General features: G+C 37.2%; 1 protein-coding gene across 3 annotated transcripts; it reads left to right on the top strand.

Moving 5' to 3' along the window:
* Window positions 1-21,866: 21,866 nt before the first annotated feature.
* Window positions 21,867-90,685, top strand: LOC149789615 (carnosine synthase 1-like). Of its 3 annotated transcripts, XM_089971640.1 has the most exons (12): window positions 21,867-22,008; window positions 42,200-42,288; window positions 64,579-64,772; window positions 66,110-66,310; window positions 67,926-68,111; window positions 78,994-79,232; window positions 80,652-80,921; window positions 81,678-81,858; window positions 82,235-82,555; window positions 83,356-83,618; window positions 84,585-84,801; window positions 88,730-90,685. In XM_089971640.1, the coding sequence occupies exons 3-12, from the start codon at window positions 64,580-64,582 to the stop codon at window positions 89,761-89,763; spliced, it is 3,105 nt and encodes a 1,034-aa protein (XP_089827766.1). In that variant the 5' UTR covers window positions 21,867-22,008; window positions 42,200-42,288; window position 64,579; the 3' UTR covers window positions 89,764-90,685. The 3 variants fall into 3 exon arrangements, with proteins under 3 accessions (XP_089827766.1, XP_089827765.1, XP_089827767.1); XM_089971639.1 differs by lacking the exons at window positions 21,867-22,008; window positions 42,200-42,288 and adding an exon at window positions 64,017-64,154; XM_089971641.1 differs by lacking the exons at window positions 21,867-22,008; window positions 42,200-42,288; window positions 64,579-64,772; window positions 66,110-66,310; window positions 67,926-68,111 and adding an exon at window positions 74,994-75,184.
* The last annotated feature ends 51,701 nt before the right edge of the window (window positions 90,686-142,386 follow it).

Genomic DNA, 142,386 nt, shown 5'->3' with positions numbered 1-142,386 from the left:
CAGTCTCACGTCTGCAATGCTATCATTCTCTCGTCTGCAACGACTGGGACTTTATTTATATTCTCTATACCTTTGGAGAACCTCGGATGTTTACACAAACATAAGCAACGGGGACACTCGAGGTTCTCCGATTCGGGTTAGAAACGGGAACGCTACCAACTCGCGCTCAGGAACATAGAATGCTGAGAACATATATATAGATTGGCTGAATAATCTAAATGTTACAACGAAAAGCAATAGATTGGATATCATTTGTGATATCCCGATGAAATATCTGAAAACCATTGTCAACATTTTGATCACGCCCCATAAATTGTCATCAAGCGATGATAAGTAACATAATATTGATCCAAATTTAACAAAACTTCTTCAGAAGGTTCTTGATGTCCATTTATCCTCAGAGCAACTTCAGGAACTCAACCTGTGTCAAATATCATTGGATTTCGTTCCTGTGAATATATTCTAACATTTTCCTGAAAAGCAATAAATATATGTCGTGGTGCCGAAACTCTTTGCTGTGATGTTATGTGCCATGTGAATAACCCAGCCGCATACTTTAAACGCTATATATAGTCATTGTCAACCATAATAATGATTTACCACCTGAATTCATAAAAGCAAGTAGGTTTTCTTCTTCAGCAAGCGATGGAGTCATTACCGGCATCCACAGTGAGTTTTGTTACTTTACCAGCATCAACTGCATTGGGTCGCCAGATTGCTTAATTGTCAGTGGCTTTTCTTACAAATACCACAGCCTGTTTAGCTCCAAATATAACGTTTCTAACATTTCTACAAACTCCAAATATATGTGATAGTGGAATCACACATGAAAAATTTTCTTCTCCATTTAACATTGATCTACGTGCAGCAAATCCTAAGTTGAAATATTCGTTCATCGATGCAACTACATTTACAGCTGCACTTAGTCTCACTTTGCTAGTCTCGGGGTTATCAGTGGTATCCTTTGTAAACATCATTGACGGACTTGTTGTTGTTGTTATAGGGTTTAACGCCATTTTTCAGCACAAGATAGGCTATACACGGCGGCCAGTATTAATGGTGGAGGAAGAACCGGGAAAACCACGGAAAGAACCACCGACCCACGAGAAGCTACCGGCAAGCTTTCTCACATATCCACATTTGCCGAGCCTTGGACTCGAACCCACGCAGACAGAGGTGAGATGGCAGTGATCCGTGACGGACAGCGCTTTAGACCACTCGGCCACTCGGGGCCCCCTTGTTGACGGACTAGCTGACCTTGAGTAATCATCGCTGAATCATGCCAGACCCAATATCGTCGTAGCAATATCAACATTTTCGAGACACAATTCAATATTCTTTCGTCAATCACGTATATATCACTGTTAAATAATATCAAGACACCATTATTAACAAAACCAAGTCCGTACGCTGTATCATCTGCTCTCAAAAGTCAACCTTCTACTTCGATAAATGCTTCAGCAGGTACAATATATCTGCTTGAATCTTGAACTTGTAATTCGATTCTTCCTCGTGCAGAATAGCATAAATAGCTTGGGATCCTAATTGTTTTGCAATCGGAATTGATTTTGGAGCTATTCTCTTAAATAAACCTTGAACAACATTCCCAAGTCCATCTTCGTAAATCGCTTTGTATGTTGGCAATCGTGAGTTTACTTCCCTATTACAGGTCCACGTTGAGCATTGTGTATAATCATTTTTTAAATTACATGTTGATTAATTGTTTTCAGTCGCTGTAATAATTATCAACATTTTCATTAATGATAGAATGATAAATGTTAAGATCCGCAACATCGTACGTAAATAATCTTGGCAAATATAAGATATTTCATTAATGATTTCTGGAGAATGATTTCCTGCGCGTTTTCCTTCGATCAGAATATCTAAGCGATCAACATCGGCAAGAACACTGTCAGGACAAATTCCTAATCCACTTTCAGTTTTCGGTTCAGGAGGTTCTTTTGGTTGTGACATATGTGATTCATCTATTTTTTTATATTCCTTCCACAAATTCCATAAATCCTTTTAACTTCTCTTTATCATCGTAATCTTTACGACCATATCTAACCAAAAATAGATAATTAACACAATTTCTTCTTGGTGTAGATACAACCTATTCAGGTTTTAAATATTCATCTCTTTCATCTTATTTCGCCGCAACATGTCCTAACCCCAAATAATCTTCATCCCTGATACTTTTTAAACCAGCAGGTGTAAATCTATTTAATACAAATGATTCAGAAATATCTTCCGGATGTTGCATAGGTCTATGAGATTGTGGAGGAGGAAGAATAAATTGTGGTTGAGCTTCAGTTACAATCTGTGGTTGTTGAGGTTGTTCTCTTTTTCTTACTTCATCTTTGAGATAACTTTATTTAGTAAAGATTAGATATACATCTCTAATCCAATCATTTTTTCCCAAGATTTAGCTTATTTGGTTCTTACATATTTATCTATATTTTCTTATTTTACAGCAATATCATAAACTTGCTCTGTTTTTGCATTCGCGATAGCATTAATACCCTTTTTCTTCAATTTTTCGTGAAGAGCAACTTCCGGTTTAGGTTTAGGAGGTTTAGGTTTAGGTTGTCTTTTAGATTTAATATATTGTTGTAACTCTGAAGAATAATTATCTATTTCATCATGCAATATAATCAAGAGCATCATCCCTGGCTTGCTTGCCTCCTCTATTTATTCGAAATATCTATTTGCACCAGCTTTCTTTTGACACCGTATTATCAACATATTCAGATTTAAAATATATTTGTCTGTAACTATAACTCTCAGGTACAAATGCTGCTAAATCTTTTGCTTTTACGTATCCTTTTATTTATTAATAGTTTCTGTGGTAAATTTATCAAACAATTTAACTTTTTCTATTTTTGTTTATCGTTCTTCGCGAACAGCACCATCAGGCATTTCTGGCTGAGGAAAATGAGGAATTCGTGGATGAGAGGCAACTATTTCACCCAGAAGATCTCTTAAAATTACTTTCGTCTGTTTGGTTCTTCTTGTTATCTTTTCAGTTTGTTAAGCAGTTTGTTTTAACGTTGGAAGATTTTCAGTGGCTTCTGCACCCCTTTCAGTAACCTTTGTAACAGGTTCAAAACATTTTTCTTTATCTTCTGCATATTTAACTTGTGCTTCCTGGCGTTCTTGCCGTTTTTGTTTGAGAGCATCAGGAACAATCATATATCTTCTAATTGCTTCTAATATTTCTCGAGCTAGTCTGCTAGTATAAGATCTCATTATTGATATAGTAATATATTTAATTATATCAGCAGAGAGGGTGCGACAACAAATAAGTGTCACAGTGGGTAAACACAAATTTTGACAAACGCAAACGACAAAAATGAAGTAACCAAAATTCAGGGACTTTTTGGTAGGATCAATTATTTTATGAAATATTACAATACATATGTTTTCACTTTCAATGATTTATCAAAAGAGGCAAATCAAGCAGTCACAGACACACACCAATACAGATAGTGATGCAAACACACAGAAGTAAAACAATCAAGCAGATATTATGGAGACGGAAACGTTAATTGTGTAGTTTCATATTTTCTACGTATTTTGGTCGATCCCAACTAAGTTGTTTGTAATATACGTTCCCGTTTATTCATTAAAGTTGCAATGAGTAAGAATTTTTAATACAACAAATTACATATATATATATATATATATATATATATATATATATATATATATATATATATATATATATATATATATATATATATATATATATTGTTGTATACTAATATTTATTTTATATCTAAAAAACACATTTCGTGACCTTTACGTACTTAAATCCAACTTTTCTCAATAAAATTAAGACCGTGTTTTGTCCCAGCTCATGTGCTTGACAGCTTCAGTCGAAAAGGCCATGGTGCCAGTACACAACAACATCAAGATGGATCTGGTAGTCCTGTTGGATTAACGGTCAGATTGGTTCATGAAGTTACTCCAGAAATAATGGTCTTAGTGGGCAGCAACAACACCAACATCAGCAGGAATCCGATGATCGTGGTAATTTCAGGAGACCCGGTGGATCTAGACTCGGCTCTGTTGATGGTTACCAACAACAAGGCTCCGGTGAAATGATTGACGGACTTGTCGATAAATAGTTGCATTATATGAACAACCAAAATAATTGTGTAAATCCCCAATATGGAAAGGCGAATGATAATACGGCAACCAAAGGGAAAGAAGCAAAATGCATGCATACAGTGGCTCGACGAATAAAAAAGAAGATACACAAATTTGCATTCTGTGTATTTAATTCACAGTAATACCTTACTTGCATGCTTTTCCATCATAGGTATTAAATTTCGCGGAATAGATACATGTTGAATTGGAATAATTGGTTTCAAATATTGATATAGCAGAAAACTGCAAACTTTTCGAGGTATTTATTAAAAACAATACCTGTTTACATTTCTCAATTCACTTTTAGGTGCTCTGTACCAATATTTGACTATAAAATAAATATTTTGTTTTGTTTCAGTCCGGTATTTTTTAATTAAAAAAAACGAATACGCACGAGAAGACAGCGTGGTAGTAGACAACAACTGGTTTTCTTATGACTTTAAAGATAATAAAAGTCAAAGAAAAGATTTCAGATATAGCGAAATTGGTGGACGAAAAAACAGCGAGAATATGGTGATAGTATTGGTCGCAGTGGAATTGTAGGATCTGAAAGTAGTTCTGGTTATGAAAACAAACAACAACAAGACTCAGTTAATAGAAATCTACAGGAATCCGGTGGGTCTGATTGTTTCGGTTGGCCCAATGAGTCTGAAAGTAATTATGGTGAATGAAGACGACAAGAAATGACTGGTCATGGACGATAACAACTGCTGTCTGGGAATAAAGGGTTCGTCGGCAAAGAGAGATGGAGAACAGCTCCCAAAAGGAGAAAACCGGGATGACGAGAGACAACAAGGCAGACTGGGCAAACAACAGAGGTCTTCTGGAACGGTTGAAGGACTTATCGGTAACGGTGTAAATTCTGTCAAACAGCGCAACACATTTTTGTCATCATCTTTTGTTACGAAATGCAAAATATAGGCATATATACAAAGACAATGAAACAGGATAAGGTCACATAGAGACAAACAATCTGAAAGTCAATAAAGTAGACTCGAATATAAAATATAGCCAAACACGCATACTGTGTAATATACACAATTGTTAGTGGTTCTAGTGATAATCAACAAGTTTCCAGTGATAAACAATATAAAGAATCTGGAAGCAGCGGTATCGAACGAAATGGTTTAAGTGGACCCCATGGATTCGGAACTGGCTCTAATGATGGAAGAGTTCAAGTTGAAACGTCTGGTAATGGAAGACACGAGCCTGGTGGGTTCAGTGGTGAAGATGGCTTTGATGAAGAACAGCTCCCAGTAGGTGACATCGAGAGTAACGTGGAACTACAGGACAGACTGAGTAAGATGGAGAGGTCCACATAAGTATTTGAAGGAGTTTCGGTAAGTATATGCCTTTTATGAAAAAGAACACATTTGTCACTTTCAATAATTTATTAAGAAGGTGAGAAGCACGCAAAGAGACAAGATATTTTTACATGGAACCAAACAAGAAGACGGAAAAAGCAGATCCAGACACAGCTTGAGAATTTACATGCATACGTTTGCACGTTCTGTGGATCTCAATTGAGAATGTCTTAGTATGCTTTCAATTGTAAATGCTGATTGAAAATTGTTGAAATCGATTAATTTATTTTCCTTATTGATAGAGTTTAAAATTGCAAAATTCTCGAAGTTCTTTATTTGAAGAATATCTCATTACCTTTTTTAATTGAATTATAGGTTGGGTCCATATTTAACAATAACAAAATTTCATATATTCTTCTAGACCGTGTTTTTCAAAGATTTGGTCTGAGAAGTCAAAACATGGGTGGACTAGAACAACAAAAAAGACCCCGTGTTACTGTTGACTGTAATGATCGGAGTGGTTCAAAGGTGGTTCCAGAGATTTTGGTAGTAATGGACAACAGCGAGAACAAGAACAGGGACCTAGTGGATCAAATAGTGGTTTTGTAGATGGACAAGAAAAAGGCTCCGATGATGACGAACAGCCTGGATGATATGGGCTCGGTGGTAGGAGTGGAGAGGTTTTGGTGGAACAGATGACTTCAGAAGTGGGTCTGGTGATGGAAGACAACAACAGAATCATGGACTTGGAAGTATTTGAGGTGAAAATGGAGCTTCTAAAGCGCAGCTTCTAGCAAGTAACCCAATGGGTAAGAATGGAACACAAAGCAGACTGGGTAAAGACGAGAAGACATCTTGGTGTCCTTGTGTAACATTTCCAGTAGTTTGTTAGGAAATACGAATGATAGAATAGACATGAATAGATGGGAAGATAGCAGTCATGAGGCAAATGTGTGTGTGTGTGTGTGTGTGTGTGTGTGCCTATATATATATATATATATATATATATATATATATATATATATATATATATATATCCTCATACTTTTTGTCAAATTAACGTTTCTAGTATATATTCGAATGAAAGTATTCAAATGTTCCCTTAATTCAACGAACTAATTTGTGTCTATCGATATAACTGAAAATTTCAGGATTTTAGAGATGTTTTATAAAATAAATCTCATTATATTTATTAACTGACCATTCTGAGCAAGCGCGTGTTCTTGAATATTTCGGTCTTGAACGCCAAAGTGGTGATATTGAGCAACTAGGGTCTGGAGGTCTTGGAGTATCAAGCCTTCAGGGCAGTCCAGGAAATAGTTTCAGAGATATAATGGCCCGGCTACGCAACCGCAACACCAACAACATTAGTTTCCCCTGGATAATTTGTCCGGTATTTGGGACATGTGGGTGGTATTTTCTTAAGAAAAATGCGATTGTTGACAGTCTTAGTAATTTATCTGAGAAGAATGTTTTAGTCAGTTGTTTTACTTTTTCCTATATGCAGAATATATAGTTTTGTTCTTTCATTTAATTCTTTTTAAGCGCTCTCGTTGTTCCCTGGGTATTTTGATTAGCGTTTCCTCGTTTGAGTAAACGTTTTATTCGTACACATAGGCGCCTTTTAATTGTATGTTTAGTATTACAAGTGAACGGTTAGAGATCTTGATGGTCAAGTCAGTTTCGATGATTCCATCTTGTTATATGGATTGGGTATCTATCCGATTTGGACTTCTGTGGTATTTGATTCCGATTAATTTTAATTGTCCTTGAGACTTTGCAATTTTTTACCAAGCACACACACACACACACACACACACACACACACACATATATATATATATATATATATATATATATATATATATATATATATATATATATATATATATATATATATATATATATATATATATATATATATATATATATTTTATGGCAATTGTAAAATAAATCTTACAGTTCCTACAATAATATTTCATATTTTCATACCATACATTTTCCGTATCAACAATGACTGAAATCTACTGCATGCATATCACTGATTTCTTTTATTCTACACATCGATAAAATCGTTCATTTTGCACAATCCCTTCAATGTAGGTACGTCTGCGTCACTTGTTTTAAATCTGCTAAAAAGGAAATGATTTGCACGTACGTAGTACAATGAATCCTACCGTTTGATCCTGTTGGTACCAGAGCGAGTCCTTGAAAGCTTCGAGTTAACAAACCAGGGTACTGAAGGACAGCATCATCAGATCTGGTGATTCTGGTTGTTTCCACGACCAGAGCAGTTCAATAAGTGGCGACAAAAATGGTGGCCATGGAGGACAACAAAAACAGGAATCTGCCGGTGGACTCTGTGCTTCAGGGAGTTGTAATAATGATGAAACACGACAGCAGGGTTCTGGTAACAATCAACAGCAGCAGACGCTCGGGCTTGATGGAATCGGTTGCATGTGTGTATCTTGTGATGGGTATCAGCTTTCACCGAGTGGTTCGGAGGCTGGGGAAGGATTGAAGGTTGGACCCGGTGAACAGAATAGTTCTACTGATAAGTTTGAGGGGGTGTTTGGTATGTAAACATAATTGTATTGTGTATGTTAAGTTTGATGGGGGTGTTTGGTATGTAAACATACTTTTATTGTGTATGTTTAGAAGTACAACGACGTTTATAAATGTTACACGAATAAAGAGTACACCTGAACTCCAGTGACTGCTAAAATTCGCCAATCCTACCTAGAAGGTAATTGTTGAATGGTGTTAATCTTTCTGAAATTAAAATTAATAATGAAGTATGTATGTATGTATGTATGTATGTATGTATGTATGCATCAATGTATGCATGCATGCATGTATGCACTGCAGCTTGTCGGACATACAGGTCATTTCTTTCACCTATCGGACTGTTACAATAGCTAAATATTCTTAAAACCATTTTCATGAAATGTGTGATGTGATTTAAAATAACAGAAATTCGCAAGAATCAGTATCAATACGCTGATTGTATATGATGTGCCAGCTAATAAGTAGGGCGTGGTTTTCTCTCATTTGCCATATATAAACTAAAAGTGTGCTTTCTTACTTGTTTTTTAGTAGATATCCTCGAAAATTACATCGACATGACGATTTTTGGAAACGTAGCATAAGAATTGAAACGATGGCGAAAATCCAATACATTATAAAAGTGGTGCAGAGCTTCATGCAAATGCTGCGCAATGCAAATTTTATAACATGCCACAAAAACGATGGGATTCTTTGTAAAAAATACATTTAAAGGCTTTAAAAATAAGCAGTGATAGATACCTATAGCTTGTTTTGAGTAATGATCATTTTTACTGAAAGTATTTTGTGTACAAACCTAAACAACTAGTGTATGAATACCAGTCTGGTTTTACCGTTGCTTCAGCAATTGATTTAAATGTATCATTAATTCTTCAAATATGGTGATGATAAAGGCGCAACACACGCAGATTTTTCTGTGATATTTCCACGCATGTCTGCCATAGAGGTCAAGTTCATAAACTTTATGTCTTCGACGTAAGAAGCACAAGCTGAATTCAAGAAATCTAGTTTCCAGATTTCGAGAAATTTAGTTACCAAATTTTGAAAAATGTACAATTAAAATTATTCTTTTCTCACCTAAACATGTATACAACGAGTGGTATATCACTGATACAGCGTACATACTATACGTATATTTTATTTATACCACATACAAGTTTTCATTTTATATGGGAAATAAAAACGACGGCTATAAACAGTGCACTTTAGGGGAGTGAATTCTTCACAACCCCTCGCATATATGTACGCTACCACAAGAAGTTCTGTAATGATTCATAATTTCCTGTACACCTCATTCATATTAATTGCTATATGTTTCCTTTAGCAATAGCAAATGAAATGAAAGCAAATGGCTGATAGTTAACATTCGAAAAAGATTTAATAATGTGCATGCATACATTAAATTTGCAGCGTTCGTTGTCATGAACAGTAACAGGGCCGCGATTTTTGAATTTTTAGCAACACTACAATAAGAGCCAATTTAATCCTAACTATATTTCATTGATATCGTTTCAGTCCATACTTCTCTATTCCTACTGACTGACATTGTCACTTTCAATGATTCTAATTCTCCTACGTTTCCGCTGTGTGGGCCCTGTTTGAGAATTCGCCTGTTGAAAGAAGTTAACCCATTTAAGGATGTCGTTCACGTTTCGCGGGAGATTCATAACAAACATACCGTGATATTTGATCCGTAGAATGGGTAGCTGATAATCTGATTCTGTTGAATTTTACACGTTTGGGAACTTTATATACTGCAGTCTGCTGCTGTGCAGTTTGAAATTTCTTTGTTGTGGGAGTTGGGGTTGACAGCATCATTACTTGGGTGGCCGGTGTTGCTGCTTGTCACTAATGTTCGAGTAGCTGTTTATAGACTGTACATTTATGTGGCCTGAAATTTACATGATATCAGTTGGGGGAATGTTTTTGTCTCTTAACTTCTGAATTAGGTACTTTCGGCTACTAGTGTTTCTTAATTTCTTTCTTTCTGTAATATTTGCTTTTTCTTTCATTTTTCGTGACGCAGTTTATTAATTCCAATGATTTGTTTCCTAAACCATTTTAGGTTTGTCACTGAGATTGGCATAGTGTTGTGCGTAATATAGAAAGGATCTTCGCGTTGACAAAAGTCTGCTGGTCTTAGCTCAGCATGCCGTTTTTATATAGCAAATGGATCTCGATCTCTCTCTCTTTGTTGTTTTTGCTTTCATACATCTTAGGTTTAATATCCCTGATGTCCTTGACATTGTCTCCTGTACTTGTTTTTTGTTTGCCTGTCATTGAGATCAAAATACTCGAGGCCAGTCACATCTTTCTTTAGTGTTAACATTCTTCTCTTTTTTTTCTTCTTTTTTTCACAGACTATTTATTTTGCATAAAATCGTGAATGATATGACCCTGCCACATTTATAAGGTAATTTCCCTCCTCATGTAGACAAACTACGTATCAAATTATTATGTGATAGATTGAACACAACTTCTTTGCCGCGAAGATTCGAACTCTTTTGTTTTACTACTGTTAATTCAACGTTGAAGTTAACTCCCATTGGAAAGCAGCGAGTCTCTTTTTGGCGTATTCCAAATGCATCTCAACCTATTAATGGAAATACACAACAACAAAAAACGGTTTACTGGATGCCAGATAAAATATAATATAATATAATTTTATTATTATTATTATTATTATTATTATTATTAAATACAACCTAATTAATTTAAAATCTCATCTGCGTCCAATGACCTTAATATAGGATCGAGTGGATTGTGGTTTAAAAATTAACGGTTTCTTTGACTGTCCCTATTGCCAGCAAAAGAGAATTTACTTCTCTGTGTCTATTGGATCGTTTCTTCCTGTTGCTATATTGTAAATTTAAATGGTTGCACTGACTATTCTAATCCGACTGATAACGAATTTAAATCAGAATTTTAGAGTCAGGAACATCGCAACTTAGACTTTCTATTACTGCGTTCTGAAAGTCAATATTGCTTTTATACAAACGATAAAACCAGGACCTGACTACAGTTATATAATTGCGACACGGAAGGCGACTTATCCCTCATGTTGTAAAGATAGATTCATTTTCCAATGGAGAAGAAAAGGAAAATAAAACCTGTTCTAAATTGTAGAATTAATTCCAAATTTTCCTCATTGTGACGGGGTTGACTGAGCCGATCCGTCTAAAATTTGATTCAAATTTGCCGCAGAAATCTGAGATGAATGAAAGGTTTCCAACATATATGTCAGTTATCTTTCATTCGCCTCTGTTCGTATGATAGTGGATTTTTTAAAAATTCTTATATATATATATATATATATATATATATATATATATATATATATATATATATATATATATATATATATATATATATATATATATATATATATATATATTAATGGTGGAGGAAGAACCCGGAAAATTATAAGAACATTCTCGAATAAATTATTATTTCGATCCCGACGACAACGTAATATGACTTAATGAACATACGGATATAGATACTCCGTGTCTATTCCTTTTTTTTTCTGTCTTTAATTTTTCAATGTTCTGCTTGAACATGGAATGTATATTATGCAGCAAAAACATATAAAGACCAGTTATAGGCATAAATCAATCAACAAACCAACCATCCAGCCAACCAATCAACCTATCAATAAGTTAATATGGTCTTCATGATACAAATTAATTAAAGGGTCTCATTAATACCAGTTAAAGAATGAAATGGCATTAGCCTGATCCCAGCAATGTGAGATAAAAAGTGAAATGGCATTTACCTGATCTCAGTAATGTGAGATAATATAATGAAATGACATTGACCTGATCTCAGTAATGTGAGATAAAGAATGAAATGGCGTTGGTCGGATCTCGGTAATATGAGATAAATAATTAAATGGCAATGACCTGATCGCAGCCATGCTAGTCAAATAATGGAATGGCATTTAACTGATCTCAGCAATGTCAGATAAATATTGAAATGGCATTTACCTGGGTCATTAAAATTACTTTTTATGGCTTATAAATTATTTGATAGTTCAACGTGCTCAAACCTGTTTAAATTCCAGCTCAAGCTCATTTCCATTTAGAGAGTTACTTCCTATTCTGCACTTAGCAAACCATAATTTTTTAATACATGAATTGATTGCAATATAATGTCGTAGTATATAAAAAGTCGTCTGATAACAGACGAAGCCCCGGTTGAAATTATGGCTGTTATATTAGCTACTAACGTGTGAAGAAACTATATATATGTCCACGTATACAGACAACAGAACTTCTGAATGAGAAAAATAAAAGTTTTTTATTAGTCTTCAAATGTCAACAAATAAATTATTTGTTTCACGATTCGGTCCTAATTTGTTACGCATATTTTTCTGTTTTGACACAAGCAAGGTTTCTCAACTCACGTAAAATATGTCTAACAATTGGCTTAGCTTACCTCCCTTTAATCGTTCGATTAAATAGTCACCTCTTCCACGGATTTAAAATATCAAGAATATTGTGCAGGTTAGAGAATTATAATTCGTATCATGTTGGGACTCGAACTCATGTCAATCAGTCGATGATCACATCGTTGTTCCTGTACGTAGAAAGACACAGCCCATAAATTTGTTTCTGTATATGCATTTCCAACGCAGCTAAAACTGACTACTAGCAACTGTGTACTGACGGAATAAATGAAGTATGTCCGTTACAAAATGTAGTTCTTAACCGTTTGCGAGTAATCGCAATCTCTTTTGCAAAATTGGTAAGTTGTTTCTTGTAGTTGCCGAAGTTTTATTTTCATTTACATTGATTAAATAAATATAAGACACTAATGATTTAAATGAAGAAAGTAGACCACTACAAACACAACAACTACTTAAACACTGAGCGCTAGCATAGTTAAATGAGTTGAAAATATAAACTAAGGAAAATGAGGAAAAGGCAAGAGATAATTCAAACATTTATATGTATTTACAGTTCATCTAATTCATCATTATAATATAATTAATGTTGCTACAAACTATACAATTGTTTCTATCCTCCATTTCCAACTTTGCCTTTCCGGTTGCTGCGTGTGACTACACATTTCCATCATTCATATGTCCAGAGACATCATCGCATGACACAGACGAAAATCGGCCACCCTCAGAGAGAGAGAGAGAGAGAGAGAGAGAGAGACTTACCATCAAAACGTTTATTCATTGTCCGTTCCCATGTTTCTCTATTGGTCGATTAATCTGCTGCCTTTCCAACCCACACAATGATAGAGAACGTTGGAGGAAGGGTAGAGAGGCCTGCGGATATTTTAATATTAAGTAATATGTTTGCAGACCCTTATTAATAGATTTTATAAAACACGACAGGGAAAAATATAAATAAAACAAAGCACTGAATAGACAACACTATGTGTATCCCTCCTTAAATATAAATCGACTGTACATGTATTAACAGGCAATGGCAAGTTTATATAATTGGTATTGTGATCACTGTATTAAAATCCCATGGAATATGTACTCCTACCCTTTACGAAGTCCCGGGTTCTTGTAGATTACTTTGTGCAAATTCAATATTCTTTATTCGCTCGCTCAACATCCCGGTAATATCTCCCTTACGAATGAGGGGGGGGGGGATTTCGATGAAATTGTGAACCATGTTTAATTAATTCATTTAGAAGACGGGGATTATTATTTTTATCGTTGTTTTATTACAACGTTAATGATTAATTATTGGAAATCCAACACAGATTTAGAGAACATTATTTATACGTGCGTATTAATGCACCATTCGTGGATCACAATTTGTTATATAAATAGTACTGGTATACAAAATTGCGTTATACTAACACACTAAAAACCATGTTATTTTTAATGCATGTGGCATATCGATACACACACACACACGTACATACGTACATACATACATACATACATACATACATACACAACTGAGAGGTTCAGGTCACTTTTTCCATATATATATGGTGGTTGAGGATAATGGAGAAGAGTGACCATTAACATCTCATAGTATTTCAGCTATGCAAGCCTACGTTCACAACAGCCGGTCCTGAGACATAAATCAATAGGAAAATTGATGTATGTTCTTGACTCCGTCTAACAGTTGTATCGATTTGCATGCAGAATCAATAAACAGTGGAAAGAGAAAATCAGATTTTTACATAAATATAATGTTGATGAGCTCTAAAAGCAGTAGAGAAGCCTGGTAGCTACAAATTAATGTCCGAGGGCGTTCTGTTCAATTTTAGCAGTATGAAATTTCTAGTACATGTTAATCGGGCCTGCATATAAAATTATATATCAAAACTGAAAGTAATTGATAAAAACAAACATTTGGGTATCACACTGTATGAACCTTGTGAAACTTACAGATACATTCCTTTACTTATTAAGTACCTAATGGGCATAAAATCAAATCAAATTGTCACCGACTTCCCCATGTATTTATTTTCGAGCTGTCATGTAGTGTTAGCGAAGCACTGTGTGCACTATTATTGAAGCAAGACTATCATGGTCACGGATCAGTGATTTAGTAAGTGTGGGTGTGTTTCTCTCTCATCATTCGTCTTCCAAAGGTGTAATGTTTTGACGATGATGAGTATGTTGTTTTTGTCGTTGAATGCGTCTGTATATGTGCGTATGTTTGTGGCAATCAGTCCCTTTCGTATTTCGTTATATATGTATACATGTAATATATATATATATATATATATATATATATATATATATATATATATATATATATATATATATATATATATATATATATATATATATATATATATATAAACGTGGGGTTGTCTTGGTCGTGGAGTGTATATATATATATAGACGTGGGGTTGTCTTGGTCGTGGAGTGTATATATATATATAGACGTGGGGTTGTCTTGGTCGTGGAGTGTGTATATATAAACGTGGGGTTGTCTTGGTCGTTGAGTGTCTCGTGAGGCCGAACATCAAACTATGAATTAAAGCTGTGGAAAGCACTGTGTTATGGCGTGAAACGACATAGAAACGACCTAGACATGTACGGAAAGAGAGACAAATTTTATTTAGAGTCGGAATTAGAGTCCGAATTGCAGTCGGAATTGCATTATACAGAGCTATTTTAACAACTGTTGTTGCTGTTGTAGGGTTTAACGCCATTTTTCAGCACAAGATAGGCTATACATGGCAGCCAGTATTAATGGTGGAGGAAGAACCCGGGAAAACCCCGAAAGAACCACCGACCCACGAGAAGCTACTGGCAAGCTTTCTCACATACCCACACTGGCTGAATCCGAGACTCGAACCCACGCAGACAGAGGTGAGATGACAGTGATCTGCAATGGAGAGCGCTTTAGACCACTCGGTCACTCGGGGCCCCTTACCAGCTGTAAACAACATAATAATTTAATTCAAAAATCAGACATACATATAATCATATTTTGCAGTTATACGACCATGTTGCTGTGATAAACTGTAAATACCCCCCCCCCCACTTTATAATTTATATTTAATAATCAATGTAGAAAAAGAATCACTTTACACGAATAGATGATACTGTCTGCAATTACATCCAGCGTTCAAATACACAACAGCTGGCTATTACACACTTAAGTTACTCCCCACCTAAATTTATAATATATATTTAAAACATCAACGCAGAGAAGTAAATGTACATGAATACAATATATACACTTCACTTACAGTCAGTATAGAAGGACACTGGTTTTAAATAATGGCATATCCATACCAATTACATGCATGCCGATTTTAAATGTACAAGGACTAGAACATACACAACATACAAAAGCAATACGATAAGTGTTATTACATTGGAAGCATTTCACTATTAAATATATCATCCAAAAGGAGGCAATCCATCAAAAACCATGCTTATGCAACACAGGCCAACATTTTGAGCCACCAATAGCTACAAGTGTGTGTGTGTGTGTGTGTGTGTGTGTGTGTGTGTGTGTTATTATAATAATAATAATAATAATAATAATAATGGGGACTTTGTATAGCGCCTAATCTTTAGAAGCTCTAAGCGCTTTACAACATTAGACAACACCTATAAGATAAAAAAAAAACATATAGTGTAATTATTACAAAAACAAATACCATGAAATTAGAAAAATATTAAAAAATAAAAAACATGCTGAGAATATTTCAGGTAGGAAACATTATTAGGTCTTTAAGTTTGTTCTTGCAGTCGAAATAAGTTAGTTTTGAGAGCCCTCTTGAATGTGATCACTGTGTCTTTGTGTCTAAGTTCAGTGGGCAATTCATTCCACGTTGCTGAGCCCTGGTATGCAAATGAATGCTGTCCATATGACTTTGTTTTCATAGTGGGAATAATGAGTATACGATTGTCAGAAGAGGAGCGTAAGTATCTTGCTGGTGTGTAAACATGGGTGAGGTCGGATAGGCATGTTGGACTAGAGTCTGACAGTGAAACGTAGCACAGAGAACAAACTTTGTGTTTGATTCTGGATCGAATGGATAGCCAGTGTAGGGTATAGAGCAGCGGGGAGGTGTGCTCTAATCGTGGTACTCTAAGTATGATCCGAGCAGCTGTGTTTTGAACTTTTTGAAGTTTCTGGAGTAGCTATTGAGATGAACCAGACAGAATTGAGTTACAATAGTCCAGTCTTGAAAGTACTAATGAACACACAAGTGTTTTAGTGGCATCAACTGAAAGATATTTGCGAATTGAGCTGATGTATCTCAGCTCAAGATATGCAGCCTTGCATATGTTCATGACATGTTGGTGCAATGTGAGAGTACTGTCCAGAGTAACACCTAGGTTTCGTACTGATTGTGTGAATTTAATGTTGGTGTTGCTGATATTTATTGTTTGAGGTAAAGGATGTGAATGAGAAAGTCCTTTTGTTGTGATCAGAATGGCCTCAGTTTTGTCATCATTCATCTGCAGCTTGTTACATGTCATCCATGATTTCACATCAGAAATGCACCTCTATACACCTTGGATGGTAGCATCAACTTCAGTTGGGTGGCTAGTTTTGTATATTTGGGTGTCATCAGCGTACAATTGGTGAGACACTGGATGATGATCTATGACACTTGAGAGCGACTGAGTGTACAGAATGAGAACAGACCCCTGTGGAACACCACAACATAGATCAACTAGGCTGCAGTGTATTCCATTTGCAGATACATTTGTGTCCTGTTGACCAAGTAGGACTTGTACCACAGTAAGGCTGTATCATGAATGCCAAATACATGCTGGAGACGGTGAAGTAATACATCATGGTCTATTGCGTCAAATGCTGCAGACAAATCAAGGAGGGTGAAGACTGTAATCTTTCCGCTATTCAACGCAGAGAGAATGTCATTAACTACTTTTAGAAGAGTAGTTTCAGTACTGTGGCAAGGGCGATATGCAGATTGTACATTGCTAAAAAGACTGTTTGAATTTAGATGAGATACAAGCTGGGATAGAACAACCTTTTCTAAGATTTTTTATATGAATGGGAGATTAGAAACTGGGCGGTAGTTCTTTAAATCGTTATGGTCTAGTGTTGGTTTCTTCAGCAGAGGCTTTACAATGACAGTTTTGAAAAATGATGGGAATTCCCCGGATGAGAGAGAGGCATTAATAACATCAGTTAGTAAAGGCAATACTGGATCTAAGCACTCAAGCAGCAATGATGTTGGAACTGGATCAAGTTCACATGACTTTGGTGCACTCTTCATCACGATTGTACGTACGAAATTCATAGAGACAGGTTCAAATGCTGCTAATGGTTTCCGCTCAAATTCTGTATCCCAACTGTATGGTGACGATGAGTCAATTGAAATTGTGGTGTCAAGCTTATCTCTAATGGCTTGTACTTTGTCACGGAAGAAATTTGCAAATATGTCCGGAAGGTCGACTGGAGAGAAGGTAGTTGGAAGTGGTATTGATTTGTTCCTTGACATTAGCTTGTTAGTAATCTGGACGAGCTCTTTGCAGCTGGAACTTTCCATGATCTTAGCAGTGTAGTGGGCTGATTTCACTGCATGGACTATATTTGTGACATTCTTCTTAGCGGCTTCATAGATTTGCTTATGAATAGTGAGTCTGGTGGAAAGCCAGAGCCTCTCAGCTTTACGGCGGTCTCTTTTAGCAGTGCAAAGCTAGTCCCTAACACTGCTATATCATGGAGAACACTTTTGAATTGATACTCTGCACTTGGTAGCTGGGGTATGTTTGTCAAGCAATGAACGCAGGCAGTTATCGAGTTGTTCTGCGGTAGGAGGTAAACAAGTTGTTAGGTTAGCTTGGATGTCGTGCATTAGTTTGGTTCTGTTTATCATACGGAGGTTTCTCTTAGTAGCAGATAAAGGTGGAGGGTTAGGGACTGATATGTCAAGATGGCATATAATGCAGAGGGGATCTGATGCAAGGTCATGGGATACCAGGGAAGACCGTAGAATGTTATCGTGTGGTCTATGAAGAATCCTGTCTAAAATGTGACCATGTTTATGGGTGGGTTGGTGAACTGACTGTTTGAGGTTGAAAACATTAATGGAATCTATGAGTTTTGATGTATTTGAGTTTCCGGGACAGTCAAAGTGAAAGTTGAAATCTCCAAGAATAATCAGGTTGCCACCTATCGAATTTCCATAGTCCAGGAGATTTGGAAACTGCTCCAAAAAGAGAGAGTCAACCAGCTTGTTTTTTCTACTTGGAGGAGGGCGATATAGGCAGAAAAAATGGACACGTACACATACGCACGCAAGACTAGAAATTTACACGCTAACAGTTGGTTAAGGTAGCAGCTGCAACTTATTAACTTAATGACTTGTATTTACATATGGAACAATGACACAATATTGTCTGCAGCAGGTCTTTAAGAAGGATTCCAAACGATCTGCACGTACTATAACATTAGTCATAAATTCCATAGCTGAGTTACTTAAGACCTAAAATATTGGAGTCCATGCATGGATGTTCTTACTTCTAAAATCTATTAGATGACTTAAATATATTGGACAGTATTTGTTCTTTCGTAAGCTAATATCCAATTCGTTTGAGAACTTTTAATTGTTTTAATACTTTTAGACAAATTTCAGCGATTTGCTTATTAAATTTTCGCATAAAATCCAAAGTGAGTCCCAATACCCAGTCTTTACAACATCTATTAATCTCGCTGAAGAAGAACGCCTGAAGCTGTTCATTGGTTTAATTAGCAGGGTTTGTATTCACTTCGTTGTTGGTAAATCATCTAATCAAATTAGTGTACTCCGTTTCCGAAGGAGATTTCATAATATTAATTTCTTGGTGAGCGTAATTAAGTGTGTTATCATGGGCATAATCAGAATCATTCATGAAAACGTAGATTTTTTAATAAACAAATTAAACGTATATGTCCAATAATTGATCCCTGGGGTACACCTTTAGAGATATTTGCATATTAGCTAGTTGAGTTTCCTATTTTGGCAAAGTGTCTTCTGTCTGAGTCGTAATCTGTCAAAGTGTTCAATGCCGAATCTAAAGTCGACATGCTGCCAGTTTCTGGCAGAGGAGCTAGTGAGGTAAACAATTAAACGCTTTTAACAAATCCATCAAAATAATTACAGCATATTGGGGATATGGCTAAGTGCGAGTCGTCTAGTAATGTAGTTTGACAGCTGAACTCTATTCTGAAAGCAGATACGTTTGGTTGTCAGATATTGTCAAAGTAATATGAAAATCTGGTCGCAGACATCATCATCATTTAAATTATAGACGTGTTCGCCCATACGGGCATTGGTCGAAGAAATTTCGTTGGAAGTCTGATCTAGATCATAGTTTTGTTTATCAAGTGTGTCATTGTTCTTACATGTTGGGACCACATGGGCTGCACTGAGTCTGGTTTGAAAGGTGTTCTGGTCAAGTTTATTAATTTGATTATAGGACCAGTCAGTGACTGAGTTGTACATTTTAACAGTTTGTACGAAATAAAATCTGGCCCAGTATAATGTTTAATGCTTAAATTGATACGGCTTTAATTATAAATCTTCAGTGACATGAAAGAAATCAAATTTTTTTGTTGACATATTGAATTTATTTTCGACGGCCTGCGTGTATCGTATGTTTGATGGTTTTTGCCTGTGAATTTAGCAACGTTAATGAAGAAATCATTGAAGACCGCTAATAAGCGTGCCTCGTCAGATTGCTCAACTAGCTGACACCTGCCTAATGGCCAAGTACAAGAGCAATTGATGAAGAAATCTGGTTCAATCACATGCTTTATTTACAAAGTTCTCCAGTTAACCACACATGTTAAAAAACATGATTTTTTTCAACGTTTCTCAAGTTTTGCCTTTCGTCTATATATCAATATTAACCTGATTCTAAGTCAGGATGCTTTCTGTCAAGGATGATCAAATTCTGCTGAGCGATTGGTGTTGTTTTGTTATTTTTTTAGGAGTTCTTGTTGTTGTTGTTGTTTTGTGTGTGGGGGGGGGGTTGATTGTTTCTTGTTTGTTTACTTTTTGTTTGTTTTTCTTTTTTTTTTTTTGTCTCGATAAAGGTGTGTCAGTATTCCTCTATATTTAGTAACAGAGGCCATATTTGATGGTGGGTCGACATAATTTGTATAATGTTAAAGGCTTTCAAGCATGTCTTTTCTATCAAATTTGGTCAAATTCTGCTAAGCAGTTTTAGAAAGATACCAAAAGTTTTGGGAGGTTTTTATATGTATAAATATAAAAGTCATTCATGCAAGATTGCTTTCTGCCAAATTTAGTCAAATTCTGTCAAGCGGTGTTAAATGAGTCATTTAAAGAATTTGTATTTCTTTTTATCATCGATTCCCACATTTGGTGGTGAATATGTATCATTTGTATCAAATTTAAAACCACAAATATCAGTATCTCTGTAGAAATTGGTGAAATTCTGCTGACCGGCATCTTCTATATAATTTGTGAAGCACGTCATCGCATAAGGCTTTTGTCAAATTGGGTTCCACTCTGCCGAACGGGTTTTGAGTAGAAGCTGTTTAATGGTTCATTTACTTTACGTTACGGCGGCCATATTGGATGACTTTTCGGCATCCACTCAAGAATTCTGAAAGTTCTTGATGTACCATGTGCAATGTTGCTGTTTTTGAAACGAAAAAAGCTATAAATAATAAACGTGAACGAACTATGCACATCAAATGATAAACTTGCATTTCAAACAATCTAAAATTAAAACAGAAAAAAAAAAGAAATACTTAAGCATGACAATTAAGAGATTTTATTTAATTGTGTTTTTCTTCGTTATCTTACACTCACATAAGCTGTATTGGACGGAACAATGTCCCCTTGTTGCTTATTATTGTTAATATCAGTTTCTTTGGACGCCTGGCTTTACACTAAAGTAATGTCGACCTCCACATCACTCCAAATGATGGTAAATTACTCAAGTAGACCTTACCTGTCTCGCTTTTCTTCACCATTAATTTCAAAACATGTATTTGCTTTTTTCTTGAACGCTGAATTTGCTCGTGAAAACTGAATTTGCTGTGTAGGGGCTCCTTAACGGTGATTTAGGAAAAATCAACATCGCATATACAGCTTATTGTGCTTTTAAGACCAACACATGGGAATCGATCGTTCAAGAGGTGTTGGTGGGGTATATACAGTTTTCTCCAAAAGAAAATAAAAGGGGTAAAAAAATACTTTTTGCTCTTGTGCAAACAAATTTTGTAAGAGCAAAACAGATCCCATTACCCTTTCTAGCTGAATTTAAATGGACCAACAAAGCAAAAAATAAACATTACCGAGACGCGAAATATTGATCTTCGCGCCAAACCGGAGCGGATCCGACCAGCTTAAAGCAGACGACGCGCTTAACATATGTAAGGAAAGTAACTATTATTCGATTCACGCTCATGTAGCTAGTGGTTACATTCTTTAATAAAACGGGATTACTTATACATTTATCAATGCAAAGAAATTGTTCACTGTTGTGAAAAGAATATAATCAGAATCACCGGGATTAGTAAAATCTGTAGGATCATAAAGTTTGGAGGTGAGTAGTGTATTTTTTCTTTTCTATATCAGATTGCGTTTGTTGATTTTAGTTTTCAACCGTATGTTTTATTAAAAAAAATAGCAATTACGATTACAAATGCTTGCAAGAGTCACCCGACACTTCTACAACTTTGAAACTAAGGACTATAGATTTATTCCCTTATGTTTAAGTTGACGTTGTAAAAGCCACCTTTCCTTGTCCACGGTTGAAAGAAATTTTATCAACACACCACACATTAGCCTAATGGACATAGGACACAATTAATTTTACTATATGTTATCTACATTGGTTTCTCAGTACTGACCTTTCCACTGTGTGACAATCAATACAAATCATATGCTAATCTAAACTACCTTCAAAGATGACTTCACGGTGAAGTTCTCGTCAAAGGTTGACCTGCTCTTTTTTTAGATGCTGAACTGTCAACACATCACCATGTAAACAGAACACAGATTTCACTTCCGGAGCATCACCAAGGCCTTATTACTCACTGTGCACTGTCGCCGAAATACACACATACAACAACACCCTGAGCTCATATTATGAAGAATAAACAGTTACCTTTAAATCCCTACCAAAAATGCATAAATAAAACTCTTCTATCACCACCAAATTGAGAGAGGAAAAAATGTTCTAAAAATAGACTAGAACTACATTCGTGGGTACTGAACTGGAAGTATTAATTGTGAACTGATTCCTAATAGAACTGTCAGGGGGCATAACTGTTTCAGGCTTCCCGTTTTCTGTGGCCGCTTAGGCTCCAGAACAGTGGTTTCCTTTTATGGCATATTTCGAGATAAATTTGGAATCTCTTAACGTAAAATTTTGGAACCCAAACAGAACAAACATCCAGATACATGTTTATGGCACTAAGCGGCCCTTGGATGGAAAAATAAATGTTTTTTCGAAGCGTTGAAAATTTTACAATTTTTATTTCCATACATTAAGAGTAGTCCAACAATGTAAGACATATCACATGTTTTTGTTTTAGTGCTATGTCTTACTACCCAAAAAATAAATTTACTACCCAAATAACATCCATGTATAACGTGTTTCGATGTCTATTGAAACTGAAATATAGGCCAACGAAACTTGAAAACAAGTTCATTTCTTTTGTGAGAATTTGAATTTATTAGAGAAAAAACATAAGGTTAAGTAAAGTCTGACAAAAACATTAAACTTTACTTTGTAGAAAAGCGTCGTTATTGGTTGCCAGTTGTGTGTGATATTTCTGAAATTTTGACTTTCGTTACACTAGTCGACATCAAAACACGCTACACAGTGCCGTTAGTTAGGCGGTAAGACCCATCACCCCTCCAGAACTAGTCATACATGTAAGACCTTGACGCTATTATGTATGTATTGGGGGTAACAAAACCAACATGAGCTATGTCTTACATTGTAGGACTACCCCAGAACAAAAATATCGGATGATGTGTCTTATGTTGTAGGACTATAAGAGGAGATAATAATCATAAACACAGTAGGTCTTAAGCTACCAGTCCTTGAATGTATCATATCTCTGAGTAACCTCTATTTACCGTACCATTCAGATAAATAAAATGATGTTTATGTTTCTTCTCTTGAATGTACGTATTCAATTTATTTAACTGAACGGTGTCATGGCAGGATTATACCTCTATGAATTAAGTCCTAGAAAGCTCTATATAAAATAATACAGATAAATGACAAAGAATGATGTAAACGATGATTTGGGTTTGTTTCGCATATTTCCTATTCTTCTGTACTAGAAACCTTCAGTACAAAAAAGTTTGATGTGCCACCTGCTAAGACGTTTTTTTCTCCTCCCCCCCCCAATATGTTGCCAATAGCTTACTTTATTGCATTGTTTCCACAGCCGAGTCACACCAAAGACTTACAAAAATGGTACTAACAGCTACCTCGCTTGGTACTCAGCATTTGGAGGTTAGTGTTAGGAATGGTCGGCCTGGTGTCAGGATAATGTGACTGGGTGGGACATCATGCCCCATGTTTGCGACATGATGCACCAGTGCTAGGCATCACTATAAACTGCCACACTGCAGACATCGTAGCGATATGACTGAAACATTGTTAAAGCTACGTTAAAAGTCAAAATCACACACACACACACACACACACACACACACACACACACACACACATTGCATTGTTGGTAACAGGAAAAGGCCCGCTGAGTGATCTCCCCCTTGTTATGGCCCCTTTACAAATATTTTTCATTTCTGAAGTTTAGTATTTCTTAAGCATGGCTATATTCTGTCGAAATAATTTATACAAACATATGAAACAGTTGTGTTAGATTTCAGGAAAATAAATATGGGGTCGGGAAAAGGGTACATGCATTCCTCGGCAGGCAGATGACAAATGTGACTTGCTATAGCTTTCATTGTTTGTCCTAATTAAAACTGATGCTATACACATGTTTTTGGCACCATCAAGAGTTATAGACTGTTCATTTTCATGAAATTAAGTGGGACCATGTTTTTTCTGAAAATTGACAAACATGCATTTTGATAGCTACGATGTCGTAGCCTCAACTTGATTTGTTGTGGTTGAGGCTACGAACTGATCCCATATCATGTAATGGAGCAAAATAAATCATCACTAAAGTCAGAAAAACAAACAGTGTAGAAATCAACTACATAAGTATAATCATGTTGTGAAAGAAGTTTGGCTTATTTTGAATTTATTAAGCCCTTACACGATAAAATAAATTGGCATGGTTACTCTAACCTTATCCTGTCCGCCATGACAGATAACGCGAGACTCTCGCCGTGACCCCTTTTCTACGTAAGGCTTGCCAGACTATATTTTGGATATTCTACGCTATATTATTATCAATCAAGTGGCGAATAATCGCTTCTTGGTGGAATTTGAAAGTTGCCGATAAACTGTATTTACTTTTAATGCACCGAATTTCTGACCCAAACGGCGCCAAATTTTTACTACGATTTGTTTACATTTCCAAATAAGGCGTCAATGTCCTTATATGGCACACAAACAAACGAGGCTGAGAACGGAAGTAATCATTTTTTGAAATAATATGGCGGACGATCTAAACGAAAATATCGGCTAGAAAAGGTAAACGAGATTTTACAACTATTTCTACAATGATTTTCGATACTTCCTGTATCAAATAAGAGGACTACTAAATTTATTTGATTATATTCGAGGAATATGTTTAAAGTGCTATTATTAGGCTAAAAGAACGCCGGGTGCGAATCACACCCGGCTTGCTCCATTAACACGTATATGCTCATGTTAGTACCCTGTCCACGAGGTACGAGTAAGGGTACTGATATTAGTACAAGCATTTTGATAATTGCCCACTCCTCCCTCCATTCATGTCCCGAAATCACGCCGAGCTGCATCACAGAGACAGTTGAGACTTCATTTTTGTCATTCTTGGGTGCATCTCCATTGAAAAATAGCTTGGTTTACTTGCAAAAACTGGTGCATCAATTTTCATATCCTATACCTACATTAGGCCTAGCTCGAGCTTCCTCTGACCTTTGCAGTGCCGTCTGAAATATCTGAATAGTCTTGTTCACTCAGATATCTCGTTCATAATATCAAAACAGCGGTGCGAAAGACCGTATCAGTCTTTACCCATGGTTGTCCACAGGAATGCGGGCAGAGTTCAGACCACAAATCAAATGGCTATATTTAAAATCCGGGAAGGGATAACAATTACCTCTTTTGAGTCTTCCCCCCTCCCCCAAGCTGCAGACGTCCATGAGACTACCTCGACCCAAAGTATCATAACAGCCGATATCTGTTTGATTTCTTTTTTTAAAAGTTCCCTATTTAATACCGCTAGAATTAGACTGAAACAGTTTTTCAATGTTTTGCCAATACGGAAAGTAGCGGCCTTTAATCCACTAGTTAAATTGATTTTATTAATATGGAATGTCCTTTTTGCTAGAAAAGACTTACTGCATCAAATGTCAGTTCTATAGGTCATTCTGAACTTATCTTTCTTCTTAAAACAAAAATCGATCTGCAAATTGTTCAAGGTCCTTTGCATTTAAAAAACTCGTGCCGAAATGGTTTTTTTTTAATAACATTTCTGTAATTGTTAAAATTATATGCAAATTTTAAAAAGTTGTGACTGATAGAACTACTTGTAACTCGCGATCTGAAAATATTTATTTTTTTTCTTCAAAATTTGACCACCACTTGCCAAGATTACGTGTAATGTTTCACAATGAAACTATCTAAATGACAATGGCGTTGTATATTTTAAAAGGACGTTTTGTAATTATTTTCTGTGATTAAATTCATTTGATTACAAAATATCAATGGCGACCTAATATAGCAACCGTGTAGCAACTATTCAGACAAGGGTTATTTGAACTCTCTCTCTCTCTCTCTCTCTCTCTCTCTCTGTTATATAAATTAGTCACTGCAGAAACAAAAGTAGACCTATCATACGAGGATTTTACTTTACGAATTGTAGTCGTCAATACTTGGTCATTTGGGAAACAAAAAACATAGAAGCAAACAGATGAATAAAATACGCAATCATTTTGAACAACGACAGGTCGTTATATCAATGCGATGGACATGAAATGTTCTAGCTAAAGTTTTCAGTTTTATCTACGCATGCGCAATTTATTTCCTTTGTCAACCTGATTCAACGAGTCAGTAGCTGTGGAAATTTTCCATTGCAAGCGGCAACAAGTACTGTTTGTGAAGATGACCTTCACGTGATCAGTGTTTGCAAACGAAGAAGGTCAACAAATGTTAGATTATTTATTGTATTCAAAAGCGGGCAAATAATATCCATTCAAGATCTTTATCGGTATAAGAATGCTTTACTATATAAAAAACATAACAAGAACACAAAATCATAAAGAACAACAAGCAAACGTAAAAGCAGTGTCAGCAACTTAGATACGAGCATCCAGAAGGACTGTTACCCATGAATAACGTTACAGTTTGTGAGCCAATTTATCCATTTGTATACATACATACATACATACGCACGTACGCACGCACACACACACATACATATACACACACATACATACATACATACATACATACACAACACACACACACACACAACACACACACACATACATACACACATACATACATACCCAAGGAAGGCTCGTTATCAAGAAATAGGTTAAATGAAACTCAGAAGGTAATTACAGGCGGACCTAATTAACTAATACGTTTAAAAAAATTATTAATTCAAACGTCATGTAACTTATGTATTGACCATAACTTCTTATAAGATGGCTCCTACTGTCTTCCATAGATTTCATCAAGAATGTGCTTGTTTCATGCGGTGTTCAGATCACTGTGCGCAGACATGTTCAGTACAGTAAGCGCTATTTACAGGAGAGAACATAACATCTCATAAAAACTTCATATCATCAAACATATTCACGGGGGGAGGATAACATTAGAGCCAAATGTAGCTTTCTCGTGGGTTGCTCATAAGAGTTAGTATTTGTATTCTATACTGTGCATTACATCATTTTTTTGCTCTTATCGGTTTATATAACCAGTATAGCTTATGGTGTGGCCTATTATCTTTCGTTTGACCCAAGTCTGATTAAGGTGTGTGTGTGTGTGTGTGTGTGTGTGTGTGATTTGGATCGTAAACGTAGCTATAACAATTGTTGAGTCATATCGGTACGATATCTACGGTGTGGCAGTTTATAGTGATGCCTAGCACTGGGGAATGATGCCGCAGACATGTAGCATGATGTCCCACCCAGTCACATCATCCTGACATCAAGCAGACCAGTCCTAAGACTAATCTCTTAAGACTGAGCGTCTAGCAAGGCAGCTGTTAGTGCCATTTTTGTACATAAGTCTTTGGTATGACTCGGCCGGGGTGTGAACCCGCGACCTCCCGCATCCGAAGGACGCTTACGTTAGTTGCTTATAGATTTACAGATTTACGTACATCCCCTGAAAGCAGTCCTTAAATGATCGTTATACGAAAATAATATTATTAAAAGCTATATTAGGCTCAGGATTAGATAGTTTAGACCTGTATATGTTTTATCCATGGCAAACACGGGGGGGGGGACTAAGACGCGCCCCAGCCCCCACCTCCTTTAGTCCGGTCCGTGTCAGACCGTCCGTTACCCAAGTTATCATCGCTGCTCCTTCTAAACTGCTTGGAGAATTGTGAGCAAACTTTAAATACACACACCCTTTCATCACATGTTTTGGTTGATCCTAACTGGGACACCCAATATGACAGACACAGTGGCCATCTTGAAAATATTGTTATCGCTCCTTCTCCTGAATTGATGATCACATCAGCAGGTTTTTTTCGCTAAAAGTCTTCTAATGTCCAATATGGGTACTAATCGCTGTCCGTCATAGCTACCAAAGCAGCCATATTGAAAATGATGTTGTCGCTACTCTCCTGAATGGAAGGTCATATTGACATGGAGTTTTCACCACATGACTTCTTTTATTGTCAAGTTAGTTCTTAATTAAAATAGTGCCAATCTGATATCCAATGTTGCCGTCTTTGCTACCGTCTTGAAATCGTGTCATCGTTACTCCTGAATAAACGGACATATCAACATGCGGTTTTAACTGAAAAGACTTTTTATAACGTCTCGTTGGACCTATTAAATATTGTGACGGTCTGAAGACCAACCTGGCGGTTATGGCCTCCATTTTGAAGTCATTGTTATCGCTTTGTCTGAACGAAAAATAACATTGTCATGAGGTTTTAACTCAAATACTTCTTATGACGTCATTTTGGTCCTGTTGGTACAGCTTGCAGATCAAATGGAAAGGAGAAAAGACGTATGATGAGAGTCATGAGGCCATTAGAAGTACAGAATGTTGGACAAACAACAGGCTTTTGGTCTCCAAGCTCAATGCCCGCATGCAGCCTAGCAGATGACCACAAAGCAAATCAATGCCCTAAAAGTTCACTGTCTCGAAATTAAAACAGGAAAATGTAAAACGGGCGTTTGTTAAGGAACTGTGCAGTCAGAACCACGAATTAAAATACCAACAGAAAAATTTACGATATACAATGAAGAAGCAAACCCAACACACACACACACACACATGCACGCACGCACGCATTTTCTTATTGCGTTTCATTGCTAGAATTCAACAAAGATGTTCGATAAATCGACGTCATTTCCTTAATCTGGTAGTAAAATAATAAAATAATAGCTTTTACTTGTCACTGTTTTATTTTAACCCCTTAAAAAAAATGATACAGCATTTTATGTTATTTAAATACACACGTATCTATAAGGTATCCGGTATCTGAAGTCCACTCACTGCCAAAAATCAATATGTTCGTGAAGAAAGACGAGATGATGCATAAAGTATTAAAATACAAATTTTATTGAAAATGAAAGAAAGAATAATAAATGTTGTTTATATATTCAAAATTAGATTTAATAATTATTCAAGTTCTTTATTCAAGAGAAACCTTGTCAAAATAAATTCACGTGCAAGAACGTATAATTTATTTATGCACGTATCCGCCATCCCAATGAACAACATGACTTTAAAATACTAGAACTATTATTTTGATCACAACACTGATGCAAGCACAGTTACTAATCAAACACTTCTTATATATACTAATTACAGCACAACACTAAAGCTCACATTTCGCAGATCTTCGAACAAAAACATTGAATCGACATCGTGTCAGTCAGGTCTACTGGGATACACAATCGTTATTTCAAGTAAACAATCACCATTTGTTGAACTAATCAATTCCAGCATCCTCGAAACCAGTTTGGTCCAAACTTTAACACCTTTTTACGCCGCAATTACCACTCGGCACGAATCGGCTTGAATGATTATAAACTTCAAAGGTCCACTGATACAGTAAACAGATCTTCTGACGTCTTCCTTTACCCTGGTGGTCTTTGTGACCTATGCAGGATACCAATTGTGAAAATGTGATTTAATTCTTCATTGTCGTCCTTATTTTTGTAAAATCTAGTGGTTAAAGACTGAGTTTTATATTGAAACGGGTTGAAACAAAAGTGTGATCCAATTTTAGCGGCACAGGTCATACACAAGAAGAGCTTAGGGGATGGTCAAGTCATCCGTTCGACCGTTAACTTGAGGTTTTTTATTTTTATTTTCCTCGCTTCTTCTCCTTAACTACATGGAAAATTGCCTTGAAACTTCACACACGCATTCATCCCATGGTCTAGTTGGTCCTAAATGAAAAATTAGTTCTGCTCAGACTCTAATATGGCCGCCACAGCGAACAACTTGAAAATCTTGTTATCGCTATATTTCCTGAATGGGTGGCATATCAACAAGAGGTTTTCGCTAAAAGACTTCTTATGATGTTTAGTTAGATCTAAATAAAAATGATGCACATCTTGCATCCAATATGGCCACCACTACAGCCATCTTGAAACATTTTTATCGCCATTTCTCTAGAATGGATCGTTATATCAACATGGGGTTTCATTAAAATACTTATTATGGTGTCTAAATGGTCCATTGTAAAAATAATTCCGATCACATCCAATATGGTCGCCACATCAGTAATCTTGAAAACCTAGTTATAGCTACTTCTCCTGAATGAACGATTGTACTAACGTGTGGTTTTCACGAAAAGACTTCTGTTTTAAGCTGGTCCTAAATAAAAATGGCGCCTATATGAAATCCAATGTGGCCATCGTGGCAGCCATCTTAAAAATCTTGTTATCACAGTTCTTCAGAATCGGAAAGTTATAATGACGTTGGTTTTCATCATAAGGCTTCTAATGATGTCCCGTTTTTTCTTTAAATGAAACTGGTACCGATCTGACGTCTAACATGATCCCCCCCCCCCAGTAGCCATCTTAAAATTTCATATTAATAATACCCCTCCTGAACATAAAGTCGCATCTTGAAAATTGTGTTAACTCTATAGCTATTACTCTTCAAATGAATGACTATTACCAACATGAATATTCCAACAATAGATTTATTATGATGCCTAGTTGGATTTTTTTTAAATGTGCAAGTCGTACATTCAGTATGACTGCCACTAAGACAGTCTTAAAACTTTTGTTCTCAATACCCTCCCCGAACGGATGAGCATTATTACATGGAGTTCTTATAAAACGACTTCTAACGATGTCTACTTTGTAGTAAATGACATCAAATATGTGTACCACAGCAGCTAATTTGAAAATCTTGTTATCGCTGAAAAATAGCATAATTTCAACACTTGCCAGCTCGAAGGAAGAAATGGTTATGTCTTGAACTAATTGAAATTCTTTGCTCGCAATAGAGTGCCAGTTCCATCTAAGGGTTCTTGTTTCATTTTGTTAGCATAAAATGTTGACGTTGCTTTCATGATTGCATTGAACAAGTGGCAGCTGTTATGTGCTTGGTCTGTATGTGCAATAGTGATATAGAACCCATCGTGATTTGCACTGAATTTTACAACTATCATGCAACTTCATGGATAGTTTTGTAAGGACGAGATCATGCTCAAATACTTTACTAACCGATTAGCTTAGTGTGGTTGACTGTGTCGGCTTCCTTTCATGTTGAGTGCACGTGGTTGATATAGACAGGTATTTGATTTGTACCATACATGTGGTAACATTGTTTTAAACATTGAAGCGATAGTTCTTTTGTATTCTTTATATCAAATATTAGTAGAAGTTAGTCTACGAAATTAAAATATCTACATATATGAAACTTAGACAGGTAATGCCGCAATGTTTTTTTTTTCTTTAAAAAATTCCACAAAATTTGAGACACACGAAAATAAATGATGACGCAGAAATATATTAGTATTGTAAAAATACTATAGTTATGTATATCTATATTATGTGCATTATGTTCATAATAATAGTGATTGCAAGGGTCATTTAGTTAATAATAATAATGCTAAGATCTTATTATTTGTATGATATATATTTTGTACAGTAAGATGAGTCATGAATAATGCATATATTGATTTATTCATAAGTTCCAAGGTCGAGTCGAACTAAGTGCAAGTATGTATCACATGATCCGACAAGGACATGAGTTCTGGTAAAGGCTAGCCTGGCCTAATTTGTGATTAGCCAGAATTAAACAGACGAGTTGTTTACTGTAAAGTGATTTCGAAATAAGATCAAGGATTCGTTGAAAGCCTGATGTTGCCATTTTCACTATTGCGCATTTTCTTTCTTTAAAAGTGAATTATTACGCAGAATGAGACATTCTTAGTAGTACTGTTGGTCTTGGAAGAGGTATATGAGATGACTAATTCGTTTACTTAATTTACTATAATCATTCGTTGGAATTGCAGTATTCTAAGATTCGTTTAAAAACTATTTGAATATATAATAACTGTCTCTACGGGATAACTGTGAATTCATTCTAAGACATTTGGATTAATAGCTGTATTGGAATTACCGTGAATTCATTTAAAGACAATTTGGGATTATATCAGTGATTTTTATTTTTGGTACTGTTGACACATCAGTACAAAAGTGAAGTCATTCGAAATACCTTTGGAACTTATTCATATTACTCGGAACATTTGGAAATTATTCAACTTTTAGTATTATAGAAGCTAATTCCCGATACTATACGATATTTTCAGTTCTTTCACTTTGTGCTTTGGGGGGAGGGTAATATTTTAAATTTAACAAACCTTGGTTTAGCTTTTTATCTTATTATGTAGTTTAAGATCATAAAGTCGAAACACTATGCAATGGCTTGTAGACTGGAAACGGGGGGAGGTTAAAAGAACGTTACTAATCAAAGAATCTGGCAATAAACATGTTGTTTAAAGGTGGAATGGTGTAGTTTAAATACATTTTATTAGTACTACCATGCTTGTAATGTTATATTATGAGAACTAAAATTCTCATCAATGTATGCTATTTATAGCGATTCCACTTTCTAAAATCATGGAAAAATACGTTAAAAATAAACTTAACATAAAAGTTCTCCTAAACAATGATGTGAAAATAGATATATTCAACGGAACGAGTAGTTCCCATGTCAATGACAGCCACATGTATTTTCGTTTGCACATTTACTCATTTTTTTAACAATATTGGCCTTGTTGAGACTCGAACCCACAATGACATAGGTTAGATGGAGTGATCTGTAAAGGCGACCACTCGGCCACCCCTTGGGGAGGGCGCTAACCTAGTCTGTGATTTTGTTTTGATCTAGGATTTTTTTCTTCACTTCAAGATAATTTATTTATTCTAACTAAAACAATGGATAATGTAAACAAAATTCAGTTAATCAGCGCTAGAATAGTTTAAGCTATTTGAGAGCCCCACCCAATTACACATACAAGAAAATTAATTGTTGGCCTCTGTTCTATGTGTCATTTATATATTCCTTTTCAACAACCTAACAATTTGTGTTATGTTTCGCCATGTCTAAACGTGTACTTCTCGCCTCAGGTCATCATCGTCTTGCAGACTGCGCAGATTTATTGATGCACTTCACCCCGTTGTGTTATCGCATATCTATCTTAGGTGCAAATTTTAAAAGGGTTTTCAACCTGCTGTTTTCGATCTCAGAATAGAATTTTGATTTTTTTTCTTAATTTTTTTCTAAATTTGCATTTTAAAATTTCATATACTATTACTTTTGTGTATGGTATCTGTGTATTCATCAAGTCGGTTGTTCTTGCTACATTTTCTTTAAATAAATATGCTGTCCTTATTAATGGCATTATTTTTTTTATTGTCTTGGGGAGGGGATGAGTATCAATCGAATCTGAATTTCACTGATCCGGGTCGTATTCTTTACAGTTACATTGACAGATATTCCAATTACATTGACAGTGAATATTCCGATTGCGTTGACAGTGATATTCCCATTACATTAACAATGATATTCCGATTACATTGACAGTGATATTCCCATTACGTTAACAGTGATAGTCCGATTACATTGACTGTGATATTCCCATTACATTAACAATGATAGTCCGATTACATTGACAGTGATATTCCCATTACATTAACAATGATATTCCGATTACATTGACAGTGATATTCCTATTACATTAACAATGATATTCTTACTACATTGACAGAGATATTCCGATTATACTTAGTCTAAGCAAGTTTGACAGTATATTTACTCTCGTATCACCTCTTTCGATTGGGATTTAGTAACGCTTGCGAGATTGACACTGTCAAACTTTTATTAGCAACTATTTTTATATATAAATTAATTGTACCAACATTCCCGTACTTCGTTTGTATTAGGAATAAACTGTTATTATATACTTTTACTCCCATTATGGTAAAAGATTCGTGTTTCCTGATTAATTCGAAATTCCCCTCATGGCCTCTCTTGCCGTTGCTCATACTTCTCATCCAAACTTTTTGTTTTATCTTTATTTACACAAAATCTTAAGTGTTTTGCTGTTTACATGAAGTCTATATTGTTATAAGTATCTCTACGTCTTGGGATTATACAGTATCTTATGGGAAAAAGGAAGTGATGTCTGCGTATTGCGATAAACAATCTGTACTGTCTTTTGGGCTAAGCAGATTCAGTCCTACATGATATTTCGGAATTCATGCAAAGTTAGAACACAACATTGCGCCAAAATTCATCTGATAGCGCGCAAATAACGTATCATATTTTAAACCCCTGGCTTTCTTCTAATTCCTTCATTAAGATGGGGTGGGGGCACAACATTCAATTCTCGGTTAGACCTACTCTAATGCCACTTAGTGCTAAAAAAAGTGTCCTGGACAAAAGTAGCTTATAATAAAAAGGAGATTAACAGTTTAATTATACGCATACATTTTCTATTAATATGCAATGTATTTATACATGCAAGGGGTCTCATACAAAACTGATCAAACACCTGCATGAGCGTCGCTTTATTGTTCAGGTTTTCCCCACTTTCAGGGCCGATAAAACAATCGTTGTCAACTGAAAAGTTCTTATAAGGCGCAAATACTACAGTAATTTTTATCTAATCACCTAATGACCAGTGGGCTCCGGATGGCTGAATGGACTAAAGCGTTCGCCGTTACAGATCACCGCTATCTCTCCACTGCCCGCTCGGGTCGTGGTTCCTACCTGGGTGTTTTAAGGGTTCTTTCTCTACCTGTTATATTAGTAGCCATGTATAACCTAACTTGCGATGACGCATGGCGTTCAACTAAAAAAAAAAAAACAACAACAAAGAACTTAATACATCACGAAACTCTAATAATTTTACACTTGCGTGATTTTTCTTGTTTCACATCTGTATGATTCACCAGTAAGTCTTTCTAAGCCGAATATTAGTAATTCACGTGTGTGTGTGTGTGTATGTGTGTGTGTGTGTGTGTGTGATTTGGATTTTTAACGTAGCGTTAACAATTTTTCATTCATCATTTTGCTACGATGTTTGCCGTGTGGCAGTTTATGGTAATGTCTAGCACTGGGTTATCATGCGCAAACATGCAGCATGATGTCCTACCCAGACACATTATCCTGACACCAGTCCAACCAGTCCTAACACTAACCTCCTACTGATAGTACCAGTTTTATAAGTCTTTGGTATGACTCGACCGGGGAGCGAACCAGCGTCCTCCCGCATCCGAAGCGGATGCTCTAACCACTAGGCAACCGGAGCGGTCGAGACGCAAATAGATGATCTCAAATTGGTAATGATTTGATATGGGATTTATGAAATGAGTTGAACAATGCCATGCGCCTTGGCGAGACCGGCATATATCAGCATTCTTTTAGAAACAGAGATCGGTTTATTTTCTCGTACAAATTAACAGTTTCATAATGGAAGATTCCATATTCTGATATTGCCCGTTTCATAATGGCAGATTCCATATACTGACTTGAAAACATAATATAAATCAGCATGTTCGTTCTAACTGGCAAAAATATGTGGAATGAAAAACTCAACACAAGTTTAAGAACATCAAACCCACTATTAAAGAATGGCATATCTCATATAGAACACATTGGTGATATTCGGTGATAATGTAGCGATGACGTATCAGACACATATTCTTATATGATTCATGCCAATGGCTGCAGTAAAAAGTGTGGCTTATTTGTCCAGTAACCGGTTGGAGATGATGCCATTGGATGCCAGCACCAAATTTACATAATTCCGAACCGTCTGTACACAGGGACCTAATGCTGCGATCAGATGCTCGAATTTTATCGAATCTATGCTGAGAAAAAAGTGGATTTTTGTTGGCAACATTTTTTGTAAGCACAGTGGTGATTTGGGCTAACAGAAGTTTAAAATATTTGCAACACTAATTTTTGAAGTTGCTTGGTAAGCCCGAATTGGTATTGCAAAAGGTGGAGTAACGTTTGGTTTCTGAGCTTAACAGGGTTTGGTATTTTGGTATAAATACCACATTGTTTCGTGGATTTTGCAGCATACTGAAGAGCCAGAATCGTTCGTCTGAGACATGGCACGGTGTACAATAGAAATGTGCCGATTCAATATGTTCTAGTGAGGACATTGTGTTATCGTTACACAGAATAACACATAGCGCTATAGAAATAAAAAAGAATTTCCATTAGTTATTTCCGGTGTTGAGACCACTTGTTAGGCCACGTGACAACTCCCATCAACATGTACACCCGAACCATCACGAATTAAGCATGCTGCATACGGTCATGATAAAGTGATGGTCCTCTGACTTCAGCATATTGGCGTTCTGAAATAAAAGTTATAAATGCATCCACCGTCTAAATCCCAGACTGTGTATATGACCAAGCATGCGCAGCTAAGGTTTACAATCGAAGCACTCATGTTTAGCTCTTACCAAATTGTTTATTACCGAAGATTTGCCCCCCCACCCCCCACCCCAGCCGTGTTTACCGCGAACCTTATTAATTACATGGCTTTCTGACATTTGCCTCTGACATATGTTTAGTATGCAAAAGGAAATCTAGTTTACGGTCGACATAAGAAACGGAAAAAAAATGATTTATTCCTCCTCTACAAGAGGAATGAGACGACTGTCAAGGTAGAGCCTAAGGTCATCATCACGAATACGATGTAATTGGCAGAAGTGGATACAACCAGTTGTATATTTCAAAAGTATAAACATATCAAAGCAAATTCAAATGACAGCTTGTTTTTTTTTTTATTATAGGGGGCGCTCACCAGTTATTAAGTACTTTTGAGAGAGTGACGAATGTAAGGTGAAGTTGTTTGCATTTAAAACATGCACAGTGGACAGAATGTTGGCATTCCTCTATGCTACTGTAATGTAATGTGGCTGACATTTCTTTGGATAATGTACTTTTGGAAATTGTACATCATCTAAACACACTGCTAAATTAAATGACCGCTCTCTTGTGCTAAAAAAAAAAAAAAAAAAAAAATCCGCCTGAATTAGTCCGAAGTACACAATCCGTAGCAGCTATTAAAATAGGGAAAATGAATTTTGCCAGGCTAGACAATACCAGTTTCTGAAAGTGCAATGAATGAATTACCAAATATATAAAATGTAAAAGAAAAAGTTGTCGGCTCTTTTTTTATTCAATTTACCTCTGAAGTTCAGGAAGGGAAAATGACCAAGTGGAGCTAGCACATTTTGTAAGGTGCACATCTCGAATAAGACCAAGCTGCATACTCTATAACCCATATTACACCCATCAATCATGCACCAACATAAAGGGAATTAAAGTTTCTTTGGACTATACCTAAGATACAGAAGGTCTTTTTTAAGTAGCCAGTATAACCAGTGAGGAAAGCCGGGGAAATTCTTTTTCCTAAAAATTATATGCAAAATACGAAACTATAGAGTGCCACCACAACTCTGCTGGATGCCATTTCTATTGGCTGAAGGGCGATGACAACCGAACAATCCCGAAGTCGGTTAAGTTATGGTATATTTTCTTTAACGAAACGAATATTCTGAGAATATTTGACCAATGTGATTAGCCACATTCGTTTCCTTAAAGAGATAGAAACCTGTAAGAGTTTGAAAAGCTCAGAATCTTAATTGTGCTTGGATATACTATGATCAGGAAAATTATAGTCAGTATACTAGGACTCGGAAAAAAAGTCTTTAATCCGTGCGGCTGTGTCAGTACGAGGTGCTTTCCATCGAGATGTTCTTAAAAATATGGCGCTTGTTAATAGTGAAGCGTCGACCCCCTCTGATCTTACATATCTGGGTCGACGTCTTACATTGTAGTACTAATGATTCTGCGGTTAAACCCTAAAATACATACATACATACATACTCTCTCTCTCTCTCTCTCACACACACACACACACACACACACTGTTTGGATCGCAGCTGTTGTGCTAGCCCTGGCGTCTAAACAAAGAAACAGTAAAATTCTAAAGTAACGATATAATTATCAGGAAATAATATCCGGGTAACTTGGGTTGTTTTCCAAAACACAAATTTCAGGAAAGGACTACTGAACAGCGGAATCTAGTGAACAAAACAAAGTGTCGGTAGTGGTACGGTGTACACAAGAAATGTACCGAATCAGTATTCTCTAGTGGGGACATTGTGTTATCGTTACACAGAATAGCACCAAGCGCTCCAAAAAAAAAAAAAAAAAGATTTGAAAAAATAAATACAGTAAAACCCTTTAGGTATTTTCAGTGTTTGAATCACTTGTTAGGTCAGCTGACAACCCCCTTCCCTAGCAACATTAACAAGTACACAGGAACCATCACGGATTAAACATAACGCACATGATCATGACTGACAGAAAATTTACTCACAAGCGTGTGATCCTCTTTTACTTACAGAGTTACAAGTGAACTTCAACAACCTGGAAAAACCTGAAATTTCATTTTCAGTTTTAAAATATAAAAAAAGCCTAACAAATCTGAAGGAAACGTGAATTTAGAAAAAGAAACTACAATTTTTAAAAAGGAAGATGAACGGATCTTCCTCGATCCCACGGAAAAAAAAAAGAACGTGTGCATAGTGTTTCGTTAGATTAGCCAAGCGCTCCATAAAGCGCGCTAAGTATGCAAATTATCAATATTCTGTCATTTTAATCTATCATTCATTTACCATGTATCAAAATTTTGACATGTATCAAAATTTTAATAAATATTATGCTCAAATTTTTTAACATTTAATTTCACTTTTAACCGTGTATTTAGTTTACCTCAGTCGTTTCCACCGAAACTCTCTACAAAAAGTTGTCTTCCATAAATAATAGCAAAGTTGTTCATGAAATTTGAAGTTTTGACAAAAAGCTATGGCTTGTAACATAAACACCTAATTTTTCTTTTATCAGGCTGCTTAACGTCCCAGTTGGTAGGTGATCGCTATTATTTCTTTCAGTTTCAAATTTCTTTTGTATGGCCGTGAAAGTCATCATCCAGCAAGCCTGAATTAGCATTTTCTGTAGTACTGAATTTTATAATTGTAAAATAAGTTGTCAAGTGATGTGATATATATATATATATATATATATATATATATATATATATATATATATATATATATATATATGAGGAACTAGGAACCAGTACGAGGTAATTGAAACATTTAATTGTATTACAATTGACATAAGTCATTATTATGATTTAATTAACATTACTACTGAACATACAATTGTTTCTATTCTCCGTTTCTTCTATCTTTCCCTTTGTCTTTGGTTGTGTGGCTATATTTTGCGATCATTCATAGGCCCAGACATTATCTCATAACAGAGGCGAAATACGCTACGCTCGAATTTTTTGAAGTTTTTTGTTTTGTTTTTCTTTTAATTCGGATTTTTGCTATTATCTTTCTAAGAGAGAGAGAGAGAGAGAATGTGGTGATGTGGTCGGTTGAATAGGGTGGGGGACTACCATGGATGATGAAGGCATATTTCTTTATTGGTATGATTAGTCTGCTGCCTTACCAACTATCACAGTGAGAGAGAATGGCTTGGGGAGGGTGTAGAGCGGCACTCTGGCATTTTAATATTAAATAATCTGCTTTCAGACCCTTATTAATAGGTTTTCTAAAATAGGAAGAAAGACATAAAAACAAACAAATCATTAAATAGATTACGGTATGTGTCTTTCTCCCAAGCATAAAATGCACATAGTTTTCACTGGCTATCGCAACTTTGTATCATTGGTATTTCAGACACTGCATTAAAATCCCATTGAACGTGTACTCCCAACCCTTACGAAGTCCCATGTTCATGTAGGTTGCTTGGTGCAGGTTCAGTTCTGTCTATCTGTCTGTCTGTCTGCCCCTCTCTCGCTGGATGTGTTTGTGTATGTATGTTTTTATTTAATGCTTGTATATGCGATGGATTTGTTTTGATTTATGTATCAAAACGTGCCACCATCAATTTCTGTAACAAATTTATATGTATATTTGCTGATGACCAATCGGCTAAATCCAAATAAAAATCTTATCATGTCACATCTGGACAACCCACTGCTGGACAAGTTACGCTCACCATGATATTCACACACTGCCATGAATGAAGTTATGGGCAAAGAAGCAACATTTTAATTATTTATTGACTTTTATGACGACACGAATGATTCGTTACGTTGATTTCCTGCTCTCTTTACATGTGTTATAGTAACACACATGTATAGGTATTTTAGTAACACACCTATATCGGTATTTTAGTAACATACCTTTTTAACGCACCCATATGATACTTGGAAATATCGTAAGCGAGATGTTTACCAACAAGCTGATTTTGTATACAAACAATCTAGTAGTATTTGTACACGTGCACTATACGTGTATCAAAGTCAATATCAAGGTCACTATTTATAAACCTCGAGCTATTACTCTATCAATGTTAAGCGCGGGAGTACTGCGGTCAACGTATGGTGCGCCAAAAGGGTGAAAACCACTGGTACCGTAACAACGGTAAACTAATATCAATGCAACGATATATTTACTCTTGAAAGGGTGTAGTTTACACACACACACACACACACACATAAATATATATATATATATATATATATATATATATATATATATATATATATATATATATATATATACTGGTGGCGTTAAAACGATACCTACTGATATACCATTATGCTATATTAGCCTAAGTACAAATATTTGGACCCGCGCCTCCTTCATCAAAGGGTAATGAAATTTTTAAATATCAAGTTTCTGCAAACTGTCAACATGTTTCCAAGATACTTCATACCTGTCCTTATATCAAACCTTTTTATTTAATACCAAAATTAACGATTTTAACTTCAGAAATACATGAAAGTAAACGTTGACCTTCAGCCTAATCTTGCTCTCGAAATGGCCGACATAGTGGTTAATGTATTACTATTGGTTTCCGTTTTCAGCCTCTCCCGGTCAGCTTATGAGATGGCATGCTTTCCGTCGTCGGTCCGTCATTTAACACAAGATTGATATCGCTATTCCACCTAAACTACTCGAAGGATTATCATGACATTTTCCACACACACACACACACACACACGTCTAGTTGCTCCTGAGTTTTAAAGTGTGTAGCACATACATCAATATAGCTGTCACAGTGGCCATCTTGAACATTTTGTTATCGCTACTCTCCCTAAATGGATGCTCAAGTTGATTTTAAATGAAAATGATGCCGATCTGACCACTAATATTGCCACCATGGCGGTCAGATGTAAAATCTTGTTATCTCTTCTCCTCCTGAATGGATGGTCGTATCGACATGGGATTCACCAAGTCTTCTAATGACGTCTAGTTTGTCCAAATGAAAATGGTGCTTTATCTTACACCCAGTAGTGTTGCCACTTAAGTTAGTTTGAATATCTTATCGCTTGATAATATCTTATCGCTTGATAATATCAGAGATAGTTTCAACACTCAGCAGTTTAAACGAAGAAACGTGTTTATATTGGATTCCAGGAAATTCTTCTCGGCCATAAGGGCGACAGTTAGTTCGAGGGACTTTTGTTTTCAGTTAGCAATATAAGGCTATTGCAGCTTTCTCTGGAAAAATAAACAGTAGGAAATATTACGAATATCCCAATACGGTATAGGAAACCTTTTTCGGAAAACGAATTGCCCAGACGATCTTGTGTTACATGTCATGACGGACAGTATGGCTAGTATAAACATACCAGATAATTTCCCTTCCTTATGATTAATTAGGTCGCAATGCGCCAAACTTCCTGGATTATTTCCCTTCCTTAGGAGTAATTAGGTCGCAATGCGCCAAACTTCCTGGATATTATCACTCTTCTTAGGCAGCAGATTTCACTCATTTCTTCTTTTTCACTTTTACAATAGTTTTATTTGCTCCATTGCAGGTACATGACCACATCGAAAGGTTTAATTTGACGAGACTACGATATCGGGACAATATTAACTTCACGTTGCAACGTTATTCAAATAAAAGGTATGGCAATATTGTTCCTTGCTACTGTGATTTATTGTCTGATTTGAACTGTTATTTTTTTGGGTTTGTTTTACCTTTTAAAAACAATAGTTGTTGTTGCAACTGCATTTTTTATAACTGAAATCTTAAGATTACCTTTTCATAACATAGAATGATTGTGTTTCAATCATAAACAAATGATATTTCTATAACGAAGTTATTACGGTTGCAACAATAAAATATACCATTGCAACAACGAAAATAACGCAATTGAATATCGTTGCAATATTATATGGATAACATAACAACGCATATAAATACCGTTTAAATAATACCAGTTTAACAATGCCGTTGCAACGGTAAAAGTTGTCGCTTCAATAGCAAATTATGCAGATACTTTGATAAAATCTAGCATTGTGACCCGATGTAAAGACCGTTTCAACAGTACCTGTCGTTTTGACCCTTTTTGTACACCATACTCATTGCCCTTCATTGATGCAATAGGTCACTATGAGACAGTATACATTATCAGTAAACCCAACCGGATTTTACTGGTTTTAAGCAGACAGAGAATGAATGAACTAATTCTCCCTGGTAGAATTCAACCAATAAGAATAGCACACGAGCACAGTACCGTACAGTTCCAGCTTTTGGTTCGCATTGCTTTCTCTTTTTACAAGCCTGGTATCCTTTTCAGAAGAAAAAAAAAAAAAAAAAACAGAACTGTTTCTGGCAATGCCGTCACTTAGCTAAATCTTTGGAGACGAAGGAACCAGATTTGTTATTTACTGGGAAATTGGCTCATTAAACCTTTTAGATTACCAATGAGAAATGTACACAATTATTCGACCTTTTCTTGTTGGTGCGGAAGTAACATAGCGATCTAGGTTCACGACGATTAATGAAGGTTTCTTTCAAGACGTTTGCGAATTGTAACAAAATAGATGTTCAGGCCATTGAATTTTTCGAGATGGAGGAAGGGCTTTTTTGTTTTTTGTTTTTTAGTTTTTGAGAGGTTTGTTTGCGTTTGAACACACGTTTAATTCACTATTGGCTATGCCATGCCGAGGAAATCGGAATTAAATGTCTATCGACCGTTTCGGTGGCCTAGTGGTAAGAGTGTCCGCCTCGGATGCGGAAGGTCGCGGAATCGAACCCCGGCCGAGTCATACCAAAGATTTATAAAAATGGTACATGTACTAACAGCTGCCTCGCTAGGCGCTTAACATTAAGTGGTTAGTATTAGGACTTTTCGGCCTGGTGTCAGGATAATGTAACTGGGTGGGACACGATGGTACTTGTCTGCAGCAAGATGCCCCAGTGCTAGACATGAATATAAACTGCCACACTGCAGACATAGCTGCAATATGACTGAAAAATTGTTAAAGCTACGCTAAAAATCCAAATCGCACACACTTTCACAAGGACTCGGAGACAACTAACAACCGCGCCTTCCGATAAGTGTTGGGGAAACAGTTTATCAGGTTCCATATATCCTTATGAAATATTTTGTTCTGATTGTAGAAAAAGGCAAAATTATATATGCCATATTAGTTCAAACAACAATCTTTAAAGCTTGGTTAGAAAGAAAATTGTCTCACCCTTCTCCAAAAATACTGAATTGTCCGTCCCTTAGGAATGTGTCATCGTGTACAACTACTATAATACAAGTCACATTGCTCATGTACGCGCTTTAAGTAAATATTTGCAGCTACAAATGCCACTTGGAGAAGTTGACAACAAATACCTTTAAATGGCATTTATTCACTCTTTTTCGCGCCTTGTCCATCAAAATTACACTGAAGATTCGTGTATAAATTCCTAGAAAAATATGAGGCGCCGTAGGGGACAAAAGCTTGTCCAATGCGAAAGTTGCTGTTGAAGTTTCGATGTCATATGTCGAGCAATCCAATATCACGTGTTGGATCAAATTGCATGTCCTTAAAGTTCCATTCTCTGGATCGAAATTTTAGAGTTTATATGTTGAATTATACAGTGGTGATTTAAAGTTCTGTTTCCTATGTCGACGCTGTACAGTGCATATTTTGAATTACACAGCGGTGGTTGATATTTCAATATCATATGTCGAGAATCCCTAATTCACACGTTGTATGCAACTGTTTGTGGTAAAAGTTCCATTTCATGTAGCGAGTATTTAGATGTCATCTGTTGAATTTCACAGCAACGAGAAGCAGTCTACTTGTTTAAAACTAAGACGGTCCTTTCACGAGAGCGGCCTCAAGCAAAGAAATTCATAGTAATTTACGACCTGAGAATGGTAACTTTCAAACTGTAAATGCATGAAATATAATGGCGCCTCATAATTGAATACAGGAATGAAGTATCTTAATACTCGATATTATTTTGAATTGTTAAAGTGGGCATTGTGTAATGTTACTTTTAACATCAACACAGCATTTCAGCATATAAAAATAACAATTCTGGCAAGTACAATAAAATGTTGAATCACCGCTGTGTAATTCAACATACAATCTAAAAACTCAACATATGAAATGGAATTTTCAGCACAATCAATGTGATTCAACATGTTAAACTGAAACTCTTGACATATGACATTAAAATTTCAACAACCGCCGTGTAGTTATGAAGACACAATCTAAAAACTAGACATTGGACATCAATTTTTCAACCAGCGCTGTGTAATTCAACAGATTAAATCTAAATACTAAACATACGAAATAGAACTTTCAACAAAATTCAAACGACACAATCTAAAACCTCCACATAGAAACTTTCAGGACAAACTTTTTTGATACAACACGTGAAATTCGAAGTCTGGACATATGACATTAGCATTTCAACGGCAAGGGTCTATTTGGAGCAGCTTTTGTCCGCTACGGCACCTCATAGAAAAATGCTTAACGGCAAATTCAGTACTTAGTTTTAGGCACAATCGAGCTAGAGGGGTGATCTCGTTTAAACCGGTTTTGTCGCGCGCTATGATGTAAGAGGGAACGCGCCCGCCATCGGGAAAAGGTACTACAAACTTAGAGACGCAACAATGTCGCCATTTATAAACAAACCCGTGAAAACACCTGCCGGATGAAAAAAAAATCGGCACACAAGTCCAATAAATAGGAGGACGTTTTGTAGCTTCGTATGTAAAAAAAAATATGTATCTTCTGTATGGTATGTCATGTCTTTTTTCCTAAATTCGTACATAATACCTATTTTTTCCCATACAAATATGTGTTTTCATACAACTAAAAAACTAAAAACACCGCTGTCAGTTCAGATTTATTTTGGTTAAATTTTACATCATGCAAAATTATGGTTTTGAAGAAACTTCACATGCACAAGCTAAGAATAAAACTTGTATGTTCCCCCTCTATCCCATTCGTAGTTGAACATCCATTCAAGAGATAAATGATGTTGCGCGACTATTTGTTCACGCGATCGTACCTTGATTCCCCCTGCACTAGTAAATAGTTCATCCAATATGGACTTTCTTGACCCAGAGTAATGCCTAACTGCTATTGTGAAAAGTCTATAGCGATCGAAAAGTTTCGTCTGGAAATCTTGTTACGACAATTAATGTGTAGATCACAAAAAAATCATGATGGAAGAAACTTTGTTATAACTATATTACGATGAAATTTGAAAAATAAATATATTTTTTAAAATTTATATCAGTAAATGCGTTTACATGACCCGCGTGACTTCTACTATAATTACCGCTGCAGCCCCCAACCCCCTTCACTGCCCATTATTTGTGTATTTTAGACTAAAATGCATTTCACTTCAGTATTACATTATTGCAGCTGTATTCACGCTTGCATATATGCTTACAAATATGGTAGATACAATTTATCAATAATGAAACACTGACACGCTGAACAATAGGCCGATAAATCAGCCCTTCACCCGTGAAGATATTGATTTTCGGGTGTGGGGTTGATAACACCTATTCATTAAAAGCTGCGATTATCTACGTCCAAATTTCGCTGCACACATCGATGTATATTCTATCAACTTACCGCTATTTCTCGTGGCTGTGCAGCTACCGTCGGCTGAAGGGTTATTTTGGTGACATGTAGACTTTATATTTCCTGAGTAAATCATATGTTTGGTGACTTGTAAATCCATATGGAATAGCACAACCATCCGTCCTGTGGCCATTTTGAATTTCGCGCTTGATATGGCTGTTACCAATTACCGGCATGTGTCTAAAGTGTACGCGGGTTTGCTCCAGAATGATTTGCATGCAACAAAATTGCACATTTTAATGAACAGGTGACATCATACCCACAACATCGTCCATCAGTATCAACACAGATTTGTGGGCTTGATTTATCGGACTAGCTGAACAGTAACACAAGTTTCGTCGTCAAGTTAATGTCTGTCTAAAAATTTAATATTACATCATCACTTGTTTCCAAACAATCAGTAACTTTGGTTTACTCATTTGAGGCAATTATTGACTCGGTTTGTATACCTTTAGGTTTTTTGTGCCTTTTGATGGTAACAAAGTTCAGATAGACATATTTTCTTTAAAGGTCAAATATGGTGAAAATCTTAAAATGTAAAGTTATCAATGATCTTTGAAGAACATTCTTTGTGGATTATTAATAATTTTCTCCAGTAAAATATAATCCATCCAACGTTTCGAAATGTACATTTAAAATGAAATGAAGAATTGGACTGTCCAAAATTTACCTACCACAATATCTCCCTTTACTAAGTGTTGTGTATGTTTAATTTATATTGTACTTAAACTTTCGTCCATGAGTGTAACTTGTAAACATGTTGTTTATATAGCTAACTTTTGACCATATTCGAAAGTGGTAAACAAAATGTTTACAATGCATTTGAGTTCAATGTCAATATTTTTACAGTTAGACGGGTTTTCTATTCGAGTACTTTACATTCTATCACGTTGTAGGTCAAGTGAATATGTGTATAAATAAGGATTTGAGAAACAAATAATTCATTCCTGTTTTAGACCAGTCTATGGGAATCCATTTGTGATCAGATCAGACTTTGCAGTTGTGTTATTTAAAATATTCACTGGAAATTCTAAAGTGCTCATTGACTTTTGAATTAATACATTACTTTGGATAGACATGAACTCATTCAAAGCCATTGTGGATTGCATCATCGTGGTATAACAGGACATTCAAGAGTACCGGTACTGGATTTCATTCGGAACATTCGATACTTTTGGACCTGTGATTGATCACAATATTGTAATTATCTTTTGAATTTTCACTTTGCATTTTAGGTAAATAAATTGCTTGTTGAATTTATTTAAGTTCTCGGTTTCGCATTTTTTCTGTTACTTATTTTAAGAGCTCGACTCGTAATTCACTGTTGTGTGTCGCGTCATAATAGAACAAGCCGACCAGCCACTAATGTAGTAGTGCATTGACTGTATAGTACAAATGACTGATTTTGTCTAATATATGTTCAAGAATTATGAACAAACGCAGAATAATTAATGGTCATTGGTTTTCTTTTTCTAGAATTTCGTATAATTTGGTTTGGTTTTGTGGTGTTTAATTCAAATTTTCAGCACATGATATGGTATAATAACGGTAAGTAGATTTGATGGGGGAAGACCCCTAAAAGAGTCACCCACCCACGGGAAGCTTTCTCCCACGGGAACGCGTGCAGGCCGAGGTGAGATGGGGTGTGAGCTGTAAAGTGACTGATTATACTGCGGCAAAACAGAAACTATTGTTCAACAACTTTCCGATTAGGCCTTCCTGCACATTATGACACCCGCCCCCACCCTCCAGCACAATACTGGCAATCAGATAATTAGCTGCTAAAATAGAAGGATTTAGACATAATTTGGGCGGCGAGAGAGAGAGAGAGAGAGGACAACGACATTGAACATAATTTATAAGTCGTCCCCTTTCCTAAGGTACAGAAAGGTTGTACTGCAAACTCTTATCTTCGTTAAACGTTTGCGTTAATTTATGATGGAGAGCTTAACACACAGCAAGTATCCAGTATAACATGCCGAAATTAAATCGTGTTGGAAGATAATTGGTTTCATTTAAAGTGAACGAGGACTCGATAAATCTAGTTTTTGTAATATTTATAAAAGTTAAAAAGTACGCGGAGATCGCGTTTGATTTTGAATGCAGAATTAGTTGTGCATAGTTCACTGCAGTAAACGACAATCCCAATATTGATCTAAATAAAGTTTTTTTTTAAAATTAGAAATTCTGCAACACATTCGGGTAATTTTAGGGCTATCCCATTAACTACTCTTAAAATATAGAGGTGTTTGGTGACTGAAGGTTATGTTTTTTTTCAGTGCGGATTTAGCATGGCTCGTCTTATAAAAACAGTTGTTGAGAGAGTTACATTAATTTTTCATCGGGTAAAAACTTGGATCAGATGCAATTTTACGTTAATGTAATTATTTTCCTTTGTATGACATAGTCGCAAGCAACTGCTCAAAATCCTCTATGCTTCTGAGGCATACGAAGATGGCAGCACGAATGGAGTTGCATTGATGGTTGTTGTTATTGTACAATGTGTTGACCGTTTTATTCGCATTAATTGAGAATATTGATGTAGATAAATGTAACCATGGTTACCCAATATTACAAATATCTTAAACGTTTGATCGAGTACTATATACGGTGCACGTTACATCCATAAATTGTTCAGTAATAAAAATGTTAGAATATAAAAATTGAAAAAGTACATTGTATGAAACAATTTTCTTATACATGTAATTTTTCATCACTATTTATTTCTTGAGGTAATGTATATGGAACGTGAAAGAATGCTTAGGTACGACATAACAATATACCCCCCCCCCAAGAAATTATTTTTCGTAACAAAACGGATGAAACAAAAAACCAAAAAGACAGGGACTTACATATTACTTGATAAATTGTTATCTAAAAGAACAACGATTCCGCTTGATAAGATAAAATATATCGGACGAAATAAATGTGATAGGTAACGTCAAATAGCAAATGTAATATTAGGGATGTTCCAAAATTTATTTTCATGCAACTCAATCTGGTACAATGTTAAACAGAGAGAGAGGGAGAGAAAGAGAAAGAGAGAGTATTAGTAAAATAAAGAAGGGATATAAGCGCTTGTCAGCGTCTGTGCCTGGACCTGTTTGGGTTTAGGAGGATCACGTCTGAAGGTTCCTTGTGTTCAGATCGTACGTAGGAATTTTTTGCTTTCTTTCTATTATCTACGTACAAATTCCATACCAGTCGTTCCGCAAAGAAAAGGTAATTCTTATTTAATATTTTACCGGGAGTTCGAAATCTGTACCCCAGGTTTTAAGCTAATTCAGAAATCTTGCATGCAGATAATAAGTTCTGTATATGCATTATGATATTCAAGAACCATCAATTTTAGTTTTAAACATTTACCTAGCCAGCTAAACTGCATGCAGACATTACGTTCTATAATCTTGACGATTTAAATATTGTTGCAGACTTCATTTAATAATAATAATAATAATAGCAGTTCTGACAGGTAAATCATTGCGTATTTGTCAGAGCACAGTGGACAAGGTATTCCTTGTAAGTATGACTGTTTCTCAAAATTTAGCATAGGAGTTGTCAGTTATTATTCCTGTAGCCATTTTGTATTTCTCAGTGGTCTATGTAGAGCCTTTTCCATATGAACAGTTTTCCATAATAATATGAATAGATTTCAATATGAATAGATTTCAATATGAATAGATTTCAATCCAAGCTTGTAATCTGTAACTAAATAATAAATCAATAAAATCTGTACATAAAACGATAGTCAAATTCTGTCGAGATGCATAGTTATTTAAATTAAGTATTTTGTTCAAATGCGCACCCCCACTGTGACACGAAGTAAATTAGTTTTTCTATCTAAAATTGGTGCAATTGAGATTCGTGGTTCGAGACTGATAATAAATGATGTTTTTGTTTTTTGGGTTTAAAGGCCATTTCTTTTTTCGCGCACGGTGGGCTATACGTGGCGGCCAGTATAACTGATGGAGGAAGAACCCGGGAAAACCCCGGTAAGAACCACCGACCCACGGAAAGCTACCAGCAAGCCTTTATACATACTCACATTGGCCGAGCCCGAGACTAGAACCCCTTTGTAAGAAGTACAAATTAGTTACCTCTAAAACTAACTTGCAACCTTGACAGTCGTGTTCACGTTAATGTTATTCCCACTTTTATTGAAAACAAAATTTTGAAAATTAACTATGATCTGAAGGTCAATTTAATTTAATTTAACTTTTAATTAATTAATTAATTTTTCTTAGTTCTCATGGTGAATGTTCACCATATATGCATTTATATATATATATAATCATTTGTAAATGTATGTTATTTCTCAACTTCAATTAATGTACTTTCTACTTTTGCTGTGTTCTCTATAGTATCGATTGAACTATTCGTACGATACGGATGAAATAAAGATATCCAAAATCAATCTCTCTTTTAAGATTATAATTTTTTTAAAACTATGTAATGGATGTTATAAGTTCATTATCTCTCAACATCCGAACAAAAATAGAAAATTGAAGCCGCCCCTTCCCCCCCCCCCCGAAAAAAAATGGTCGATCCCTTACTCAAATCACGCTTGGGTTCATACTAGCAACGTGTTTAACCCAAATTCGCTTTGGCTGCTAATGTAGGCCTGTAGGTCAGGTTTGTCAGCGAACGATCCGGTTGACCTGCACTCCGACAGCTAGTTGACCTGCACACCGACAGCTAGTCTGCATATCTGTTTATTCAACGCCCGCACGTTCTGTGATTTTCTCTGCAGCTTGAGGTGTTATAATTATGTTTGAGTGCGCGCGCGAATATATGAGTAGTGTCTCAAAATATTTAAGTACTATAGTTTAGTTCTCAGCAACATGTGTGTGTGTGTGTGTGTGTGTGTGTAGTTCCTATACTTTGATAACTGGATCGTTCATCTAGATCAGAGGTGGGCAAAATACATCCCTTGGGCGGGATCCAGCCTGTGACCTGATTTTAGCCGTTAATTTACATCATATGTTGTGAGTTTAAAAGTAACTTATCCGGGACGCGCCCTGGAGGAAGTTGCCCAAGCCTAGTCTAGATACCGAGTTCCACAACTTATTTCTTCTGAGGATACTGGTTCTCTGTGTGCCTATCCTAAGTGTATGTACACGTATATCAGCTATTAAGAGGTGGGTATTAAGGTTTTCGAGAAGGATGTTTTTTTATATTGTTATGGTAAGACAATTTGCTTTTTTCCCCCAAAATGAAGAATATAATTAGGCTACTAATACTAATCATAACATGTGGACGTGCAAAATCAATTTGAGCACAAAAAAAGAGAAGGGGTTGGGGTAGAAAGTTTTGTGGTTTTCTGGGAAAGCGTCGTTGAGGTATACCGGTTTGCAAAAAGCTTGCTTTGTTTTAGGTTCGGACAAAGATTTATCTTGATCAAAACGTTTTTAAGGACGAAGATTACCACTACCACTGCCTATTTTCCCCATGACAACAGCCGTTTTGGGCCCCGAGTGGCTGAGTGGTCTAAAGCGATCACCGTTCCGGATCACTGCCATCTCACCTCTGTCTGCGTGGGTTCGAGTCCAAGGCTCGGCTAGCGTGGGTACGTGGGAAAGCCTGCCAGTAGCTTCTCGTGGGTCGGTGGTCCTTCTCTGGGTTTTCCAGGGTTCTTCCTCCACCAGTTATATTGGCCTCCATGTATAGCCTATCTTGTGCTGAAAAATGGCGTTAAACCCTAGAACAATAACAACAACAACAACAACAGCCGTTTTCAACAACCACTATAAGCGATGTGTAGCACAGGGACCATTTCCCCCATCCTCCGGCTAGCCCCATTTTTTTCACAGCCTAGAAGAGTCTATTTTCACCCAGGAATGTCGTATACCATTGGCACACATTTGGAAGGCCTGACTAGGAAAGCCGCCAACTATTTGCATCCATTACGAGGGCATTCTCCTACTCCACGGCCACTTAAACGTACCCCCCCCCCCCGACAACCGCCGATCTGGGCAACCAGTTAGAGATTTGTAGTGCAAAGCGTATGTCGACAACTTGTATAGTGTGCCAAACTTTCTACTACAGTACCAGCAAACTTGTACACATTCCAAAATCATGGACTTCCGCAGCACTAATATTTGTGCTGTCAATGCTCCTTTCCTGAAACTACATTGTTCCTTATGTCCTAAATGGAATAACAAGCGTTTCTAGGAGTAGTCCCTAAAATGTAGCGTTCTCTTCTTTTCTGAGGAGAAACTGCTTACGGTTCCTTTCTTCCCAGAAAATAAAAATGTTCGTTCGCTCGATCCAAGCCCCAAGGAGGGAAGGGGTATGTTTTGTTTTTCTTTGTTTCAGCAACGATGCACTGTCGTCTCGTCTGTCTGCAGATTAAAGACATGACCAATGATATGCTCGCGATTTTTGAGCAAATAAATCATATTCCTATCGATTTCATGCAGGTATATGTTGATGAAAGGTCATCCAAGTTTGCTAGGCCGACTCGTATGTGGCTACCCTATGCCGACACCAAATGGTGTCGGAAAATTCCAACTTTTCGATAGGGAGTAAACTCTGACCCAACACCCCAACATCAATGTCCAAATATCAAAAATGGGTGGCAAGGGTCAGAGGAAACTCGGACTAATATGAGAGCTATGAGCCTTTACACTAAGGACATAACAAGGCAGCCGACCTGGGAGGGTATCGAACCCGCTACTATTGGATTACGAGTCAAACGCTCTACTATCTTAACTACAGAGGTTACTTCGGCACAGGGCCAACTACTAGCACTCGCCATCGTTATTGACGACAATGTTGCGGACCAGTGTGACGGTGCCAGCCTAATACTCGTGTCTGCTAACTATACCTTTCTAGTTCGTCCTACTTACAGTGCCGGACTACCAAACAGGCAGAGTAGGCCCCGGCCTAGGGGCCCCGCGACAACGGATCAAAATATTATTGATAAAACGTATCAGGAGATAATTTGCGGGGGTGGGGCAAGATTTCGACTGCTCAAGGGCCTCCATAGGGTTTACTCCGGCACTGCCTACTTATCAAGGTGACTCGAATGACCTATAGTCATTTTCATCTGTGTGCATCTGCTGCCTCAGTAGTATAACAGTAAGCTGTTCAGGCACATATACGCCGCGTGTGTGTGTGTGTGAGAGAGAGAGAGAGAGAGAGAGAGAGATAGAGAGAGTTAAATGTACGTACGGCTACGAATGTGACTTATATTAACTTCGGGTACAGCGAGAAATGTTGTATCGCGGTATTTCTGACCAGACCGAGATGCACATCAAGATGTAACGGAATTTTATTAGGGACCAACAATTTAATTTCTGGGTCATAGGGACTTGTTAATTTTCTTTTATATTCCGGCTCGAATAATACCGAATCATATCCATATTAGAAAAATAAATTATTTATCGTGAGATAAAGGGAAAAAATATCTTTGCCAGAAAGAAAATAGCAGCCTACAGCCCACCTCCCGAATTAAATGACCAATACCGTATAGAAAATGAATGTGATATGTGTATGTTGATTATTGTATACTGTATATGTTGTGATCTAAAAACTGTAACTAACGCGGGATGAGTAAGCTTACACGATAGCTTAGACCCAGTAAGATCAATGTGTCGACATTTTTGGATTTCACCATTGAACTACAGACTCGAGGTTGTTCGGGTCTTACCTTTCGGTCAGTGGTGTCATCCAAGACTATCCGAATGCAAACGGCACTGTCGGGGACAGTACTTGTCCAGACGTCAAATTCGGCGAACAATTATTGCATTTTCTCCAGCATGTCACAGACTGAACGAAGTCTGTCGAGTTGTTTTGAAACTTGAACTATTCTTGATTACGACTGGCTTAAGCTGGATATTAACAGACACAATTAGGATAAACTAGTAGGGTTGGAACTACCGAGGGGTGCTGACTCGTGTCTTCCCATGTGTTATATTGTTACAGGTTAGACTCCTAATTTTTTTTGTAACGAACCCCCGTGGGTGACAACCGGGAAAAAGAACTATATGTACCATGTTTGCGACTCAGCGATAAGCCCTTCATTAATTACAGAACAGTGGTAGACGCAAAAGTAAGTTTTTACTTACCATTAACTCATTCAACTTTAGGAATCCTGTTCCATGGAAGAATTAGACATTGTCTTCTTCACTACACATATATTAGACACAAGCGACTCTCATTTTCAAAACATGTACGCTATGGGGCACAAATGTGTTAAATTAATGAGAGCATACATTAAAGCATAACCTTTTGAGCCAACCAAAATAGAATGAATAGAACAGAAAAATATCTCAGGAGTAAAACAAGCCATAGCGTATGGCTGTCTGCCTTTAAAGACGGAAAAAGCCGAAGTAAATCGAGGGTCATGGGTGAAACCAAGTTTTTGGAAGTTACGTACCTTCTCTCTTATATAGTATGATAGAGTAGGTCCTATGTCAGAACGGGTCATGGGGATAATCTGAGTTTTTTTTTTTGTCACTCTATGTTTTTTTTTTTTTTCCCCTTCAGATTATTGTTCTTTTTATCTTCACAACATCAAGCTCGCGTTGAGCACCCGTGGGCTAGATCTGATACCTCATCTTCGCTAGCCACGGTTCCGATATCCCTATCTACACCTTGGAATATCGAACAGATATTTCTGAGCTCGGGGTCTGTAAATTGTATTGAATGCGGCGGCAAACCACCGTATCCATTCAAAATCAAAATGTTCAAATTTGAACACTGTTCCTACATTATCGAGACAAGGGGAGCACACAACTTGAATGGAATAATAAATAAACAATTTTACAGTGTCAGAATGCGTTTGCACAAATGCCTTTCACTCAAATACACCTGTAATGGCTTCTCTCTGGTACATAGTCATACTTTCAATGTAAAAAGTACAAGATATCCTTTTTAGGGCAATTGCCACCACCGTTTCGGCGGATGTACGCTATTGGTTAGTTGGCATTATATACTAAGGGAGGCAACACATGTACTCCAATAGATGTCGTTGGGACAAAGCACCAGTAAAACTGTTCGATCCGCCAAGGTGAAGATAGGGTTATCGAAACCTTGGCTAGCGAAGATACTGATACTGATACCTATAACAATGTATCCCCCAGTGGTGTAAAACTGAGGGTACAAAAAACCCCTTGGTGTCAAAACTGGGAGTCAAATAAAAAATGTGGGGTCAAAAAAATACTGACAAATTTTCATACGACTCGTACTTTTTCAGCTTGAAATAGGATATTGCAACTTGCACAACATACTCTCTCTCTCTCTAAATATACAAATATACCAACCTGCACAATTAACAAACAAATGCATTGTCCATTTAAATAATAATTGTATTAGTTCGTTTTTCTTTTAAAGTCGTACTTTTAACAGTCTCCTCAAACAATATTATAGCCCAACACATTACATATAAGCCAATACAGAAAGCCAAATAAATCTTTTTAATGAAATTGGAGTTAAATTTACTGCCTTTCATAAAATGTATACTATCATAGGTTTCATTGTACTTCGTCCTACAACACATTTATTCAAATATCCAGGAGGATAATGATTCATCTTCTTTCTAATAAGTTACACCTGAACTTTAAGATCTTTCTTTTATTGCAGCAAAAGTTAAAAACAAAGAAAATCTGCAATGACCCAATGACTTTGTAATCCAAAAAACGCATTTGTCTCTGCAAGTTTACTGATTTCATTGTTGTGAAATAATGTCGTAGGTTATAATGTGTTCTCCAGATATCTTATGGCGAACGAGGGCAGATTTTTGAAAATTCTAAAATCCTATCACGAAAAGATTATTCACTTTTGCAGTCTTTGCAATCACGCAATCAGAAGTCGCACCGGTAATCATAATGAATGTACCGTATTCCAGTCAAGGGAATTATTTTCTCCATTTTTCATTAAAGTTAGTTCCACGGTTACTCTATTGTGTTCTGATTCTTTCACTTTCTTCGCTAATGCATTTTAGTGCATGACGTTTTAATCTGGTGATCACTTTTTAGTGCAACAAGCCTTGAGATTAAACATCTAGATGACAGCTTGCTGAGCACGATGGAAATCGCGAGAAGCTTGCGAGATTAGGGGAAGCTACTCCGTCATAACATTGCCTATACTAGTCTGGTTCATTGTTTTATATGTTCCCTGCGTTGCACTTTGCTATATGAATAGAGGAGCGCAAGGCATTGAGCAAACAAAGCGGGGAACCAGTCAATGCCTATACTCGAAGTATATACGATGCCATGCATCGTCCAATGCATTGGGTATTAAATAAATCCTGATAATATTATGAAAATCCTTTGCGTCAAAAAAACGCACGCCAACAAAATGTGTGCGTCAATTTTCTCCAGCGTGCGTCCCTGACGCACAACTGTGCGTAAAGGGAAACACTGCCTATCAATAGGTACATCTCATTGAATCACTGTGCAATGAAGTGTACAAAGGAAACGTACACTAAAATTCTAAAATGTAGTGTACAAGGATATGTTGACTAAAATGATTAAATGAAGTGAACAAAAACGTGCACTATAATAGAGAACATCAAGTCATGCAAAAATTAAATGGCTATTTGGGAAGAAACTAACGTACAACATACATTTAGCAGTAGTTTATTCTGGTGAATCTAGTACATGCAAACCTATCAAGTACAGTAACACTGAGCTCGTTTAGCGTCATGACAGTAAATAATATCTCTCTCTCACACACACGCACACTGTGAACCGGAAAGTCACCATATTCCCAGACCAAGAAAAATGTAATCATCTGGTAAGAACGGGCGTGTGTGTGTTTGAGAGAGAGAGAGTCAGTTATGTGGTGCCGTCACAAATAACTTCATGATGATTGACAATGAATGACATATTACCTTATTGATTAATACAACGAATCTCATCGGAATTATAGGTTACTTCACAAATAAAAAAATATTGAGTTTGTATTTTATATATGTACGTTTATTAGTAACTAGGGACATCAGTAATTATAATGTACGTCGTTTGTTTACCCTAGTAATACATTATCCCTATTAAATAGTGATAGCTGTTCATTAGAGGCTGGTTTTGATTGTATGTTTGTCTTCACAGCGATTGAAAATAACCACCTTTTTTTAAAATGTTGCACAGTCCATTTGCGCTGTTTGCGAGCCGTCTATTAGCTGGAATGAACACATTTAATGATTTTTGTTTGTTACAAACTTAATGTGTTAAAGATATGTCACCAGTCTGTTTTGCATCGTGCGGCAAATGAGAAATATGATTAGACTTGAAAAGGGCAAGATGCAATATTCTGTAATATGTTCGCAGTTTTACATTTATGGAGCCCCGGGTGGCAGAGTGCTCTCAGGTGCGTATGTGAGAAAGGTTGTCAGTAGCTCTCCGTGTGTCGGGGCATCTTCTCTAGCCAGGATTCGGATAACCCTATCTACAGGGTTTATCTAAACTTTGGCTAACGAAGATGGTGTCAGAGGTTCTTATATGGGTCTTCTACGGGTCTTCTCTTTTTTGTTTATTTTTCCTATCAAAATAAACTTACCGCCATGAAAAGCATGTAATGTGATGGAATATAGCATTAAACACACACTACCAAACCAATCGTTTTACATATAAATCGGCGATACAAAGCAAGTATGAAAGGACACTTCATAAGTAGTGTAATCGAGCGCACGCATACAGACGGACGGACATAAAAGTGCGCTTGTTCATTGAATATAGCAGTTGGCAGATTTGAAATGGAAATAATAAATGAAGGAGCTGATAACAATATTCTAGTAACTCTACCTCCCCCCCCCCCGCGCAGACACATTTTCTTACTAATCACTTTTTAAATGAATGACAATTTACTATAGGAATGTCAACATAAAAGACAATAGCTTCATGTACAGTTAACATGTAAGCAAAATAGGAATGAAACAGGTAATACATTAACAATTAATTTACGATGTCAGTAAACGACATGATATTACTCGTGTATAAGGGGCCCCCGAGTGGCCGAGTGGTTTAAAGCACTCTCCGTCACGGATCACTGCCATCTCACCTCTGTCTGCGTGGGTTCGAGTCTCAGGCTCGGACAGTGTGGATATGTGAGAAAGCTTGCCGGTAGCTTCTCGTGGGTCGGTGGATCTTTCCGGGGTTTTCCCGGGTTCTTCCTCCACCATTAATACTGGCCGCCATGTATAGCCTATCTTGGGCTGAAAAATGGCGTTAAACCCTACAACAAAAACAACAACTCGTGTATATATTGGCTTTAATTGGCGCATCAGCACAATACTGCCTGCGTCGTGCCGTGTTCAGAGTCTGTATGTACAAACTTTCACAACACAATAGTGCCTGCGTCGTGCCGTGTTCAGAGTCTGTATGTACAAACTTTCACAGCACAATACTGCCTGCGTCGTGCCGTGTTCAGAGTCTGTATGTACAAACTTTCACAGCACAATAGTGCCTACGTCGTGCCGTGTTCAGAGTCTGTATGTACAAACTTTCACAGCACAATACTGCCTGCTTCGTGCCGTGTTCAGAGTCTGTATGTACAAACTTTCACAGCACAATAGTTCCTGCGTAGTGCCGTGTTCAGAGTTTGTTATGTACAAACTTTCACAGCACAATAGTGCCTGCGTCGTGCCGTGTTCAGAGTCTGTATGTACAAACTTTCACAACACAATAGTGCCTGCGTCGTGCCGTGTTCAGAGTCTGTATGTACAAACTTTCACAGCACAATACTGCCTGCGTCGTGCCGTGTTCAGAGTCTGTATGTACAAACTTTCGCAGAAATATTTGGATAACGATAATGAAATATCTGTCTAAAAGGTTACTTCATCATGCGATATAGAAGGCAGGATAACAATATACAGGTACATGCATACAGCGTTATACAATATACACAAGACGAACTCAGTGCAGTACATATTTGTATACACGCATAAACAACAAAACAGATAATGCAAAAGTACACGTTACAACTTGTAAATTCAAATATATATCAGCATACAAATAAAAAGCGCAAGCTAAATTAGTTTTATGCGCGCGCGTGTGTGTGTGTGTGTGTGTGTGTGAAATGCATGTATGTCTACGAATGAGACTTGCATGTTACAGTTAGGTACAGCGAGATGTATTGTACCAAGGTGTTTCTGAGCATATCGCGCTACGCACCATGATATAACTTTATTAGGGACCAATATTTAATTTCTGGGTCAAAGGCCTGGGTTTCGTTTATTTTGTTTTAAATTTACAGCTTTATTAACACCGAATTATATTAATATTATTAGAGAAAAATGAAATTATCTTGAAATAAAGGAAAATACAAAGCCTTGGCCAGAAAGAAAATGTCAGCCCACAATACACCTCCCGAATTAAATGACCAGTACCTTGTAGGAAATAAATTTGCTATGTGTATGCTAATTCTTCTATAATGTATACGTTGTCATCTAAAAACTGTAACTAACGCGAGATGAGTAAGCTTACGTTATAGCTTAGACCCTAAGTAAGTTCACTATGTTGACATTAGAGAGCTTGTTGACAAAACCAATGCAGTATAATGGTAACAAAAATTGGCAGGGAAACTTAGAGTGAGATGTCATCACCAGGGCAAGATATTTATCAGATTGGACAGTAAACATAAAACACGCTGACCCATTCAACGAGAAAATATTTACTGGACATACAAAAACAATCGTAAAATTGCGCTGAAACTGGCGTTAAACCCAGACCAACAAACACAACAACTTATTTAAAACTTCATTATCAAAATGCATTTTTTGCTTCTTTCACATAAAAGTATTGGAATGGTTATAGCCTTTGCGATGATTAAACTACTTCCAATGATGAATCACACACAGTATATGGTGTTAATAAACTACTTGACAGAGTTACTGACAAAGACTTAACTATGAATACGTTCATTATCGGCGTCGATAATCAAATCTAAGTTAAGATGAAAATACATGAAAGATAGAAAATGTTAGGCCGTCTCTCAGCTCAGCCTCTCTTAGCTGTAACTCTAAATGACTTTATGCTTGTCTTGTTACAGTACTAATATGTGATAGGAGTCTCTCAACTCAGCCTCTCTTGGCTATAACTCCAAATGACTTTATGATTGTCTTGTTACAGTCCTAATATGTGATAGGAGTCTCTCAACTCAGCCTCTCTTAGCTGTAACTCCAAATGGCTTTATGCTTTTCTTGTTACAGTCCTAATATGTGATAGGAGTCTCTCAACTCAGCCTCTCTTAGCTATAACTCTAAATGACTTTATGCTTGTCTGGTTACAGTCCTAATATGTGATGGGAGTCTCTCAGCTCAGCCTCTCTTAGCTGTAACTCCAAATGACTTTATGCTTGTCTTGTTACAGTCCTAATGTGATAGGAGTCTCTCAACTCAACCTCTCTTAGCTATAACTCTAAATGACTTTATGCTTGTCTGGTTACAGTCCTAATATGTGATGGGAGTCTCTCAGCTTAGCCTCTCTTAGCTGTTAACTCCAAATGACTTTATGCTTGTCTTGTTACAGTACTAATATGTGATAGGAGATCTCACCAGGTTGTTTTGCATCCAACGGCAAAGGAGGAATATGATTTGATGGGGGCACACATGAAGAGGGAAAGATAAAATAGCTAAAATTTTCGCAGTTTTGCACTTAGGGGGTCCGGGTGGCAGAGAGGTCTTAGGTTGGTATGTGAATAGCCTTCAGTGTGTCGGAGGTTCTTCCCCTGGTCCTTTCGTTATATACTGGCCGACATATATAGCTTATAATGTGCTGGAATGTTGCGATAAACACATAATACCATACCGATCGTTTTACATATAAAGCGGCGATACAAAGCAAGTATGAAGGATGCATTATAAGCAATGTATTTTACTTGAATAAAGAAAGATATGTGTGATTTGGATTTTAACGTAGCTTTAACAATTTGTCCGTCGTATTGCAACGATGTCTGCATTGTGACAGTTTATAGTGATGACTAGTACTGGGTCATCATGCCGCAGACATGTAGCATGATGTCCTTCCCAGTCACAATATCCTGACACCAGGTCGACCAGTCCTAACACTAGCCTCTTAATGCTGAGCACCTAGCGAGGCAGCTGTTCCTACCACTTTTATAAGTCTTTGGTATAACTCGGGCAATGTTCGAACCCACGACCTTCCGCATCCGAGGCGGACGCTCTAGCCACTAGGCCACCGGAAAGGTAAAGAAAGGTGCATTCGAGCGCTCGCATACAAACGGATGGACACAAAATGTACGCTTGTTCATTAAATATAGCAGGTGGCAGATTTGAAATGGACATAATAAATGAAGGAGCTGACAACAATATTCCACTAACTCTATCTCTTCTCCCACGCCACCCCACCCTCACCACCCCCCCTCCCGCAGGGACAATTTCTTATGAATCACTTTTTAGATGCATGACAATTTGCTATAGGCTCGTCAAAATAAAAGACAAAAACTTCATGTACACTTGGCATTTAAGCAAAGTGTAACTGAAACAGATCAATGAGCCCTTTTACAGGTAATAAATAACATGAAAATAAATATATGCTATTAATTAACAATGCAATGTACGCCGCTCCGGTGGCCTAGTGGTTAGGGCGTCCACCTCGGAACCGGAATATCGTGGATTCGATCCCCGGCCGAGTCATACCAAAGACTTACAAAAATGGTACTAACAGCTGCCTCGCTTGGCGCTCAGCATTAAGACGTTAGTGTTAGGACTAGTCGGCCTGGTGTCAGGATAATGTGACTGTGTGAGACATAATGCTACATGTCTGCGGCATGATGCCCCAGTGCTCGACATCACTATAAACTGTCACGCTGCAGACATCGTAGCAATATGACTGAAAAAGTGTTAAAGCTACGTTAAAAATCAAAATCACACAAATCACACGATGCAGTGTTGTGTCATCTAGCTGAAGGGTATACTGGTAAATCAGCACATCGTGCCAATTCAAGAGGCTACACATACAAACTTTCACAGAAACATTTTGTTAATTTTATCCGTATAAAAGGTAGCTTCTTCTTGCGATATAGAAGGCAGGATAACAATGTACAGGCATATGCATTCAGCGTTTATACAATAAATAGTCATAAGACCAATTCAGCCCAGTGCAAGTTAGTACTGCCACACACGCACAAACACCAAGATAGGTAATGCAGAAGTATACGTTACAAATTGTAAATTCAAACTGATATAATAAGTATGCAAATAAAAATGCAGAAACTAAACTATCAACAACAAAAAAACACACACATACACACACACAAAATTACAACAGTGTAGCGACAAAAAAAAAGTGCAAACCAAGGCTAAACAGAGGGAAAAGAACCGAGAGACTCAAAAGGATAAAACTAATGAAACTTCGTTTAAGGGACGTCTATGGGTCATATACAACTATCCAAATATATACACAGAGTGCATGCATTACTGACATTGACGCTAGGCTGTAAGTTGCCGATAAATGGAGGTTGATAAAACCTTTACAAGTCTTTACAACAACAAAAAAACACAACTATAACGGGGGGAGGGGGAGGTTACAATAATGTAATGAAAATAAATATTTCTTTTTCTATTTTCCAGTAATCAAGCAGGTGCACGAACTTCATTAGCCAAAAACACGAGTGCAATGCAAATTCAAACTTTCTCATAATACACTGCATGCATTTTAACATGACAAATTCACGTTTTTAGCTAATATCGGAACCGCTCCGGTGGCTTAGCGGTTAGAACGTGCGCCCTTGGATGCGGGAGGTCGCGGGTTCGAACCCCTGCCGAGTCGTACCAAATACTTACAGTGCTAACAGCTGCCTCGCTAGGCACGCAGCATTAAAAGGTTAGTGTTAAGACTGGTCGGTCTGGTCTCAAGATAATATGACTGGGTGGGACACAGTGCTGCATGTCTGTGGCATGATGCCACAGTGCTAGACATAAGGTACGTTAAAAATCCAGATCACACAATCTCGTATTGAACTTCCGAGATCCAAAATTGTTGAATTTATTGACCAAAAGCACTTCTTAGAACCATAATGAAACGATAACAAAATTTCAGATACCTAGAAAAAGTCGCAAACTAAATCCGCAAAATGGAAGAAATCCATATTTACAATGAATACCCGCAGTTGTAGGACAACTTAGACGAAAGGTCGAACACCTGCTGCTTTAGTGTGAAACGGAGTACCTTTCTTAAGGTCAATGGGTTAATCTGACCCCGATTGTTGTGGTCACCACGGGCACTTGATTCCGGGGTAAACTAATGTGTACACTCACCAGTTAACAAGTGTCTGTGGTGGTCATCTAGTTCTTGAATCACTGTGAATGTTAAAGAGACACAAAGCATTATTTATACATATCACTAATAAATAACTTACTATCGTGTACTTACATAGTTAGCATTCCACTGTTCAGCTTTACTAAAACAATCCATGTACGTAATTTTAACTCCTCGAACTCGAAAAACTAGTACAAGCAAATTCATATTTAAATTTTGTTCTACATTAATTTATTGGAACAGCAGTTTTCCGTATTCCAGTGTAAATTGCGGGAAATTTTAGTTTAGTTACCGATATACTTGTGGAAATATGAAACCTGTGATTTACAAACAAACAAACATAACTGAAAAAACAAGACGGAAAAAAAGACACCAAACCCTTAACAGTTTAATCACCGTAACAGTGCACATGGTGAACACTTGGCTGTTTATATATCTAACATTACGTTCTGAATGGAGAACCGGCTGTTTCTATCGTAGCCAGATAAAACCGGTTAGAAGCAGCCTAGATGTGCTTACACACGGCACGATGGTATAAAATGCAGGGTGTGTTATGGTTCGGTTTTAGCATACAAAAGCCGCACAAAACAAAGGTTAGGGGAGTTATCGTTGTGTAGGATTTAAGGGGAGAAAAAAATCTAGTAAGAAGTTGAAAAAGGTGAGCAGTATATTCTTTCTTCTTTTTAGATGTAATTTTATAAAATATAAGCTATGCACAATAAAATGTAGACAATAAGCTCTGAGTGTGCGATTTGTTTGAGAACTTTGGATGTATTTTTGTTGTATAGAAGGAAGGAAATTCGGTAATTGAACGTTATATTAAATTGTCATCCATTTGCACGACCCCATGATTGTAGCAATATAAATTTAGAAATAAAGAAGAAAAAATTCTTTTTTAATTTAAAAAAATCCATTTATTTTTAGAATATTAAATGAAGTTTCATTATGGGGGGGGCTTTATCGAAGCTTTTATATTTTAATGAAGTAAATAGTGTATTGTTATACTTCAGGGCATTAAATAAAATTATTGTTTGTTATGACAATAAAACGTTATTATTATTATTATTATTATTATTATTTAGAATGGAGGTAACGAGCGAATCAGTTAGCGATGAACCACCACCTGACGACACCCGTAGCAATGCTTTCGAATGGTTAGCTGACAAAATTGAAGCTGCAAAACTTGTAAATTCAGTCCTTGACAATGATAATTCATCAGCTGACATTTTTTCTTGTTATGACAATTCCGTCCTGCAGACTGAAACCAACTTGAAAGGTATTAATTTTATATTTTATTTCCATTTTTCTTTTATTTTTACTGTTTTAATAAGTTTTTGTGATAATAAGTTAAAACAGTAGCTCTGTGAAACTTTCACGTGCTAATCGACAAGTTACCAAGTGACGTCGTACTATTGTTTCAACCCTAGAAGGGGACTTACCCCCACGAATGTCTTTTCTACATTAAATGGATTTCTGTGTGTGCTAAATTCTCCCTTTGGTAAAATGTATTTAATTGCATATATGGGGTACATGACTTAAAGAAATACTACTGCATCAAGTTCACAGCTGCAACTTTTAGTTTTATTTATCTCGCATTCACTCGTGGCGGAGAGCAATTGGCGTGTGTAAGTAAACAATGTCTCCAATAACAGAACTGATTTAAGCATACTCGCTTCTATTTGAGCATTTTTTATATATAAAGATTTTAGATGTTTCATAAATTCATCAGTTTTTTTTTGTTTTTTTTTGTACCCTACTACTTGCATAGTCCGAGTTTCCTCTGACCCATGCCACACCAGGAAACTCGGACTAAATACTGCAGTACCGATTTACAAACGAAAATAATTAAGGATAACTTTAACTTTTTTTTTAAAAAAGCGCAATACTGTGTAATTGCATTCATTGATTTATAATTTCTTACCGGATTGTTGCCCAATGGCCCGTAACATGGAATTATTGGCGATTCACCGCAAACTGAAGCTCGGTGTAAACAAACAGACTGCAATCTGTCTGCTTCTGGTTTCTAGAAGAGTCCATATTATAGTAACAACTATCGTCTGCCTCCAGTATTTACAATGGCTAGTTTTAATATTTCTAAAACAAATTGAACAAAGAAATAGGTGGAACTCGTGTTTACACGCGCTCAATGAGTTGTAGATCTCTATTTACGGAATTATTGAGATTTTCAAAGACGATGAATTAAACCATTGTACATACTGAGTAGCCTGTTTTAGTTTATTCGCCCAAACAAATATGGCGAACGTGTTGCTAAAGAAACTCCGTTTTAATCGAAACGACAACAAGTTGACGGCGTTTTAGATTCGGTGGCGACAATCAGGTTAGACCTTATAAATCATTGAATGAAATGATTGTTTTGTTCATTGTTTACATAATTGATGCTTTCGGGGTGGGGGTAGTTACCAGTAAACGGGATGGTGTATCTATTTAAGAGGATATCTGCTATAGAGGGGGCATGTCTGGTGAGAAACCCTTAGGGATCCGTTATTTATGAATAACAGACAAGACTTGCCTGCCATACTTTTTAAGAATCCTTTTTTTTTTTTTAAATTGCTGTAGTAAAACTACAATGTAATCTTTCTTATATATTTGAAGGTCAGGTGGTTGACAATATGACATTAAGTAATGAGGTTAACCAGGAATCGTTTGACAAATTTGAAGGACAGGAGGAGGATGAAGACGAAGAAAAGTTGTTGAATACCATACGTATTACAGTTTCACCTGATGAATATAGTACTTGCACTGGCTCGTACATAGCTTGGTCAACTAACGTTGACCTGGGACCACACCGTGCAGGTATGGTGCACACACAATAGTAACAACCGACAATTACACTATAATACACACAGTGACATGTAATATATACAATTATGCTGCAGATCATTTGCATGTTGTAGTAATATTAATAATGATAATAGCAATAGTGATACCAATAATGTACAAGTATTGCATAATGAAGATGCCTCGATTTTGATATGTTAGGCAATGTTGGTGACTGTTGTAATGAGGCTCATTATTTTTTTGAAAAAAATAGTTTTCTTCAGTGAATTTATGAGGATACTGTATGATCTGAAAAATTGTTGTCCACAGAGTTCATCTCCTTAAAAGCTGGAAATTAATGGGTAGTCTCCTTCACTCCCAATAATTGGTACAATAGAGGATTAAAAATGGGATAGATTGGGAAAGAACAGTTTAGATCAAAAATGGTGCAGAATCATTCATGCAGTTTCACCGAGTTACTTAGTATTCATTATTCTAAGTTCTTCCCCAACCAGCTTACTTGGATACACAAATCAATCTGATGGATTTTCAACAAAAATTTTTTTTTATATTTTACCGGGACGGGGGTGGTGTGTGTGATAGGGTTAACAACAAAAACATTTTTTTCCCAAAAGACCAGTCATGCGATCATTTTATGTCTCAATGAAAACCCTAATATCTTTATAAATTAAAAGTAGACAGACATTACTTTGCATTGCTCTGGTGGCCTAGTGGTTAGAGCATCCACTTTGGAAGTAGTGGGTTTGAACCCCGGCCGAGTCATACCAAAGACTTGTAAAAATGGTACTAGCATCTGCCTTGCTTGGCACTCAGCATTAAGAGGTTAGTGTTAGGACTGGTTAGCCTGGTGTCAGGAAAATGTGACTGGGTGAACATGATGCTACATGTCTGGCATGATGCCCCAGTACTAGACATGAACTGCCACACTACAGACATCATAGCGATATTACTGAATTTTTTTTAATGCTACATTAAAAATCCAAACACACACACACAATGAACACACAAAATTAGCTTCATTACTTTGCTGCTTCACCATCTGACGGCCAAAACCAGGGCCTGATGAATGAAAAGTACGAAGAAATGAAAACGACATTTTAGGTGTTGATCAAGTTACATTAAACTGAAAAAAAACCAAAGCAAGCCAGCTAACCTTTTTAGGTAAAGAAAATTTAAACTTGAATCGGCTTAAAGAATGTTGTAATTATAATTTTGTTGTATACAAGCCTAACATTTTTTTAATGTTACATACATTATGATGTCGGCACTTTTTAAAGGGGTGTAATCGAAGATAAGCACTCGATGTAAACAAACCTCATGGGGATGTTGTTTTTGCCATTTTTTTCCCCAGGCTGTTGTGTGCAAATTCTCTATACAGATACGGTAGGATATCCAGAGATATGGATGGATAAATATATATATATATATATATATATATATATATATAAACGTTGTGGATAATTTTGCTATAGTAGTTACACAGTGGCCTTGTAAAATGTCTGTGTTGAAGTTACTACACAGTTGTTGCTCTAATATCACTGTTTCTGCTTCTGATTTGCACAGCCTTGTATATTTTCCTCATGTTAGTGTGAAGTGAAAAAAATAGGCATTTGATTTTTTATTTCTAAAGACATTCCAATCCCAGAGGAAGATGAAAACGTCCTGAACTATTACGAGGCTCTCCAGTACACCCTGTATGAAACTGGATGTCCCGAAACTATTGATAGAACGAGTCAGCCTCGAACTGTCTCCAAAGGTGCCACTAGCATAACCATCCTTTCTTCCCCTGTCGAGTGCATGGCCATTCTCATGGAAGGTCAGTATTGGCTACTTTTTTCTTCATTTTTATGCATTAGCTGACCTTGCTGTATCAGAGTTGGCAAATAATAGTAATAATAATGACATTATTTTAGGCTGAAGTCCATGAACAAAGTATAAACAATTTCATACATGATATGATACACACACAAAAATCCCCTAAATATTTTTAATTTGCTGCAATGATCAGTTTTTTTAGGGCAGTCATGTTATCCACATAATATGCTACAGGAGAGATATTTTAAAGTAGTTTTTACTTATTCCAAACATCTGTCCAAAATAAAATAACCTTTTTCACTCTTCAAATTCTTGATGTATGAGACGGTTGTGTATTTAGGATCTTTCATCTATGCCAGGGGTCAGCAGCCTATGGCATTTGTACCACAAGGTGGCATGTCAGGTTTTGTGTGCCACGTGAAGGGCAACAGAAACTTTCGATTTTAGCAGGATTACTCTCTTACTGGTGGCATGCGCTCGTTCATTTTGTAATTAATCAGGAAAAAGTGGCATGCTATGTAAAATAGGTTGCCGACTCCTGATTTATGCAAATACTTTATATAGTCGTTCCATCCCGGTGCTGCGGAAAAGTTTGTCTCACGGTAGACTGTGATATTTCTCAATGTACCATGATACTTAACCACAGTATACCACAGTTGTATTAGGGACCATTAATTCAGTGTTCTGGGGCAGGAGCCTGACATTATTTAATTCTGTCTGTAAGTAGCTGGAAAAAATATCTTGCTCTAATTTACAGCAAAATAAAACCATATTATATCTATGATATTATTAGTAAAAAAAATGAATTATCTTGAGGTAAAATATTTGAGCTCAAAAGAAAATCACAGCTACCACCTCCACAAGTGATTAAATGGCCAGTACCTTAGAGTAAATGAATTTGCTATGTTTGTTGTACAAGTCGCAGTTGAATGCTCTAACTAAAGTGGGATGATTAAGCTTACACTTTAGCTGATACTTGGAAAGACAGTGTTGACATTATAGAACGTTGACATTCAAGAGTGTATTGACAAAAATGTGAAGCGTTGATATTAGAGAACGTTGACATTCAAGAGTGTATTGACAAAAATGTGAAGTGTTGACACTAAAGCCTACACATTTCTAGCTAAACTGTTGATATAATAAGCAGGGAAACATTGAGATGCCAACACCCAGGCAAGATATTTATCAGAGAGTACAAGTAAACGTTAAACACATTTAGTCAACATGAAAATATTTAACATATTCACATATACTACATATTCACACATAAACGTAAATAGCTAAACCATGTGTTTTTTTTGGGGGGGGATATCAAATTTTTTTAAGACAGTTGGATTTTGAACACATCTATTTCACTATCCATTTGACCACCTTGTTGGCATACATGTGAAACATGTGACCAATTGATCATAAATAGAAATGTATTTGTCATCATTAACATTGACAAATATAACTATTTTGTGAGAAAGAGATAAATAACTATTTTGTCATGAATGACAAAACATGCCATTCATATCATTAAAGTGGTAACAACATTCCTCGGCAATATCCGTACATTCCTTATGGAATCTACTGTCGTACTGGCACAATACAGTGGTACGTACCTGTACCACTGGACAAAAATACAGCAGTAAACCAGTATACCGGTAATAACACGTACCTCTACAATTGATGGTGATGCATAATACAGATTTGTATGGCATATGCACATTATAAAGAAGAAGGTCAGTCATGTCCACGTAATGCCTATTCTGACCTACATTTGAGTCGCACCAGTATATATACCCTTTTTTGGCCACTTCAGTGCTGTCCAAACCCTGGTATCCAGTTCTTGCTCAGTTTTCTTCCCATCTATAGTCGAGTCGCACCAGTATATATATACCATTTTTTGGCCACTTCAGTGCTGTCCAAACCCTGGGTCCAGTTCTTGCTCAGTTTTCTTCCCATCTATAGTTGAGTTGCACCAGTATATATACCATTTTTTGGCCACTTCATTGTTGTCCAAACCCTGGTGTCCAGTTCTTGCTCAGTTTTCTTCCCATCTATAGTTGAGTCACACCAGTATATATACCATTTTTTGGCCACTTCATTGCTGTCCAAACCCTGGTGTCCAGTTCTTGCTCAGTTTTCTTCCCATCTATAGTTGAGTCACACTAGTATATGTACCATTTTTTTGGCCACTTCAATGCTGTCCAAACCCTGGTGTCTAGTTCCTGCTCAGTTTTCTTCCCATCTATAGTTGAGTCGCACCAGTATATATACCATTTTTTTGCTGCTTCACTGCTGTCCAAAGCTTAGTGTCTAGTTATTGGTCAGTATTTTACAGAAATTGTAAATAAAAGTGGCCTATGATCTGAGCCAGCCCTACTATTTTGTATACAGTTTATGTTTCCTTTATATGCATTCTGCATTAAATAAAGTTTTAGAGTTCATTTCATTTCCACGTAAGTGTTGTGCATTCTATAAATGATACCTGGAATAATTATGCATGGTGAGGGCAAATATCTTGATGAGTAATGCATCATCAACATGCAAAGTAGGTCACTGTGACACTTGTTTGGTAGAATTTGATCAAATTTTGTTTGAATTCATCGTATTAAACCATTTAGTACCAGACCGGCATTCACATTTTACTGGCTTAAGTTTAAATTTTGCTCATGAGCACACAATTTTTTGGATCGTTATGAAAATATTAACCCATCTGCAATGATGAAGAAATTTGAAGAGGGGGATTCATCTTGCTGAGCATAATATCATCATTGCAAAATCTGGTCATTATTGTTGGTTACACCAGCGTTTCTCTTTACCCTCATTTATGTTTCAGGGAGCCCCAGAATGTTAATTTTATCCCCATTTTTGATGCCCAAGTTTGTTTTCTTTTTTGTTTGACCCCCAGTTCTGACATCAAGGGGATTTTTTATTCTCAGTCTTTCATCCCTAGGGGATACACCGTTACACTCTGGTTTATTTAATTCAATGTTAATTTTATCCCCATTTTTGATGCCCAAGTTTGTTTTCTTTTTTGTTTGACCCCCAGTTCTGACATCAAGGGGATTTTTTATTCTCAGTCTTTCATCCCTAGGGGATACACCGTTACACTCTGGTTTATTTAATTCAACCTTCATGTTATTATGATTTCCTTTTGTTGAAACGTGGCATTTATTTCATGATAAACCCACGTCTAATGATAAGTCCATACTTGATATGCCCGCAATTTAAGATAAACCCATAATTGATGACAAGTCCATGCTTGATGATAAGCTTTTATCTTAAGTGTCGTCTTCAGCATATGTGGTTGCACAAATACATGCAAACCTTAAGAAATCCCTTCCCCCCCCCCCCCTGAGCAAGTGCATAAAATCACAAATTGAAAATGTTTTAAGAGTTTTTATCAGCTGCTCTTGGTGAGGTTGTGCAATGGCAGAAAGTTTTCTGTACTGCCAATTCCATTACATTCAGTTCTAATGCATGCAGTGTTGTTCCATTGTCATATCACACAGTCACTGTAGCTGAGCAAATAATGAAGATAAGAAATGGTTAATTCCACCTTTATTTATAATGAGTTATTTATTACACACACTAAGAAGTCCATTCATAGATAACTTTGCCTACTTAAAAGCTATCCCTTTCCCCTTTTTTAAAGTTAATGACAGTGGGTATTTCCCCTTCATGTGAAAATTGTGAGGAAATTAGTTTCGTCAAAGAAGGCAGTATTTAATGATAAACCTACAACACGCACTTGCGTGCACACACACTCAGTGACTTCACCCAATTTTTGAGTTTTCCTTTCCTGATATTTTCATTATGATGGATTTTAAGATGTGGAGGATAACCTTGGCTGTGTTTGGGGTCATTTAGAAAAGTAATGGAGGGCCTGCTCTTGTCATATGGAAGAGGTCTATATATTTTGGGGCCAGAGGTCCATGGTCATTATGGCTCAATGGGTTTAGCAGAATTGCTTTTGTATAAATTCTTTGACCAGACTTTGAATGGCCTGAACTTAGGTAAAAAGAGAAAGCTATAGATTCTGGAGTTGAAGACTCTGAGATCACAGTCATTTCAAGTCCAAAAAGAAAATAAAAGATTTCAGCACAGTAAGTTTATTTCAAGACTACCTTAATCAAAGGTCTATGTCAAAGAGACCCATTGGTCACTAATTTCCAGTCAGCCATAACCTGCTAATGCTAATATGATAGTCCCTTTAACCTTGTCATGGTCACATTCATAGAAACTTGTATTATGGCTTGCATCAGCTTTTAAACCCCGTGATAATTTACAATATTAAGCATGGATAGTGCAGTCTTTGACATCCTTTGAGACAAGATCATCGTCATAAAAAATCTGCATAAATGTTTAAATGTTATTTTAATATTATTATGATCACTGAATATTTTGTAAGCCCCTTGGTTGATATTCTTTGTGTTTTGGATGAAGTATTGGTTAAAGTTCTCTTTGTTATCAAACCTGGCAAAAGGTACATGAGCTTGTAATATTGACCAGCATCCATCCATCAACACTCTAAAGGTTTCATTCATGATCAGACTTGATACCTTGATCAGACTTGGTATGGAATCTTGTATCAACATATTGTACAACTTTGCGAGTGACGCTGATGCATATTAAAGTGGTTATCATGCATTTGAATGACACTAGAGATTGTTTATCTTGTCAGACATGATTGGACCTGGTTTGCAAACTTGTATCATTGAGCTCTTGGATTTAATTGTGAGTGGCATTCATACATAATAGTGAGCTGATGTATATCTAATTGGCAGAGCCTGTGAACTCTCTAAAGGCCATATGTCTTGTCAGATTTTGAGAAGATTTGGCATGCATTGTAGGCTTGTACAGTCATGATCTCTGATGAGTTCAGGTATGAGCTACAGCCCTGCATACTAATGAATTGATTTTGCATCATATTGACAGAGTTTATGAATTGAATGTGCCAGAGACAACATTTCTGGTTGGATTTTGGTCGTGGTATGTAAGGCCAAGAATGAACATAATCAGCCTACCCTATTTTTAAAACAATCGCAATCAGAAACACATTTGTTTTTGGCCTAAGCTTACATCATCAAAATCTTTGAGTTCATTTGTGGGCGACAATCATGTTAATGTGGTTATTATCAGTTTTTTGGCTGTACTTGGTACACTGCTTTATTTCATATCAGATTTTGATTAGACTTAGTATGTAAGCTTATATCATCAAGGGCTCAGATGTTTCAGATTAGTGTGTAGTATAACACTTTTGGAATGTTGAGAGATTAAATTGCATTAATTCATTATTGAAACGATATACATATGTTACATTACATGCAGTTGCTTGTCTGTGTTTCTTAGAGGAAAGCAACAGAAGCCACCTATGCAACGACGTATTTAAAATCTTAGGGTTTTGAGCTTTTTGTAGAAAACTGCAGGAAAATGAAAATATTAAAAACATTAAAACCTTAAAATTAAGTTTAAAAACACAAGATGCATACATTTTAGTAGAACAAGTGTAAAAAAAAATAAAATAATACACATTAGGGATTACATCAGATGATTACATAAGATGGCAATATTTAACGAGCATATCTTTCAGTTCATAATAATTTGATAACAGTTGTATTAGAAGACCAATTGATCAGAGACACTTTTTTTTAATCACAATCTTGTGGAAGACAGTCCTTGTTAGAGCTCAACCTTTTAGGCAAAAATGTCTTAAAGCAGACATAGCGAAACCAAGTGATGTTATTGTTTGTGTTTTTCTAATGCACACCAGTAACCTTCAGAAATATTATTAAAGGAAAATATGTTAAAGTGGGTTTAGCCAAGCCAAACCAAATTGTTGTGTGTCTCTGATGGGTACCAATACATTTCAGGTAAAATAACTTTAAGTGGACTGAATCCAATCAAACTGAAGTATAGTTGTGTGTCACTGATGCACGTCAATAAATTTTAGGCAAAATAATTTGATGTGGGCTAACCCCAGTCAAACCACATTTTTGTTTCTTGGATGCACACAAAGAGGTTTTTACTTAGCATATTGCAGAAACTGTTCACGGTCCAGCCGTTAAAGTATATACACTTACATGGCATTATAACAGTGAGTATATTTGTGTGGTCAGTTTAGATTTATATGATAGACTTGGTCCTCTTGTTTGCATACATTTTCTTTATACCTTGATGTAATTTTGTCATGCATGGAAGTAATCCCTTTGATGCATTGACAACTAATTTTTAACATGCTTGTTCAATAGAAAGCTCTTTTGAATTTGGGTGTCACAACCTCAATGATGGGGAGAGGAGATCTTTAAAGGAATATGCTATTAATGCAATTATGTCCATAGACAAAACAACTAAATTCTGCAGCATTCTTGTTCAATAGAAACCTCTTTTGAATTTGGGGTCAAAATCTTGATGATGGGGGGGGGGGGTCTTTAAAGGAATTTTCTAATAATGCAATTTTGTCCATAGACACAACAACTAAATTCGGTTTGAACAAAAGTCAAACTGAAGTTGTGTCTAACATTAGTTTTAATTATGTGCTTCCAAAAATGATTTTGCTTAGGAAAAATGTGTTTCTTGCAAAACCATGTCTAAGTTTATGAACCAATGTACGTATAGAAGCATTGGTACAAGCACATTTGTAATTCTTGAATATTTTGAGACAAGATTGATATGTTTATTGAAACAGAGTTTGACATTGTTTAGTATAGTCATGTTATGGTGTTTGTTACATTTATCATTTATATTTTATCACGTTTATTGTGCATTGTTTAATGGCATTTCGTATGTGCTTTTCTCCTGAACCACTTCCAGATTTCATTACTAAGAGCAAAGAAGCCTATGGTCTTGAAAAAAAAATATCCTGAGAAATTCAGTAGTTGATGCAGGCTGGTCAGATGGTGTGATTCATACCTACAACCTTCTGGTCAAGATTCCAATGCATGGACAACTGTGCCATTGCAGCTCCTTTGGGTGGGGATCTCAGTGGTTTCCAGGTTATGACTCCAGGGGTGTGGCCCCTAGGGGGTAAGAAGAGACCAATGAATCAACGTTGACTGCACAAATTAACTCCATGTATAATGTCAAGTAAGTGTAAATACCGTAACGGTTGGGCTGTGAACAGTTTCTAATATTTTTGATCAGGGCCAAGTCTCCAGAGCACAGGAAGAGTTCCAGTGGACAATGCCAGTTTTGTAAATAACTTTAACCTTTTATGTTGAGAGCAATCCTACATCTGGTTCATCGGAAAGATGAGACTAACATAAAAAGGCTTACAAGGTGTTGAAAAGTTTTATTTATCCGTTACATTTTCAGTCTTTGAATTAGCTTTCACAAGCTCTCGTGTCAGACGAGTGATTTACTTGGTTTTCTTGTGTGGTTGGATTTATTTCCTAAATACCTTGGTGGAGTTTTGTCATACAATGAAGGAATCCTTTTGAAGCATGACAGTTCAGTAACATGCTTGTTCACTCTTTTGGCTTTTCGTCAAAGTCACAGTGATGGAAGTTATTTGTTAATGTTTTGGCTTTATGAATCAAAATGAAACGATCAATTCGGCAATGATATTGCCTGCCCCATTTGCCTATGGGTCAACATTACATTCAGAAAATTTGTGTCAAGGTTTTTCAATGAGGATGGTTAATTTATCATTGTTGCACATGTCAGTTAATTTAATTTTTATTGTTTGCTTCAATTTTATCCATGATTGTAATTTGTACTTCCGGTTATTGTCACATGTGAACAACGCTTATGTTGCATTAAGTTCAGAGCCAGTTCTTGTATAAAATTGAACTGTATTTTTCTTTTGTTGTTGTTGGATTGCTTCACATTCAGCTATGTCTAGAGAAAATGTGTATAAAAAGGGATTTGATAAATAGCTCCTTTCTGTTTTAGATCAGTCGGTGGGAATTCATTTGTGATCAGAGTTTACAGTTGAAATGTTTGAAATCAGATCTAGTTTGAGAGGAATTATTTATTTAAAATATTCATTGGAATTTTAAGAAAGTGCTGACTGACTTTTGGATTAATATATAAGATTTGCTTTTTTTTGTGTACCCATTCAAAGACATTCTTGAAAGCATCTTTGTGTTATAAAAGGACATTCAAGACTTTTGGAATTCATTCAGAACATTCTATATTTGTTTTATAAGATTATTAGATTATTTGGAATTTAAATCACAATATTTTAGTGTCTTTTGAGTGTTCATTTTATATTGCAGGGAAATGCATTGCCTGTTGATTTTACATAAATTGTTGGTTTCATTTTCTTTCTGTTACATATTTTAAGACCTAGAATGATAACACATATCTTTGATTTTCTTGTCTTTAAGGCCTGGTGTCAGGATAATGTGACTGGGTGGGACATCATGCTACATGTCTGCGGCATGATGCCTCAGTGCTAGACATCACTATAAACTGTCACACTGCAGACATCGTTAGCGATATGACTGAAAAATTGTTAAAGCTATGTTAAAAATCCAAATCACACACACACACACATACACTTATCTTTAAGGCCCAATGGTTGGATCATTATGTGAGCAGGTTTCATCTGTGTGTGAGAATGTTTGATTTCTGAGTCAGATGTCACTATTTTGACAGATTTGAAAATGATTTTTCAGTGCTGGTGTATTTGTTGTTATATTACGTGTAATGTCTTTGATGGATCATAGCAAATTTTTAAAATCAGCTTTATGGGAAGGGCAGAATGAATGTTCATGTCTTGTGCATTTGATTTCAGACACTGAAATTGCAGCTTCCATCCATCATTGAATTTTGTGTTATGGTATTGTTGCCTAGGTCCTGTCATTTTAGCATTCATTGATACAACTCGTGCTTAGAAATCTGGACAAACATTAAACATTGAAGCCAGACCAACCTCATTTTATGCTGATTGAGCTCTTTAATAATCCATTCTTAATCAGTTAATTTCTTTAATGCTCATGGAAGTCTGATCACGTGTAGTAGAAGTCATATTAAAAATTTTCAAACACTGAAGCCAACCGACCCTGCTGATAGAATCTGCATTATTGTGTCTTTAATCAAAGTATTGGATTTTTAAAATGACTCGTAAAATTTGTCATTTTCTCTTTAAAATCTGCAGGAAAACTGGAAAATAAAAATCATTTTGGTGCAGGAACCCCATACTTGCCAGCCATTACACTTTTGGTGTAATCATTACTCTTGTTTGTTTTTTTTAACCAAATTATGTTTCATGCTTACATGTATATGGAATATACCTTTCTTGGTAAAATAAATAAAAATATAGCAATAAAAAGTTGTTTTTGTCATTTTCATTATCATCTCTTTAAGTCCACTCGTATAAATTTGATTATTCGTAAAAAGATGACTGTCGCGTAAGAATAGCTTAAGAGTACTTTAATTATTTACATCAACTTTATTTCCAAGAAAACAAACTGGTTTTTTTTCTTCAACGTTGAGCTTTGCCTCAGATTCATTACATTGATAAGCTAGTTAATTAGCAGACCAGTCTATACCTTAAAGAAAATGTTTTTAATGTTATATACTGGAAAATATTAGAGTAGATGGATCTTTTTAAACTTCAAAATATTGTCAGGTAGGAAAAAAGGACAGTAAAGCACCATGTCACAAACTTTGAAAGAAGAATGTGAGAGTAATGTGATATAATACGCTGAGCACATGCTTATTGTAACATTCCAGTTTATAATTATTCAGTGAAAGTTACACATGGTAGACTAATTAAAGTGAGTGCTGAACATAAATAATTTTTCACTATATTTTTTTTTTGTGTTCTGGTTCTGATGAATTGCACTGAATACAGAATTCTTGACGTCCAGATTTTATGAACAAACTGCTTCCGTAAAATCTGAGATATTAATAGGTTCTCAGATTTTAGGCTTCACACGAGTCTTAATTTGGAAGAAGAATCCAAATATATAAAGACTGGGGATGGTTAGGCTTAATATTAGTTCCTTTGTAGATTGGTTCTAATAGTACATTTGACTCATTATTGGCTTAATAATGACAAGTAAATGTGAGTTATCTTCAGACCAAAGCAAGATGAGGCATCCAACCTGGGCTGACCTGACCTAGGCAAGTATTAAACACATGGCCTATATATTACAAGCCTTATACTCAACCAGCTGAGACTTCTGCAGCTTAATGATTTTAAATATATTTGTAATTTCTTGGGTGAAACAAGAGTTTGATCTGCTATTGAGGTCGAGCTGGTTCCTTGACGTTTTAAAATGACAGCTGTAACTCAAATTGTACGTGGGATATATGGTCACAAAAAGTGGACCCGTTTTCAATGAATTTCCTTTAAAACTGGGATTGGTGGGGGACATTTGTAATGGCAAAGATCCGAGTGGCAATTTGGGAATAGAGAATTTTACAGTATTGCCAAGATTGATTGTTGATGGTTCTGGATGACAAATTCAGAGTAAGCATGACTTTGGGTTTCCTTGTCATCTTGTTTGCCATTTGGGCCTTAATACAACATTGTACGTTGAATTAATTAGAAAGAAGCATAGTTAAATGGTATTTATAAGAGCCAATTAATTCACAGTCGAAGGTTTAATTGCCTTGGCAGTGTGGTTATTTTAATGAGGAAATCATCTAAAAGAGGTGATACTTTGCACAAATTGGACTGTACATTAGGCACCAGCCATTTTAATCTTCAGTGGTTCATCTGGGATTTTATGGAGAGAAAAAAATGTCACATAATTTACTTGAAAGGGAAGAGGAATACATGCTAATATCACCCCCACCCCACCTCTGTCCTGCGTTAGCTACTGAAAATATGCAAGCTGACAAGAAATGTGTGACTTCAAAGAAATTGCAAGGTGCTGCACCCCCATTTTCATCCTCCATCTATTGAAAGTCAGTTCTATATTTGGACTTTTCCCCAACAGGTGGAAGACGCTGTCCAGGGGACATGCTACTCGTCCTGTCCTCAAGCTGGTTGTCCAAGAAAAAATCGGAGACCAAGCAGAGCCTGTACTCACTTTATGTGCACAAGGCCATCGCTTTTGCAGAAGCTGGGGAAACTTACTTAGAAACCTACAGCCCTCCACGAAGAACAACCTACTTTGTGAATTTCTTCACCAGGGCCTGCACCAATGGTGCAAGAAATGATGGAGAGGCACTTGAGGTAGGAACATGATGAATCTTTATCAAATATGCATGATCTTGCCACATGGCAAGAATTGAAAAGAAATAAAAGAAATGGAAGGGACAATTTGGTGTCATTTTTGCTGTTTAAGGGAGGCCTCTAGTTCAAGTATGTGAAGTAATTTAAACTATGATTCATCTTTATACGTATTGAACAACTATGCCTGAAAATAGGTTTATATGATCTATTCATTCACTCTTTGACCAGAAAGTAGATTTGTTTGACCTACTTACCCTCTCTTACCTTAAAAAGTTCCTTCTATTTTTCAGTGGTCATGAATAATTATGAGTCATTTGCTTCTTTTTTTAAGGTGCATCAGTATATATTGTATATTTGGTTGTGTATTGTGATAGATATCAGTATGAGTGGCAGACTCGTGGTTTGACTCGTACTCTTGAATAATGTTGTCACCGAAATATGTTTGAACATGTACATTAATTATTTCTAAAACATTTCTCAGGAAGCATAATATGGTATTGCATCTTGTGTAATTATACAGTATTTTTTGTAGAATTAAGTCACTTCCAGTTTCATGCCAAGGTGGCCATCTTCATAACACTATTCCAGTTAAAAGGAATGTTATTTTGACATCGAGTTTTAGTCAGAAGGCTTCTTATTTAACCTTGTTGGTCCAAAACGAAAATGGTGCAAACTGACCTTCAGTGCCACCACCATGGTGGCCATGCTGAACATTTTGTGATCTCTACTCGTTACAAATGGATGGCTATAATGACATGCTGTTTTTCCCAGTGTTTCTTGCGATACCTAGTTGGTCCCAAATAAAAATGGTGCCAATTGTACATCCAATATGGCTGATTTGAAAATCTTCTTAAAACCCCCAGATTGAATGGATGATCATACTGACATTGGGTTTTCATCAAAAGACTTCTAATGAATTGAAATGTTGCCAGTTGGACATCTAGTATGTCAGCCATAGCAGTTAATTTGAAAATCTTGTTATAACTTATACGGGATGGTTTCGGTGCTCAGCATTTAAAAGGAAGAAATGGTCTTCACTTGAATTCCAGAAAACTCTTGTACGAGTAGAATATCAGTCCCTTTGAAGGACTCTTTCTTGGGTTATAACGGCCAGGGTCAAACGTTTTTAAATGATTTTGATGTATCTTGATGGCAGTACCAAAAGTAGGGTCAATGTGGCCTACTTTTGATGCTGAAAAGTCTTTTCTGATAGTAAAATTGTTGACAGAATAATTGACACATGCTACATGCTTTACACTTAACACCTTCCAAAATATTCTGGTTCATGATGTAGCCTGTATTCAGCCTCTTGTTGATATTTATGTTAGTCTGGCAGTAATTTTGAAGAAACAATGTACGGTTGGAAAGAGAGTGAGTGATTTTAAGATAAAGCATTTTTTTTTCACTCCATTTTTTCAGGCCCTTCTTGACTGCCCAACAAGCAGCTCCCTGAAGTTGACAGCATTGGTGGATGATAAAGTATGGACACGTTGTATCATGGCAAAAGTTGGAATGGCTTTTCCCGAGACCCTTGCCTTTGTATATGATTCAGACTTGATGTATCCCAACCAGGATGTGCCAGAAATCAGAGTTGTTCGGATTGATGAACAGAAAACTGATCTCAACTTAATTGTCTACACTCGAGTCATTGATTTTCTTGCAATGTGTGCTGATAAGGACATTCCAAAGGTTTGTTCAAGGATTGCATGTCAAGATTTTTAATGCTAAAATTATTCTCGGTTTGCATATGATTGTCCCGTTATAAGACGAAAGTCAGGCTGCAGTTTTGTGGCAAAAATGTTATTAAAACTGAATATGTTGTTGTTTTGGGTTTAACACCATTTTTCAGTGCAAGATAGGCTGTACATGGTGACCAGTATGATTGGTGGATGAAGAACCTGGGAAAACTCCAGTAAGTACCACTGACCCACAGAAAGCTACAGGCTGCTTTTCTCACGTACCCACATGGACCAAGCCTGAGACTTGAAGTCATGCGAACAGAGGTTAGATGGCAGTGATTGGTAAAGATTAGCACTTTGGACCGCTTAACCACCCGGGGCGCCAACTGAATATGTAGAGTTTTATTTAATGTAACTTGCAAGTAGCCCAGATTATGCTAATAGAACCTCCATTAAATTTGCCCTTGTTTTAAACTGAGACTTTCGCCGTTATATAAATATGGTTTCTGGAGTCCAATTAACGTTAGAAAAACTTTTTTGTTGACTAAATAATTTTGCCAGGCTGATGATGATGATGACTGGATACAGAGGAACTGGTTAAGGGAAGTTTCACTACTGTTGTAAATTTCCCTATCACAATAAAAAGTGTGTGTATATTATAATTTATTTAAAAAAATTGATTTCATTATTTCATGGAAACCTCCACAACCAATAGCACGGAACTGGCATATAGAGATTGTATGTTTTTCATTTCTGTCTATTCAAGATTGTCGTCAAGCCATCAGGAATCATGTGGCATGGCAGTAGCGGTGTGACCTTCCACCATACTGCTGACCAGGATGAAATTATAAGAGTTGTTCTGGAACTCATGACCCTCATCCAGAAAGGAGATGCCATCTTGGTGGAAGCCTTCCAGGAAACCATCAAGCCTGAGAACACTGAGAAACGTAGGTACATACATAATCTAGAAAGCAAAATTTGACCAATTAGTTCACAGTTGTGATCTATACCTTTTGAATACTAACACAACATTAGCGAGAGATAAACTGACTCGTGATACTATCAATCAGTGGTTAATTAATTAAAAACCTTTTCAGTCCATGTACGCATTGATTCCCTTCTCAAAAGGTCCCACTTTATCAAATGCCACCTAGTTTAACACCAGCATTGTATATTTTTACTATTAGAGTTTATCCCCTTCATGACAGGTCACTTGTTTAAAAGTCCTCTTTTGAATTATAGAAAGTGTGACCTCTTGTTAATTAATTGTGAATCAGTGTATTTTACTTTTAAATTAATTATGTTTATATATTTTTCATTAAGTTCCTAAATGGGCTTGCACTGAAGACAATGCAGTGCGTCTGAGAACAACTGTTTGCCGTGCCCATGATGACACACCCAAGACAACCAATGTTAACTGCGGCATTGCAAATCTGAGTGAACCAGTCAATGGAGACAATACGGTTTGTCAGTCTCTAAAGACCACCCTAACGGGGTTTGGTATCACCGATGAAACCGAAGTGGCAAACTTTGAAAAGGAAGTCAGGGAAAAATCTGCAGCTGTTTTGGACAGTATCATGTCGTATGAAAATGACCTTAGTACCACTGAAAGAGGCGGTCTTTATGCCCAAACAGATGTCATTGGTAAGTATATATGGGGGGGGGGGGAGAGCCACAGGAAAGAGTGTTTTGACAATGTAATTTGTACTACATGAAGTTGTAAAGGCAAAATCAGTTTCTTTGCACTGGGAATCCATTAATGAAATAACATGGCTGATATAACAGCTTTTTGGATTATGATGATCATAAGTTTATCTACCAGTTACAAGATTATAAAATCCATGTGTTTTGCCCTTGTTTGAATACCATTTGGTTTTGACGGATTGAAATGGTGCCTTGAAATTAATGTGAGTTCCACATACTCTGCTCGTTAATGTATGGTAGATCTTCAGAACTTGAAGTATCATACAAGTTTTCAGTTGTATGAAGTGTTTGTTGTTAGAGGCATGAATATAAGTTAAAACTGCATCGGTAAATTCAGTATTCATGAGGTTAAACTTGTAGAGGTTTTACTGTTTCTCTTGCGCACCCACCATATCTCCTGTCCCATTATGTCATGTTTGTCATGGGATAATATGTCCTCTGCATCATGTCCCATTCTATCTAGTTATATTGTTTATACAGAGGATATGTGTGAGCTGAGAGATTGAACATTTGATTATTAACCATATTAACTACAATGTTAAATGTCTTTTACAAATTATTTAGTTATCTATTTATTTAGTTGTCTGTTGCCTCACTTGATGAAATAAAAGGTAGTGGTATTGAGATCAGTGTTAAAGGTTTCTATTAAAGTTTTTTCAGTGCAGAATATTATGGGAGAAACATCTTTACACTGATTCAGGTGAGATGCCAGATTCTATGAAATACGTGTTTATTTACAGGTATTGACTTTGTGATCACGAGACGACATGATGTCCTGACACCAGTCGGCATTGAGGTAAACAGCCATGACTGTACCATCAACTGCCAGATCTATGAAAACTTGTATCCACAAGAGAAGGGCTTATCAGTGCGCCCATGGATTGAAACCATGATTACCAGGTCACAGAAATTCCTCTTGATTGGCAAGAAAATTCTCGTGATTGGAGCTGGAAGCTATGGCAAAGCCTTTGTCTGGCCAGCAGCCCAGGATATGGGGGTTCAGGTGGGAATTAATGAAAACATTTTCCACAGATATTTCATTTGTTCATTATTAGCCCATAGATTGTTCTTTGGTAGGAAAATGTAATGTGTTATACCTGTACAACCATCTGAGAGATGCTGCCTATGTATGTGTTTTATGGTTTGTTACAACCTTGTGGTTTTAATGCATCCTTTCTTTAGTGTATTGCATAAATCTTACAAGAAATTCAAAATGCAATAGATTTCAATATTACATGGTTCTAAGGATGCTTAGTTTCACCAGAGGATACATAGTAGTGTGATGCAATAATCTGTATACAGTACATGTGTTGACATCCCTGCCTTGTGTTTGATAATGTGACATTGTTCAGCTGAAAGTCCTTTCATTCCTGTGAAGTTAAATTTCAAATATTGCATTAATCGTGTACTAAAATAATTAAAAACCGTTGTAATTTTCAGTAAATATGATTTATGTCATGTTCAAGTTGATGTACCTTTATCATTATTTTTCTTTATAGTAATGCCTTGTGATGTCGTAAATGATGTCATACAAGGCAAAGGTGAAATGATTGAGACATATTGGTGTATTTTAAAGTCATATCACTACCTTTCATGACTCGTCAACATGGAAAGTAGGTGACATTAGCATCAACATTTGCTATGTGGTAAATAGAATCTTGCTTATTTCAAAGCATATTTATAAAACTCGTTAAATTTGTCAGTCCTTTTCCTGTCAGATCTCCAGAAATGGAATTTATTTAACTTGTTGAATAAATTTCATTGATTTGTGGCACAGTCATGACATTGACTTGGTGTCATGTTTTGACTCAGTTTCAAGAAATTTTGCAACTTGAAGACTTATACTCTTCTGAAATGAGTTAAATTTCAGAGCTTTGCATTAGCTATAAATGTAATTAAACAAAATATATTGTCCTTTTTAAAATCGTGTATCTGAAGTACGGGAAATAATGTATTTTAATATTTTCAGGTGGTACTGGTGGAGTCGGATCCTCATCATTTTGCTGCTGAAGAAGTGGCCGAGTTTATCCACTATGATTTTATGGATCACACCCAGGACGACAAACATGCAGTCAAAATCTACAAGCTTCTGAAGCAAAACAAGATCAAGGTTGATGGTTGCGTCACCTTCTGGGAGGATTGCGTACCCCTGACAGCCATTATGTGCCAGCTTCTTAACCTAACAGGTTTGTATCCAACCACTTTGTTCGATGTGATTTGTGATATGACATCAGCAAAAGAAAGACTCGTTAGTGCTAAAACAATGGGAGTAGAATAAATTGTCTTGACATGCAGAAAACCAATCATCCATTGTGCCTTTTTCTGAAAGTATTTGAAATCAAGCATCTAGAGAAAGCAGTCATTTAGACTATTCAAGATATTGGTTTATACAGTTTTAATTTGAAATTATAAAGTAATTTTGCTGATATGACCATGAAAGAGTGAAACCATCAGGATAAGAAAAATCAAAGTACACAAAAAGACATGGGAGTAGCAGAAGTATCTAAAAAGTTTGCATTTTTTGAGGAATAAACTTGTAGTATGCTAGACCGCCAGATTCAATTGCAAAATCCTTCTTTGAAATTTTTTAAACTAAGCAATCCCCATGCCTACTTTTAAAAAATTTTTGTGTGTAGAGGGGGTCTTTGTTGTTGTTTGTGGGTTTTGTTTGCTTAATAAAAGAAATGTTACATATACTTAATTAAAAAATATGTTACCTGTACTTGATTTTTAAAATGGTTACCAGTACTAGCCTTGAATGCATTATTATTCAACTAGAGGCAGAAAGACAACATGGCTGATCAGGAAATAGTCTAGATATTCTCTAAAACCAACTCGTTTACTTGTCTGTTTCCTTTCTCACCTGAGTGTAAGAACCTTAAGAGCTGATGAATTGTCTTGTAAAACTATCTTGCTAGCTAGTTGCCATCACTGTGTCAGCAAATAAATAAAGGTCTTGCTCGTGTCTGATTGTAAATCTTAATCCTGCTGCACATGAAAAAGAACGTGGAATATATTTTATAATACTGATATATATCCAGCTGATACATTAAATTTTTAACGACACTTCATTATCAACCGACTAATAATACATTACTAAGCAAACTTCCTAATCAGATGACTTCCAAGTCAGATATTTTTCAAGAAGACTTTTAATGTTGCTTGTGCAAACATATAGATATATACCAAAACTAAATACTGTCAGTTCTAACAATCTGAAAATCTTTTGAACTGAGCTGTCACAAAAAAAAATTCCCTGACCATTAAAACAATTATTCAACCTCCCATTCCTTTAATCTGTTTTTTTTTTTGTCTCAGCAATAAAGTGACTTGGCCACTCTTTTCTTGTCAAGTATGCAAAACAGACTTTATGAATTGGCTGAATGTTGATAGATTGATATGGCTGGTTCATTTAATTAAATAAAATAGTGAGTGGTTCCTGATTTATGTAGCAGTTTGAGTTAATTTGAAAAGGAACAGACGGGTTATGTGTACTGGAATCGGGTACTTTAATTCGGAGAACTGATCTAAAGGATTTATACACTACCATTTTTAACTCAACTAGTTGTAGATAATGTCAGATTTATTTATAGTTGGCATGAATTAAAACAACAATACATTTTATCAGCATTGCATGGGGCCCCAGGTGGCCGAGTGGTGCACTACCTTACAGATCACTCTCACATCTCATCTCTGCCGCTGTGAGTTGCCACTAGCTTCCCATGGGTCAGTGTTCTTCCTGGGTTCTTTCTCTACCTATGCTGAAAAATGGCATGCAGTCCCAGAAAAGCAAACCAAACTAAAATAACAAAAAACTATAAAGGATATTAAATCAACATGTTTTGCAAGACATGCCAACACAGAATAATACATAGATACAATGGGACAAAACACATAATGCAAAACTTAAAAAATAAGCAAGCAAAGCATTTTAAAAAGTACAGTAATTAAGCATTTATGAAACTAAAAAAAACAACAGGGTAGGGCATACAAGAAAAAAGTCTAACAACATGCCACGATGCATAGTAAGCTTAACACTACAAAAACTGGAGATAATAGTAGAGCACTTGATGGTACGCAAGACAAAAACTGTAAGATAAATTGGTCTCCTCATCATGACAGGAGAGTTGGGGGTGGAGGGGGGCCATGGCATTATGGGATGGTCTATTATTGCATGTTCGTATGTCCATTCATTAGTACGAGTCTTGCTACAACTCCTGGACATCAAGAATTCAGTTAACCTTCCCACACATTTATCCCAAGGTCTAGTTGGTCCTAATTGAAAATGGATGTCCAGTATAAATGTCAATTTGGCCATCATTAAAATTTTGCTACTACTCATCTTGAATGGAAATAGCATATTGACCTCCAAAATGGTACTGCTCGGACATCCAATATTGATTCCACAGTGGCAGTCTTGAAAATCTGATCTATTTCTCAACAGTCTTATGGACATTTGATTTTCACTGCAAGACTTCTTTCTGTGCCTAGTTTATCCTAAATGACAATGGTACCACTCAGACATCCAATATGGATTTCACAGTAACCATCTTGAACATATTGTCTCTGCTTCTACTAAAAAGAAAGGAATATTGACATGGTGGTTTTCACTGCAAGACTTTTACGATATCTGGGTGGGCCTAGAAAATGGGGCTGTGTGGACATAAAATTTGGACAATATTGTTATCATGGCTTCTAAATAAACTATCATAGTATCATAGTAACTTGGGGTTTTAACTTAAAGATTTGTTTTGTTTAGTTGGTTCTAAATGAAAATGGTACCAGTCTGACCTCTGATATGACTACCATGCCAGTCTGCATTGAAATCTTGTCACTGTTCATAAACACAAAAGTCATATCTTATAGGCTTCTTGGGCAGCAACAAAGCTCTTCCACTTCTGTCTGTTTGTGGCCATTTTCTGTAGTGTGCCCCAAGTGGTGAAGGGTCTTCATCACAGCCTCAACAATACAATGCCATGTTGTCTTATGGCTACCGTGCTTTGTGTTCTCTCAGGTGTCAAGAGTTCTATGTTGCTGTTTCCTTCAAAATTTTTTTGTTTCTAGGTTGGTTGTTAGCTCTGAGACAAACCTCCAACCTGGAGGTTCAGTGGATCACATTTAGTCTGGTCTCTACTCTGTAACCTGTCTAGCATAGGTGGCCTGCCAGGAGCACTAGGCTCCCGCCAGCATAGCTCTTTGAATACACAAGCACCCCAACCACATCAAGGTAGTGATCAGTATGGGGAGAAAGTCGTATCAGCATGGGGTTTTCACTAGGAGATTTTTGATGGTGAATCAGTGAAAATATTGCCGAGCTAATGACTGATGTGACGATCATAGCAACCACCTTGAAAATCTTGTTTTCGCCACTTCTCATAAATGGAAAACTATTTAGACCTAGGTTTTTCATCAGAAGGCTTCTTTTGATGTCTCGTCAGTCCTAAATGAAAATGATTCTGATCTGATGTCCATTATGGTTGTAATAAAAGTATAACATACAATATGCCATAATCAAACAATAAATCACACAAGTTCTCCATATCTAACTTGCTATGTTGGAAACATTGGTGGGAAATCGTGCAAGACTGTTTGTCTCAGCATCATTTTGGTAAGTTTTGTTTCATTACAGGGCAATGTAGTATTTTCCATTCTTTCAGTGACCTAAAAGTAAGCAGTAAATAAGTTGTTCAAGCGAACAAATGTCATTTCTGCTGGTATAGCAAGAATACAAATCTTGCAGATGGCCTGTTGTGCAAATCTGCGACCAGGATATTTTTTTCTTTCTTTTATGACTTGGATATATTTGTCCCCAACTAAAATGTTAAATAGAATAAGGTCTTTTCTGCAAATCAGAGCAAATTTTTGTGGTTTTTTTTTCTTTCTTAAAAGTGAAATGGGGCTCATCTTTTTTTCAAAACCTCTGCCCCCAACCCCTTCAGCAGAAAATTAAACTTTATATACATCTTACTAAGAGTTTTGTATAGAAGATCTTAGTATTTAAAAAAATGGACTTGTCATGAAATCTTGGCTTTTCTTTTCAACCATCAAAGCATCAGTCCCATCCAAGAACTATTGTTCCAATTCATAATCGTTATGTTTCTTCTATTTGCAAAGGTTCGGGTGAGAGTGGAGCAAAAAATGCCAAGAACAAGAGTTCCACATTTGCCGTCCTAAGGAAGAAGACTGCGGATATTCCCCATTTTCCTCGAACCTACCTCTACACCTCGTGGTTCACACCCTTGCGATGTAAAGCTGATGTTGAAAATGTCCAAAAGATTCGCAAATTTCCTCTAGTCTTGAAATTGGAGTATGGGTCCAGTGCTGTTGGTGTCACCTTGGTGAAGAATGCAGAGGAGTTGGATGAGAAGTACATGGAGATCCGCTCCAGCATGCAAGATGAAAAGGATTATTTTGGAATTGGCCTCGGCCATGGTAACACTCTTATGGTTATGGAGTACATTGGAGGTACAGAGCATGACGTTGACATTGTCATCTTCCAGCGAAAACTAGTTGCCGCTTTCATTTCTGACAATGGACCCACCAGAGGCAAGACCTTTACGGAAACTGCTGCTTGCATGCCAAGTGTTCTCCCCGCTGATAAGCAAAGACAGCTTATAATTGCTGCATACCAGTGCTGTACAGAGATTGGACTTGAGAATGGTGTCTTTAATGTTGAATGGAAGATGATGCCAACAGGCCCCAAATTGGTGGAGATCAATGGAAGGATGGGTGGCTTTTATCTCAGGGATTGGATCAGAAAACTTTATGGAGTAGACTTGCTAATGTGTGCTTTCTTGGTCTCATGTGGCATTAAGCCCTATGTTGCAGATCGGAGTGCTCGTGGACAAATGATGGGCTTTATGTGTATACCATCTCTCCACAGCCACATTCTTAATGACCCAGAAACGCTGTCCAGACGTCAGGAACTAGAGGCTGCAGGGAAACTACATTTCAACCAGTTTGATCAACATGCTGAGGTTGGTATCAGTGGATACGAGGAACCATTTGCCAACATTGGTGTGATGGAAAAAGATGTTCCAACTGCGAAACAAAGGCTTCTTGAGCTTGCTGATGAGTTCGACATCACTAGGCCAAATTATGATGTTGCCGAATTTCTCAGCGACTTCTTTGTGGTGAGCTCTAGCTAGTTCGTACCTGAAAGAACTTTCACGATTTAAAGAACGTGAAAGCGATACAGCAGTGTGATCTGATTTCACATTACAATAAATTTTGTCTATAGTGGTCAGATTTTAGTTCTGTGCTTTTATGTGCATCAATATAGATAATGACATTGTAATCTTCATTCCATTAAAAAGACCCGGTGATTTATGGGTGTACTTACAAGATGAGTATCGATCCCTCCATTATACAAAGAGTTGTGTGAAACAATGAAATGATATAGTGATAATGAATAGTTTTGCTTGTTACAGATTTACATAATGGAGTGCATCTTCAAAATTCTTGGAGGTTATATATGCCAGAATTTTAAAAATATAATATCACATTACATTTTCCCCCAAGATATATTTAATAGTGTTTATTGAAGATCGTGTTAAGATACATTGCTTATATTTAGAATTTTCTTTTTTTCTTTCTTTTTCTTTTGTTTCTCATTAATGTTATATTTAGATATTATCAGATCACACGACTACAGAATGTTAGCCAAAATTTGCCGTGTTCTTAAAAAGTATGTTTTCAAAAGAAGACTTTAAACAAAATGTATTGCTTTTTCTTTTAATATTTGTTTTTGTTTTAGTTAAATGGATAATGCATTGTATTGCATGACACTAATAATACCTAGTTTAGTGACAGGTTTTTGAAATGTGAAAGGGTATATGTCAATATATACGTCTCACTTATAGATCAGTAATAGTGGTATTACTTTTTTTTTCTCCCTTATTTTTTTTTTATGTGCAATTTTTGATAGAACTTGCAAAAGTTTAGAAATCCATGCTGGACATGAGTGGTAACAAAATCTGATTTGTTTTAATTGCGCTGGCATGTTAATTAGTATTACTTTTGCAATATATGTTCTATGTACAATATTTTCATTAAATTATTAATTTAGTACATGTGTGTCTTTTAACCATTATTGAATCCATCGCTTTTTAACATTGTGGTAGCCATTATTTATAAATAAATATGCACTCATGCATCCACCCTTATATCCATACCTTGTGGCAGGGGTGGATTGGAAATGGGGTGGGGCATTGTTAATGAATATGCATTCATTCATCAATGTATTCCTGGGGTGGAGCAATGTAAATCTAAATGAGCCCCTAACAACCAGTTGTTTACTAGAGCAAGTTGTCTTTACAGTTAGATGGTTCAGATTATGCCCGGGATATGCCCCTGTATGCATACATATACACACGCACATGCATATAATGTTGAAAATGTGCACATTCAAATGGACAAATTTAATATTTGCCTTCTAATTGTTATAGAAATTAATCTTTACATTTTTACATCAACATTACTTGTCTACATCCAGCCTTTCTATACATAATTCAACCATTCATTTATGCATCTGACAGCAACACATACTCCCCATGCTTTGGCATTTCAAGCCCATTCCAATGCCTCTAGACCACTTAAACACCTAACTAAACTCGTGTTACTTTATATATATTTATTTTGTGTTCTTTTTTGTGATGGTAGGATGAATCTCCTTTTATTTGTTTTTACTTCCAAAATTATGAAATTTTAAATCTTGTCATTGGAATTGACTCCTTCTATTTCCAGAAATGCCTCCCATTATTTTTAACGAGTTCCCCTTCCTGTGACAAAGGTGCCCCCGCTTTCCAGTTTCTCACTAAGAAGTTTCTAGCTGGAGCACTGTTAATGTATACTCGTATATTCATTTCTCACCGTCGAGAGACAAATAGACATTGGTATATAAAGGTTCCTATATTCATCTTTCACTGTCACTGTCAAGAGACAAATAGACATTGGTAAACATATTTAATTACATGATTGAAAATTTCAGTCATCCATTCCCTAACAAGTGACAGACAAGGAAGGGCATGTAACTTTTTAATAATGTTGTATATAAAATACAGCATTATTAAAGAGAGAAAAATGGGTTTTCACTAATCAATGGCATCCTTTATTCAGAATTTGAGTCCATTGACATAACATGATTGACAAAAATAACTAGTTTTGTTACAGTTGTATCCATTTGTAAATTAGTCTCTGTATTAATTGAATATCAGATTTTATAATTTAATGCCATGAAATAGAAAATAGGTTCACATAAGCATCAATCACAGCAAGAGGAGTCAATTTCCTATGTTTGGAACAGAGAGGTTTTCAATTTAACAAAGAGAAACCACTAACTTGACTCTGCATTGAGTGCAGTTTCTTTTGAATTAAAGTGATGGTACTTGGTAAACTGGACTGATTTTGCAAACTGGTCTATTTAGCACAAATATCCATCAAGCTCAAACTCGTTTTAACTGGGGGTATAAGGTTTGTAGTGAAGAACGAATCATTGGCACTTCATGATAAAAGATGTAAATACTATGCCAAATACTTCAAACAATGTTGTAGTTGAAGTTTAGTATTTCAGTCTTTTAAATTATACAGCTGTATAGGACAGTAACTGCTCAATTTTACAAAAGGATCATTTGTCTGAAGGTTCATACATTAAATTATTTTCATACAAAAGTTCTTTTTTCCTGGCATTTTAGCCCAGAGTTCCATTGTTTCAAAGGTTCGCAAGTTCAAAGAATATAGAGGTGACAAAGTTTTATTGATCTGAGGGTTCATAACTTAGAAGGAAGGTCCGCAAGTTTGAAGGATAAAGGTTCTCATGTCTAAAAGTATTTGAAAAAGGTTTCACAATTCTGAAGGTATTGAAAATGGGTTTGTTGATTCAAATATGTACTATTTCCATTCTTCCACTGTAATTGAATCTTCGGGCTAATGCACCTTCAGATTGTCAAATACTTGTTTTGGTCCAATCAACTTTTGGACCAACAAACATTTAGACCACATAACCTTTGCAACATTGAACTCTTCTTTTGGACCAATGAACTTTTAGACCACATAACCTTTGCAACATTGAACTCTTCTTTTGGACCAATGAACTTTTGGACTAAGGCATCTTTGTACCACTAAACCTTAAGACCATTGAACCCTTCTTTCTGACTGATATCACTCAAATCAGAACCTTTGAACCTTTCAATAAGGAAACTGTATGTTAAAGTTCCAAGAATCTTGGCAGACAGGGCAAGTAGTAAAATGGAAATATTTTTAAAGCCCAGATTATCACAGAAATAAAATGTAATGATTTACACATAAGCTTTAACAGTATATGCACATGTAGGCTATTAATATCATTCTTTACCAATTATCAATAATCCATCTTGGCATCAAGAACATGAGCAACACACATAACATAAATACTTGCTAACAAGTTCTGCAAACTGCACAGACCCAGATCTGCCAATGCATAATGTGCAGTTTCTAGTGATCGACAGAACAAACATGGACGTGCAGTTTCTAGTGATCGACAGAACAAACATGGACCCAACTCGGCTGGTATTAGTAAAAGATAATATTAGAGGTTTGCAAACAAAAAGATTACATTTTAAAATTATTGTATATAAATAAAATAAGCAAGGTAATGAAAAAGATACAGCAAACAACACAAGACTGTTTAATAGTTTTGTTGCTTTAATACAAAAGCTAGTGCAGACAACAAAAAACCCAGCTTATGTCCTGGGTGGACATGTTGTCTAAAGCATTTGCCTTTTACTGATCACTGTCTTCTCACTTCTGTTGGCATGGGTTCAAGTCTTAGGTTAGGAAAAGGTGGGTATGTGATATAGATTATCAGTAGCTTCCTCTGAATTATTGGTTTTTCCTGGTTCTTCCTCAGCCAGTTATACTGGCTGCCATGTATAGCCTATCGTGTACTGAAAAATTGTGTTAAACGGACCAGTACATGTACATATTTTTATATATTATCTATCCATACAGAAACTGTGCATATCTATTATACACTATCTATTCATATCTACCTATTTGTACACCGTCTATCCATATTTTTATATCTATTTTACCCAGCTATATACCTACCTATCTGACAGTCTTTCTATCGACAGGTACACACATTCAGAATGCAAATACAGACACACATTCCATTGTATATGGATATTTTCCTGCACTCAGTGGCATCATCAGTCGGGTTCAGTTCCGTCTTCCACATGAAGTGGTAAACCATGTGTGTTTGTGTGAAATAAACTTGTGTCCTATTTTGTACTCATATCATAATCAAAGAATGGGGTAGCAGTGAAGATTCATTGATATTTTGATGCATCAGTACTTTTTCCTTCCAGATACACATTGATACAAGATGTGGAAAACCATTATAAAATGTTACTTACCCTATACCAGTTACTTCAAAATTCAGCAGGCGTGAATAATTGTTAGTTGATTTCCTGTATATTTTTTAAATTGAGAATTCATCTGAGATGATTAGCACAGGACAGACACTCATTTTTTTCAGTAAAAGAAAAAAACTTATTGATAACACCTACTCACCTTCTGCAAACTAACAAAGTGACCAGGTTTGTAATGTACCCCGACCACTACATCACTGGTTCTGTTCAAATTATCTTGTATTAACTGCATGTTCAGCATAAAGGAGATGTTACAAATGTGTTCCCTATGCATAATGAAGTACTTGACTACCGGTAGTCCCTGTGCATAATGAAGTACTTGACTACCAGTAGTCCCTGTGCATAATGAAGTACTTGACTACCGGTAGTCCCTGTGCATAATGAAGTACTTGACTACCAGGAGTCCCTGTGCATAATGAAGTATTTGACTACCAGTAGTCCCTGTGCAGAATGAAGTACTTGACTACCGGTAGTCCCTGTGCATAATGAAGTATTTGACTAGTCCCTGTGCATAATGAAGTACTTGACTACTGGTAGTCCCTGTGCATAATGAGATACTTGACTAGTCCCTGTGCATAATGAAGTACTTGACTACCGGTAGTCCCTATGCATAATGAAGTATTTGACTATTGGTAGTCCCTGTGCATAATGAAGTACTTGACTACCGGTAGTTGCTGTGCATAATAAAGTACTTGACTACCGGTAGTCCCTGTGCATAATGAAGTACTTGACTACCAGTAGTCCCTGTGCATAATGAAGTACTTGACTACTGGTAGTCCCTGTGCATAATGAAGTACTTGACTAATCCCTGTGCATAATGAAGTACTTGACTACCAGGAGTCCCTGTGCATAATGAAGTACTTGACTACCGGTAGTCCCTATGCAGAATGAAGTACTTGACTACCAGTAGTCCCTGTGCATAATGAAGTACTTGACTACCAGTAGTCCCTGTGCATAATGAAGTACTTTACTTGACTAGTCCCTGTGCATAATGAAGTACTTTACCCCCCCCCACCCCCCAAAACCCCCCTTTACTGGTAGTCCATGTGCATAATGAAGTACTTGTCTTGTGCATAATGAAGTGCTTGACTACCAGTAGTCCCTATGCATAATGAAGTACTTGACTACCGGTAGTCCCTGTGCATAATGAAGTATGTGACTACCGGTAGTCCCTGTGCATAATGAAGTATTTGACTAGTCCCTGTGCATAATGAAGTACTTGACTAGTCATTTAATAACCACTTTTTACACAAAGTTACTATGTTGATTTGTATTTTGTCTATTTGATGACCAATCTGATTAAAAAATTGAATTGATTTGATGGCAGAATCAGCAATGGGGCTGTGTCAGACTTTCAACCGCACAAGTTAGTCACCTTGCTGCGGTGTTTTTTTTTGTTTGTGGGTTTTTTGGTTGATAGGATGGGATTGATGCCAATAAATTCTCTCCCGACATAAAAAAAAAAAACAAGTGCATGTGGCTGCAGCAATTTTACATATGCAGGAAGTACAGTGTAATAGATTTTCTTGGTATTCATTCATCTCCGAACCTGGACTTCTAGATTAGATTATCCTTGCATTATAAGGAAACTTCGTTATTTCTTATGTTTCTGAGGTAACACCATACTGTCTTCCAATTTCAAGTGGAGACATGAAACTATTAATAAGTTGATTCTTAAAGCATTCATGCAGTGCTTAACAAAGTTTGTGGTGGTCTTCATGCAGTGCAAAACAAAGGTAGTGGTGGTCTTCATGCAGTGCAAAACAAAGGTTGTGGTGGTCTTCATGCAGTGCAAAACAGGTTGTGGTGGTCTTCATGCAGTGCAAAACAAAGGTGGTGGTCTTCATGCAGTGCAAAACAAAGGTTGTGGTGGTCTTTATGCAGTGCAGAACAAAGGTTGTGGTGGTCTTCATGCAGTGCAAAACAAAGGTGGTGGTCTTCATGCAGTGCAAAACAAAGGTAGTGGTGGTCTTCATGCAGTGCAAAACAAAGGTGGTGGTCTTCATGCAGTGCAAAACAAAGGTTGTGGTGGACTTCATGCAGTGCAAAACAAAAGTTGTGGTGGTCGTCATGCAGTGCAAAACAAAGGTTGTGGTGGTCTTCATGCAGTGCAAAACAAAGGTTGTGGTGGTCTTCATGCAGTGCAAAACAAGCAGTGCAAAACAGAGGTGGTGGTGGTCTTCATGCAGTGCAAAACAAGGTTGTGGTGGTCTTCATGCAGTGCAAAACAAAGGTTGTGGTGGTCTTCATGGAGTGCAAAACAAAGGTTGTGGTGGTCTTCATGCAGTGCAAAACAAAGGTTGTGGTGGTCTTCATGCAGCGCAAAACAAAGGTTGTGGTGGTCTTCATGCGGTGCAAAACAAAGGATGTGGTGGTCTTCATGCAGTGCAAAACAAAGGTTGTGGTGGTCTTCATGCAGTGCAAAACAAAGGTGGTGGTCGTCATGCAGTGCAAAACAAAGGTTGTGGTGGTCTTCATGCAGTGCAAAACAAAGGTTGTGGTGGTCTTCATGCAGTGCAAAACAAAGGTGGTGGTCGTCATGCAGTGCAAAACAAATGTTGTGGTGGTCTTCATGCAGTGCAAAACAAAGGTAGTGGTGGTCTTCATGCAGTGCAAAACAAGCAGTGCATAACAAAGGTTGTGGTGGTCTTCATGCAGTGCAAATAAAGGTTGTGGTGGTCTTCATGCAGTGCAAAACAAAGGTTGTGGTGGTCTTCATGCAGTGCAAAACAAAGGTGGTGGTCGTCATGCAGTGCAAAACAAAGGTTGTGGTGGTCTTCATGCAGTGCAAAACAAAGGTTGTGGTGGTCTTCATGCAGTGCAAAACAAAGGTGGTGGTCGTCATGCAGTGCAAAACAAATGTTGTGGTGGTCTTCATGCAGTGCAAAACAAAGGTAGTGGTGGTCTTTATGCAGTGCAAAACAAGCAGTGCATAACAAAGGTTGTGGTGGTCTTCATGCGTTGCAAAACAAAGGTTGTGGTGGTCTTCATGCAGTGCAAAACAAAGGTTGTGGTTGTCTTCATGCAGTGCAAAACAAAGGTAGTGGTGGTCTTCATGCAGTGCAAAACAAAGGTTGTGCTAGGAACATCTGGAAATAAGTGCTCATATTCAAATAATAACTGTTTAAGTACATTTCTTTATTGCTCTTGCAAATGTGAAAGTTTCTTGTCCAGATCTTTCATAATTTCGGAATTCCGAAGATTTGTCATTCCAATATCAGTAGAATCTGATGATATTCCTTCACTTAAATATTCACGGAGTGGAACAGGTACAACTAAATTAATTGCGTGTTTAACATGGTTAATTCTTTCAAAATACACTTTTAGCAGGAGGATTCATGATGTAATTTAAATCATTTACTTTCCTGTTAACTGTGTAGGGACCATAATATTTGGTCTGAAGAGGGTTTTATGGTATGGGCAGGAGAGCCAGGACTCTATCACCAGGCTGAAAGCTCCTTTCCTTCGAGTTTTTATCATATCTTGCTTCATTTTGGATTGATTCAAGTGCAGATTTGTACTTGTGACCTCACAAGCCTTTGACAACTTATATTTAAATTTAGAAACATAATCAAGAAGATTAATTTCAGCATCTTCATTAGAAAGAAGTTTCTCTCTCAATAACTTAAATGGTCCACGCACAGTGTCCAAAACCCAGTTCAAAGTGACTGAAACCTAAAAATTATTGAACTGATTCCCTAACAGCAAACAATGGTAAATGAATGCCTTCATCATAATCTTTACACTTATCAAAACAATACGATCGAATCATATTTTTGAAAGTCTGATGGAATCATTCTAATACCCTTGGTTCCCAGGGTGATAGGCAGAAGATTTGAATTGTTAGATGCCTGATTCATACATAACTTGCTGGAAAATTCCAGACATGAAATTTGAGCCTTGATCAAACTAAACAGCCTTGGGAAGGCCAAATTGAGTAAAAAAATTTGTATCAAAGCCTTTAATAAAATTAAAATGTTTAATTTTTAATCACGTAGGCCCATCATGACATTGACAACAACCAATCATTTTAAAATAAAAATAGAACTTATTTACGTGGCTGCTACTAATTTTGAATCAAGGTCAGGATCTAGGTCAAAATTTGTTGTTTACTAAAACGAACAGTCAAGGTCAAACTATTTTCTGGAAAAGGAGCATCTTCAGTGAATAAGTTTACATTACAATAGCATGTAATGAAACATAATTTTTTAAAAACTGACAAATAAACAATTAAATTAAAATATATACTAAATCAGATATAATTAAATTATATATATATATATATATATATATATATATATATATATATATATATATAGAGAGAGAGAGAGAGAGAGAGAGAGAGAGAGACAGAGAGAGAGTTTGTTGGTATATCATGTTTTCTAGTCATGATCAGCACATCTGATGTCAATTGACCTATGTGAACAGGAGCTGTAGATATTGTTAGAGTAACCTGTCCCTGATTGAAACAGATATGAGAAGAAAAGACATTAAAAACTTAGTTATTTTATGAATCAGTAAGTGCGAAATAATTTTTGTGTCAATGTGGCATTCGACATTGTTAAGGATGTTCCTTTTGACCCTCTATCCCATCAGAATATCAAGGCTGTTAAGGGCCACAGTAGCATAAGTTAACTATGAACAAGTGTATAAAATGATAAGAAGTTTATATAACAAAAAATTAAAATTACTGGAAGGGATCATATTGCTGTTAAAAGGCGAAACACCAATCCTTGTCGGTCGTATTACAGATCGAGTGAACAAAACTATACAATGAAAGGTTTTAATTGTGGTGTGAAGGAAGCTAAAGTAGTAACGATTTAAAAAATATATATAAAAATTCTTGATAATAGTCTTTATAGACCTGTCAGCATTTTACCCATCCTGTCATATCCAGACTGTTTGTGAAATCGATTGAGACCCATTTAGCATCATTTTTGCGAACATTTTTAACTTACATTTGGGCGCTTTTCATAAAGATCATGGATGCCAGATCACCCTGCTTGAAGACTGGAGGAAGACTCTTGATGAAAACAAATATTTAGCTGCAGTCCTGATGGACTTATCCATCGCCGTACTTAGGACATAATGAGAAGATCGTCTTTAAAAACAAATTTAAATGTCACATCTAAATCCTGGATTAAACTGAATAATATTTCACATGGTCCGAATAAACTTGGAAGTTTGGAGAATCAGCCAAAAATCTGGCAGAATCAGTCAGTAATTTGTACCGAATCAGCCAGAACAGAGTTTGAGAGTTGTTGTTGTTGTTGTAGGGGTTAACGCCATTTTTCAGCACACAATAGGCTATACATGGTGGCCAGTATTAATGGTGGAGGAAGAACCCGGGAAAACCACGGAAAGAACCACCGACCCTCGTGAAGCTACTGGCAAGCTTTCTCACATACCCACATTGGCCGAATCCGAGACTCGAATCTACGCAGACAGAGGTGAGATGGCAGTGATCCGTATCGGAGAGCGCTTTAGACCACTTGGCCACTCGGGGCCCCGAGTTTGAGAGTAATTACCACATTAATGTTGTTGTTGTTGTTGTGGGGTTTAACGCCATTTTTCAGCACGATAGGCTATACATGGCGGCCAGTATTAATGGTGGAGGAAGAATCCGGAAAACCCCGGAAAGAACCACCGACCCACGAGAAGCTACTGGCAGGCTTTCTCACATGCCCACATTGGCTGAATCTTAGACTCGAACCGCCGCACCACATTAATGAATAATGTTAGTATAATAGATTTATCAACCAAGAAAGTTAACAGCAACATTTAGTTTTTTTTTAAAAAATTCTCGTGGTGTTCCGATGTGTGTTGTTATAAAAAGCTAACGAGTTTATATGAACACAAAGACTTTCAATTATAAGATATTTATTTTTCTGTTATCGACATTACACAAACAAGATGAATGCAGAATGGGAAGGAAGCGTTTATTATACAACGAGTGGAAAACAGTCTTGAACGTAAGTGTGGAAGAAAATGCATATTCATCCGATGCAGTTACAAAATCAAAGGTGCATACTAAATTGATGTTGGAAACATTAAATGAAAGAGCGTAAACATATCTTTAATATTATTTCATTTGGAAGATAATTTCGTACTTTTCAAAGATGGAGAATTAAAAAAAGTTTTAAAAAATTGAGGATTGTTCCAGTACCCATGTTAATTTAGTTTTACAATATAAATATTAGAGTTCAGCGACGATATAAAGTAATGATTTCAAAACGAATACTTCTGGCTACCAATATTGAAATAGTTTTGCCGTAGAACTGTCAGAGATGAGCACTGGTGGAAAACAACGGCAATATTTCCCATAGTATTCAGTACCAAGCGTAGGATCGTCTAAGAAAACGAGAAGAAAAAAAAGTATTCGGATACGCGCAGAACATTTTCAATCAAGGAAAATGTATTCAACGATCTATTTGACAATCTGAACCCTCTACAAAAATGACTGTGACTACTTAATTGTACGTTTGATAAAATAATTACATTTATTTGAACATCAATGAATTTAAATAAGTTGTGCATGGCACTTACATTGATTTTGTCAAAACGGGTTAAGAACAAAAGTGTTTATATCCGAGTTAAAAACAATGACGACTCGTGCTTTTTGTATTTTTAAACAAGTGTTCCTGTTGTTTTAGTAAATGTCAGATGAAAAGTAGGATCTCAGCAAATTTGACAACGATTTTGATATCACTGCATATATCTATATACTTACCGAAACTTACCAAATGACCAAAAAGGAATATACACTTGACATTTGCACCATTACGTTGGAATGACAAACATATTGAAATAGAACTAGGATACATGTGCAGCATATAATCTAGAACATGTATTCAACAATGCACTGACACTTAGTTCTTCGCTTTTGAACGTATCCCACGAGCGAAATATTCGTCCTTGTTTTTCTTTCGTTTTCCGGGTTTGACTAAGTTTCAGTTTCCTTTTGGAAACCATCTGGAGTTGCATAGAATGGAGTTTGCTTCCTTGTACGGGAGAGCAATACCAGATGATAAGATAAATCATTCGTGTATTCAAATAACCACCATGTGGCGACATCTTTTCTGCTAACAGTGTCGTTCTAAGGTACACATTTCTATCATTTAAATAATTTATTTATTTCAAAGATAAATATTAAATAGGTTTTCTGGTTGACAAGTTTTGGGGTGACTTCTCCAACCATTTGTGGCGACTTCTCCAACTAATCTGGGGCGACTTCTCCAGATACGGTGGGGGCGAGTTCTCTATATACCCGTGTAAATACCCCCACCCCCACCCCGCCATGATGACAGATAATGATGATGTCAGTGTTTATTATTTATCTGTACTTGTTATTTGTACTGATAAAGTGCCCCACTGTCAACTCCTTTATTTTTAAGTACGACATTATAATACGTTTAGTCCAAATTAGTCTGCATTTATTTCATGTTTCAATCCTGACTAATAATTTTTTTTTTTTTAAAGTTTTAAATATATAATCCTGAATTTTTTAAAACAAAATATTCTACACACTAAATTCACTTTTACTCACTGACCTTTAAAATTCTTTGCTTGCTGGTCTTATGTCATGCGATGTGTGTTTTGTCCCATTCTATATTTTATGTTTTGTGATGTGTTTCGATGTATTGTAAATGTTTGTTGTAATGAGTTATTTGTTTTGTGCAATGTCAGTAACTACCTCATTATAACTTAAGTTAGATTGTTGTTTTAAATGATGCCGACGTTAAATAAAACGCGCACACGTGTGTGTGTTTTTGATACAAATGCAATATCACGAACTACGTTCCTTGTTTGAATTTTATTTTGCATACCTAATATCTTTTCTTAACTTTGCCTTTATATTGGTCGAGTATTTTTTTTTAGTTTGACTATATTGAAAAAGAACAACCAATAATAAAGTAGATTGAAAGTTACTATATGATGAAGTACATTTAGCATATATTAAACGATTCTTCGACTTGAATTGTTTATTCATTGGTATTTGTTACAAAATAATAATAAAAAAGCTGCTTCGATGGATCGTTATTGCAAATGCACAAGCTATTTCTTGTATGTTTGTTTCACAGTTTTTAAGGAAATGGAAATTATTACATTAAACCTTTGCGTTTTGCGTCCTGCCGTTTTCCAAGACTGCTCAAGTCTATTCATAGCTCATGTTCAGGAAGTGCGCCGTTTCCATGGGTGTTATTATCAGCAAAGCTACATCTGAAGGTCGTACGACTCCTGAATATAGAAGTTTTAAATTGTTTTTTTTTTTTTTTTTTTTTTTTTTTTTTGTGGGGGTAGTGGTCGATTTACTATGGGTACGCGAGTTGAATCACTTGGAGAAAAAAGAGGATGGGATGGCGGGCCGAGTGCAACGCACTATGTGGCTTATGTAAATTTAATGTTATAGAAGCCAGTATTAGGGTTTATAGTAATTTAGATTGTGAGGCTGCATTCTCGTAGAAATGATGATAGACCGCTCCGGTGGCCTACTGGTTAGAGCCTCCGCCTCGGACGCGGGAGGTCGTGGGTTCGAACCCCGGCTAAGTCATACCAAAGACTTACAAAAATGGTACTAAAATATGTGTTTGTGTGTATGTGTGTGTGTGTCTGGGTTTGTGTTTTGGATTTGTAGCGTAACTTTAACGCTTTTTCTGTAATATCGCTGTCTACAGTGTGGCAGTGGCAATTTATAGCTGTCTAGTACTGGGACATCATACCGCATACCTGTAGCATCATGTCTCACCCAGTCACATTATTCTGACACAAGGTCGACCAGTCCTAACACTAACCACTTAATGCTACCAGTACCATTTTTGTAAGTCATTGGTATTAATTGGCCGGGCTTCGAACCCGCGACCTCCTGTGTCCGAGGCGGGCGCTCTAACTGTTTTGGGCCACCGGAGAGGTCGTTTGCCTGGGATTATGTACTTTACTTTTCTCCCTTATTACAGGCTTGAGTCACCATTTTAATTCTGAATTCAATTATATAAAATAATAAAGTCACTGATTTTTTTTATTATTTCAGCAAAGGCAAATTTCCAATTTTCGCATACATTTTGAAGACCTTAAACAGTTTCCTGACAGACTTATCCATCATTTCAAAACCGATCACAGCTAAATATCAAGGACACCAGCTCCTCTCCTTCTGCAAACTCTCTCCAGCTCCTAGCACAACTAATTCAGCTCACCCAACGATTACCCCCAATTCATCCTACGATTACTTAAGCTCACCATACGACTACTCCTTCTCACCCAATAATCTATCAAACTAACCCTACGATTACGCCCAACTCGCCCTACGATTACGCAAAACTCGCCCTACGATCAATCCAATTTACCAAGCGATCACTCCAACTCGCCAGTTGACCCTGCGATTACTCCTGTTTACCCTAACATCGCCCGAGCTCATCCATTTTGAATAATGTAAAGTGCTCTGTTGAACGCTATCTTAAAGAAAGGGGTCGTAGGTACTATACTGTTTGTTGGTTTGGAATGTTATCATCAACTCATGAGATAACATATGCTTGATTCAAGACGTGTACGAGACAGTCTCGAGACGGAACTTGTTCAAACAGTACTATATAGGGTCATGTGGAGTTACACTGGGAAGTAAATATGCAAAAACCCGTTGCCGAAATAAAATCATGACAGTACACCTTCATTATAAATACAGTACATGTTATAAAGCACGTATGGCAATGGAGACCGTGTCATTATTTCAGTATTCAAAGTAAATTTGTTCTCCCATTATAAGATAGTCTCACTATGAGGCTTCCATGGACAGCTTTATAATGGCTGGTGCTGCATCAATATTATTATTTTGTATCGATTGTATGTCTAGCGAAAATGAGAAAATTTAGGTGTATGACAGACTGACCGCTAATATATCAATGTCAGTCAATACATTTTCCCCTTATTTACATACAATATAGAAGGTGTTATTACGTGCGTTGTTATTATTGTCTGCGGAAATTAAAGAATGGTCGGAAGAGGCCGTATGTCTGCGAGGTAATGTCCGCAAACTGAAAGGTTGTATGTTTTTGTTATCTCAAGTGATTTCAAATAATATTAAAACATCCGTTCTATGATTGGAAAATGAAAACCTAATGAGTTGTACTGTTCCTAGACAAGGAGAGTTTATAGGACGGTCTCTTGTCCGTTGTCTGTCTGTTGGGCCAAGTGCCCCATGCTACGCTTCCTAAACTATTTGGAGAACTACCATGAAACTTGGACACACACACATTTATCCCTGTTGTAGTTTGTTCTAAATAAAAATGTTATTGCTTAAGCATCGAAAATGAAAATCTTGTTATCGCTTTTTATCCTCCATGGATCGTCATATCAATATGGACTTTACAATGCAAGACTTCTTATAATGTCATGTTCGTCTTATATGAAAATGATGCTGATTTGAAGATCAGTATAGCCACCACAACATTCATCTTGAAAATCTTGTTATCGCTACTCTTCATCAGGTGAAGGTTAACCAAACAGACTTATGATGTCTCGTTGGTCCTTCGTGAAAATTGTTCCAATCTGACGTCGAGTTTGGCTGCGTCAGTGGACATCTTGAAAATATCGTTATCGCTACTCTTCCTGGATGGACGGGCATATCAGCACGGATGTTTTTTACTGAACGACTTTATTATGATGTTTATTTATGAAAATGGTGCCACTCTGAAATCCAGTATGGCTGCTAGAGTAGCCATCCTGAAAATTGCACCACTACTTCAAAATGAACGAATGGTGATATCAGCAAGATAGGTTTTCATTGAAAGACTTCCTATGATATCTGGTTGGTCCTAAATCAAATTGGTGCTGATCTAACTTCCAATATAGCTGCCACAATGATTATCTTCGATATCGTGTTATCGCTACTTCTCCTACATGGCTAGTTATGACAACATTGTGCTTTAACCAAAGCACTTTGTATGAAGGATAGTTGGTCCTAAATGGAAATTGTGCCAATCTGTGTCCATTATGGTAACCATGGAAACCATCTTGAAAATCTTGTTATCATGTCATCGTTTTCTTCCAGCACATTAAACAGAAAATGATGTCAGCGTGGGATAATCGCCAAAAGACTTCCCATAATGTCTTATTTGTCCTAAATTAAAATGGTACTGATCTGACGTTCAATATGACCATTATGTGGACCATCCTGAAATCTTGTTATGACTACTCCTATTGAAAGGAATGCCATTCTGGTATGGAGTTTTTGTCAAAAGAGTTTATGTAGTTGAAAATGATGGAATTTAGTCCTGAATATAGCCACCGTGGTGGCCATCTTGAAAATATTGTTCACTATCCTTCCAATTGGATGGCTATATCAAGACAAGGATTTCATCAAAAGACTTCGTATGATGCTAGAACTTAGCTGGTCCTAATGAAAATGGTGCTAATCGTACATTCAGCATGGCTGTCTTTCAAAATCTTGATGTTGCCTCTCCCTCTGAATGGATGGTCATACTGACATGGAGTTTTCACAAGAGTCTTCGGATGATGTTTGATTGGTCCTAATTGAAAATGGCGCCAATCTGACATCCAGATTGCCCCCCCCCCCCGAGTTAATCCGGAAACCTTGTTTTCGATGAAGAATATTGGATGTGATTTCAACACTCAGCATTTAAATGGAAAAAAGGTCTTATCTTGAATTTTTCGCCCAGGAGAGTGCCAGGCCCTTCCATAGAATCTTGTTTGTGGAAACAGTGGTAGCACAATTTACTTCACATGCAGATTATAAAGAGATTACTAAGGTGACACAAATCAGCAGAAACATCTTTTTTTTAAAAAAAAGAGAAAAAAAGAAATGAGAAACAAATTAATGAATTAGACGAATAAATAATGAAAGGAAAGAGGAAATAATGAAAATGTTTCTTTGTTACAACCTGCGTTTTAAAAAATTACTGATTAAAATTTTACCTGAATATTTTGAGCATTATGTACAGTATTTATATTATTGGTTAACACTGTAAATTACAACATGTTTTGTCCTCCATAAATGTTTTAATGACTCACTTCAAAACCAGTTACAGTGCTCATAATGTACACTATCTAACAATTACTAGACCAGTCAAATTTCAGGGTTATATTTGACGTATTAAACATTACTAGACCAGTCAAATTTCGGGGTATTATTTGACGTATTCAAAATTACTAGACCAGTTAAATTGCGGGGTATTATTTGACGTATTCAAAATTGCTAGACCAGTCAAATTTCGGGGTATTATTTGACGTATTCAAAATTAATAGACCAATCAGAAACTGAAGACAAGTTAAAAGGCTGCCTTGCCTTGAATGGCGCACAGATATACAGTGAATATGGTGGAGCGACCACACAATAATAAATGCAATTCATTTACACGTCATAAATAATTGCTTCAGGCAATTTGTTTTTAATACGACAGTTTTTGTAGAAGTCATAAATATTTCACACGTTTAACATGAAACGAATATTGGTGGCATCAAGGGTATTTGCTTGCAAGTTTGATCAAGATAAAAGGGGATCAAAGCTTGTTCTGTCAAAGGATGGGATTGTGGAGAATACAAGTGGTTATTGATTCCAAACATAAAATATATGTACTTCAGCAGTAGTGAGTGGGGGCGATAGGGGAATATTGGGACTTCAATGTTAAAATAGTCACGGCATTATGGGGAAAAGATGTATAGGGACAATGGAAATAGGGATTAGAGACAGGGTCCCACTATAGTGACAAAATTATTTTAACAGGGGTGACGTCATGGTACTGGACACTGGGGATACAGTGGCAACAATGTTGCAAGAGGCTGACCTTATTCGGGCGGAATAGTGCTGCAAGTGGCTGACCTAAATACGCGATACTCTATGGACAATAGAGACATATACATAGAGATCTATACATATTACACAAACATAGATTTATGAACATAAATCTATCACACACAAAAACGACTAAAATGTTTTAGGCAAGAGAGAATAGATATCTTTTCGAGGCAATGGAGTGGTCCTGAAAAGGGTCTTTGGGATTTTTTTTGTTAACACTTCAGTTAACGTAGAGGGCATCACACGGATCTTCTTCTCTTCCTCAAACTTATTCTGACCCCTGGACCGTAGATTAAGACTCTCTTCAGACAGCCTTGTCACTCCACATAGATTCTTCGTTTCCAATGGGCCGTCTCTGTGATCTGGGTAATAGCCCATGATGATCTGTCATACATGGGGTAGTCCAGGTTGCACAGCATCGAGGATATGAGGGTAGAAGATTCTACGTTAGTCCACATTTTGTGACGAGAACAGGTGAATGGAATGAGGTGAACCGCGGTTATTTATCGTGGAAGAGTGGATCGAAACGGATTGAGTTCTTTCACTAATCCTAATACGCGTTACAAAATTCACAGAGCGGAGTCTGTCTTCCAATCCGAAGAGAGTTGCCTGTGACGTCACATTCCCTATATAGATCGGCTAGCGTCTGTGCGCAATGAATCAATGCGACAGGGTTAGAACATGACGGAAATTAAGAAGACTATGAATTGGGGTGCACCGGCTGTGGAGACGAGGAGTGATGGCATATCAGCGGCCACTAAAACAACCACAATCCTACTTCCAGAGGAGAACGATTTTAATTGGGATTTAACGGATTTTCTCTTTTCACAAAAATTTGTTCCAGTACCAGTACCTTCTCCGCTTCTTCCTTACCGTGCGTCGAGGATTTTAAACAGAGACAGAAAGAAGAATTGGAGAAATGTTTGCAACAGCGGCAGGAAACATATCAAGCCTTTCTCATTTATCAGCAACAGCGAGAAGAAGATGAGACAAGAAGAAAACAACAGGAAGAAGAAGAAGAAGAAGAAGAAGCAAAGAAGAAACAAGGTCTAGGAGAGAAGGAGGACAATGAAAGTCAAACGATAACGTTAATCTGAGACATTTTGGCAGAGTTAAGGAGTCTGAAAGAAATGTATCAGACTTCTTTGATACAACCCAAGAGAAAAAGACATTCCCGAGCCAATACTCCAATCCCGTCCACACTCCCACTATGCCTGAGATACCAACGCTAGTGATTTTACCAAGTCATCGACAGTAGCAGTTCCAGAAGTAGCTCTTGGCTGGGGCAAATGGATAAAGCAGTGCAAGCTCATTTTAGAAAACAAAAACAAAAAAACAACACCCAACGGTCCTTTTCAGGGCCACCAACTTCTCTCAAATAAGCCTACTCAATATTTGCCAAAATCAAATAAAACTCAAGTCCGTTTCTTCCCGATGATGAACGTGTGTGAGCGTATGTCCTTATTATAAAACATCAAAACCAAGAGACACGTTTTCTTTCTGGTATATTCTTTCTGGTATATTCTGGTACAAGTTGCAATCCAATTTCACAACTCATCACTTTAAAAGTTCATTTTTCCTCTTCTTTTCACTCTCCTATTATTTAATTTCTGCATTGTCACAGGTTTTTAATATCCTTCTCACTTTATTCTCGCCTTCTTTCTTCTTCTCTTTCTTAACATGTTCGGGTTCTTCTTTTTCGGTGGGTACCTCTTCTTCCTGTTTGGAACCCCTTTCATCCTCCTTCTCCTCCTGTTGTTTCTTAGAGCAGTCTGAAGACCAATGTCATTTCCCTTGAGAATAATAACAGGTATATTGACATTTGTCTCATTGACACTTGTCTTACTTTGACGTTGTTGACATTCGGAAGACCAATGCCTTTTCTTCTGACAGATGTAGCATGTGTTTTGGCTTCTATCTCGAAAGGAGTGGGAGTAATCATTTCGTGAAGAAAGGAGAAGAAAGTAAGAGAAACGCGACCTATCGCCTCGCACAGTAGCTGAAGTCTTGGCTCCAGTCCATGCAAGCGATTGTGAAGATGACATGAGTGAGCCAGAATGCAGACCCAGTACACGGTGAAATTTAAAGATTCTAAGTCAGACATAGCGCTGCAGAAAGCAGAAGGGTTCATCACCGATTTGTGTGATTCTTTGTTAACCACACTGAAACGGCAATGTCAAGCCAACGAAGACGATCGCTTGACACTATCCATTTGTTACGACAGTCTGAAGGCCCCCGTTTGGATCGAGTTTAGCAGTCCATCAGACTTGACGCCTTCCAAAGTGATAGACAAGATTCTACACATACAGCAATCCAATGACAAGTTTCACATCACCGATGGAAAAGCGACACTGTACATGACCCACTTTTCTATTTCCAAAGGGATCGGACAACGCAAAAAAGTGTTATTGTTGGAGAACGTTCGCAGTATCAAACGTAGCCTCGTTTAAATTAACGAACCTCTAGACAAGAAGTGTTTAGCCTGTGCCATATTTGTGAGACGAACGTATGCTGACAAAAAGCGACACGGCAGAATGGAAAATAGTCTGACAAACTATTCGAAAATCGAACCGAGCCCATCAACTAAGCGAAGCAGAACTCCTGTTACAGCAAGGGGGCTATCCAAAGACACTGTCTGTGGCTTTCCTGACATGCAAATATTGCAAGACGTCCCTCAAGAAGTGCACGGACCCCTGTTGCTTCGAGGCAAACATTTCAAAGACGGGAAATAATTCACGTCTATCATTACGATGAACATTTGATAACATTACTATTACCAGTATCACCGGATTCCTGGGATATAGTTATTATTGTGAGACATGTAACGATGGTTATAACAGTCGAGAGCAACACAAGCATTGTGGATTGAAATGTCCAAGATGTTTGACCTCTAAACCCTGCCTTGACGAAGGACAAAAACGAGTGCATTGCTCAGCTTGTCAACGCACTTAGCCCTACCTGTTACCATCAACATCTGAAGACCCAAAATGTTCACAGCGGAAAAGTGCTTGTCAACTCCTGAATTGTTGTTCTGCTTGTTGACAAGTCATACGTACAAATTGTGCCAAGGCACCTATTTGTCCAGGAAAGAAAAGATGTCACATTTGTCACCAAATCGTGGACTTAGAATACGAATGCTACATTCAAAATTACCAACCCCAAACAGGAGGGAGAAGAAGATGATAAGAAGAAGAAAGGCAATTTTATATAATCTTTTTTATTTCGAATGCATGCAAGAGATTGGCATTCATATTCCTAATTTCTGTGTGGCTCATCAATCGTGCAAGAAGTGCATCCAAGAACTGATCTGCAGCACGATTCCTGGAGAACTTGAAAAAATCTTTCTGGAACCGAACACGTTGGTCTATTTTCCCAATGGATCTCAGATCCTATAGATGAAACGTGGAGTCAAGAGAACATCGAACGTGGAGATTGCCATTGCTATGCCACGGTGATATCTCACATTTCTCGGGGTTCGATGAAAAGTTTCTTCTCAAATACTATACGGAACAAAGTATCGAATGTCCTAAAGTGAACTTGAACGGAGCCAAAATCATGTCCATGCAAGTGGGGAAAGTGCATTTTAAAGATTCGATGAGTTACTTTGCCATGTCTTTGAGTCAAATGCCTAAAATATTTGGAATGACTGAAATGGTCAAAGGCTATTTCCACACTTTTTCAATACCGAAGCCATTCAACATGTCGTTATACTCCCTTTGCATGATGCTCACTACTACGAGCCCGACAACATGCGCACCGAACAACGAGAAGCTTTCTACGTTGTTCATGGAGCATGGTAGGATTGATCCTTTGAAAGAAGCCTGCACCATAGCCAAAGCGTGTTCTTTAGTGTACCGCAAACGATTCATGCCCGAGACGATTCTTGCTGTCATACGCCCTCAAACGACTAACTTTGTCAAACGTCAATAGTCATCAAAGCCCTACGCTGGCTGCATTACTCGTGTGACAAGGGAGACAAACGGATCCAACACGCCCGAAACACAGGAGGTGAAAAGACAATCGGAACGGATTCGGTGGATGACTGGGAGTTAGAAAACCCTTAAGACAGTGTACGAGTTTAACGAATGCTTATTTCACGGATGTCCGATCTGCTACCCTCAACAGTACACCCAAAATCAGTTTTTACAACGCACTATGGAAGACTTGTACAAGGACACTTGTCAGCGGCATGAAATTGTAAAATCCCGTTTTACCTCACCATTGCCAAGGAAAACTTATGTTTCCCTTGTACCGTACTTATGCCGAAATGTGCAACCAAGACCAACCTTAGCAGCACACACAGGGAGAACGCGCCTTGACAGGAAATTGGATCAGCGTGGAATTTTTCAAAGCTCTAGACCCGGGATACCATTGTTAGAAGTGTAAGAAATGTACCACTTTCCCAAGACAGAACAGTACCACAAGGGCGACGAGAATCAGATAGGTATTTTCGCAGACTACATGGATGCCTTTTTGAAACTGAAACTATGCTCGCTTAAAAATGTACGAAGCCGGACACCATTTAGGAGATCGTGTGCTATATTTTGACACAGTTGCATCTACATCGATCGCCTGGGTCAACGTCACCCTGACATCGAAGAAGACCGTTTAGGAACCTGGACGGGCGAGCACTCCAACGACATGATTCTAAGTTTTGCTAGTAGTGGTCCCATAAATTACGGCTACGAAAAAACGGGACCCCCAAGGAGAAGTGCACACCGAGTGTAAATTGAAAGGATTGAGATTCAATTATCGCACCATTCAAGTGGTGAACTTTGGGGTATTGAAAGAAGCCTTGCAGTCTGGAGAGGATCAAGATTTTAAAGTGACCACCTACGAACATTACAAGATTGTACGTTTAGCCACACAATAAACTGTCAGTAGACGTTTGGAAAAACTGTATCAAAACGTGTACCAGAAGCGAGTGCGGATTCCCAACCACTTCACTTTACCTTACGGACACGTCGATAATGGTCCGCATATAAAAAGGGGAAACGTCCAAGACGATAGGTCATTTTGACTACCATTGCCAAGCGAGATAGATGAATACTAACGAACAGACACAATTAATGTTCGGTGATTCTCATGTGGAGTACGATGATGTACCTTGCGATTGCAGGGATGCTGTACGCTGTGACGTTAGCGGTACAGCAGGACATCATTGGTAATTTTGCTATGACTACTACAATACCTATCATAGAAAGTGATGCTGTGCTGTCATCCTCCCCGTGAAACCATGCCTCATAAGGGTTTCACAGTACCCTCATCTAATGAGCATGTGAAAGAAGAATAATATTCGTTCCCTGTGCGTTTGTCTTAATACTGTGACTTTGAAAGTCTGTTCCAAACCTTCCAAGGAAAATGTCCTAAATATATGAGAGGAACTAACCCCGAATAATTAGCCAGAGCCGGATTTATCTACTTGGGCAAAGGGGATAAAGTCACGTGCTTCAGTTGCGGCGTGTCTCTATACCAGTGGGAGCAAGAAGACTCAGTTTACCTGGAATATGCTTGATGGTCTCCACACCGTCACTACCTAGTGGGACGACCTCAATAATCTCTTGATGGATACGTTACAAGAGAACATTTGTGGTTTGCCATTGGAGTAGAACGCACTGACCGAAAGCGTGTCAAATTACAAGTCAAACTCAAAGAACAATTCCATCTGTTACACCACCAGTGCTTAAACCACTGGTACCTAAATGCTATGAGGGACTGCTTTTGATGAAAGCGTTCCAGGCGTCAGACATTGATCAACTACCCAAGGACTAATTCTATTTACTACAAGGTAGACTTAATGCAAAGAATTCCAGAGGAAGAGTTACAGGATTAACACAATCATTTACAACAACAAATATTGTCTGTAGAGAAAACTTCTGTATGGTGTGTGGTGTGCAAGTTAGTGACTAAACAATTTAGATTCGCCAATTGAATACGATCAGCTATGTGCAGAAAGTACACTTATTGTCTCAAACAAACGAAAGACATTTTGCTGTGAATGTCTAGTTTAGAAGAGTACATTCAGAAAATACCTCTGGAATGGAGAGAAAGCATTTGCCAAGAGTTTGTCAAAAAACAGGTCAAATGCGAAGAACAACTGCATCAGTTGCGTCACCGATGTTGGAACCACTGGTACCTGAATGGTATAAGAGGACTGGTTCATTTCAAAGTGTTTCAGTGATTAGACATTGATGAACCACACGAGATTGAGACATCTTTGGATGGTGCTCATTCTACTTACTAGGTGACCATAGTACATCGAATTCCAGAGAAAGAGTTTAGAGGGTTACCAAAATCTTGTACACGAACAAACCTTGTTTCAAGAGGAAACGTATGTGCGACGTGTGGTTTGTGAGTTAGTAGTGACTAAACGATTTTTCTACAGTACTGAAATAAAGCCTCTTCTGTTTAAAAAGTAAATTTATTACCTTCGACAAAACAAAGTATAAAAACTTTCTACCATGCCACGACCTTAATCATTAGTGATACAACAGTTGCCGTGGAAGCAATGACACTATTCTGACTGTGGCGGATTACCAACACATTTTACGAGAAATGTATCCATTGAATTTGAGTTGTAGTGTGGTGTTTGTCTTAGTGATTTCCTTTCTGAGATTTCGTTTACCAGCCGATTCCTTGTGGGCTCTTACGCTATGTGCCTCACATTACCACAAAAACAGGACGGTGGTACGTTTAAATGTACAAGAGAGAATCATTTTGTTAAAAGCCTTGTGCTTTTATCTCGATGTTTCTCTAACTCTACGGGAAAAGAAGATTAGTGAACTTTTAGTCACTGAAGATGTTTACGAAGATGTGTGTGTGTAGCTTTTTTGTTGTTGTTGTTGTGGTATTTAACGCCATTTTTCAGCACAAGAAAGGCTATGCATGGCGGCCAGTATTAATGGTGGACGAAGAACCCGGAAAACCCCCGGAAAGAACCACCGACCCTCGAGAAGCTACTGGCAAGCTTTTTCACATACCCACATAGGCCGAACCCGCGACTCGAACCCACGCAGACAGAGGTGAGATGGAAGTGATCCGTAACGGTGAGCGCTTTAGACCACTCGGCCACTCGGGGCCCCTGTGTATGTAGCTTATGACTTACACCGTCAATGGCAAGATGTACGTGACTGCAAAAAGTTTGGTTTCGAGGCTAGGACAAAAGAAGCGGCAAACAAGGCCCAAGAATTGTAATAAAAAGTCAAATGTCAAGTGAAAAAAGTAACTATTAAACCTGTGTTAAATGAAGTGCCAGAAGAAGAAGAATCCGACACCGCTGAAAACCACTCCATTCAGCATAGCAATGTCATCGGCATGTTCACCCCGGAAAGGTCATTCCGGGAGGACCCCTGTGTGACTGTGTCGAAGGATGTAGACACTCTAAGAACATTACCCAGTGTCCCTAGGACACCACACCATCGTCACAAAAATGTTGTACAGTGACTTGTTTATATTCCACTTTGATCGTTTTGATGTGTATTTTATCGATGTATTTAACCATGTGGCTTTTATGTATTTTTGTCTTTCTTGTTCAATTTTAAAATTGTTTTGAAATAAACGTGTCCTGAATAAAACTCTTGTCTTCTCTGTCTTCGTTTCAAAAGTGACATTCCCTGCACTATGGCTACCTCTCCTGTATCTGCTCCCTCTTCCACCACTTTCAAAGTCATTGACAAAACCTTAGATCGTGCTGGTTGCGAGGCCTTGTATTTTCGTCATCCCTTTAACATGTTAATTGCTGGTCCGAGCAGTTCAGGCAAAACCGAATATGTTAAATGTTTGATCGAACATAAAATTAATTTGATCGATCGTCCACTTCAATGTATCATGTGGTGTTACAAAGAGTATAAATCGGCCTAAAGTCTCCTACGAGAAAGTCAAGGCTATTCCATTGTGTTTGTGGAAGGCGTTCTTATCGAAGACGATGGGATCGTGTCTGACCCCAGTCAAACCCATCTGGTCATCTTCGACATGTTTGGAGAAGACGAAGAAGAAATTAAACTGTGGTGGTTTACGCGCAAAGGGCATCATCGTAATGGCAGTGTCATTTATATTGCCCAAAATTTGTTTCAACAATGTAAAGCCCATCGCACCATCAGTCTCATTGCTCATGATGTGGTCTTGTTTAAAAGCGCTAAACATAAATCGCAAGCGCAAGTGTTGGCCAAACAGTTAGGAACTCCTTGGTTGACTCATGTCTACGACGATGCCACTGAAACCCCACACGCCTATTTACTCGTGGACTTAAAACCCACTATCTCCCGAATATTTGCAATTTCGTACCCATCTGTTCCACCACTGGTGCTAAGACGGACGGCCTGTAGTGTACAAGTCCCTGTCGACTTAAAAAAATCTATAAAAAACCTCGGTCACTTTTGGTCTGTCTCACACATTGTCAACATGACGTCCCTTCAGTCTCGGCTTCCCCTCAAATTGATTCATGTCTTGTACGGCATCAGTCGCAGAAACAATCCACAAATACGTGATCGTGTCTAAGAAGCAAGTCTCTGAGAAGTATGGTTTACACTGACATCACGTCAACTACTTCAGGGCATCATTCACATCCCTCGTCAAACCAAACACATATTTGAGAGAAAAAACAAAGTAGCCTTGACGCAACTGAAAGATCCCCGCATCGACACTCAAACAAAAAAAACAAATCATTTTGAAACCTGGAGTTAGCGGTTCTCTAGGAGATGTCATCATTCGTTCCCTCTTAAAATGTGATCCCAATGCCCCAATAGTCATCCCCAAGACACTCGTTCTTCCCCCATTTGATGAAAAAATGGAACTTGTGTATCCATGAACTTCTCCTTCAGCGGTTACAGCCTCCTCTTCTTTAGCCGCAGCGGCAGCTGATAAAAAAGTATCTGCCCCCAAAACCAAATTCCAAGGGAGATCGGGTATGTTTACTGAATTTATCCAAGCAGGAATTGACATGATTTAGTCCGTCTCGAACCTCTCATCGACGCGTGATGCCTGCTATAAAGTTGATACGACGTAGAGACAATCAGTGGCGACGCATAAAACTACAAAAAAGACCTGAGGTAAACGATGGGTATCAGTGTTTTTGTGCTCCTGAACACCAAAAGGTGTCATTTACCAGAAGTGCACAACACCACCACCGTCATTCTCATGTCTAAAAAGCAAATGGAAACGGAAAAGGCCATTCTCGTCGTTTGGCCCGGCATCCAAAACAAATGCTTAGCCAAGCATCGACGTCTACCCCAGAAAAGACCACATCTTCCAAAGAAAAAAGAAGCGCAACCAAAGAGGAAGATTTTCTCTTTATGGCGGTGTTGTGATAGTCAAAGCGGTCGTCAAACAGACCGGTCACACACCCTACCAACTCCTTCTAAAATACTACTTTAAAAAATAAGAAAAAGTATGTGTGCCAATGTCATCGACTTTAGCATATTTTTGTGTGTGCTCCCGATTAAACAAAGATGCCACCCCCAGAAGTCATCCATCTTCTACTCCAAAAGGAAAGAAATGGAAAGGACTACCCACCCCCGTTTAGCCAAAATTTGGACGTGTTGTCCGTCATGTCCAAAGTCCCTCCACCCATGAGAAAACAAATCATTTAAACGTCGTCGATACCATGTGCGAATGTTGTCCGAATGTCTTAAAAGGCACGACACCTTTGTCTCAACACCAGAAAGAATGCTTAGTTAAGCATCAACACGTTCTTTGCCAAATGGTCCAAAAAGAAAATACCCATCCGTCAAAAGAAAATGATGTTAGTGCAATGCGGAGGATTTGTGCACCTATTGTTTGGTCCCATTTTTAAGGGAGTTTTGGGATTACTGATTACAGGACTCGTGGGAGCTGCTGTTTAACAAGGGATAGGTCAAGGATAAAAAGAACGAAGAAGATAAAAGGGACCTCTGTGGTTAAAAGATCTCAGACATGACCTTTGTAATCTGATGGAAGGACGACAACTGACTTTAGTGCCTTACAAACGATGGATGGAATTCCATCGTTGGCAAGATCAACGGACCCCAGCATTTTTCTCACAATCCTCATATGAACGAGATGTCCCAGTTACAACACTAATTGCAATCGTTGACGGATCTCAGCAATTTGTCATAAAAGAAAAAATCGCAACGTCACGGTCAAGTGTTGCAACGACTCACCAGAAAGCTTTAGCCGAAACAACTCGACCAAATCTGAATGATTTTAAAACTCTGATGAAACGTCCATCACGACGTCGACCACCCCCATCCCAGTGACCAAGAAGGACGCAGCCCCACTGATGCTTGTGGAATAAAAGGCACGAGAAGTCTTTCAGACTCTCCCATCCCTAGTAAGACTGCAGCGTTCTTGTTGACCCCTTCACTCACACCCCAACGAGAAGAGCTTAAAGCTTGGGTTAAAACATGATGTCTACTCCTCCTTCGTTACAAACAAAGAAGGAATTCAATAGTGGAAAAAAGAAAGCAAGATAAAAGCCATCCCATTAGCACCACCACCACTACCCTTGATTTCTACTCCCGTGGCACGTCGAACACGTAAAGTCATTTCCAAATCACACTTCACCCCAACGAGAGTAGCATCAGCAAGGAGTGGGTGACTTATTTTTTAAAAAAAACGTCATGATGGAGAATTTGTTAGGCAGCATTTACTACGATCCACCCCATCCTGCGGAATACGGAGGTGTTCAGAAATTGTATCGTACTGCCAAAACCCGTCTCCAAAGAGTCCGTCTACCTCAAGTGTGACGATGGTTAAAAGAACAAGCCACGTACACTTTCCACAAACCTATTCGATGAAAATTGTTCAGAAATCGCACCCAAGTGGAGGCCATAGGTCATCAATGACAAGCCGATTTAGCCGACGTCTCTAATTCAGCCACCTACAATCGTGGCTACAAATATTTATTTTGTGTCATCGACGTTTTTTTCCAAATTTGCCTGGGTCGTGCTAGTGACATCTAAATCGAGCACTGAGTTAGTGCAATCCCTCAAACTGGTGTGGAAACAAACTGGTCGTCACCATCTTTGATCGCAAACCGATAAAGGCACCGAATTTCTGAACCAAGCTTTCCAAAAAGAATTAAAGAAATGAGACATTCGTTTTTTCACCGACGAGAATCCCGAGCCCCTAAGCTAGTATCGTAGAGCGTTTTCAACGCACCTTGAAAAACGCATGAGTAAATATTTTATGTACCAGCACACCCTCAAGTACATCGACGTCTTACCGCACTTGGTCAAAACGTACAACTAATCTTACTATCGGAGCATCGGATGTGCCCCCCAAGAAGTGACTCCCGACAACGACGTGGCCATCTTTTAATGCCTATTTGGTACGTCCCCGACTGTGGCTGTCCCCAAGAAAGGTGGAGTGTTGACAACGGGAGATTGGGTATGCATTGGCAAAACTAGACCACCGAATTGCTTCGTGTCACTGGACGAGTGCGTGGCTCTCATCTTGCCGTCTATAAATTGGAAGACATGAACGGGTAAGTGTTAAAAGGAACTTTTTACTTGCCCGATTTACAACGCGTGACTAAAAAAGAAGACCAGGTGAACGACATCGAAAGCATTCTCGATCAAAGGACCCGTAAAGTGGGAAAACGTCGTGTCAAAGAAGTCAACGTACATTGGAAAGGATATCTCCGAGTTTTGACTCTTAGATCTACGCTTGACATAATCCAAGTAAAAGCTTTACGTATATGCACAGGTACACTCCGAAATACCTCTAAAGAAGAACTACAAATCCTAACTGGCGAAACATCTTTAACGTAAAGGAAAAAAGAATTGATATTAAGATATGCAGCCAGAATTTCGATACAAAATCCAAACCAACCAACAAGGAACATCATTAGCAAAAGCAACATCCCATTTAGCCGGAGACTCGTCCCCTTCGCGCCATATGGGAAAATGATCCACACATTATGTAAAGAACTACAACTCAACTGCCTTCGTGCAGAATCAATACGATATCCAGACCCTACACCATGGGCAAGGAAAAAACTTACTATCAACACCCCAGCAACAACCTTCGGATTCAAAGAAGAACATCCTTTGGAAATTAGATCAAAGAAGATCCTCACTATATTAGACAACTCCTACAAAGACTTTGTCATATATATATATATATATATATATATATATATATATATATATATATATATATATATATATATATATATATATATATATATATATATATATGTATATACATATACATATATACACACACACAGACGGGTCCAAATCAAATAACCCAGACAGAACTGCTGAAGCACTCACTATACCGGAACTGAACAACGAAATAGGAAGCCGACTCCCGGACAAATGCTCAATATACACAGCAGAATTCTGGGCTATATTCGAAGTAATATAGTTAGCATTCCAATAGAAAATTCAGAAAATACTAATAGCAAGCGACTGTACTTCAAACACTGGAAAAAGGCAACTCAAAGGAGCGTGAAAACCTCCTCAAAGAAACCTACTTACTAATTAACAACATGGAAAAACAATGCCAAATTGTAGAATTCATGTGGGTTCCATCACATATAAACATCCCAGACAACGAGAAGGCCGATCAAGCAGCAAAGAACGCACTACACGAACTTGGACAAACCCACATCGATTACAGCGTCCCAGAACTGTACAGCATGATAGCCACAAAAATTGTCTCTAAATGGCAAACGCAATGGGACACATTCCTCAAAGGACGTACGCTGTAATTGACACAAAAACAGTGAGTCGCAATATCAAAGCACCGAAAACAAAGATCAAGCATCATCAACTGACCATTTACCGAATCAGTACAGAAAAACCTTACTTGCAAGCAGTATGGGGAAATATGTCCTGGCTAATCGTGGATTTGGAGCAAAGTTCCCCCATTGTGTTGATGATGAAGATCTCCAGCAAGTTTTCAATATATAACCGAAATATGACGAACAAAGGAAAAAATTGGTCAGTACACTTAGGACAATTAATTCGTCATATACCTACCCCGAACTTCGTTACCAAACTAACCCAAGCCCCAATCAAACAATTGATGCTACATTGATTTTCCTTAAGGAAATTGACAAAATCAGTAAATTATAAGCCAATCAAATCCATACTCAGACCGACCGGACACCTAGGGCGATTACATAAGTAATATATTCTAAGGTATAATTTTAGAAATAGGACAAATTAATAAACACCAATACATCCTTAGACTGTACACTAGCGGATAACCCTCCTAGTGCGGTTGGGTGGGACAATGGGGGCGATACTAACATACGGTTTACAGCCCCAATAGGGGCGAGTACCGCCAGAAAGCGAGCTGATGATACACTTGCTCCTATCGCCCAATTCGACGCCATGTGCTACCCAAATGTATAGTGTATTATGCAATGTAACAAGTAATCGGTAGTTAGGGAACCATCATACATACTAACATCTATCTTCTATTATTACGTATAGCATGATGAATCGACATAAAATATACTAACTATGACTGGCCAACAAAATTAAAAATTAAAAGGTGGCTTAAATCTCAGCCATCAGGGCCCGCTGAACTTTGCGTTAACAAATTGGCCATAAACTAACTAGAAAATTAGAGTAATAACCCAAAACTATATCTTTACGGTGGCTAAAAACCCAAAGCCATCAGGACCAGCCACACAAGGTGGCACCAAATTATATAATTAGGAACTATGTCCTTAAAATATTGATCTATATAAAGGTGACTAAAAACCCAGTCATCAGGCACCCGCACAAGTTGGAAACATTTATTTTTAGAATAGAAACACCAAATATCATTCAATTAAATAATGTTCTACCTAAAATAGATTAGGAGATTCATCTTGCTATATATATCTATATCTCTTCTACAACAGCACAAATGTTTTCCAGAATTATAAATACGGCAAACGACGCAATTTACTAATCGGAAATTGGGGACAAAAACTGATACCGGATGTAGGGTGCATCTCTTCCACTGATCCCGATCCTCCTTTGCCACCTCCAGACATGTACCATCTAGGTGAATGCGTGTGGACCATTCCTACTCACCAGTTGTCCCGTGAGATATAAATATCTCGAATCCGGACCAATCAAATAGCACTTCTTACGTGCATTAATGTGTTGGGGGAAGTGGTACCATTCCTTCCCCCCTCGACGAAATCAATTATTCCCAAATGGGAAATAAACCGGTCGTACATGCCCGAAAGGGTGATAAACGACCTTAATTCAATCAGTCAGTCAGTCAGTCAGTCTGGCTACCCATCGTCAGTGAGACAGCATCAAATAAAATGAGCAGAATCAGCACTCCTGAAATATGCCCAGTGCATGCTGGATGAGCTGGCTATGAAGGCTTTAGAAACAAATGTCAGGATTGAGGAAGATGAGAAGATAAAAAAAGAGGAGGAAAATGCCTATCTTACCTCACCTCATTCTTCAGCAAAAGTGTGAGGTCAAACCTGCGGTGAGGCACCACCACAGCGTCAGCCACTACCAGTTCCACCACTGCAGCGTCCCCCACGAGTAAGGGGGCAACAACATCATTCACAGGCAGGACGAAGGATCGTAAGGGAGAGAGACTTCAGTTTCCCGCAAACTGAAGACTGTGGATGTAAAGCCACTTAAACTGCCTCCGCACTCCCATCCACACACATCAATTGGAACAAATGACTGGAGTAGATGTGTCGGCTATGCCAGACCTGGGATATGTCATCGTTATACAGGTGCTTATGGAGTTCGAAAGAAAAGGCCTTCTCAGGGCTAACCAGATCTCTAGAAAAGAAAGACTGATCAAGTTGCCAAAAATATAATTTGTGTGCGTGGTTTTCCCTTAACAAAACCCTTGTTTCTGCACTAAAGAATATTTGTGAAAGTGAAGTAGTGTCACTATAGACACTGACTCCTTTACTGATGTGATTGTAGGTAATGGTATGATTTGTAAATTTAAGAAATGTTATCACACTGTAGTTGTATTGAATGTTCTGTTTAGATATAATCTGAGAGGAAACATTATTTAAAATTATGTACTGGAATCACAAGTGCTTATATGACGGTCTGGATAAAATCAACAGTTTGGGACTATTATGAATTCATTCAAATGAGTATTGGACGATGCCACTGTGATATATCAAGACTGTTGGTACTTAGCACTTTCAAGACTGTTGACACTTTTTGAACTTGTGTTAGAACATCATATTCAACGATATTGGTACATAATCACATGTAGGATCTGAAATTAATTTGGAACACTCTACTATTCGGTACATGTGATATAACATTTAGGACAATGTTGTACGTTCCACCTCAACTTAGAGAATTAAATTATTTGTTAAGTTTTACAAACCTTGTTTCTAGTGCTTAGATCGTCCGCCTCGGATGCGGGAGGTTGTGGATTCGATCCCCGGCAGAGTCATACCAAAGACTTATAAAAATGGTACCATCAGCTGCCTCGCTTGGCGCTCAGCATTAAGAGGCTAGTGCTAGGACTGGTCGGCCTGGTGTCAGGATAATGTGACTGGGTGGGGCATCACGCAACATGTCTGCGACATGATGCCCCAGTGCTAGGCATCACTATAAATTGCCACAATGCAGACATCATAGCGATATGACTGAAACATTGTTAAAGCTACGTTAAAAATCCAAATCTCTCTCTCTCTCTCTCTCACACACACACACACACATACACACACACACACACACACACACACACACACACACACACACACAAACCTTGTTGGCTTCGCTTGTTATATTAAAATCAACAAGTGAAGCAAAATTCGAAACATAATTAGTTTCCTAGGATACAAATACAACATTCAAAAGGAACTTACTGTATTGTAAACTAAATCAAAATGATCATAAAAGTTCTATCCAAAAGTATAAAATGTTCCGAATGAATTCCATTTCTTGAATATGCTGACGTTCCAATAATATTGAATGAGGAGTCTTGATGTATCACAATGATATAATCCATAATGTCTTTGAATGAATTCTTAAAAATCCCAAAATAGTGTTTCAGTCAAAATTGTTGATGAGAACTTTGTAGTTCCAATGAATAATTTAAATAAATAATTCCTCCAAAAGTATATCTGAATACAACTGAAACTGGTTCCACTAAGATTAATTACTGTATTAAAATAGGAATTAATAATTATTTACTTCTTCATCCCTATATGTAGACAGTCACCTGACTTATGCCAAAACAAAATGCCCTTGACCCAGGTCATTTCCAATGAAATTTTCCATTAAATTCGTGAACAAGGTCAGATTTGTTTAATTAACATTTAGCGCACAGTCTTCCAAAAATCAGGTAGGTCATGGAATTTCCAAGGAGAAAACCAAGACCATGTACTAAATTCCAGGTCAACATGTTGCATCAAATGATCATTATCTTGTTGTATATTCAACAATCATGGACAAAAATTACCTACTTTTTATAGTGTTAACAAACGACCCCAACAATCTAAAAACATGGAAAAAAGTTACGTATATAATATAGATACACATAACACCTTCACATCTGTGCAAATTATTGCAATAGATCGTTACAAATTGCCACGAGTACTAATAAAACAAATTAAATGGCTTCTTTTCCTAAACCGCGAAATAGAATTTTACCAAACATGGCAGAACACATCATGACATAATGACCTTTGAACTCTGTTCACATTACTGCCAAGTCACTATAAATATGATGGCTTTTACTGATCCACAACTTAATCTACAAAATAAAAATCGCTCATGTGAATTTTTACACAATTTGAAATCAGGCATTTCGACAGAGTGCTTTACAATTTGTAAAAATATTTCCAGTCCACCTTTTGATTACTTCATCACACTCGCCAACATAACACCTCAACATAATTTGACCAGATTTGACAAAAAGCAACCTAACATAGAGAACTTTCAAATTTTTACAAATTATCATCATCAACCTTCATAGTATCATCCTTGCTATAAACAGAGAACAAAGAAGAAATAAATATGAAAAAGAACAACATTTAAATGACTTATTATGAAAGACTGCCCGATACGACCTAAACAGACTGGTACGAGAGGCTTTTAAAATTTTAATAAAAGATGCCAGTCTGCCGTCAAATATGGACACCATTACTAAATATAGAAACAAAAAACTTCAAGCGATGTTTTATCCGAAATTTCTCAGGATAATTTGACCAATTGTGACTCAAAGTGCTATCGTATTAAGAGATTTAAATTTTTTTACAAAAGATATTGATTTACCATCAAATATGGCGAGTCATGCTGAAAATGAGAAAGTGGGTATGTGAGAAAGCTTGCCAGTAGCTTCTCGAGGGTCGGTGGTTCTTTCCGGAGTTTTCCCGGGTTCTTCCTCCACCATTAATACTTGCCGCCATGTATAGAATATCGTGTGCTGAAAAATGGCGTTAAACCGTACAACAACAACAAAAACTTCTTCATTTTCATCTTCTTCATCATCATGTTATTATTATTATTATTATTATTATTATTATTATTATTAGTAATAGTAGTAGTAGTAGTAGTAGTAGTAGAAGTACATGACATAGCATGTTACACGCACAAGTGTATTTACTTGACCGAGCGGTTGTCAAACCCTGGCGCGATTCTCGCTAGAAGTCATAAGTTTACCCCAACCAAAGACTTCCATACAATTTCAGTTGTAAATTAGAAAGCCCGCTGTGTTCATTCTATACCTAAATTTTACTCTAATTAATGCAAGACCACAGATAAAACAAACTGCCAAATATCTATCAACCGCACATCTGCATGTTTTATCTTCATCATGTTTCCGTACCGCCAACCGTTCACGCCTTATAAAATATACGATTATCCCCTAACACTGGGAACTATTTTAACTCCGCCACCTTAGGGCAGTCAATGTATGCTTTCCAGGCACATTTCGCCATTATAACTGCACCATATTCGCCCGCATGGCGACATAAACGGTATCTGCCAAGTCCCTTCTTATTTATGCCTTTGTGTAATTTACCGGTTTCCTACCGTAAATACTGCCCTTGCAGTCACACCACCAATGTACACCACTAGATTTTAATATGGACTATCTTTCGACAGGGACATTCATTCGGTTTTGGCAAAATTCACTACTAGTAAACCATGGCATCATGGAAACTCACTAACACTTCACTCCGTGACATTTGCTCTTAATAACTGGCTAATTATTTCTGGCTAGGAATATTTCCATTCCGCCGAATTCCAATAATCACACAAGTAGTCACACAAATCTAATAATTCCTTAAAACGGGGCACTATAACCAAATGCGCATACTCCATATTTATTACAAGTAGTAGTACCAGTAGTAGCTCTAGCATGATGATGATGATGATGATGATGATGATGATGATTCTTAGTTATTATTATTACTGACCCCTCCGGTGGCGTAGTGGTTAGAGCGTCTGTCTCGGATGCGAGAGGTCGTGGGTTCGAACACCGGCCGAGTCATACCAAAGACTTACAAAAATGGTACTAACAGCTGCCTCGCTTGGCGCTCAGCATTAAGAGGTTAGTGTAAGGACTGGTTGGCCTCGTGTCAGGATAATTAGACTGGGTGGGACATCATGCTACATGTCTGCGGCATGATGCCCCAGTACTAGACATTACTAAAAACTGCCACACTGCAGACATCGCAGCGATATGACTGAAATTTTTTCAAGCTACGTTAAAAATCAAAATCACACACACATTATTATTATTATTATTAGTAGTAGTAGTAGTAGTCCACATACCTATTTTTTTGGCAATGATATATAAAATGAAAATAATTTGTATCATCCTGCTACAGATATCTTTGATGTACTTTCATTTTGTGCAAAATTTAATCGTCCTGCTAGACTTACATTGAACGTTTCACGATAATAATTTCTTATACATCTCTCCTCTGCGGGCACTTGTGTGTATAATAGACCCGATCCGCCCTACTGCATGTCGTAAGTGGTGAATATTGGAAGTAGGTGTCACCTTGGCTGCCTGGTGTTCATTAGAGACGCACGTCTTGGTTTTGGTTAGGCTTAGCCTACTTTTAAACCCCGTAGCAGCCGTTTATCACACATTTCACCATTCTTCCAATCTAACCAAAGTTTGGAAAGAAGGAGATGATTTGTTAGAAAAGCTCTCTTGCATTACTCGTTCTTTGACAAAATCCAGATGTTTGGTTTAAACGACGATCAAGTATTCCTTTTAGGACCAAGAGTTGCCACCCCCTGTTTCAGTCAACGAAGTCACTCGTGATTCCGTTCTTTTTCGGGAGTGCTCCAAAAGTAGTCATGTGATATATTCAACAATTTAAATTCCGCTAGTGACTAATCTAATTACAACACGTGACGCATCAATTAATTCGAGAGGAAAAGAAAAGAAGCAATCGCGATTCAGTGCTTCGAATACTAGAAAGAAAATATACCTCAAAGCCCGACATTTAGGGGTTCTCCATCCATATTCTGGAAACGTATATTTTCACATATATTTTCCGATTTCAATTTCATTTCTTTTTTGTTCTTCATGTTATCGATGTGACATACTTTTCTACATACTTTTATGCAAACAAACATGTTGCAATTGCCATAAAAATTATGTCTATATTCTGCTGATCGTACACGCAAAACTTGAAGCTGAAGGAGAAACAAAGAAGTTTTCCTATGTTTCGGGAAAGGGATCAATCTAATTCCTCGGTTTAGACCATCTGGATATCGACTGTCAGAATTACAGGGCTCCCATTTACTTCTTTTCACCATTATCGATCGAAAAATCCAGAAATAATTGCAAAATTTGTAAATATTTATCATAATCAATTTATTTTTGCCACAAGCAGCTCGTCGGAGGAAAACGGCGTACGTAAGCAATTCCTGGAGCTGTGTCTAATTTACGATCGCTGATTGGTTAATTGATTAGCGCGATTAACAGGGTTGGGTGACGATAGGTCAATTCGTACATCTGTGAAAAATGTCAGGGTTTCTCAGTTGGAAGGAGAAATTACACGGCACATAATGTGATGAAACGTCGATGTTATCTCGTTTTAATGGAACACAACGATGTTTATGACCTATATATTTCGAGATACAGTATTATTCAGACGATTGGGCATATACGAGTTTTGCACGTAACAGCAGCGTTGATGCTTTAAATGGCTTTTGATTCTTTTTCTTGAGTGACAGTTAAATGGATTGCTTAACGACACAACATTACAGCCTCCCCGGCCTGGCCTGAAAATTAAACTCTGCAGTCTTGCATATTATCCGAGCACGATAACACTAAACTATTCAGCCTTCATCAATGTGACTGCTATGATAGCACAGGTGCTCTATGCGATCTTGATTCTGAGAAAAAGCAAGAATCTGAAGGAATAGAATCATACCGAGTGACAAAATTACCTCAGATTACACCCATGACCCGTTCTGACCTTGAACCATGTCTATCATAACATAAAAGTGAAGGAAATCGTGGGTCAAGCGTGGAACGAAGATTTTGGAAGTTACTTACTTTGTCTCTTTTAAGTTTTACTGTATGATAGACAGGGTCATATGTCCGAACTGGTCTCGGGTGTAACCTGAGGTAATTTTGTCACTCGGTATTATTTTATTCCTTCAGAATGTTCCTTTTTTTTTCAACATGAAGCTCCCATCAAGTACATGTGACTGATAGTGGATATTCCTTCTCTGATTGGATTGTCCATTTGGACACTGACCATTTTATCATCGAGAAAATGGAATGGGTAGAAGTTGTTTGAGCTTTTATATAAACATTGTCTCCATTTTGTCGAATTTTATAAATCACATTGCTTTACCATTTAATCATTTTCACTATTTAGTCAGAGAAGACGAAACAGTATTTAAATTTCAACAGCTGTGTAATGCAATTTATTTTGAACCTTTCAGCAAAATATTTTGAAAAAGGGACATGTAGGTAAACTATTTTCGAAGTTTTACAGCATTTGCTCGTGATCAAATACTGTGTTTTCTGCACACCACTTCACTATTTGCGTAGATGTGATACAACAGAACAACTCGTTTTCTTAGACTCCACACCTTGAAACTTGCACTGGAGCTAATGTTGTACGTTGCGTGTTTGTGTGTGTTTGGATTTTTGACGTAACTTTTAAAAAAGTTTTATTCATATCGCTACGATGTCGGCAGTATGACAGTTTATAGTGATGTCTAGCTCTGGGGCATCATGCCGCAGACATGTAACGTCATGTCCCACTCATTCACGTTATCTTAACACGACGCCGACCGGTTCTAACACTAGCGTCTTAATGCTGAGTGTCTAGCGAGGCAGCTGTTTGTAACATTTTTATACATCATTGGTATGACTCGGCAGGGGTTCGACCCCACGACCTCCCGCATCCGAAGCGAACGCTCAATGTTTTTCTTTTAAAAATTATGTATATTATATTCCATTTTAATAAATATAACTTAGATATTCCTCTGATCCCTCCCCCAAACATTTGTTTTCGATACAACATGTTGGCATTTATGCTGAGGTGTGAAAATGTAAAATGTCAAATCACTCTAAAATGGGATGAGATCTAATATGAGGAAAATCGGACTCTGTAGAAATAATTTATTTTTTTCAAGGATAATACCTTGGTTTCGTGAAATTATCAAACGATTTTTCGGAATGGGGAGGGGGGGGGGGCTAGTGGTCTAAGGCGCTTGTCGCCTTTATAGATCACCGACATCTCACCTGTGACCGCATGGCTTCAAGTCTCGAATTCGTCCAGCGTTGGTATGCGAGAAAGCTTTCCAGTAGCTTCCTGTGGATCGATGGTTCTTCCCGGGTTTCCCTCCGGTTTTTCTCCGGTTATACTGGCCGCCACGTCTAGTTTATCATGTACTGAAAAATGGCACTCAACCCACAAGACACAAAAAGAACTGAGAGTAGAAATTATTATTTTGGGAAGTATTTATTAAAGTATAATTCAAGATATTAATTTAAAATTTCCGCGCACTTCTCATAATTGGCACATCCAAAATTAACTCTGCTGATAAAAAGTCCAGCATATTTTGAAACTTTCTCCGTAATCCAGGTGCAACACCTACGTCATGTGAAACACATTAACATAATGTATCCTTTTCTATTGAATTACATTACTGAGATAAGACTGCACATGACAACAACGTCATAATAAAAAGCCACGAGGTGCAGCTTTAACCGCATGAAAATAAGACGCTTTTTGTGTTTTTTCACGATTTCTAACGAGAGGCCAAGTAAAAGGAGAATTTAGTTTAAGATTCGATACCTGCTATGATAGTATTTAATATCGTAAATACTAAAAAACAAAAAGTTTCTTCTCGTCTCAATACTTTTGCAAAATATTTGAACCTTGTATATGCTTTGAGAAGTCAGTCGTATGTTGCTAATATAAACAGGTGTTATTATGTTAAAATGACAGTCACTTAAAAATGAAAAATGGTTCCCTACAGGGGTAATAATAAGTAATAAGAGGGAGAGTTACTGGGAACGAGCGTTGATTTACTCGGCACCTTAAATTTGTAGGTAATAGTCCTTACTGAATCACTTTATCAGCGAGAAAGTAAAAATTAACAAGGATTATTCAATGACAGCGGCTGGTATAGTTGATTACTATTGTAAAAATTTCCTGTAAATAATGTAAATAATGCACGTACACTCTCTCTCTCTCTCTCTCTCTCTCTCTCTGTGTTATTGTTGCGGGTTTAACGCCGTTTCTCAGCACATGATGTACATTACGGAAAGTGTAAATAACGGAGGAAGAACCCGGGAAAACCCCAATAAGAAATGCCGACCAGGGGCGTCCACATAATTTTTTTCCGGGGGGGGGGGAGGGGAGAGAGGTGCAAACACGTAATAGTCAGCTATTAAGCTGTACGGATATATGCCAAAACATGTTTAGAGATGAAATGGTAGAGGGCCAGTGGTCCCCCTCCCGCCCTTATGTGTGGGCTCCCATTCTGCCAACCCACGGGAAACAACTGGCAAGGTTCCTCGCATACACACATTGGCCGAGCCCGTATATGTGGCTCTAGTCCACCTGACCAAACTTTTGTGTTGGGACTTTTCTCTATCAAGTACAAATAAAAAAGATATTGTCGAATATCGTGCAAAATGTATTGGGACTTAGTTTGGTAAGCACAATTTGCATTTATGTTCCGATGGCATATTCACTTTTGCTATTAATTTAGTTTTTAATGGAAAACAGAGCACTGGTAATTTCATTTAGCTACGTCATTTTCATATTAATGGGGAACAGGGGGATACTAAGAACACCGAAATACATTCAATAACCAAAATACACGTTTTGTATCCTATTACGCATAAAGATAAATGTAGTTTGATTTGTTGTGTTTGAATACAGATCAAAATGCAAAATATAATTTAATTTGAATGATATGTGTCGGAATTATTCACATTTTTCTGTTTACAGTTCCATTCGTGAAATGAAGTCGCTCGGTCGTACTTGATTCGACAGCTTTTACCTCGTTTATGATGTATGTTAGTCCATTATTACATTAAAACAAATAAGTCAGGCCCGGCCATAGGTCAAGGCAAACGAAGCAACCGCCTTGGGCCCCACATGCTGCCTTTGGCCTCGCAAATCATAGGACCGGGCCTGAAATAAGTACATAACATTTCCACAGAAAATATGTAAATACACATTCTGGATTCTCACAATCATAATCTCACCCTTGTATTTTACGTTCTGACCTATGAGTACTTTATCATACATGTTGAATAGTAAAATCAAGTGTGACAGAGTTTCGTCATGACAAGATTAGCATAAAGTAAATAATTCGTATAAAAATTGCTTAAATGAAAGGTTTCTTCTTCTTCTTCTTCTTCTTCTTCTTCTTCTTATTATTATTATTAAAACAATTACAAATCAGTGTCTTGGTGTACACCAGTATGCTAAAAACGTTTAATAATTGCGCATTTCGGTGTGTATTTTTGCACATTGCGGTGTTGGTATTGTGTGGTTTAACTCCATCTTTCAGCACACGACAAGCTATACATGGCGGCCAGTATTAATGGTGGAAGAAGAACCCGGGAAAACCCCAGAAAGAACCACCGACCCACGAGAACCTACTGGCAAGCTAGTAACCGGGGAACATGTACTAACTGGTACCTTAGTGGAGTTTCAAACCCAGCTAGACGTTAGTCCCCAATGGCAGTTGAGGAATGGATGGGCAATTCATTTTAACCGAATTTAAGGAAATAAATTAAGAAGCTTTTAATTTCCGAATAACAACATATTATGAATATATTCCAAACTCAACAGATTCTACTTATCATATCTCTTTCACTTAAAAAAGTCTCTCTCCAACCTAATCATCATCCTTCAATTCCCAAACGAATCCCTTTCTCAGATGTTATGGCTTCACATTAATTAAACTAATTACACTGCATTCACATCTTTGTTCGCTGGAACCACAGGTGCTCGACGCGAGCTTGATGTTGAAAAAAAAGCAATAATCTGAAGGAATAGAATCATACCGAGTGACAAAATTACCTCAGATTAGACCCATGACCCATTCTGACATAGCACCCTGTTAATCATCCAATAAAAGAGACAACGTAAGTAACTTCCAAAATCTTCGTTCCACACTTGACCCTCGAGTTTCTTCCGCTATTTCCGTCAGTGAAGGCACACGACCATAATCTACGGCTTGTTTTACTCCTGGGATATTTTTATATTCATCAAGCCATCGTTGATTTTTCTGAGTTGCACCAAACTGAAGTTATGGGCTCCGAACGTACGGATTTCGCCCGCCGGGTCAAAATCACGCTCCTATGGGTGCCTTCCCGTGCATCGAGCACCTGTGGCTGGAACTGCGTTAAGTCAGAGTTTGCCCGTTGGCTCCGCGGTAACTCGGTGTTTGCCTGTCGGACACGCGACCCAAAGAATATGGGCTTAAGAGCCGCAATCGATCAGCCTGGATCTGTTTACCGCAATGTTCATTACTCCAGTCGCATAGGCATATAAAAGACTTGTGTTGTTGTCGCAAATCCAACCAGACTCCCAACCCCCAGTCGTTCTACTTCATGTAAGTCATGGGCTGCCCACATTAAATGCTCCAATGACTATTTTAAATGTACACGTTCATTTTATTTATAAGTTTATTATGTCACGTAAGGTCAATTTTTTTAAAACCATTCTATATTAAAATGACATGATCTTAATTGAAACAGGTCACTTTGACTTGTTTTTCTGATGTTTTAAAATGTTAGCGTCAGGTCAATTGTTTAGAAACGCTAGTTCTTCAAAAGCCCCAAATGGTCGGGTCATTACAATGTTTTCGTGTATCGAAACTGACACCGAGCCTCTGAAAAGCAGTACACATTACTTCAATAAATTCGATTGGAAGTAAAGTTTAACTTTCTGTACCAGTGTCAAAGTTACGTGTTACCTGTTATTTATTCGTGTGTTTCAATCAAATGTACTAATGCATATAGTGCAAATTGCAATGGTTGTTTTTACCGTCAGTTAAGTATGGGAACCATTGTCGCATTCAACAACTACCACTGAAACTTCCCTATTTATTTTGCCACTAATCGAGAAAGTCTGTTATTTGGCCAATACCTACGAAAGCCTGTTAGTGTCACGTCGAAATCATTTGTATGCTCATAATTACGACTTAGCCTGTCGCAATTACGATTTAGCCAATCTGATTAAAATCAGATCTCCACTGTTATACATGAAGATCTGATAGCGACCGCGTAGGGGTCACCCTCTGGTAACTTATGATATTACCATAATCGCTAATTTTATCAACCAATCAGATGAAGTCTGACATCTTCGCGTGTGGAGACTCAGCAGTGTGGATCTGAACGTGAATATGTTGCGAAGGATTTGATTCACTTTCAGCTTTTTGAAAGCTGCATTTCGATTGGCTAATTCTAAGGTCAACAAAACATGGCACTTAAGCGGTCATCGTCAGATCTTCACGTAGGACAGCGGAGATTTGATTTTAATCAGACTGCGACTAAGCTACCTCGCAATTACGACTTAGCCATCTCGTGATTAAAACTTTGCTATCTCTTAAAATTGCGATATAGTATCTCGTAAGTGCATGGTTATTATCTCGTGATTACGCGTTATTATTCAAAATGCATCAACCCACGTCTTCTGATTACGAAGGAAGTTATACTTCTGTAACGAAATACACTTAATCTAAAACCAAACAATCGTACTGTGATTCTGATTTGCTCAACCTTTCATGCTCATTTGGAATGGATCGTGCGGGGATAAGCAGCTTCATTTTCACTTGGGATCGAATTACTCGGAAATTCTGTGTCCTCCAGCCGAGATATATGGATTATCTATTACTATGAGAATTCTGATGCGATGAGTCAATCCTGTTATTACACAGTTGGTATTGGAAAGGCGTCTACAGAGACAAAAGTACTGTGGACACGAACTTCAATACTTTAATCTGAACTATAGATTGTCCACCTCTCTCATCCCGCCCACCACCCCCCCAAAAAAATCAAAATTACAAATTGTGAGGGACAGACAATAGACAATAGCAGAGAGAGAGAGAGAGAGAGAGAGAGAGAGAGAGAGAGAGAGAGAGAGAAGACTTGAGTGTTCGGACAATGAGGGACATAGCCATAGTTCTAACCAGTTCCATAGGCAGGGATGTGTCCAACCAGTTCTATATAGCGTGACTGGGCTATGTAAAAATAGTTATATATGCCGTGATAGAACTGTGTCCAACCGGTTCTATATGCCGTGATAGGGCTGTGTCCAACCAGTTCTATATAGCGTGACTGGGCTATGTAAAACCAGTTATATATGCCGTGATAGGACTGTATCTAACCAGTTCTATATGCCGTGATAGGGATGTGTCTAACCAGTTCTTTATGTTGTAATGGAGCTGTGTCTAATCACCTTCTTGTGCTGCGATGAATCTGTGTCTAACCAGATCTATATGCTGCGATGGGGCTGTGTCTAACCACTTTCATATGCTGCGATTGGGCTGTGTCTAACCAGATTTATATGCCGTGATAAGAATGTGTCTATCCAGTTCAATATGCTGCGATTGGGCTGTGTCAAACTAGTTCCATGTGCTGCGAGATGTATGTGTTAAATGTTCTATATGCTGAGATTCGGCTGTATCTAACCAATTCTATATGCTGCGATGGGCTGCGAGGTGTCCAAAAATAAAGCAACCTTTGTGGTGATTCGTCACTGTACAGGTCACCGGAAATCTGCTGCCCTTCATATTACACTTGCAATGTCTTTGACGACATTCAAAATTGGTAGAGTTTGTTTTATCAATATTACCAAATGTAAAACGCTTGGTTTTAGCTCTTGGTAAGTACTAACCATCTTATTCACTGCTAGTACCCTTTTTATAAGTCTTTGCTTCGAACCCACGACCTCCTGCATCTGAGGCGGACGCTGTAACCACCAGACCATTGTAGCAGTCTTTTTCTTGTATGCACTTGAAATCCAAATGATACATTGTATGTTGAAACTAACTGGAAAGACTAACATGTACAAATTAAACTAGGTCACCATGACGTAACATTCACGCGTGTCTTCTTTTTGCTTTCATGTTCTACACCATCAATATCTTGAACATCATATTTCACCAATACTTTTTAAAGTTGAGATGTAAATGTTTCCTGTAAACCAACTCACTAATACCAAAATTTGGTCATTGTGAACTACTTTCACAACTTTAGTAGTCTTTGCATTTTCTAAGTTATGTTCTTTTATTTAAAAAATGCAAATGATTATCAACACTGTAACATCTAAATCTATGAAAACTGATGTGTGGATGCATTGGAGAAACACTAACACACCCATGCGACCCCCCAACCCTCAACCCCCACAACCCTCTCAAACATATTGGCTTATTTTATACTTTAGTAGCATTTGCCTGTTTTCGAATGTGGAGTTTGTATTACACGAAATATATGTATCAAATGCAATATAAAGAGATACTTCACCCTGTAGTTCCTATCAAAGAACTTCAAAAGAAACTTAAAAAGAGTCAATCTTTTAAGAACAGTCACCATGTAACCTATAAATAAACAGGACCGCTCCGATGGCCTAGCAGTTAGAGCGTCCACCACGGATGTGGGAGGTCGTGGGTTCGAGTCATACCAAAGACTACTAAAAGTGGTACTAACTGCTGCTTCGCTCGGCGCTTAGCATTAATAGGTTAGTGTCAGGACTGGTCAGCCTGGTGTCAGGACAATATGTCTGGGTGGGACATCATGCAACATGTCTGCGGCATTGTGCCCTAGTGCTAGACATCACTATAAACTATCACACTGCAGACACGTAGCATTATGACTAAAAATTGTTAAAGCTACATTAAAATTCCAAATCACATTCAAAGACACACACATACATATAAACAGATGGACATGGCATTGATTAGGCTTCCAAATCTTCCTGATGTGTTTGATGGAATATAAAAGAAAGTTATTAAAATATTACTATTTCTTGTTACTATAAGTTTATGTGTGCAAATAATACACAATGTTAGAAAACCTACTTCATGCTGATGTAGATGAAGCTATAAATATCATATATGAAATTGGAATAAAACCCGAGACAATTGTTTCAGAAAATACAGGATATTTATTACGGCAGACGTGATATAATTCTCGTTCTATGGGGGCGCTCACCAGTTATTATGTACTTTTGAGAGAGTGGGGTATGTAAGGTGAAGTTGTTTGCATTTGAAACATGCACAGTGGAGAGAATGTTGGCTTTCCATTATGCCAGTTTGATGTATTGTGGCTGACATTTCTTTGGATATTGTACTTGTGGAAAATGTACATAAACTAAGCACACTAAAACGACTTCTCCATTGTACTCCCTACAGCCATCTCAACAATGTCCGCGTGGGTTCGAGTCTCAGGCTCGGCCAATGTGGGTATATGAGAAAGCTTGCCAGTATCCTCCCTTGGGTCGATGGTAATTGCTGGGATTTTCCTGTTTTCTTTCTCCACCAGTTTTACTTGCCGCCATGTATAGCCTATCATACACTGAAGAATGGCGTTAAAACCCGAAACAGCAACTCTCTCTCTCTCTCTCTAGCTCTGTCTGCATGTCAATACACACACACATACACATAAACACACACATGTATAAGGATTATATTATTTAGTCTCTATATTGTGCATTTATATTTAAAATAGGAATACCTATGATTGTGCTAATTACTCACCTGCATGTTTATTAATTTTTCTTCTCGCATATAAGAGAGTAACTAAAATTTACCTTTTGGTGGATTTCTTCCGACTGTTTCATGGAGAGCATAATACATTCGTTTGATAGCACAATTTAACAATGACAGTTTTATACGTTGAATATTCTGAAATAAATTGCTTTTTGTAAATAGCAGAAATCAAACGGTGAAGTCCGAGTAGGTTAGAGAAAAAAAAATTAATCTCATTTTAGTGGCTCAAAGACTTAATGTGTTTGTCAACATATGATTGACGGGTAGAAATCATTTCATAGCATATACACATATAGGTTTTGAGCAATTTATGCCAGCTCAGTTTTCATTAAAAATGTTTCACAGTCTTCAAAGTGAAACTAACAACGGGAAATATTGAGATGACATTGATTTAATCAGTTTTTGTTCCGCACTAAAATGGATTCGGAATGAACCGATGAAGCCACACAATATTACACTGTCTAGTATGCCAGTGGCAGCGAAAAAGGATTGAAGCTGATAAGTAAATGTGATGCATTGAAATAGAATTGTCGTATTCAGATGACTTCGGGAATTCTGTGGTAATATAGTATACAGGTTGATTTTGCCTACTCTATTCCTTCCAGGCAATGGAAGGAATTTAGATGTTTCATTTCAATGGCCCAAATGTTTGGCAAATTTTACTTTATAATAAATCAATGGTATCTGTTCAGCTTAGATCTAACAACCCAATAATAAATCGATGCTACCTGTTCGGCTTAGATCTCAGGTAATTATAATAAATCGATGATACCTGTTCGGCTTAGATCTCAGGTAATTATAATAAATCGATGCTACATAGTCAGCTTAGGTCTAAGATCAATAAGTGACACTACGTTTATAGATAAGTTTATTGCTTCCAAAGTGTGATTCTTATTTAATCCCCAGAATAGGGCCGTAGAGAGCGAGCGCAGGCCCTTGGGTAAGAAACACCCGGGCTTCTCTTAGTTCTTGTTCAAACTACATTTTTCTTTTATAAAATTAAAAAGTGTTGTTCGGCCCGGGCGCCAGGGATATATCCCGGTTGCCTCCCTCTTGTTGGCCTTGTCCCAAAAGTATTATACGTGGTATGTTCAAACCTAGGAAGTATAACTATGTGATATGTTCAAACCTAGGAAGTACAAATAGATGTGATATGTTAAAACCTAGGAAATATCCATAACTGTATTATGTTAAAACCTAGGAAGCATAAATAGATGTGACATGCTAAAACCTAAGAAGCATAAATATATGTGATATGTTAAAACCTAAGAAGCATAAATATATGTGATATGTTAAAACCTAGGAAGTATAAATATATGTGATATCTTTAACCCTAGGAAGTATCAATAAGTGATATGTTAAAACCTAGGGAGTGTAAATATGCGATATGTTCAAACCTATTAAGCAGAAATAGATGTGGCATGTTAAAACCTAGGAAGTATAAATAGAAAAGTTTAGTTGACAAAACAGCCGATAAATGTAGTGAAAACGACTATACTGGTAGCAGCTTCAGATTCTGGTGTATTCGTATAAATTATAATATATGGTCACACTTTGCTCACTCCGATACCTCATAAATGCCAATATGGAGAAATGATTTATACAGTAATTTAGCATAGTTATTTAAGGTATAACAAGCGTACATTGACGAAAATAACCAACAACCCTCCAAAACTCCCAAAACAACTGAATGAAGCTTATATCTATGAAATTCCCTGTGAACTGACAGATTTTCTTCAAAACTGCTAAGGTGTCAATCCAGGAAAGCATCACTGCTTCGCAGAAAATTTCAGAACATTTCCATTCCCTGATTTTCGGTGCGTCTTTCAGCAAAGATATTTTCCAATCCCATCACGAAATGTTGCATTTGGGCAACATGGTCGATTTCTGTCTCACGATCTCCTCGCATTAGAGTTGGACATCTGTGCCGCATTTGCATTTCTTTCAAATAATAGCCACAGATTACTTTTCGGGTTTCTGTTTGTTTTTTAAAATAAAGCTAAATAACTGCGTTTAAAAGCCATCAGTTCAGCCGTTAATACATACAGTTCATGGTAAGTTTATCTTGAGAATCGACATGCCACCTGGTCCTTTTCCAAGGTAGTTTCATGTCCGAACACACAGTAATTGTGCAATTGTATATCCACAGAGTGGAGTAATTACATCAGCGTCTGCAATCTTTCAGTTGATATTATCATTTTTTTGTTTACGTCATCGTAAAAGCATCGAACGATAGTCTTGCTATTAGCGTAATTATTAATCTGATTCATCGTGGCCTTCCAACTCTTAATGGTACTAATGCGTAATTATGGGATAATGAAGTCGTATTTACTAGATGTTAAGTTGTAATTACGAGATAACACAACTGATTATGACTTGGCTTTAGTAGTTCCATGGTTACTAGAACTACCCAAAAAAAATTTTTTTTTTCTTTAGCCTAAATAAGAATAAATAGTTTACTGCAAGAAAATCCTCTTCGACATGTGTGTGTGAAAATCATTCTCAGGCTGGCCTAATAGATTATAATGGAAGACATTACAAACACGTACACTATCATTCATATGCCCCTTGAATTTGTAGTACAAACATGGCATAGTTGCTTAAAACAGAAGATGATCCAAGTTTCAAGTCTGGCCAATCTGATTAAAATCAGATCTCCGCTGTCCTACTTGTTGATCTGACGAAGACTGCTTAAGGATCATTTTCTGGTGACCTTTAAATGAACCAATGGAACTACATTTTTCAAAAATCTGAAAGTGAATCAGATCGTTCGGAACACTTTCATGCTCCTTATCCACAGTGCTCTGTCTCTAAACGCGAAGATATTCATCTTCATCTGATTGGTTCATAACATTAGGGATTTTGGTAATAACATAGGTTACCGGAACATGACCCCTAAGCGGTCGTTGTCAGATTTTCATGTATAACAGCGGATATCTGACTTTAACCAGACTGCAAGTCTGGCTGAGGAGAATGAATAGATATGAGGTGTCGTATCTTGGCCACGTGCCTTTATGAAAACAATTCCATGAGTGGACATTCGACAAAAAGATTCTTGACCAGTATAACGAGTAGTGGTAAAAGGAAACATATAATTTGACGTATATTACACCACATTAGGACATAGGACAGTATATAAGCTAAAATACGAAATAGACATTCGATAGTTTGAATAATTAGCACTGCATATAGATGAATATCAATCATAAGTGGAAATACACCTATATATTTGCCTAAATGGGAGAACATTAAAACCACTTGCATCATATTATAAAATAAAGGTAACATGTGTTTTCTTTTTGCATAGGAATATCTCTTAAATACGCTACACAGTGACTTAGATGGACCACCAAAAATACAGTTGAATAGGTATATCAGTTTCTTATAACGTCCGCTAAAAATGATGCTATGATCAAATTTGAAAATGAATTTTATAAATAAATAAATAAATAAATATATATATATATATATATATATATATATATATATATATATATATATATATATATATATATATATATATATATATATATTTGTTTGAATTTGTAAGTAGAATAGGTTCTGCTTAACATAAGTCCTAAAGAGTGACTAAGGCAGACACGCTGACATCTTTATCATATTCCCTTCCAAGTAACCACAACGCTAGATGATACCGTTATTATGGAATTAAAGACATACTCAGAAAACTGTCGTTATGGTATGTAGACGTGACTTTATTTTTTTTTAATGCACAAGAAAATGTATCAGAACACCAAAGACAATTGAATAGATATTGTTACAAATTGTACATAAATTCAAATTATTTTCTGTTTGGGAGAGATTTGCTGTGATTTATTGATTTGTGCCAGTCTCCTGTCGCATGTTTATATGCAAAACATGGTAAGCATTTAATTTCACATAGTTCGTTTGCATTGTTTGAGTGTTGTAAATAGTTATTCTAGTAAATTCATATACATAAGAGAGATACTATGCTCAGTATCTTATTTTGACTATTCCGTATGACTGACACACGATTTTAATTATGAGCTATCTTTCGTTTGGAGGCAATTTGGAGGCACCTCCAGTTTTCTCTATGGGGTGTGTGCACACATAATTCGATTTGTACGTAGAATAAGTCCTGCTTTACAATAACGTAATGCACTTACCATCTCCTGCTAAGATGACACATCCGCACTGTACATGTTTTAATTTTTCCCTACCACCATCCTTAGTTGGAAGCCAATATTTACCATCATACGTCTTGCACAATTATGGTAGTGCTAGCTCATATGTTTGTAATTAAAAGTGCAATAACATAATTAACATTCAATATTTGTCTTGAATCAAACTATTTTCACGGCAGTTAATATTTATTGTCTTAAATATATGTCAGCAATATGCACTAATTTGGCGGAGTGTTACATGGTGTAGTACAACTGATAGTTATAAACAGGTGTGTCGTGCACACCGGCTATCATTTGACCGGCATCGGGGTCTCATGTAGTTACAATATATACTGTATTCAGTTTCAAAAAGTGAAAGGGAATTGCCATCTAACGTTGATATAACAGGCAAGTAACTACAAATTGTATAAGGCAGATTTCTATTGGAATTACATAAAGCTGTCTAGTATATATTGTGCGTCATCTGTAATCAGCAAAACATGACGGAGACACATAGATAAATTTTGCAGTATAGTTTGCAGGCGTAGACCCAACAACACTTTAACTGGTATGTGATTAAGGGTAGTTTTAATTTTGTGTAATCGTACATCTTTAAAAACTGAAGCTGTACTATAATCAGACGTAGGGAGATAAAATCAGGACACTCCCGACTCGATATAATTCGAAAATAGTAAAGGGATACACGTATTGGAATTAGTATGATACTTCTTTATATCAAACATCATTTCTTTTACATCGATTTCCCTTTATTAATTCACCCATTCTAACGCTCATTGCAATGTTCTCGATGCCCATGCATTTGTTCTTTTCAGTGATTAATATAACACTGGCTTGGAATTTACTGTATCTATTACATTTCTTAATATGAAAGAATGTTTAGCTTTAACTTATAAGCTTTTGCTTTAAATTACATAAATATTTGTCTCATTTGTTTTTATACTTTTATCTATTTCTCCAATACTTGCAACGCATCGATATTTCTAACCAGTTCTGGCTCATCATATACGCGCGCGTGTGTGTGTGTTTGTTAGATTATTCAAAACTCATGATGTACTGTATTGTAAAGCATTACTAATGCAACAGGTTTTATTGTCTCGATGTTGTCACTCAAATCTGTAATTGCTAAAGCGTTAATTTTCTTCATAGACGTATCGTTATTTTATTCACATTCATTATAGTTTTATCGTACTCTATCTTTTAATTACCTCTCTTTACTCACATTTTTCTGCAACTCCAAAAAGCGTTAGTGTCAGCTGTTATCTTGTCTTGTTTGTTTATGGCAATAACGTTTGTGCCAAAATCATATATTATCTTTATAACTTCTTGGCTGTTCTATGGAATTTCATTTTTAAGTCATTCGGTATTTGTTCAAGAAGCTAGATTGCAAAGTATCCTAGATTTCCAGATCTGTTTTAAATGTCTCCATACCACTCTTCAAGAACGTCATCTCGGTGTTTTTCATCTATTCGATAGGCTGCAAATATTGTCAGGGCTAAGAAAATTGTTCTGCGTCTTCACGTATCGTTTGCAAGATCCACATGGTAGCAGATACGCCCCATAGTCTCTAAGGGGGACAAATCCTATGCATCTAAAAGTAATTTATGTTCTCGTCAATCTCAGTCTGTAACTCTGAGATTTTGTTAGCTGAATGCAGTACAGTTTTATTCAACAGTAGCTAATTTCTTGACTACTTGATTCCTCCACATGTAGGGCATAAACCAATATTTTGTTCAATGTCCCTAGTAGGTACATTGATGTTTTTGTAGGTTCTGCTAGACTGGTAATATGGTTATTGGCGATGGCTAAGTCCCGATTAAGTGCTACACCGAGAGCAGAATCTTTTTCATGTGTTGCAGTTTCTAATGGTAAAGAATCATTAGAAGTTCTTACCGATACTTCACCACTCATTCTTACCGATACTTCACCACTCATTCTTACCGATACTTCACCACTCGTTCTTACCGATACTTCACCACTCGTTCTTACCGATACTTCACCACTCGTTCTTACCGATACTTCACCACTCGTTCTTACCGATACTTCACCACTCGTTCTTACCGATACTTCACCACTCGTTCTTACAGATACTTCACCACTCGTTCTTACAGATACTTCACCACTCGTTCTTACCGATACTTCACCACTCGTTCTTACCGATACTTCACCACTCATTCTTACCGATACTTCACCACTCATTCTTACCGATACTTCACCACTCGTTCTTACCGATACTTCACCACTC

The sequence above is a fragment of the Sinohyriopsis cumingii genome, chromosome 10 (assembly GCF_028554795.1).
Source record: "Sinohyriopsis cumingii isolate HCF-2022 chromosome 10, ASM2855479v2, whole genome shotgun sequence".
Lineage (NCBI taxonomy): Eukaryota > Metazoa > Mollusca > Bivalvia > Unionida > Unionidae > Sinohyriopsis > Sinohyriopsis cumingii.
Note: the sequence above shows the minus strand (reverse complement) of the source record. Positions and strands in the feature narration are given on the sequence as shown.

What these genes read in the sequence shown, in the direction of transcription:
- LOC149789615 (XM_089971640.1), top strand. Translation starts at nt 64,580, where the DNA reads ATGGAGGTAACGAGCGAATCAGTTAGCGATGAACCACCACCTGACGAC. An exon ending in CTGATAAGGACATTCCAAAG is followed by an intron (nt 80,922 to 81,677) that starts GTTTGTTCAAGG and finishes TGTCTATTCAAG; the next exon opens with ATTGTCGTCAAGCCATCAGG. An exon ending in TGCCCAAACAGATGTCATTG is followed by an intron (nt 82,556 to 83,355) that starts GTAAGTATATAT and finishes GTTTATTTACAG; the next exon opens with GTATTGACTTTGTGATCACG.